This window comes from Emydura macquarii, unplaced genomic scaffold (genome assembly GCF_026122565.2).
Source record: "Emydura macquarii macquarii isolate MOO-44397 ecotype Brisbane River unplaced genomic scaffold, CSIRO-AGI_Emac_v2 contig_177, whole genome shotgun sequence".
In the NCBI taxonomy this organism is placed as follows: domain Eukaryota; kingdom Metazoa; phylum Chordata; order Testudines; family Chelidae; genus Emydura; species Emydura macquarii.
Window position 1 is genome coordinate 11,648 of NW_027130314.1, and position 128,921 is coordinate 140,568.

A 128,921-nucleotide genomic window follows, 5' to 3' on the forward strand; every position below is an offset into this window, starting at 1 on the left:
CCACGCAGCTCCTTGCCTGACTTGCTTGACACCCTCTGCCGCAGCCACTGACTGGGTGGTGCTCACCCAGGGCCTTTTTGTTGCTGTGCCCGAGTTACTGGGGGTGCCTGAGTGCAGCACAGCGGCTCCCCATGCTGGGGCTAGCACTCGGCCTTGCGGATGGGGCACGCCTGGCAGGGCTGCCCATGAGGCTCGGGGAGAGCCCAGGAATGGATGGCTGAGGCTGCTCCCCTGTGAGGGCTCCCTGTCCTGGAGGCAGCAGTGGGCAGAGCCCCAGGGTGAGCGCATGGCCCAGCACCTGGGAATGGGAAATACACGGCAGGAGCTGCTCCTAGGGTGGGGAGCCGGATGCGGCTGTGGTGGCTGAGGGGCTCTAGAGTTGGTTCTCAGGGAGGTGCTGGGGCGGGGGCAGAGCCACAGTGAGCTGACGGGATGGGCAGTCTGGCACAGTGCAGTGCAGCTCAGGCAGGGCCGGGGAGGCCTCGTGTAGCCCTCAATCACCCATACAGACCCTGTGGTGGGGCCTAGGCAGCCAGGCTGCTTCCACATCAGACTTACTCAGAGAGGACGCACAGCTGCTCGCCGGTCCTCAGGACGGTCTCTGCCTCTCCCCCCATGGGGAAAGAGCACAAGGCAACTGCCACATAGCTGTTCAGACCTGCCGGGAGAGCACAGCACCTCATCTCCAGCACTGCCCTTCCCCGCCCGCTGGGCAGAGCCCCGTGGCCTGGCATGAGGGGCAGTCTAGTGTGGGGTGAGCACTGCCACGGTGCCCAGAGAAGGCATATCTGCTGGCCACGTCACCTACTCTTGTGACAGTTCGTGTTTTTCTTAAAGCCCAGGGCCAGGGGACTGCATGAGGACCTTGGGTTCCAGTAAAGAGTCAGTGTCTAGCCTTTGCGGACAGCATGGCCCCAAAGCCGTAGAGCGTGGCCCCCTCCCATCTCAGAAAGTTTTTAAAACTCAGATTTTTTAAAAAAGGCTAAAGGATTTTTAAGCTAGCCTCCTGATTTCTGGGCCCTGGCCTATGCGCTCTGAGCGCCTGAGGTCAGCAGCACAGCACTAGTCCCGCTGCAAGGTCCTGCTCGGATTTACCACCCTGCCCCAATGCAACCTCAATGGGGTGAGTAATCCACATGCTGGCCCCTGGCGTTTGGCACTGTGGGAACTGCCCAGTCGCAGAGGCAATAAGTGACCACTGGAAGGCATCGTGCTAGGCAGGGCTCTGCGATGCAGTGTACATCCTGGTTCCATGGTCAGACATCGCCTGTTGGGGGCAGTTGGCTCAGCTGAGGCCAACCTCCCATGCCCCAGCTGCCCTCCGAGGCTGCTGGGAATGCCAGGCATCAGCCTGTTTCTCTCCCACTCAGCCACCTGCTGTCATTCCCTTCATGGCTGGGGCCTTGCTCGACAGGCTCGGCCTTCCTGAGAGCCCAGTCCAGGGCCCAGGCCGTTGCAGGGTTCAAGGGCCCAGTGCAAACAGGCAGGTGCCTTGGGAAAATCCAACCCTCGCCCATGGGTTTGCCGGCCTGGAGCCTCCTTCTGTGCATGGAGAAGTGCCGGCCTCTGCTGCCAGCCTCACTCCAGGCTGGAGCCGCCAGCACCAGGCCAGAGCAGGCGGATCGACGCTGTCAGGGCTCCCAGCAAGGGCACCCCAGGGCCCTGCCATCTTGGCTGCTTGCCAGGCTTGCCCCATGCTAAAGGCACCTGCTTGGGGCCACGCCTACCCTGCTCCGCCGTGCGAGAGAAGCTGGGCCTGGCTGGTTGGACCCTGAGCTGAGCGTGTCCTGCTGGTAGTGGAAGGACCCTGCTGATTCCTGGGGCTTGTGCTGCGCCATCAGGCCTGGCACGAAGCCGGCCGGCTGGGTGCTGTGGGTGGGCATGGGGCAGCCGGGGGGGGGGGGGGGGGCTGCAGGGCCCCAGGGGACGGAAGCAGGATGGTGCTGCTGGACACGAGCTGGGAAATCCTAGCCCAGGTGTCACTGGTGCTCAGGGCTACCAAGGGGCTGTGCTTCCTACCTGCCTGCATTGGGGCAGCTGGGCTGGGCTGGATGACAAGTTGCTTCCTTCTGCTGGGCAAACTTCCCATCACTCCCAGGCAGCCCGCAGGGACTCAGCAAAGAGCGCTGACCTGCAGCAGGGAGAGAAAGCTGGAAAACCAAGGGACAGCTCAATGCCTGGTGCTGGTGGGCTGCTGCCAGCCCTGCTCCCTGGCCACTGCCTGGTCTTGTGGGATCCCTGGCCGCTCTGCCCCCCCGACACCCCCCCTCCACCCCGAGAGCTGCCTCAGGTACCCTGGATCCCCCCACCCCCAGCTGAGGCTTTTGAACCCCAGTGAGAGTGACCAGCTCCCAATGTGCATGTGGCTCAAGCAGCTGCCCTGTGCCTAGCCCAGGCAGCGCCACATCCTGCAGGGAGGGGGCACACACTGAGCTCTGCACAGCCAAGTCTGGGGGAGGCTGAGACAACCAGTGGCCGGGCTGCCTACAACTCTGGCGCTGGCCAGAGCCACCCTGGCTGGTCTCTCTCTCTCACACACACCCCCCCCTCCCCCAAACCCGTGTAGGGTTTTGGTGTGGTAACCTAGGGGATGTTTATAAAAAGCCCCATTTGGCTTAGTTCTGAGCCATGCTCTGGGGCCAACCGGGTGCATGGAGCCTTTGTTGTTGTGGTTTCCTGTGTTGTTGCGCTCGGTCACCCTGCAGCCCCCTCACTGCATGGCTGCCCTTCGGGTGGTGCTAACCTGTCCCAGCATGGCAAAGGCAGGTGGGTGGGAGAACCAGCAGAGCCTAGGGACAATGGTGGCTTATGACACGAGGGCGTCACCCCAGATTCATGCGAGACAAGAGTTTGCAGTATCGGGCCAGGGTCCCCCCCCCCCCATAGTCCCCCCGTTCCGTCCCTCCCAAGGCAGGCAGGCAGCTGGTCAGTGCAGATGGCTGGTGGTGGCATTCTCCCCTCCTATGAGAGCCAAGGGAGTCCCAAGAACCGCCGGTGCCATGGAGATCTCCTGCCTCCCCAGGGTCATTGCAGATCTCAGAGCAATTCTTCCAGGAGCAGGCTAGTGATCAACTGCCATGGTGGAGGAGCAAGGCCCCATGTAGCTAAACTCCCCTTGCAGCCTCTGCTGGCCACGGCCAGACACATTCTCCCATTGCCTGCTCACCGGAACAACCACTCAGCCCTTCCGGATATTGGGTTCCCTGCTGCTGGCCCCCTCCTCACCCCCTGTTCCAAAATAGGGTGTGCTGGTGCTGTACATTTTTAAACAGCTGCTGCACACCACCCCAGAGGTGACTGCATTTCTGTGATGGGTGAAATGAGCCCAACCTATCTCACAGGGAGGGCTGTGAGCCTTAGTTCATTACTGTTTGTAAAAGACTTTGAGAGCTGAGGCGGTAGGATGAGCCTGTTACTACAGCTTTCCCTTGTACAGGCACAGATCGCCCCAGTTCCTCTGACTCAGCTCTGTGCCCACGGCAAGAGGCACCTGCAACGCTACAGCACACAGAGCAGGGCACATGCTGGCAGCCTGCAGCTCTCGCTGCTCTGAGCAAGGGGGCAGAGTGGGAGGGTCGAAGAGCCTCTGGTTGCATGATTTGCTTCCTTCCTCATTAGAGCATCTGACAGCAGGAGATGTAAACACCATCTTAATTCTGTGCATCCCACCCCATCAGAACAGCTCCTGGGCCAGAGCTCACCAGCCCCACGTCCCCTGCTGTCCAAAGACAAATGTGCCCCACTTACTTGATGCTCATCTCAACAAAGATGCTACAGGGCTCCTCACACACGTCTGCAGCGTGGCCCCTCCTGCTGCTGCAGACTTCCCAGGGCAGGTCACTCCTGGGCAGTGCAGAATCGGGTCACTCCAGCGCTGAGTTATTGCTGGACACAGGGAGGCTCTAGGCCTGTGCTAATCCCACCACTGGTGGCTCGACCAAGTGCGTGCTCCTGTGCTGTGCAGGTTCTGCCAGCTGCTGGATTGTGCACTTCAGGACCCTCCTGGCAGCAGGCTCCGTCTGTTGCCGAGGTGCAGCTGTCCTCTGACACTAGAAACTTCTGCGCAGTTAGTGCAGAGCGTGAGGTGTGTGACAGGGGCTGGCTGGGGCCGTGACCTGCTCATGTTTCCTGTGACGTGCGCAAGAGCTGGAGGGGAGGCAGGAGCGCTGATTTTTCTTGCTGCTCAGATAGCAGCTGCTTGCTGCATCCTGTCTATGGGGAGGGGGGAGGGGGGGCGGGGAGGGGCAGGTGTCCCTGTGATGGGGGCAGACCCTGAGCTGCTGGGCCTGGATGGGGGCCATGGGGACAGGGGCAGGGACAAGACGCCCCCCGCCCCGAAGCTGGCCTGGAAAACATGACTGGTGCTGAGCCGTTGGTAACAGCAAGTTGTGAGCCCCTAAACACACAGAGCGATGCACACACATTCTGTGTACAGCACCAGCCAGCTGCACACCCTGACCCCCGTACAGGCATGCACACCTCCCCCAAACCAGAACAGGCACATCCACGTCAAACCGCCACTGGGCAGCATGCTTGCCCCTGGGCCAGCTCTGATGCCAGCTGTGACCTGCTGGCCTTGGGCACACGGGGCCCTTTACCCGTTTATTTATTAGCCAGCTAGCGACTCGCTCCCAACAGAAGACTGAGTCTGAGGCTTCCTGCCTGTTTGATGCTGCCTTTGTGCTCTGGCCCATTGGCTGACAGCAGATGCCCCCAATGGAAGCAGGGAATGCTGGGCTGGGCCGGACAGCCTCTGCTGTCATCTCACCGCCTGCTGCTCCGGGCTGGGGCTGGGCCATTCCTGCCCTGAGGGTGGGGGTGGGGGGGTTGGAATCAACAGGGAGGAAGGGGCAGGTTGGCTTCCTACTGACATGGGCACACTGCTCCTGGCTGCCGTGTGCCTGTGCCCAGGGGTGCACTAACTCTCTGGTCGATGGAAAAGCCGTGGGCTGGTGCCAAACAAGTCAGCATGCTGGGCTGTGAAACTGCAGGGCTGCTTAGCTCCTGGCTGCAGTGCGAGATCTTATCTGCCCCAGAACTGAAAATAGACTGCGTATCACCGCTGTCATCACCACACGTCAGCCCACGTGCTCCCACCAGAGAGACAGAGGCCACTTCATGGAAACTGTGAGCCCCAGCAGTGCTTGCTGCTTGCCAAGCCCCCAGCCGCTCCCCTGGCGGCTCAGGGTGCAGGTTACAGGCCTGTGGAACTGTTGTTGCCAGCCACTGCCTCACCCCAGCTCTCACGCAGGCAGGGGCCAGGCTCCGGCACTGCTCACAGGGGATGTCCTCTGAACGTCTGAGTGACGATGGATATGGTGTTTCAGTGAGAGCAGTGCACGCTGTGCCCACGAAGATGCCAGGCTGCAAAGAGAGTCAGCCCTGCTGGCTGGGCAGTGCCATTTGGTAGCGCAATCCTGTTGTTCTGGAGGAAGTTACCGGCAGCAGAAGGGCACAAACAGCACACACGACTTTCCCTCTCCTCGCTTTAGAAAGCCTGGCCAATGGCAGGGAAAGTAACAGACCAACTTTCCTAGACCAGCTCTGGAATGGCACCATGGAGCAGCCAGAGGAGGCTCACAGTGACATACAGAAGAGTCCCAGGAGCATAGGGAATGGCAGGTGTTTAGTTCAGTATCTTTCAGCCAACAATGGCCAAGCTCAGATGTACATGGAAAGGTGCAAGGAGCCCATGGCGGACAATAGGATACTCAGTCCACAGGGGAAACGCCTTCTAACTCCATTAGTTAGAGATCAGCCTATGCCCTGGAGCTGCTATACCTCTGGTACAGTGTCACCCTATTTAATGTGTCTGTGGATGTTCTCATTATCCATATAAATGTCCAGTCCTTGCTGACTTCTGCTGTGCTTTTGTGGCAGAGAGTTCCAGTTATGCAGTTGTGAGAGATCCCTTTGTAACTCTTCACAGTCTGCTGTGGATTTAACAATCTTGAGTAGTTTTGTATCATCTTCAAGTGATGATTCAAACTGATAATTAAACAATAAACAGCCTGTGTCTCTCTCTGTCTTAGCAGTGTCGCTCATTTTCAATGTGGGAAGCATGGCAGTTTCAATGTTCTCCAAACCCTTCCAGCAAATTCTGTCCCTCTTGGTCACAGGCTCAAATGAGTTCTTAGATCATGTTAGAGTGACCCCCCTCCTCAACAGTAAGCTGCCCACTTTATCCACTTCTTAGGCTACTGGGCCTCTGGAACCTGGTCAAATCTAGGCTGTGCAAGTTCCCTGAGAGGGCAGTACTTTGCATCGATTACCACCAGTGACTATAGTTCCCAAATGTTCATTCATGCTGAACGACTCCCCCTCAATCAAGAAAGGCATTTCTTCACATGCAGCAGGCAACAAGAGGGGAAACCGAGCCAAACCAACTTTCCATAAATATATTAGAAGTTGCCCAATTCTCTGCAACCTATTTGAATGTCCTGCCCCACAGGAATGTTTACTCCTAACCCCACTGGTCCAGGTATGGGTCATGCCCTGCAGCATGAGGGATTGTACCCTCGCCATCACTGCTGGGAGTCACTGTCTTGTATCGAATACAAAAAGGAAGCTTACAAGAAGTGGTAGCTTGGAGAGATGACTAGGGAGGCATATAAAAATACTGCACGAGCATGCAGGAGTGAAATCCGGAAGGCCAAAGCACAACTGGAGTTGCAACTAGAAAGGGACAAAGGGTAATGAGAAAGGTTTCTACAGGTATGTTAATAAAAGGAAGATGGTCAGGGAAAGTGTGGGCCCCTTACTGAATGGGGGCAGCAACCTAGTGACAGATGATGTGGAAAAAGCTGAAGTACTCAAAGCTTTTTTCTCCTCTGTCTTCACAGACTACTGCACTGGGCAGCACAGTATGGGGGGACGTGAGCAGCCATCAGCTGTGAAAGAACAGGTTCAGGACTATTTAGACAAGCTGGATGTGCACAAGTCCATGGGGCTGGATGCAATCCATCCAAGGGGGCTGAGGGAGTTAGTTGGCTGATGTGATTGCAGAGCCATTGGCCATTATCTTTGAAAACTCATGATGATTGGGGGAGGTCCCAGACGATTGGAAAACAGCAAATATAGTGCACATCTTCAAGAAAGGGAAGGAGAAGCTGGGGAACTACAAACCAGTCAGCCTCACCTCAGCCCCCTGAAAAATCATGGAGCAGATCCTCAAGGAATCCATTTTGAATCACTTGAAGGTGTCAGAAACCATTAGCATGGATTCACCAAGGGCAAGTCATGCCTGACGAACCTGATTGCCTTCTGTGATGAACTGACTGGCTCTGGGGACATGGGGAAAGCAGTGGATGTGATATATCCTGACTTTGGCAAAGCGTTTTATACAGTCTCCACAGTATTCATATCAGCAAGTTAAAGTAGTACGGGTTGGATGAATGGACTATAAAATGGATAGAGAGCTGGCTAGATCATTGGGCTCAACGGGTGATCAATGCCTCGATGGCAGACGGTCACAAATGGAGTGCCACAGGGGTCAGTCCTGGGGCAGGTTTTGTTCAATGTCTTCATTGATTTGGAGGATGGATTAGATTGCACCCTCAGCAAGTTTGCAGATGACACTAAGCTGGGTGGAGTGGTAGATACGCTGGAAGGTAACGATAGGATACAGAATGACCTAGACAAATTGGAGGATTGGGCCAAAAGAAATCCCATGCACTCCTATAGACGGGGGACCAACTGGCTAGGCAGCAGTTCTGCAGAAAAGGACATGGGGTTACAGTGGACAAGAAGCTGGATGAGAGTCAGCAGTGTGCCCTTATTGCCGAGAAGACTAATGGCAAATTGGGCTGCATTAGTAGAAGCATTACTAGCAGACCGAGGGAAAACAGAGTTATTTACCAGTAACTGTTGTTGTTCGAGATGTGTTGCTCATATCCATTCCAGTATAGGTGTGTGTGCACCCCGTGCACAGATTCCCAGAACTTTTTTCCCTTAGCTAGCTCCGTAGAGTCGGCTCAGGTGCGCCCTGGAGTACTGCGCTCATGCCGCGGTACATAGGGCACAGCCGACCCTAAGGGCCCTCAGTCCCTTCTTTCTGCCGACTGCGACAGTGGGGACGGAGGGTGGGTGTGGAATGGATATGAGCAACACATCTCGAACAACAAGTTACTGGTAAGTAACCCTGTTTTCTCTCTTCGAGTGATTGCTCATATCCATTCCAGTATAGGTGATACCCTGGAGGTGGGTAGGAGTCAACGGTGAGTTGCTCTCATCAGCACGGCCCTGCCGAAGCCTGCGTCCTCTCTGGCCTGCTGCACTATGGCATAGTGGGACGTGAAGGTGTGGACCGACGACCTGGTCGCTGCCCTGCAGATGTCCAGCAGGGGCACTCTTCCCAGGAAGGCCTCAGATGAGGCCTGGGCTCTGGCTGTGCGTGCTGTCACAGCTCCTGGAAGTGGCACCTTCGCCTGCTTGTAGCAGGTTTTAATACAGGCGGTGATCCAGGTGGAGATGCGCTGGGTGGAGACAGGTGAGCCCTTCATCCGGTCCGCCACTGCCACAAACAGCTGTGTTGATTTCCGGAACGGCCTGGTCCGCTCGATGTAGTAGGCCAAGGCTCGCCTGACATCCAGGGAGTGCCATCTCCACTCCTCCTCCGAACCATGCGGTTTAGGAAAAAACACGGGGAGGAAGATATCCTGGTTATAATGAAACTGAGACACCACCTTAGGCAGGAAAGCCGGGCAGGGTCTCAGTCGGACCTCATCGTTGTAGAAGACTGTGTGGGGGGCTCCAAGGTCAAAACTCTTATCTTGGAGACCCTCCTAGCTGATGTAATGGCCACCAGGAAGGCTACCCTCCAAGAGAGGACGAGCAGCGGGCATGTGGCCATAGGCTCGAAGAGGGGTCCTGTCAACATGGCGAGGACCAGGTTTAGATCCCAGGGAGGCACCGGGTCATGGACCTGGGGATACAGCCTCTCCACCCCTTTGAGGAACCTAGCTGACATGGGGTGGGAGAACAGGGAATGCCCTTCCATCAGCTGGTGAAAAGCTGAGATAGCTGCCAGGTGCACTTTCAGGGAAGCCAGTGCTAAACCCTGGAGCTTCAGGTGGAACAGGTACTCCAAGATCGCCTGTATGAATCATAGAATCATAGAATATTAGATAGGTCATCTAGTCCAACCCCCTGCTCAAAGCAGGACTCCATCCCAACCAGGGCTTTGTCAAGCCGCAGCTTAAAAACCTCTAAGGATGGAGATTCCACCACCTCCTAGGTAACCCATTCCAGGCTTCACCACCCCCAGTACACAACCTGAGTGGAAGGTTCTTTCTGCTGCCCAGCAGAATCTGTTGGCTATCAAATCCCCCTAAATGCGGCCTCACCAATGCCTGAGGGGAATAATCACTTGCGCCGAGACTCTCTCCAACTTGTCCACATCCAGGCTCTCTCCCCTCCGTCAGCCACAGAGTCTCCATGCTGTCAGGTGGAGGGAGTCCAGGTCTGGGTGCAGCAGGCGACTCTGGTCCTGTGAGAGTAGGTCATAACGCCTCGGGAGCGGAATCAGCGTGTCGAAGGACAGGTCGAGCAGCATGCTGTAGCAGTGCTGCCACAGCCAGGCTGGCGCAATCAGTAGCATGTCCACCCTGTCCCTCTTTATTTTCAAGAGGACCTTGGGCAGGAGCGGAATGGGGGGAAACGCATATAGAAGGGTCCCCTTCCAGTCTATGAGGAATGCGTCGGAGAGGGAGCCCGGCTCGCGACCTTGGAGCAAGCAGAACCTTGGGCACTTCCTGTTCCAGGACGACGCGAACAGGTCCAGTTGGGGAACCTCCCACTTCTGGAAGATTGAAGTCACCACCTCCGGGTGTAGTGACCAGTCGTGGCGGGTAAGAATGACCTGCTGAGGCGGTCCACCTTGTTCCTGACCCCCGGGAGGTGAGAGGCAGATATGTGAAAATCGTGCCTCACATCAAAGTCCCAAAGATGAGTAGCCTCCTGGCAAAGAGCCGAGGAGCACGCTCCTCCGTCTGTTTATATAAAACATGGCCGCCATGTTGTCTGTAAGGACCTGGACCATCCTGCCCTTCAGGAATTTGATGAAGACCTTGCAGGCCAAGCAGACTGCCCTGAGCTCTCTGACATTTATATGGAGAGCCCTCTCGTCTGATGACCATAGCCCTTGGGTGCTCAGATCCTTGCTGATGTGGGCCCCCCAACCCTCGTCTGAAGCGTCCGTTATCAGAGTCACTGAGGGGGTCAAGTCTCTGAAGGGAACGCCCCTCAGAACCTCCCCAGGGTCGCTCCACCAGTCCAGGGAGGACAGTACCTGGGTGGGAACCGTGACCATCTTGTTCAGCCGGTGTCTGGCCGGTGCATAGACTGAGGCCAGCCACCCTTGGAGAGGCCTGAGCTTGAGTCGAGCCAGCCTCACCACATAAGTACATGCCGCCATATATCCCAACAGCTGAAGGCAGTGCCTGGCTGTCATCGTGGGGGACTTGTGCAGATCATTGATTATGGCGGTCATGGTCTCGAACCGAGTCTGAGGGAGGAAGGCTCTGGCCTGGGTGGCATCCAAGGTGGCCCCTATGAACTCTATGCGCTGCACCGGGTTAAGAGTAGACTTCTGCTCGTTGATGAGCAGCCCCAGTCTGGTGCATGTGGCGCAGGTAAGAGCCAGGCTGTTCCTCACATGAGCCCTGGACTTGCCCCGGATCAGCCAGTCGTCCAGGTAAGGGAATATCTGAACCCCTCTGCGGCGCAGGTGGGCCGCTACCACTGCCATGCATTTTGTAAACACCCTTGGCGCAGACGAAAGGCCAAAGGGTAGGGCTGCAAACTGGTAGTGGCATCCAGCTACCATAAACCTTAAGAACTTTCTGTGACCTGGAAGGATAGTGATATGAAAGTACGCATCCTTCAGGTCGAGGGCGGCATACCAGTCCCCTGGATCTAGGGCAGGAATAATGGAGTCTAAAGAAACCATATGAAACCTGGTGCGCCTGACAAACTTGTTCAGAGGTCTGAGGTCCAGAATTGGCCTCAGACCCCCCTTGGCCTTGGGGATTAGGAAGTACCGTGAGTAGAATCCCCTTCCTCGTTTCTGTGGAGGAACCTCCTCTACCACACCGAGCATGAGGAGGGAGTTGACCTCCTGTATAAGGAGTTAGTCGTGAGAGGGGTCCCTGAAGAGGGACTGGGTAGGGGAAGAGTTGGGGGGGAAGGCCGTAAGTTGTAAGGCATAGCCCTTGAGGACTATGCCAAGGACCCATTGGTCTGTGGTAATGGCTTCCCATTCAGCGTAGTAAGGCTGAAGCCTGTGGGTAAATAACTTGGAGCGATCCAGTGGGAAAGGAGGAGTGCCACCCTCGTGCACCCCGTCAAAATCTTATTGGCTGTATTGCCCTTGTTTGGGCCTTGCTGAGACCCCGTAGAGGGGCCTTGACGGTCGTGGTGACTGGGTGCCCGGTACCGATCCCGACTCCTCCTGAGCTGAGTGGGTCTGGGGGGGCAGCCTTGGTGGTTGACTGCGGTTGACTCTGGGCCTGAGGGCGGGCCTGGTGCCTCGAGGCCTGGGGGGTGTATAGCCCTAGGGACCTCAGGGTGGCCCATGAGTCCTTTGGAACTTTTCGTCCGTTCTCTCGGAGAAGAGGCTGGTGTAATCAAAGGGGAGGTCCTGAATTGACTGTTGGACCTCCTGGGACAGGCCGGAGGCTTGGAGCCAAGAGCAGCGGTGCATGACGATGGCCAAAGCAATCGCCCTGCTAGCAGCATCCGCTGCGTCACTAGCCGACTGAAGTGCCGCCTTTACCACTGCCACCCCTTCCTGCGACACGGTGGCAAAGTCTGCGGCCTGGTCTGGGGGCAACACAGAGGAGAACCTCTGCAGTGAGGACCACAGGTTTAAATTGTATTTCCACAGGAGGGCCTGATGGTTCGTGACCCTCAGCTTCAGGGCTGCAGTAGAATACATCTTGCACCAGAAAAGGTCCAGCTTCTTGCTGTCCTTGTCCTTCGGGGTGTTGCCCTGGCCACCCTGGCGGTCCCACTGGTTCACTGCGTCCACTACGAGTGAACCCGGGACGGGGTGCATATAAAAGGAATTCAAACCTCTCCTTAGGTACATAATATTTGCGCTCAGCACTCTTCCAAGTGGGGGCCACTGAGGACGGGATTTGCCAGAGGGTCTTGGCTATCTTCATCACCCTCTCATGAACAGGAAGGGCCAGTTGTGATGGGCCTGCTGCCTCAGAAACCCCGAAGAGGGGGTCCTCCTCCTCCGACAATTCTTTAATTTCTAAACCGAGATTGTCTGCCACTCTCCTCAGAAGCTCCTGGTGGGCCCAGAAGTCAAAGAGGGGGGCCTTATGGTCCCTGGCCGCCGCCTCATCCGGAGAGGAGGAGGAGGATTGTGGAAGGGCCCCTGTAGAAGGGCCTTCCTCTGGGTCAGACCCCTCCTCCGAGGGGTGGCCCTCCTGTGGACAGGTCAGTGGGGGTACTGGTTGGGCCACCGAGGAGTGAACGGAGGCAGTCTCTTGACCCATCTGGGTACCCCACAGCCCCCAATATGGCCATTGCCAGGGGCCTTGGGGGCCACGTAAGTGCAGGCGTAGGAGCCTGCTGGGTCATATCCAGGCGTCGCCCCTTGGAACCTGAGCTGCTTGACCTGTGCTTGTGGGTCCTGGAAGGGGAGCGGCTCCAGGACGACGACGACCTCCCGTGCTGGCGTTTGCAGTGCTGACGAGGAGAGGAGCTGCTGGAGGAGCTGTAGGTGGAACACCTCCTCCATCTGGAAGACTTACGGCGACACTTCCCAGATCTAGAGAGGGAGCGGTGATGCCTATGTCGTCGCAATGCTGATCGGGAGTGCGACATAGCACGCGGTGCCGTGGTGTTCGGTGCCAAGGCAGGTGGTGCCGAGATGCTCGGTGCCGAGGCAGGCAGCGTTGGGGATCGATGCTGAGCTGGGCTCCGCACCGGAGTACCAGAGCGTAAGCTGTGGTCCCCGCTCGAGGCGGAACTGTAACGTCTTCGCCTCGAGCATTTGTCTCTCGACCGCCCTCAGTGCCGCGGTGTTGAGGAGCTCGACGACTCGGAGTTGGAGCTGGGAGGGGAGCCCGCACTCTCGACCCTCCTTGACCGTGTGGGGGGAGACCTCGACTCCCGTCTCTTCCACCCACAGGGGCAACCCAACATGGGTTTACCCCAAGAGACCCATCCCTGAACCCTCGGCCGAGGGGGGGGATGGAGGTGTGGGCAGGCCCATGAGGGCGCGTGCCGCAGCGAAAGCCTCCGGTGTCGACGGCCCTTGCAGAGTTGCTCCCCCACCCCCAGGAGTCATGGGAGGCTCCCTGCGAGATGCCAGTGCCGGAGTACTCTCCACGGCACGTGGCTGGGGCATTTCCTGCTGTACCCCCTGCTGTCCCAGTAGCAGGGGGGAGTCCATGTGAGCCGCCTCCTGCCACTTCTTCTTTCTCGGTGCCGACAACGGTGCCGGTGGAGCGCTCCACACCGATGAGACACTTAGTGCCGCTGGAGAACGCGACGGCTTGGCGTCTGGGTGAAGAGCGGACTCCATTAGGATCGCCTTCAGCCTTGCATCCCTCTCCTTCTGGGTCTGTGGTTTGAAGGACCTACAGATCCTACATTTCTCCTTTCTATGTTGCTCCCTGAGGCTTCGGAGGCAACGGTTGTGAGGGTCACTCATGGGGAAGGATTTTGCACACACGGTGCAGGCTTTAAAGCCGGTGGAGCCAGGCATGGCTCAGCTCTAGCCCCTAAGGGCACTATCTTATCTTTACAACTTAACTACTACTAATCACTATGAAAACAATGAATAAGAACTTGAACAACAAAGCTATAGTACTAAGAGATGCTACTTGCGGTATGTAAGAGGCAGAAGTTCCAGCAACCGTCACAGGCGGAAAGAAGGAACTGAGGGGGCCGCAGGGTCAGCGGCGCCCTATGTACCGCGGCATGAGCGCGGTACTCCAGGGGGCGCCTGAGCCGACCCTACGGAGCTAGCTAAGGGAAAAAAGTTCTGGGAATCTGTGCACGGGGCGCGCACACACCTATACTGGAATGGATATGAGCAATCACTCGAAGAGAGAAGTGATTATTCATCTCTATTTGGCACTAGTGAGGCCACATTTGAAGTAGTGTGTCCAGTTTTGGGCCCCCATTACAAGACGGATATGGACAAATTGGAGAGTCCAGAGGAGGGCAATGAAAATTATTAGGGGCTGGAGCACATGACTTATGAAGAGTGGCTGAGGGAACTAGGCTTGTTTAGCCTGCAGAGGAGAAGAGTGAGGGGTATAAAGGGTTTCCAGGGAGGAAGGAGCTAGGCTGTTCTCAGTGGTGGCAGATGATAGAACAAGGAGCAATGGTCTTAAGTTACAGTGGGGGAGGTTGGATATTATGAAAAACTTTTTCACTAGGAGGGTGGTGAAGCACTGGAATGGGTTACCTAGGGAGGTGGTGGAATCTCCATCCTTAGAGATTTTTAAGGTGTGGCTTGACAAAGCCATGGCTGGGATGATTTAACTGGGATTGGTCCTGCTTTGAGCAGAGGGTTGGACTAGATGTAACCTCCTGAGATCCCTTCCAACCCTAATATTCTATGATTCTATGTAATTACTTGCTCTCTGGCTGTCATCTACAGGAGCATCCCGCCCTCTGATGGAGTGGCCCCATTGATGCTCAGTTCTTTCTTTTGGGTGGTTACAGTTAAGTATAGGAGCCAGTAATATGTAAGAGTAATTCTCCCGTAAGCACTTTGTGCCATTTGTCAACACTGAATTTCCTGCCGCCCTTTCACTCTGCAGGGCTAGGTGCCTCTGAAATTTGTTCCTTAAACTGCTCGTCTTGAAGAATCTAAATCATTTTGGTTTATCTAAAAAAATTACCACTTAACTGCTCACTCCTTTTTCCAGATCCTTAATAAAGACATTAAACATTGGTTCTAATGAAGCCTTCCAGCAGCTCCTGCTAACTTTTTGCCATGGTGAAAATTGACCATTATTCTTACACTTGGTTTCCTATCTCCTAGCCAGTTTCTGATCCAGGACAATACTTTGCCTTTCACCCATGGCTACTTCCTTTCCTCAGGAATCTCTTGTGAAGGACTTTGGCAAAGCCCTCATGGAAGTTCAAAAAGCAGGACTGAAGAGTTCATGCTACTGGCCACAATTGCAGGCGTGAGACCTAGGTTCGTGATGACAAATTCAACCTCACTCAACCCCCAAATGTTTGAGTATAAAATCCACAGTTGTTGTTTATTTGCAAAACTTAGAAAAAAAGATTTTTATGCTCAGTCCTTCAGAACCAGAGAAAATTAAAATTCCACGTGAAATGCCCAGCTGCTCAGCACTTACTGCGTCTGTACCTTGCCTTGGGGCTAGCCAACAATGGAACAGTTAGAACGGGAGAACTGCTGGTTAAAGGTGAGATTGTTTTTTCCAACTGATATAGTGATACCAGTATACAGCTAGCGTGGGCACAGTTATACCCATAGAGCTATGCCAATTCAGGAACCTGCATAAAACTGTGATGCTATAAGCACTTTATAGCCTTATAACTGCATCCACATTAGGGAAAAAGCTTTCTATTATAGACCAATACTTATTTACTAAGGAAGATGCTTATTGAGAGTCTATTTCACCCCAGAGGCAGCTCCAAGTTTTGTATTTACTCTATGGTAAACTCTTTTCTTCAAATGTTTATTTTAGAGCTTGAAGTTTCTTCTGGCATTGTACAGCAGCAGCCAATGCTGTTGAACAGCCAGCTGCTTCCTACAGGACTCCTTGGGATCAGGGCTGCCATACGCAGCCTGGGTCCAAACCTGCCCTGCTCTGTTGTGTGACCTTGCGGACATCTCAGTCTCCCACGTGAAGATAGTGATATGTCTCTTTGTCCGTGAAGGGTTTAGCAAACTACAGCAGGAAAGTGCTGGAGATTTGTAGCAGTATAGCTACAGTCAGGAGACTAAAGATGGGCTGCTGACCCTTGATATGAGGCTAATGAACTCAGCCCAGATTGCTGAATATGACGTAGGCAGCTACCGAGCTAAATACTCCTTGGCATCACAACACTCACCGGGCACAGAACCCCTTTGTGAGAGTGACTGGGGCAGGTCCTGATGGGCACGGATGGCATTCTATGCCCTGCATGGTGGGAGCAGGTCGATACCAATTAGTGAATAAATAAAACAGCAGCTGAAGTAAGACATGGAGCCAGGTAACAATGACTCATTTATAGCTTTATTTAATAATTGGTACAAAGATCTCTTAGGCAGAGCCTCCCAGTCCCATTCCCTGCCTGAATGGAGCAGAATATGAATGATGTACTCTGAGGAGCCAGTTCCCTACCAGTCAGAACTGTGCAGCAGCGGAAAGAGGCGGCTTTACCTTGACTTTATCAAGAGACCTGAAGTAACCTGACAGCTTATCCCTTCTCTCAGTTAAGAGCTCACCTACTGTTGACAAAGTCATTAATTCGCCTGCTGTCTGATACAAGAACAGCAACAGGCTTGTGAATTCAGCGCAGACAGAATCTGCATCTTGGCATTGCCCAGCCATTGATTAGCCATACACCCCAGGCCTGGGTAATCCAGGACATGTCTCTGGCTGGAGTCAGCAACAACTGAATTGGGACATCCTGCTCTGGCAATCTGACTGGGACATGCACAGTGCTAAGTGGATGCTGGCCCTGCAGGAGTAGCAAGCGCATGCCCCCAGTCCATTTCTGGATACCAGGCCTGCAGCTGGGCACTGCTGCTCATGTCACAATGTACTTAGCCTTAGAGATTTCCAAAAGTCACAGAAACGATCCATCTACATTTGGCCCTCCTGCAGACTGCTCAGCCTCTGGGGGTTGGCAAAGCCCCACTAGTAAGGCAGCACTGCTGGAGAGCAGTTTAATCCCTTGTACTCTGTTGAATAGTGCATCTTAATTAGTGAGAGTTAACTTGTTAATTGCTTTGCCCTTTCAAGAGGTTCAGATAAGAAATGGCTCTGCTCATTCTGAACCCACAGTGAGACCAAGACAATCATTATGGCTGTTCCATGCTCTGGGACTGCTTGGAATCCCACCGGTGCTAGGAGTGCAAGGCAGCTTTGGCATGCTCAGCGCGCCATGTGGAGCTGGGCAGCTGAATACGACTCATCTCCTCCACCTGGAATTTTGCACCATTGTGGTCTCACTTCCCTTGCCCCAGAGACTGCACCACAAAGTCCTAATTTCCTTTAGCAGAAGCACAACTAGGAAGCAATTCTACCCTCACAAAGCCACAGACGTTATATTTAAATTAAAGAGGGAACCGATGGCTGTCATCAATCGATTCAGAGCACAGCACAGCAAGCACGGGGAGGAGGGGCACTAGCACGGACAGCAGCTTGACTTGCTAGGACTGTGGAATGTTAATGACTGCTAACGTGGTTCTGATCCCAGAGACATACAAAAAGGACCAAAGTAGCACCAAGTACAGACTACTGAGGGCAGCGGCTTGGATGAGCATGCACATGTTAGAGAAAACTCTGGCATTTTGCTGGATGAAATGCTAGATTCTGGGTGGGGTCAGTGGGGGAGAATGAAGTTGTCTGGATCCATAAGAAGGGCTCCTCTTAGCAGGATACTTCCATGGTTTGAGGTGTGTCCTGGACATCAGTTTCTTCCGGCGTCCCAGCAGCCCCTTCCCCTTGGTTGTTGGTGTGAGACCGGCTGCGGGCACTCTCTCCAGAGCCCACACTGGAAGAGGAGTGGGTACGGGAGTGGATCAGTCTGGTCATGCTAACTGTTGGCACTGCAGGAAAGAAAGAAAGTGTTAAAAGGAGCAAGGTCACAGAACTTGTGAACTATAGCTGATACCACTGGGGATCACTCGTGTGCAGCACCCACTGGGTAAGCATGAAAAGAGCCACACACAGGATCGGAACAGTCACTCAACTGCCGAAGCCAGGCCTTTGTGCATGAAAAGCAGAATGTTTAAAGCCTGATTTCATGAAGTCTGAGGTGGGCGATTGCCAGTTGCGTAACTGGCCATTTGCAAATGCAGTCATGGCAACTGCCTGTGGCAATGAAGATAGCGATTGGTCAGGTGACCTTTTAAAATGAGGCCCTTAGCTCCAGATCACCAGAGAGCTGCAAATCATGCCGGTCACCAGAACACAAATGAAAGGCAGAAGCATACAGTGCACACAACGTACAATGGAGTGGCCCAGGATCCAGAGCGCTGGTGAGACATGCTGTAAGCAACCAGAGCAATGCACCCGAAAGAGAGCAATTCAGCTACGTGTGTCTGCAGGTACCTGACTCAGTGCTCAGGTGGCTGAGCTGCACATAAGGGACTGGAAACAAGGTGAGACAGGGAAGAGATGAACACAGGAGAGAGCAAGTTAATTCCCCAGTGAGACAAGGATGCACTATGCTGCTGGAGCGAACGCCTATGCCCCAGGCCTGCCGCCAGCCAGCGTGCCCCAGGCTCGCACCCCACACTGAATATCTTCTATGGTTGTAACAACAGCCTCTCAGGAGCTTCCCTTGGAGACGAATTGCCCCAAAGGTACCCGCAGGTGTTACCAGCTCTCTGCTGATTACAAAGAAAGGAAATAAGATTCCCTTGAAGATCACAGGGAAAGTCATATCCTTAGTGGCTGAGCTTTCAGAACAGCAGGGCCCCAATGAGAGACTGTTTAGTATTTACAGCCCTGCCCCTCCCCGCAAGACAGGGGCTCCAGAGCCCAGGAAGCAGAGTGTTGAGACCCCTGAACTGACAGTCCTGGTCCCACACTAGAGTCCGGGGCCAAGCAGGTGCCTCGTAGGATAAGACCTGTCCTCCCACATCCGTATCCGTGGCACACAGCCGGCTCTAAGTGCCATGGGCCCAGGCAATATCTTTGGCTTATTGGCCATGACAATTACTCTTCCGGGGCCCTGGCAGCTGCAGGCATGTTAGTGATGGCTCCTTGGCTTCAGGGGATGACTTAGGAAGAGCCATGGCTGCTAAGGTGACTGTATGCCCAGGAGATCTCTGTCCTCCCCCACCTGGCCATGCTCAATGACTGACCAGCTACTAGCAAAGCTGTCCCCACCTGACTCTCACGTGGCTGGGCACGCTTCCTGTGGCCAAAGTGGGCTCTGCCACACGTTAGCCAGCGAGCTGCCACGTCTATGACGGTCATGCTGTCTGCGAGGTGCTAAGGGTGGTACTGTCTTGATCCACACATTGGCTTCCATGTGTCAGCATGACACTCGTTTCTCCAGGCTAGCTGAGCCCCTGGGTTACGTGGCTGGCTGTGCCAAGGAACACTGCCCATCGCAGATGTAAAGGCAAAGCAGATCCCTGCATGAGTTCAGCATGTACTGGACAGGCTCATCACCTCCCTTCCCTCCCCAGCCCCAGCTCCCTTCGGCAGTAGGAAGCTGTTTGCGCTACTTACTGTAGCCCATTCCCTGCACAAAGTACTTGAAGGCTTCTGTCAGCTTCCCAGGCTGCGGAGACAAAACGTGAGGCATTAACGTGTGACGAGCTGGGGCCAGGCTGTCGAAAACGCAAGCCAGAGAATGGAGACGAGTTCTTACCTGAACCACTTGGGGCAGCCCCCCGCAGTCCGCCATCTGCAAGAGACACAGAAGAGCTCTGAACTGTCCCTTCCCCAGGCCGTCTGGCCAGTCCAGGGCTGGGCTAATGCTGCCAGCCCTGGCGGGGCCCACTTGAGCTGCACTGACCAAATGGAGCAGATGCTGTCCCTCATCTTTAACAGAGGCGCAGCCGAGGGGACTGGAGATCCCCGCATGCCGTGCTTCACTGGGACCTTCTCCACTTGCCATTAATGAGGGCGCCCCAAGTCATATCCTTGAAGTCAGAGAGCAACTCCTGCACTAGCCACGTGCCAAGGCCCTTCCTGCCAGCAGACGGCTAGACTTCCCCACCCAGTACCCAGGCCCTTTCTGCTCCTCAGAGAAACAGGGTGGGTCTGTCCAGCTGAGAAAGCCCCTGGGGATGGGTGGTGGCAGGCACTTTCAACGGGTCTACAGCCAGTGCAGGTGACTCTTGTGCCAGCCCACCTGGCCTGGCATGGGGAGCATACCAGGGGCATGTGGAGCACATGACCGAAACACCTCTGCCCTCCAATTCTCAGCTGGCAGGTGCTCCCTTGGGGTCTTCTTTGCAGTGGGTGTAAGCTCGAGCAGTTCCTATGCTGCCCTAATTTTTGCCAGGGCCAGAGCTGTGCAGTGCAGACTGCAGGAACCAGAACCAGCTCCCTAACAGTCTGCCCCCCTCTCCTGGGCTGAGGGGATCATGGCTCAGGACGGAATCCAGCCCAGAATGTCTCCCCAGACACTCTGTGAAAGCCAGAGGCATTGAAGGAGATCAACGCACACAGCGCTGGGCTCTCAGCAGAGACTCAGCATCCCAAAGGCAGCCTGTGACAGTCCGTGGAGCTGCTAGGTACCTTCAGGAGTGTAGTGTTGGTGGGGTCCAGCCGCGAGTTACATTCAACCTAAAAGCAAAAAGGGAAAAATCAAATGGCAGCACATGCTCCTCGTCTGGCCCGGCCAGCAATACCCAATTTTATCCTGCTCCTGCTCTTATGGCAGTGGGTCCTGTGGGCCCCACAGGATCCAAGTTTGTTTGTGTGCCCTGAGATAACTTCTTGAGCCCCGCCCCGGAGAAGCCCACCCCCAGTTTGTGTACCACTGCTCTAAGGAATAGCTGACGGCTCTCTTGACTTCTAGGGTGCACAACCTGGTTTTTCCCTTTGGGAAACGAGCACTGCTACTGACTGATATCAATAAAAGACAAGCCCTTTCTGGGAGACATTTTGGGTGAAACCTGAATACTATCCGCTCCATGAGACACTGGGGGTGGGGTAGGGGATTGCTAATTGCTGACTGGGGCTAAGAAGAGCATCCAGTGCAAGAGAGACCTCATATACATACCACAGCTTCAACGGCAGGCGAGCTGTCACCAACCACTAATAAGGCAGGGCACCTGGGCAAAAGCCAGCAGAGAAGTACATTAACTGCAATGTGTCTGGGCAACCTTTAATCTATTCATAGCTTTCATGGATCCAGCTTAGCTTTATTTTCCTCTAGCCTCTCAAAACGTGGCTAATTTAGAGCCGACGTTGGTCATTTGTGTTTCCTCACAAGGCAACATTCACGCTCAGACTGCCAGCCTTAGCCTGCGCTATCATGATACTTCCGCACCCCGTGCCCTCTCCAGAGCCTTCTCTCCCTGCAATGTTATTCCTGCAGTGCACAGACTAACCGCGACACTGCAACACACCACTTGGCGTGGCCCTTCCAACGCTACATTATTGAATGACTCAGTCTCAGCACTGCCACGCTGGCGCCCCCACTACACCTGCTGAAAGAATGCCTTGGAGATCACATCCTCATACAGCCAGAGCCTCAGCCCTGACACAGCCCCTTTGACCAGCCAGCTGAGGCGTGCCCTGGCAGGAGGAAAGCAACCCTCCCTCCAGCTCCCCATCACGGGGTACAACCAGACATAGTGAGCCATTGTCAGCATGGCACTATGCGCCAGCAATCCTCCTGGCTGCCCCAGGGCTGTTCTAGCAGCCAGGGAGCAGGAAGGTCATGTAAAACTGCCCCTCCACCCCAGGTCCTGAGATGGATGAGTGCAGCTGGGCCAGTCCTGAGAGCTGGGCCCCTAGCCAGCCATTTTCACTGGATTCTTAGCCAACCACACAGCTAACCAAGAGTTTGAGTGGAAGGGGATTCAGTGGCGCCTAGGGAACTACGTCCATGGCTGGCAAATGGGAGGAGTGAGGTGGGGGCCTCAATATTTGGGTTTCCACCTTGAGAGTTCTTCAAGGGGCCTGACTTCCACAAGGGAGGCATTCAGCACTGCCTGAAAGGCGGGCAACAAAAATCAGCAGTCACTCAGAGGCCAGGCTAGGACTTCTGTACAAAATTCTACTTAAAAAAATAAGACCAAGCAAACCAATACTGGAAAATGGAAGTGAGCAGAGAGCGTGCTCCTGCCACCAGCACCCGCCTCAGCTCTGCTGCATCCTGGAAGGCTACACAGCTGATTTTATACAAGGTCTATTAATGACAAAATGAAGATTTCCAGTGTATCAACTTAGAGTGTATTCCATTATTTCCCAGCTCTGTACCTTCTCATGTGAGGAGGCCCTGTGGTCATAATGGCATGTCTATGAGCTGCCTGGGGACAGGAGCTGTGCTCCCTGTCTCCTCTTGCAGGTTCACGGAAGCAGTTGTAGAGTTTGCAAGTCTGTATTTCCAACAATAACATGAAGCAGCTGACAGATTTCTGCAGTGAGTGATGGAGTGCATGCTAGTACTGCCTGATGCTGGGAATGGATCACTTGAGTAAGTGGGGTTTTGCAAGTGCCTAGTCATTTTGAGCTTTGCATACAGTTTTGCAAATGTGAGGGCACCAAGTGAAGTTGGGTGGTGTGAATCAAGTGGAATGACGGAGTGAGGAAGGTTCTAGTGGGGAGCTGCCATAACTCTTTAGTTCCAGACTAACATTTGCATTTCTGGAAGCTGCAGAGTTTCTCTGGAGAATATGGTTGTCAGTGCAGTTCACCTAACTATTTACTGAGGGTTTTTGTTTAATATTTTTCCTGTTTTTTGAACGAGAGCCGAAAGTAGAAACTGGGTTGTTGTGCAAGGTCTGCAAGAGGGGAAACCCACTCAAAAGACGTCATGAGGCTCACTAAAACCAGTTCATCCCTGCAAATCTGAGCTAGTCCACAGCTGGTGTGCGTGGATGAGGAGAGCTGCACTGAGTAGGGCATAGGGGTGTTTCACAAATCAAACATTTGCACATTTAAAAAATAATCCATGTGTAATGGAGTGTGATGGCCCTTTAAAGAAGGCTACAGGCCAAATACAGCCCACTACACCAAGGCTCAGATTTTGGAACAATACATTAGCAATATCAAAAGGCTTATCTCCAATTCTGAAGATGTCAAAACGTTAGGCGACAAATCGATTCCTCACCCAATCCACCTGGGAAGGAACCAGGCACCTTAGCCATGTATCTCATTTCCTGGGTATTTCACTGAGGCAATTAACATGTTCAAATTTAAAATACCATCTTCAGGTTTCAGATTCAACAACCCCATTGAAACAAATGGAGCAGTTCACACCTCCCAGAGCTGTTATTTCAAGCTAACGTAACACTGAATCAGTTATGCTCAATTTGTGTTTGGAACCAAAACCAAAAAAATATTAAACACTAGTAATCTTAAAATTAGCCTAGGTCTTAGATTTTGCCATAACTCAGAAGTGAGTCAATTTGCAAATCTCAAAAAATCAAGACAGAAAAGTACATTAAGAAATTTCTTAGAGGAGCTATTTAAAACTGCCGAGAACACAGCTAATAGAACATTAACTCTGCATCTTATGTGCTGTGAGTCTGGGGAGGAGACGCTATCATCCATGCACAACAAAGGTGTATTTCCTACTTTAAGGGGAACATCAGCACAACCTTAGCCATACAGCTGTGATGTGCCTCCACCACACCGCGCTCTAGATGCATATTTCTGCATGCTTGGTCAGTGCTGCTGAATTCTTTCCACCATTCAGGCTCTTGGGTCTCTTGTGGAGAAGTGGCAACTTCTCTGTTGAACTAACTTTGCAGTTTGAAACAGGTGCACAGATTGATCCACAGCAACTTACCTGAATGTTTTTGTTGTGTTTTCACTGATACCCAGAACTGGCCTCTCAATTTCCAGATCTCTGCGGCTGGAAGACAAAGCAGAACAACTCTCCATCAGACCAATCCGAGTCATCTGGATGTGGTGGGAGCCAATGTGACCCTGGAGAGAGGGCCCTGGAATGAAAGGACTCAGATCTCCCCAGTGAAGACCAGAATACAAAAATGATGAAGGTCACAACTCAGAGGAATTTGCTAGCCTCACATGACCCAACAAGCTGCCCCACACCATGTGCAGATGCTGCTCAGAGGAGCAACAGTAAGTCAGAAAACAGGGTCTGGTCTCCAAGCTTCAGAAACATCCTAGGCCTGACCAACAGAGGCGGAGGAGGCAGGTTACTATGGCCACGTGCTGCAACGAGCAGAACACACTGGTTTACTCTTCCCGATCACAAACCTGAGAGGATTCAAGGGGAAACTGCAGGTGGGATGTGAGCCAGAGCTCCTGAGCCTCCATGTTTGAGTACAGAGCATTCTGCGGTGCTTGCCCTAGTTCTGACGAGAAGATGCAATGGGGGGCAGAGAGGCAGATCTGGGGATAAAGGCTATGGAGACTCGACTTGTAATAGAAAATCACCAGGCACAAGAGTCCAGGGCCACGAGCTGAAGTCAAGGAAGAACTGGGCCCTGCAGGGAGCTTCACATAGAGTGGCTCAGATGTGGAAGAGACTCACTGAAGAGTAATAGAAGGCCCAAGGAGAGGGCACCTTTGGTGCTGAACTGCTCATCCCACATGGATTCCTTCCCTGCTCCCTGGTGTTACATTTACAACACTGTGTGTACTCAGTGACGCACAAAGTGTGGGGGTGACTCTGAGCTCAGACTTCTACACACAGGCAGAATGGAGTCTATACCTGTTATACGAGGCAAGAAACATCTGAAGGTTCTCTTGGTTAATGTCCTGTGCAATATGGAGTCTGTACGTCTGGATCAAGTCCAGATTAGCCTGCAGTTCTTCCTGCACATGGGGAGAGAGGAGGGAGGGGAAGTTTAGAAAAGATATCGGTCAGCCTCTTCGTTACTATTATATATTTAAACATGTTATCTGAGAAATGAACTTCACTGAATGTGCAACAGACTGCTTAGCTGGATTCATATAAACAATGTACTGCACTGATAAACAAAGCAAACGGTAAAAATCCCAAACCACACTGAGGACTGATTTACACTTCTCAAGTTTTGCTGGTAGAACCAGGTCCATTGGAGTACGACCTTTGCCTGACATGAGTATACTGGTGCAAGCCCTGTAGAGATGCAGCTATATCAGCAGAAAGTGCCTTATACCAGTGTAGCTTATTCTGGTTCCTGCACTGGACTATACGATACCAGTTTCACCTCTCACATGGTACAGTGACCTCCAAATTAGGGTTGTGTTGCCACTTTATCTATACCATGCAGTTAAAAGAGCACAATTTTCTCATGCAGACCCGCCCTTAGATTGGTGTTATTTGCAGAGAAAAATTTTATCTCACTGTCTAGGCCTGTAAAGAAACTTCACCTGAGGCTTGGTCTACACTATAACATTTTGTCGGCATATCTATGTCAGGCAGGAGTGTGAAAAAAAAATCCCCCTCCCCCAGCCAATGCAGCTATGCCAGAGAACTCCCCTCCTCCATGCAGATGCAGAGTGCTTTTGTCAACATAGCCAATATCGCTCTTGGAGTGGCGTAGCTATGCTGGCAGAACTTGGCGGCTTACACTGCCTCTCTGCTAGAGGCACTGCTACCCCAGCATAGCATCTGCAGGTCAGAGAAGCCCTGAGTGTAGGAGATGATTTGAAGGACAGGGTGAGTGAAAGGAGGAATGGGGGATAGAGCAGAGCGGACAGGAGGAGGATGGCGTGCGGAGAGGAGAGCATACACTAACTAAATAGTGACCTACAGACATGGGGAGGTTTGGTTGTTGTGACATGGAGGCCATGGGTCATTCACTACTCTGTGTCAGCAACTCTTGTCAGGCCTGACACAGTCACTGCACCCACCCACTAATGTCCTAATCTCTGTCTAATGGGTCATGTAAGGTATCATATGTGAACTGGTCACACGTGGGGATTAGTATCCTTGTGAAATATCTGTGTTAAGACCATATGAGGAATTATTGATACTCTCTAATATTATGCTTTAAAGTCTGTGACAAAACAAAGGGAGAGAACCAGGATATCTCCCAGACAGGAGGGAAGGCAGATATCTAAGTTAGGGATGGTGGAATCAAAACATAGGAAGCCCAAGTTACATACAGATCAGCAGGAAGATGAAAAGAACATGAGGTCATCCTGAGTCTGGAGACAGAACAGTGAGTTTGGGATGAGAGAAGGAGCCATCACTGGACAGACACAAGAGGCCAGAGCTCTTGCAGGCTGAGAAAGATGGATCCTTCCACCAAGGGGGCTGAAGTGTCTTGGAACAGAATATAAATGAAAACCCTATTTAGGCAAAGACCTTTTCCCTAGGAAGACGAGAGGAAGCATCATTGTGTACTTCTGTGGAAGGGCCTGACAGAGAGAGTCAACCATGGCTGGAAAGAAAGAGACTGGTAAGAAATCTACCTTGAACCAGTCGGCCTCTAGAGAGAATCTTTGTTTCCAAGAAGCATGGATCTGTTTTTCCCCATTCTGCAAGTAGAACTAGTTTGGGAATGTCTCAGCAGGATGCGGCCCGGCTCTGCTGCCTCCGAGGTTGGGGGGTGGGGAGGAGAAGAGCAATGAGGGTGGCCCAGGCCTGTTGTTCCCGAAGTCAAAGGCAAGAACTTGACAGAGGGAAATAAGGTGGGTTTGTGTGTTAGTATGTCGCTGGACACCATCCCCCTGACAGAGGGGAATAGGGAGGGTTCATGCCCTGGTATGTGGCTAGACACATCGTCCCACTGTTCCCCCAACACGTCTGGACTCTCATAGCAACCAAAATATCTTCAGACTGAACACAAAGCAACGTGCTGGTCCCCTCTTATCAGCTGCATTATATAAATATGGAGCATCAGAGCAAACACACACCAGGTACCCACTGTACTAGTTTCCACGGACAGACCAGCAGCACAGGTTATGCAGGGACTGGGAAAAGCTTAATTATTGGGTCAACAAAATGTATGACCCCTTGTGGATTTGACAAGCCCATGGCAGGAATGCCCCATTTACAGGCTCACTTGCCACTTAGGTCCTCAGTGTTCATAGCACTGGGCACATCTGGAACTCCACCAACAGAACCTGTTTCTGGAGACATTCAACCAGTGGGGGAATTCATGGCGGGATTCAAAGCTAAATAGTACTAACAGTAAAAGCCAGCTGGAACCGCTGCTAAGCGGTGCCGCTGGGAGCAGAAGGATTGTTTTGTAAAGCCAGAGATCAGGAGAGAAAAGTTTGCATACAAAAGGCCTCTGTTGGAACACACTGGCCTGGAAACCGCTGGTTACCATGAAAGTGTGTTGGCTTGTGAAGAACTCACTTGGATTACTGAATTCTGGGAAGACACTGCACACGGCTGGGCAAAGGATGGGCTCAAAGAAGGTAAGTTCCTGAGCGCTGCCCACATTCAGAGCTGCTCCCTAAATAAGCTCCCAAGAAATAAGAATTTATGGTGAAGGGCACAGACAGCTTCCTTTGTTACTGGCTTTTCCCCAGATGGCAGCGGAGATCTGCTGCTCTGCACTGGGACCACAAGGAAAAGGGAGCTGTGAGAAAAGAATCTTGTTTTTAAAACCTGAGTTTGCGTTGGTGCTGCTGCTGCTTCTCAGAGAACTTCTAAATCCCTAGATGGCATCACAGCTGTGAGACTGGCATCTGCATATGCCACACCATCCTACCATCTTATGTGCAGGTAAGGGACAGGGGTTGTTTAGGAAATCAGCTCTCCAGCAGGAGAGAGGAAACTCTCTCACATTTTACTACCTTGCCTGAAGCTGAGAATGGAGTGAGTGGGCAAGGCAGGGCAGATGACTGGACGTGCATGGATGCTGCTAAAGGTGAAAATTACTGGCTGCAGAGTTGCCCAGCAGAGAACATGGCAATATCTGTGGCAACCCTTATTTGGTGCAGAGAGATTTCAGGATCTGAAGGACAGTTGAGTACAAAGCGTAAGGCCCACACCTTGCCTAGTGTCGTCAGCTCTGCAGCCTGCAGGTTACTTACATGACCGAAATGATGAGCCAAGACAATGTCCACTATGTTGGTCGTCCAGCCTGAAAACTGAAAAATAATAAAACATCTCATGCAATTGGCACTGCATATTTCTAGGTGAAACTTAGATGACAGAAAAACTGTAAAAGGCCAAACTAGCTTTAAGACACAGGGAATGATGTCCTAGAGTTTCGGAAGGGTTTGGCTCCTGCCAGAGAAGCACACAGAACACGGCTCCCTGGAGAGGGTGTGATCTTCACACCAGCACAGGTGTCACCAGCACATTCAAGAAAGATGTTCCAACCCTTGGTCATTGTAGGGCACTGAGTGCGGTACTAGCTCTGAGCTGGCAGCTGAATGCTCAGCCTGACTTGCAGCATTCCAGGGTCTCTCATCCAAGCACGTCCAATCCTGACCCCGCATCGCTGAGAACCCAGCATGGCTCAATAACCTGTCTGCAGCAATCACACACAGGAGACAAGCTTCTCTACCTACTTCATTTTCTTTCTGTTTCGTCTTTCTCTTCAAGCCTTGCAAATAGCTATTAGAGAGAGAAGAGTCTCACCTTGGCTGCTGCCCAATCTATCCAGCCTTTTGCACATGGATCCACATTGATGAGCACAAGCCCCTCTACCAGGTCAGGGTGATTCAGCTGCAATGAGAGAAACACAGCGCATGCAGCATTTTGAAAAGTGAGTGTGAGAGGACCAGGAGGCACAATGGCTAGGAAATTCCCTGTGAGAGGCAGGGACAGCAAAATAAGAGGAAATCCTGTAACTGAAACCCTGCATTAGATAATTGCTAACAACATTTCTCAGAGAGCAGGGGTAGTAGCCTGACCTCATTCTATTGAAGGGAAATTGAAGCAAGAAAATCTAAGTGACTCTCCCAGAGTCACACCCTGAAGGTCCCCAGCAAAACAGAGAGATTCCCAGGGCTGTCCCTAACCACTGCACCACTCAGAGTCTTGTGAACTACAGACCCATGACAGGAATATGTTGTCAGCACCCAGAATTCTCATAGAATATTAGAGTTGGAAGGGACCTCAGGAGGTCATCTACTCCAACCCCCTGCTCAAAGTAGGACTAACCTCAGCTAAATCATCCCAGTCAGGGCTTTGTCAAGCTGCATCTTAAAAACCTCTAAAGATGGAGATTCCACCACCTCCCTAGTTAACCCATTCCAGTGCTTCACCACCCTCCTAGTCAAAAACTTTTTCCTAATGTCCAACCTAGACCTCCCCAACTGCTACTTGAGACCATTGCTCCTTGTTCTGTCATCTACCACCACTGAGAACAGCCTAGCCCCATCCTCCCTGGAACCCCATTTCAGGTAGTTAAAGGCTGCTATTCCCTCCCCCCTCATTCTTCTCTTCTGCAGACTAAACAAGCCTAGTTCCCTCAGTCTCTCCTCACAAGTCTTGTGCTCCAGCCCCCTAATCATTTTTGTTGCCCTCCGTTGGACTCTCTCCAACTTGTCCACATCTTTTTTGTAGTGGGGGGCCCAAAACTGGACACAATACTCCAAATGCGGCCTCATCAATGCCGAATAGAGAGGAATAATCACTTCCCTCGATCTGCTGGCAATGCTCCTACTAATGCAGCCCAATATGCTATTAGCCTTCTTGGCAACCAGGGCACACTGCTGACTCATATCCAGCTTATCATCCACTGTAACCCCCAGGTCCTTTTCTGCAGAACTGCTGCTTAGCTCATCAGCAGGGACTGTTTGGTGAAGGTACAGTTACAGCAAGAGTCTTTTCAGTTTCATTACGCTGATAGGAGGGATGAAGCTGATTCGAGCCAGACGTGGAGACTCCGGTGCTGTGTTTACATTGCCCACACAGCTCTGCCAGCACAACTCCCATGAGGAAGAGACCAAGACACGTGAAAAAGAACAGTTACTTACGTCGTAACTGTTGTTCTTCGAGATGTGTTGCTCATGTCCATTCTGAATGTAGGTGTGTGTGAATGCCACATACACCAGTGCCAGAAGTTTTTTCCCTAGCAGTACCCATAGGGCTGGCTCTAGCGCCCTCTACAGCGGCGCGGGTATGTGCTCGCATATATGGCGCTGCTGGCCCCCTCCCTCAGTTCCCTCCGACAGAGGCGACAGAGAGTGAGTTGTGGAATGGACATGAGCAACACATCTCAAAGAACATCAGTTACAAGGTAAGTAACCATTCTTTCTTCTTCGAGTGCTTGCTCATGTCCATTCTGAATGTAGGTGACTCACCAGCTGTGCCTCCGGAGGTGGGCAGAGTTCATGGCCATTAAGATTGCAGAACCGCTCTGCCGAATACTGAATCGTCCCGAGCTTGCTGCATGATGGCATAGTGGAACGTTAAGGTATGCACAGACGACCACATAGTGGCCTGCAAATACCCTGAATAGGTACATGCGCCAGGTAGGCCGCTGAAGATGCCTGGGCTCTAGCAGAACGGGCTGATAGGAATGCTGGAGATGCAGCCCCAGCATGTTTGTAAGAGATACGAATGCAGGCTGTGATCCAGGACGATATTCTCTGCATGGAAACCGGTTTGCCCATCATCCTATCCGCAATTGCCACAAAGAGCTGTGTGGAGTGGGAAAACGATCTGGTCCTATTGATGCAGAAGGCTAGAGCCCTCCTTACATCGAGTGAGTGCAGATGCCTCTCTTCACTGGAGCTATGAATACCAGCAAAAATAGATCCTGGTTAACATGAAAGTAGGAGATGACCTTAGGGAGGAATGCCTGGTGAGGGTGGAGCTAGACTTTATCCTTGAAAAGCACCATATAAGGCGGCTCTGAGGTCAGGGCCTTAATCTCTGAGACCATATGCACAAAAGTGATTGCTACCAAGAACGCCACCTTCCAGGACAGATGCATAAGCGAGCAGGAGGCCAACAGTTCAAAGGGTGGAGCAGTGAGCCAAGACAGGACAAGGTTCAGGTCCCCCTGGGGAATTGGCTCTCTAATCTGAGGGAAGAGTCTTTCCAGCCCTTTGAGAAATCTACAAGTTATTGCATGAGAGAAGACCGATCTGCCCTGAATCGGTGGGTCAAACGCCGATATTGCCGCTAGGTGGACTTTCACCGATGAAAAGGCTAAGCCTCCCTGTTTCAAATGAAGCAGGTAGTCTAGGTTCATCTGTATAGAAGACTTGGTCAGAGACACCCTGTGATCAGCTGCCCCGCAGGCGAAGCGCTTCCACTTTGCTAGGTAGGACGCTCTAGTGGAATGCTTTCTGCTTTCCAGCAGCACTCTCTAGACCTGGGCTGAACAGTGTTGCTCTTCCCCGCTCAGCCACGCAGCAGCCAAACCATCAGATGTATGGACGCTAGGTCCAGGTGCAGCAGCCAGCCGTTGTCCTGGGAGATGACATCTGGGGGCAGTGGTAGAGACCACGGCAGAGCCACAGAGCGGTCTAGCAGCATCCCAAACCAGTGCTGGCGAGGCCACTCCAGGGCTACTAAAATGACTCGAGCTTTGTCTCTCTTGACTTTCAACAGGACTGTGCACCAACAGTATTGGGGGAAACGCATACATAAGACCCCCAGACCACGAGAGTAGAAATGCGTCCGACAGGGAGCTGTCCTCTGATCCCAACAGAGAGCAGAAGCGGGCACATTTCCAGTTCTCCCTGGTGGCAAACAGGTCCACCTGGGGAACTCCCCACCTTTGGGAAATGTGGTCGAATACCTCCTGGTGGAGTAACCCCTTATGGTGAGAGCAAAAGGACCTGCTCAAACAATCTGCTAGAGCAGTGTTTCTCAATTAAATTTGGCCACGGAACCCTTTTGAACTCCATAAATAATTGCAGAACCCCCCAAACTCTTAGCAGTCTTCAAATGTTGAAATAAGCAAAGGTAAGCATTTCTCACTTAAATTACACTTACACTGGATACCCTCCGCCAGAAAATCCGAGACATCTTCCCTTTTTTGGCGGCGGCGCAGAGAACAGCTGCTCTCGGCGGCGCAGAGAACAGCTGCTCGCGGAACCCTAACAGTGTTCCTGTGGAACCCCAGGGTTCCACGGAACACCAATTGAGAAACACTGTGCTAGAGTATTCTTCAGCTCCGGAAGATAGACCGCTTCTAGGGTAATGTGCTCCACACAAAAGTCCTAGAGACCTATGGCTTCCAGGCACAGGGCTGGGGACCTGGCTCCTCCTTGCCTGTTGATATAATACATTGCCACTGTGTTGTCCGTGCGTACTCTCACTACTTTGTTGGACAGATGAGGCCGAAACACCTTGCAAGGCCAGCCTGATGGCTCTGAGGTCCTTGACATTTATATGCATGCTTAGCTCCTCCATGGACCAATGACCTTGCGTCCTGAGGATCCCCAGGTAGGTCCCCCACCCCAGGTCCAAGGCATCTGAAACCAAGGACTACCATACACTTGGTAAAAACAGGGAGCAGTGGAAAGGCCAAACGGTAGGACCGCAAATTGGAAATGCTGCTCACCTACTGTAAACCGCAGTAACCTCCTGTGGCCCGGGAAGATAGCGATATGGAAGTAAGCATCCTTTAAATCGAGGACGGCGAACCAAGCACGTGGATCCAGTGGGGGAATAATGGCTGCTAAAGAGACCATGTAAAACTTTAACCTTTTGAGGAACTTGTTCAGAGCCCTCAGGTCTAATATGGGCTTGAGTAGAACCCTTTTCCCCTCAGGTTGTGAGGAACCTCCTCCACCGCCCCTAACTGTCTGAGGGCTTGAACCTCCTGGACAAGGAGATGCTTGTTAGAGGGGTCCCTGAAGAAGGACAGGGAAGGAGGGTGGGAAGGCGGGATCAAAGTGAACTGAATAATGTAGCCAGAAACCATGGTGTTCAAAACCCAGTGGTCTGACATAAATGCCCTCCAGGCCAGGAAGAAGGGGACAAGGCGGGAGGCAACAGGCGGGAGACTGGATCTCAGGCACAAACTGATCAGTTGTCCTCGGGCGCATTTTCAACAGCCTTTCTTTCCCTCTGAGGAATGGCGGCTTGGGCCTGGCTTCGAGGATGATGCCGGTGAATTGCCCCTGCAGTGCTTGTAACCTCTATTCCGTCTTCTATAGTGCTCTCCCCTGGACAGCGCTGCTGTTGTGGAGGCTTGAAGTGACTTCTTGAAGAGGACAGGTTATAAAGGCCCAAAGATCGCAACATGGCCTTAGAGTCCTTTAGACCATGCAGCCTTGAATCACTTTGGTCTGTGAACAGAGCGCCGCCATCGAACGGGAGGTCCTGGATGACTGGAGCCACAAGGCCCTCCTCACAGACACGGTGGAGGCCATCGCCTGTGCTGCCAAGTCCACCGCGTCTGAAGCCACCTATAGTGAGGCCCTGGCCACAGTCTTACCCTCCTCCAGGATGGCCTCAAACTCCTGCTTTGAGGGCTGGGGGAGGGAATCGGTGAATTTCTTGAGCAACTGCCATAAGTTAAGGTGGTATTGCCCCAGCAGCGCCTGTAGGTTAGCTATCCTTAGCTGCAAGCTTGCCATTGAATAAATTTTTCGTCCAAATAAGTCCATCTTTTTTGCCTCTTTATTCTTCAGCATAGAGCTCAATTGCCCTTGCCTATCTCACTCGTTTGCCGCTGTGGCCACCAACGAGCTCAGAGCTGGGTGGGTATACTTGGATGTGGAGGGCAGAGATGCTGGGGTTTGCCACAAGGCCTTAGCCAGTTTGACCACCCCGTCGTTCACAGGGAGGGCCACTCTAGAAGGAGCTGCTGATACCAGAACTCCAAAAAGTTCATCCACCGGTTCTTTGAGTTCCTCTATCTTAAGGCCCAGGTTAGCCGCTACCCTTCTCAGCAGGTCCTGATGTGCCCTATAATCGTCCGGCGGGGCCTGCAAAGGGCCTGCTACTGCCTTGTCCAGGGAGGACAAGGAGGAGGCCGGCAGTTGAGGGGGTGCAGGCACCTCTTCCCTAGTTTAGGTGGCCACCGACGGGCTGCCTGACATAGACTCCTCATGGTCTGAGTCAATGCCTACGGTTGGTGACGTAGTGATGTCCTTTGAGGAGTGTGGCACTGAAGTTCCCATAGAAGAGAGTGGGGCTAGGCTGTTCTCGGTGGTGGCAGATGACAGAACAAGGAGCAACGGTCTCAAGTTGCAGGGTGGGAGGTCTAGGTTGGACATTAGGAAAAAGTTTTTCACTAGGAGGGTGGTGAAGCACTGGAATGGGTTACCTAGGGAGGTGGTGGAATCTCCATCTTTAGAGGTTTTTAAGCTGAGGCTTGACAAAGCCCTGACTGGGATGATATAGCTGAGGTTAGTCCTGCTTTGAGCAGGGGGTTGGGACTAGATGACCTCTGAGGTCCCTTCCAACTCTAATATTCTATGATTGTATGATACTATGATATGGCACTGTGGGGTGGGGGAACCCCCAGGGGTCCCAGTATTGCCAGGGCCCAGACCACTGTCCTTGCAACCATCCCCCCATCTGTGGGGCATAGGGACTGACACAGTGGCTTCTTAACTCACTCCTTCGGGGGAAGTACCACTTCATCTCCCAAGCTCAAGGAAGAACATTCTGGTGACCACTGGGGCACTGACCTTGTTTGCTTATCTGACTCCCGGCGTCGAAGATCCGGTGCCGGGGAGCGGTGACTGGAGCTGAATAGTTGTTGAAGCTGCGATCGCGTCTTGTTCTTGGGTTTCCTATAAGGATTTGTGCGGTGCCATGTGCCGGCGATATATGATGCCCTGTGCTCAGAGAACTTCGGGACTCCGAAGAGTGCCGAAATTCAGTGGATTGATGCCAACGCCCCAGGGACCAGTGGCTATCACTCAGCAACTGATGCCACGAACTCGATCTGTCCTGGCGCGGCTCTGGTGACCAGTGCCAAGAGCCTGACGAGCGCCTGGAGGTTGGAGAAGGGCAGCCCGCCAACGAGGGCCAGGGTCACTGAGCTGACGTCGGCGTCCCCCACTATGAACTGCCCTACCCTCTCGTGGCGTAGGCAGCACTTGCGAGGCCAACAGGCTCCTCATTGCCTGGAATGCCTCAGGCGTGGAAAGGGCCAACAGGTGGCGCGGCCCCCTACTATTCCCTGGAGTTGGCAGTGGCACGGTTGCCGGACTCTATGCCCATCTGGGCGGAGACCCTTTCTGGGCTAAATCCGGCTTAGAGGCTTTCTTAGCCGGCTTCGGTGCTGGTGAATGCTCCCACTCCGAGTGCACCTTCTTCTGGCGCTTCTTCGGCACCGGGGATGATGAACGGTGCCAGGGGAGCTCTGATGCTGATGGAGCACTTTTCAGCGAGGCTGTGTTACTCGGACCCGAGTCTGATCTCAGCTCCAACACCAGTCTGAGCACCGCTTCCATCAGAAGGGCCTTTTGTCTTATATCTCGGTCCTTCTTGGTTCTTGGGCGAAAGCTCTTACAAATCTTGCACTTCATGGAGAGGTGGGCTTCCCCCAAGCACCTCAGACAGCTCTGATGTGGGCTGCTCAATGGCACAGGCTTCTTACAAGAAGCGCAGGGCTTGAAAGCCGGGGATCAAGACATGCCCCGACCCTGGGAGCTTCCTTAGCTTCGAACCTAGCTAACTACTAACTAACAACAACTTTCTAGAACTTTGAAACTATATACACTGGTATTAAAAAGATAGAAAAACACTAGGAACACAGAGACTTGCGAGAGCAAGAGAATTGGTCCAGCACTGTCACAAGTGGTAAGAAGGAATTGAGAGGGAGGGGGCCAGCAGCGCCATATATGCGAGTGCATATGGGCGCCATTGCAGAGGGCGCTAGAGCCGGCCCTACAGGTACCACTAGCGGAAGAACTTCTGGCACCAGTGCATGTGGTGCACGCACACACCTACATTCAGAATGGACATGAGCAAGCACTCGAAGAAGAACCATTTCAGATGTCCGTTTTCTGGGTGCCTGGACACTGCCTAATACACATGGCCATGCTAGACTCTGAATCCAGACTGCTTGCCTTGGGAAGCAAGAGCATGAACCTGCTGCGCCCGGAGACCCACAATGACAGCTTTCATTCTGGATTTCTTAGCTGTCTTGGCTCACTGAACTTTTAGCTCAGCAAAGCTGTTTATGTTGCTCTAAGTCTGAACTGCAGATTTTAGAAATGAGATTTATCTTTCTAGCTACTAATGCAGAGATGAGAGTCAATACAAAGGGTTGAGCTAAGATTCCATAGCACTATGATTGTATCATAGCAGCGCTAGGAATCCCGGTGGCTGACCAGGACCCCAACGTGCCAGCCTGTAAAAACAGAACAAAAAGACAATCATTGCCCCGTCAAGCTAACAATTTAAGGCTAAGACAAGGCACAGACAAATGGTCAGACAGGCAGAGGGGGAGCACAAGGAAATAGTGAGACAATATTGGCTAGCATGAGAGGCAGTGATCTCAGCACATCAGCAGCCTAACCACTGACAATGTTTTTGTAGGCCTCATGGCAAGGAGCGTTTTAAGGAGAGGTTTGAAGGAGGACCATGAATTAGTTTTGCTGATGTTTATAGGGAGTTCTCCCAGGTGAGAGAAACAGCAGGGAAGAAAGCATGAAGGTGCTTGTTAGAAAATTTGAGAAGTGGGCAATGGAGGCTGGTATCATGGGCTGATTGGAGGTGGGCATTATCTTTTTGATACTGAATGAGAGATGATGGGTCAGGTGGGGTAGTCGTGAAGGGCCTTGCAAGTGAAGACAAGCAGCTCATGTTTGATGTGATAGAGAAGGGGGAGCCTGAAGAAAGAGAGGGATGAGGTGGTCAAAGCAATGAGCTAGAAAAATAATCTTTGCAGCAGCATTCTGAATGGATCTGAGTGGGGCTAGGTTGCATTTGTCAGCACCAGAGAAGAATGTTGCAGTAATTGAGACATGAACTGGTGAGAGCCTGGATGAGAGTTTTAACTGTGTGGAAGGATAAAGGGTTTAGAAATGTTATGAAAGAAAATCTACAAGACTTAGACCTGGTCTACACTACAAACTTAGTTTGATGGAAGCTGCCTTACTGAGGTGTAACCTAGTAAGGAAACTGAGCCGGTGATCCTTTAAATGTTCAAAGGTACATTCCATCACCATTCTGCACTTGCTCAGCCTATTGTTGAACAACTCCTTACTACTTTCCAGGTGGGTGGTTTACAGCTTCATGAACCATGGGAGAAAAAGGTAGGCTTGGTCTCCCAGGATCACTATTGGCATTTCAACATCATCAATGGTTATTTTGCAATCTGGAAAGAAAGTCCCTGATTGCAGCTTTCTGAACAGACCTGAGTTCCTAAAGATGTGAATGCCATGCACCTTTCCTGACCATCCCACATTGATGTGAAATGCCCCGTGAGCCACCAGCGCTTATACCACCATTGAAAAGTATCCCTTTCGGTTTAGGTACTCTTTGGCCAGGTGGTCTGGTGCCAACTTAGATAGGGATGTGTGCGCCATCTATCATCCCACTGCAGTTACAGAACCCCAGTGCAGCAAATCCATCCACTATGTCCTGCACATTGCCGAGTTGCTACCTTTCTTAGCAGAAGTCGATTAATAGTCATGCATACTTGTATCACAACAGCTCCCACAGTGGGTTTACCAACTCTGAATTGATTCCCCACTGACTGGTAGCAAAGTGATCACCACCCACTTCTCCACTGTCACAGCAGGTCTCATTTTAGCGCTGCTGTGCTGCAGAGCTGGGGAAAGCTCTGCACAAAGTTCCTGGAAAGTGGCCTTCTGGATTCAAAAGTTCTGCAGTCACTGCTTGTCATCCCACAGCTGCATAACGATGCAATCCCACCATTCAGTGCTTGTTTTCTGGGACCAGAAATAGTGCGCCACGATGTTCAGCTGCTGTGCGACTGCCAGCAGCAACTGGGAATTGTTTTGTTCTATAGATTGCAGAAGGGCTGCCTGAATGACATTGCAATGTTCTGCGTGTTGGCTCCTGTCTCAGCTCTGGAAATACTGTAGGATAAGGCGCGAGGTGTTGGTAATGCTCTCAACAAAAGTGCACAGCCGAGCAGGGTCCATCCTTCTTGGGTATGGCATACACGTGACTAAGCCAGACTTTTGAAAAAAGGTACAAAAATATGGGTTGTTTGCTGTTGATATCAGGGAAGGGAGGGAGGAAACTGCATCATGGGAGGCTGAAACCATGTTCCCATTCCCCCCTGTGACAATGTTTTAGTGCCACAAGACTTTGCAAGCCCTTCCTAAAACCCTCTGTAGCTAGTTGCACGGTGGGATAGCTACCCATGGTGCAGTGCTCTGTGCATCGATGCAAGTGCTGCTAGTGAAGATGCACTCTACCAACACGAGCATGGTGTGGACACCCCTGAGCGATTTAATTACTGAGGCAGTTGGATGTCAATTTAAATTAAGATTAGGAGCTTTATTTTAACCATGTGGAACTTGAGTTTATGGCTAGACATCCATGAGGAGATGTCACTGGCAGGCTGAGATTTTAGTTTTGACATAAGTAAATAGGTCTGAAGTAGAGAGGAAGATCTGTGAGTCATCAACATAGACATAGTTCAATTTGTGTTTGCAGATGAGATTACCCAGAGATACGGTGTGGAGTACTGAGGACCAAGGACAGAGCCCTGTGGAACCCCACAGAAAGCTGTAGGGGGTATGAAGAGGATCTTCTGATAGCTATGCTACAGGAGTGATTTGAGAGCTAGAAGGAGAATCAGGAGAGAACCGAGTCATGGAAGCCAAGGGAGGACAAGCTTTCAAGACAAGCATGGCCGATGGTGTCGAAGATGGCTGACAGGTCAAGGAAGATGAGGCTGGAGCACGGGTCCTGAGATTTGGCTAAGAAATGATCAGCAGAGAGCAGTTTGAGTGAAGTACAAGAGGTAGGTGGTGCATTGGAGAGGGTCTAGGATGGAATTTGAGGAGAGGAACTCGAGGCAGTGATTTTAAACAGTGCATTCAATTAAGGAGCAGTAGATGGAAAGGCAAGTGGGATTGAAGGTAGGGTGTTTTGTTTTGTTTAAGATGCGAGAGACAAAAGCATGTTTGAACTGTAAAGAGCCAAAGGAGAGTGAAAGATTAAGAAGAGTAATGGAGGGAAAGTGGTCATGAGAGAAATCAGGGAACAGAATGGGGTACTGGCAAGTGGAGGGGATAAAGGACGAGAGAAGGTGACTTCTACATCTGTGGCTGGGGAGAAAAAGGAGAGAATTGTTGGGGGGAGGGAAGGTCACGTCATATTTTACCTATTTTCTCTTTAAAGGAATCAGTGAGACCCGTGTGGACAGAAAAGTGGACAGTTTGAGGAGTGAGTCAGAGGTGGTAAAAAGGCAGCTGGGATTATGGGTGAGGGACTCAATGGAACTGGAGAAGTAGACTTGTTTAGCAAGGCAGATGGCAGACCTAAAAGGAGAATGAACTTGAAATGGAGGAAGCTGGCCTGGTCACAGGATTTCTGCTAGAGATGCTCTGCAGCGCAAAAGCAGGAATGGAGGAAGCAGATTCTGGGGCTGAGCCAGGGCTGGAGGTTGGGAGGGCAGAATGGGCGAAAGAGTCAAGGGTGGAGGAGAGAGAGTAATGGAAGAGGACCAACAACCATATCGATGGAAGGGAGTACAGGGAGGAGACGGCTGAGAACAGACAAGTTGTCATCAGCCCTGATGGACTGGAAATTACAAAAGGGCCAGGTGAGCAATACTGAAATAAACCAGGTGATGGTCAGAGACGGGGAATTCAGAGAAGAGTAGGGCTTGGGGAAAGCCAGGGCAAGTGAGTGGGAGAGTTGAACCAGGGCTGCTGGTCAAATGAGGAGGTGAAGACAGATGAGAGCTCGAATAAGTCATCAGCATGGAAGTTGAAGTCAGTGAGGATGAGTGTTGGAGATTGTGAGGAGAGGAAGAGAGAGCCAGGAGCTGAAATCGGAAAGGAAGGCTGATGAGGAGTTGGGTGGACAGTAGATGACAGCAACATGGAGGAGGAGAGAAGAGTCAGATGCAGGGCTGTTCAAAAAGGGGAGAAAGTGGGAAGGGCGAGGACAAGGGGCTATAAGTGGCAGGAACAGGAAAGGAGAGGCCCAGAACCCTCCCCATGATCTGATCCCAAGGGGTGGGAGTGAGAGGAGTAGGAGAGGTCACTGTAAAACAGGGCTGCTGCAGAGGCCATGTCAGACGAAGGGACCAAGACACAGGAGTTAGAGAGATTGAAATACAGAGAGGGAGAGAGAATAGGTAGGTAAGGTCCCATGGGATGAAAATCTAAAGGAATAAAAGCTCAGGAGAGCTGGCAGTTTCTCAAATAAACAATATTAAAAACAAAACAGCAAACTATCCCGATGTAAAGGAAAAATGGAAGAACAGTAAGAGGACTATATGGCTGTTACAGGAGCTCCTTAAGTACCTGAAAATCAAAAAGGAAAAACATGGACAAATTGCCAAGGAGGAGTACAACAAGAGTGTAGGGACAAAATCAGAAAGGTTAAGGTACAAGATGGGTTACGCCCAGCACGGGACATAAAAGGCAATAAGAAGAGGTACTATAAATTCATTAGGAGCAAGAGAAAGAAGGAAAACGCAGGTCCACTACTTAGCAGAAAAGGAGAGCTAATCATGGATGACACCAAGAAGGCTGAAGTATTTGGTGTCTATTTTGCATCAGTCTCCTTATAAAAAGTTAATTGTGACCAGATGCTTAGCACAATTAATATGAACAAAAAGGGGGAAGGAACACAAGCCAGAAAGGGGAAAAACAAATTAAAGAATAATTAGGTAAGTTAGATGTTTTCAAGTCAGCAGGGCCTGATCAAATTCATTCTAGGGCACTTAAGGAACTAGCTGAAACAGTATCAGAACCATTAGCAATTATCTTTGAGAATTCATGGAGGATGGGCAAGGTCCCATAGAAATGGAGAAGAGCAAACACAGCACCTACCTTTAAAAAGGGGAACAAAAGAGGAACTGGGGAACAATAGCCCATTGAGCCTAACTTTGATACTCAGAGGAAGGACCATAGCAATCATCTTGTCCGACCTCCTGTACATTGCAGGCGACATACCCTCACCCACCCACTCCTGCAATAAGCCTGGCTGTTACTAAAGTCCTCAAATCTTGTTTTACAGACTTCAAGTTATAGAGAATCCACTACTTACTTTATTCCAACCAGCAAGTGGCCTATGCCCCATGTTGCAGAGGAAGGCAAAAATACCCAGGGTCTCTGCCAATCTGACCTGGGGGAAAATTCCTTCCCAACCCCACATCTGGCCATCAGTTAGACCCGGAGCATGGGGGCAAGACCACCAGCCAGATCCTGGGAAAGAATTCTCTTCAATAACTCAGAGCCCTCCCCATCTAGTATCATTGGAGACATTTGCTAATAGCAGTTGTGGGTGGGCCACATGCCATTGTAGGGAGCCTCATCAGACCATCATTCCCTCCATAAACGTATCAAGCTCAGTCTTGAAGCCAGTTAGGTTTTTTGCCCCCAATGCTCCCCTTGGAAGGCTGTTCCAGAACTTCACTCCTCTGACGGGGTGACGGGGTGTATAAGCCCCTCCCGCCAGAGGGGGAGCCCTCAGTTCCCTCAGGGGCCAGAAAGGTCTCTCCCCGTCATGCAAGCTACACACGCCTTGGCAGGAAGCAGGGGTTAAAAGCCCAGCAGAGGCCCCAGAGCCGAGTGGGACAATAGAGGAGAGAGACTCACTCCCAGGGCCTGCCAGAGGGAGTGTTTTGCTAAGCCCTGCCACGCACAGAGGGTAGCCAGGACTAATGACTGCTCTGCAGGACTGGTTTGCCAAGACCTGCCATGCCAAGAAGGGCCTTGGGACTGCTGAAGTGATCAGTAAGATGGTTTGTTGAGCTCAGCCACGCCCAGAGAGGCTCCCGGGCCATTATACTGCCCAGTGCTACTGTTTTGGAGCTCTGCCACACCCACAGAGACTCCAGGACTGCCTCCCGCTCAGCCCAGGTGGGTTGCTTTGCCCCATCGCACCAAAGAAGCTCTCGAACAGTGGCGTGAGAGGCAGACAGAGGCAATGCATGACACCTCGGGGCCTGCACAGGATGGGAATTGCACCAACACACCTCCCACTTCAGGGGAACCCCAGGCACCGTCGGTCACGGATAGAAACCTTTGCCTAATTTCAAATCTAAACTTGTGGATGGCCAGTTTATATCCATTTGTTCTTGTGCCAACACTAGCTCTTAAAGAACTCCTCTTCCTCCCTGATGTTTATCCCTCTGATGTATTTATAGAAAGCAATCATATCTCCCCATAGCCTTTGTTTTGTTACACTAACCAGTGGCTCTCAACCTTTCAAGACTACTGTACCCTTTTCAAGTTTCACCTCACTTCAAAACTACTTGCTTACAAAATCAGACATAAATGTGTCACAGCACACCATTACTGAAAAATGGCTTACTTTCTCCTTTTTACCATACAATTATAAAATAAATCAACTGGAATATAAATATTGTACTTACATTTCAATGTATAGTATTTGGAGAAGTATAAATAAGTCATTGTTTGTATGTAATTTTAGTTTGTACTGACGTTGCTAATGCTTTAATGTACCCCTGGAAGACTTCTGCTGACCCCGCAACGCGTACCCCCAGTTGAGAACCACTGCGCTAAACAAGCCAAGCTCCTTAAGTCTCCTCTCATAAGTCAGGTCCTCCATTTCTCTGATCATCCTAGTAGCCCCTCTCTCTGCATCTCTTCCAGTTGGAATTTCTTTCTTAAACATGGGAAATTGGAATTGCAAACAACAAAAATGATAAGTCTTGAGATAAGTCTCAAGCCTAAACTTGCCCAGTTTTTTCCACCTTTCCTCACAGGTCAGGTTTTCTAAACATTTTATCACTTTTGTTGCTCTCCTCTGGACTCTCTCCAGTTTGTCCACACCTTTCCTAAAGTGTGACACCCAGAACTGGACCCAGTATTTCAGCTGCCAGGCCTTACCAGAGCTGAGTAGAGCAGGACAATTACCTCCCCTGTCTTACGTACGATTGTGGTGACCCAGCTAGGTGAGGCAAACTGTGAGGGGAGGCAGAGGCAAACCAATACAAAAGGGATAGTTTTAAATGTTTAGAACTTTATAAGGGAAACCCCAAAATTGTACCAGGGGCATAAGCCATCGAGAACATTACCAAAGACTTACTGCTTATAATAATAAACTGTAAATTACTAACATTAATCTTTGTGAGTTTGTACATGCTGTGCAGTTAGTATCAACTGCATTGTTATTAACAAGAACAAAGATTACTTAACAATATACTGTGTGACTTCAGACAAGAATCAACTTTTCCTCTCCTTGGCTGTAAGTCCAACTCTACTCTTGCTGGCCTGTTCTTTAATTCTCTTCAGCTTGAATGGCTCCTTAGATTCGATGTTCTTGTGGTTGTTCCAGTTTTCACCAAGTTTAGCCACAAGTGGGGTTTCTTCACCTAGTGGGCCCTCATTTTTGCATTAGACCTCTCTGAACTGTATTCCATCAATAACAAAACAAGAAGCTCACCTACAAAGGACCTAAAGTATATGAACAAACAGAGCGGCTGTTTGTACGTTTCCAGGATCTATTTTTATCTAACACAGTTTTTGGATCCAGTCCCCTTTTCACCAATTGTATTTCCTTTCAGGTTTTTTCCCCTTGATGCTCACTCACTGATGCATCTGCAGATTTAATTTTCTTCTACTTCCCTTCTCCCATGGTGCTTGCTCACATACCCAGGCCTATTTTTTTCCTGTTTCTCCTGACCTGAAACCTTTCCTATTTTCCTTCTTTCCTCCTTCTCACACTTCCCAGTCCCATATTTTTATTCTCCTGTTCTTCTTTCGTCACCTCCCCTCCTACCCAGACTCCAGTTCACCCACTAGCTCAGCATCTTGATTCTTCTTCTCCAACAGCTTTGCCCAACTGTCCCTCATATGGATTTGGAACCCCCCCACACTCTCCACCTCAGCTTTAGATAAACTGAAAACTATGGAAATGTTTGAAGATTCTGAGAATACCAGAGAGAAAGAGCGAACATGTATGCCCTCTAACTATGTCAGACAGCTTGCAGACTGTCTGCTCCAGGTTTAGACTATGGATGATGGAGGTGCAATGTCTTTGAAGAGAGGTAGCGGCACATTCAGACAATTGGAAAATCTCTGATTCTTGTGCAGGTTGCAAAGTGGCCAGAAGAGGTGCTGATACCATAGAACATAAATTTCATAGCTTTCACAATTCAGGACATTAAACTGAACTTTGCTCCACACTTCAGATTCCTACCTTCACTGTCAGTGTATAGCAGAAATTCTTGTTATTAGTCCCTAAGCGTATGACCGTGCATTTCGTACTATTAAATTTCATCCCATTTACTTCAGTCCTCCAGGTGATCCAATTCTCTAGTATGACATTCCAGTCATCCTCTGTGCTGATGATGCCTCCCAACTTTGTGTCATCAGTAAGTTTCACTTGGGATGTTGTAATTTCCATTTCTAACAGTACAATTCAGCTTAACACCCCTGCTGGCTTTTAACTGGCTGAAGTACAGGACAAGACCCTCCCTGAGCTGATCAGAAAGCACCAGTAATGGGGTCAGTTTCTCCCAGTTTGTGGAGTGCTGTGTTGGTTAGTATCACAGGAGTACAGAATACTGTGACCACTGGACATCTGATTTGCTTTCACACAAGTTTGGTATCTACTTGTCTCCACTCCTACATGTGCCAGGGGCTAGTTCCTAACTCACTGACCTCTCCAGCAGCCACAACTAAGCTCTCTACTGAGCCTGATGTCATCACTACACGATAGACTCACCGGAGCTCGGCAAGGCTGTAGAGCAGCACTGGCTCTGTTTAACCCCTCAGGGACCCTAAGTAGCTCTCATTTGGCCATCTGGATATATCCTGCAATCCCTGCTTCTCTGCTCATGCCCTGCAAAGGGGCAGTACGGTTAGTAGGGGCAGGGAAAGCTACTTACTGCAAACCTGCTGAGGATGTAAGCACCAGCTCCAACTCCAATCCCAATGATGCTTCTTAGGCTGAAATACAGACACATCTGAGTCAGAAGCGACACTCTGAACTCAAACCCACCTCCATCCAGCAGCTCGCTTGGGTCAATGGCCCTGCAGTCACACAGCAAGAACGTGTTCCCCTCAGAGACACTCCATGCTAAGGCAGTGTGGGCTGGGCGTGCGCATTAGGAAAGCCATTGTCCCTCGCATGCGGTACAAGCAGAGCCCACGGGAGCACAGGCAGGGAGCTGCTGGGATGGCAGCGTGACCTCCTGCAATAACCCACCAGGAGTCAACCCAGGCCCCTCTGCAAACTCACCTCAGGTGCGTTAGAACAGCAGGCAGCATTTCAGCCAGGTCGTCCATATTAGGGTAGCAGTACCTGAAACTCAAAGGAGAGTCTGGAATCAGGGAGCCTCCAAACACCTACCATCAGAGGCGACACAGACACGAACCGTACGACTCCATTCCAAGAACTGGGAGTGTTTGAATGGGGTGGGCACTGGTAATTATTCTGCAGTGACACTGCGGCATGATGGCACATTATGGATCCCGTCCCATAAGCCATGTTCACAGAGAGAACTGTCGAGCACAGGTCCCATGCTGGAGAAGGGAGGGAAGGACGGACTGAGGAACTGCAGCTTTGTATTAGTTTGGGTCTGTTGGGATCATGCGCTAAATCAAAAAGCTCCCAGCAGCACCGCTTCCAGCACTGGCTATTAGCGAAGCAAGTGCTCCTTCTGCCTTCAGCAGGTAGAGACCCCGCTAGGCTGGAGTGATCCCTCTTGAGTGTCCCTTTCCACCTACCCAGGGCTGACCAGGTAGGCCCGTTTGGATTAAATAGCATCTCCGTGTGAGCAGGCCCTGAGCACATCTGGAGCTCTGAAAAGGGGCCTCCGAGAGCTCTTACCCAGTTGGGAACGGGGGAGCTCCTTCCTGCTGGCCTGGCGCATCCACGTGGCACACAGCGAAGTGCTGGGTAATCTCTTGCATGTCTTCAAAGTTAAAGAATGCATTGAAACAGGATTTGTCTGCAAGAGAAATGCCCAGTGAGCCCAAATACATGCTTGGAGCAGCAGTGCTCCCTCCTGCACCAGGTCAAACCTGGCTGCTCCGCCAACCCCCTCGCTGCTGGGCAAAACTTGGACGCCTGGAGCTGGCAGTGCATGCTGTGACCAGGGGTCTGTTAAAGTCCATGTGACAGCAATCTAGGGAGCGTTCGGTGACGGGAGAGCAGAGAGGACATGCGGGGCAGAAATAATCACAAGCTAACCTTAATGCTCAGCCAGCCAGCTAGTCACTGTGCTGCACAAAGTGGATCACTCACACAGACAGTCTATAGCAAGAGAACACAGGCCTCAGGAGCATGGGTTTGCAACCAGCCCAGGAAGCCTTGGTTACTCACATTACACAGGAGCTGGGCTTCTCCTCAGAGCCATTATGTGAGGGGCCTGGGAAGCTCCTGGGTGCGAAACCTTTTGGAAGAGTGGCTGGGGTTTTGAGGAGCCATAAATAGTAGTGCCTGCCTCACAGCGGTTCTCAGCACCACACCATAACTCGTGTGCCTAGCCTGTCTGTAAAGGAGGGTCACCAGTGAGGGGACACCACGTGGCAGCTAGATCCGTCAGTCAGTGCTCAACTCAGTTGGTCCTTTGATTGAACTGCTGACTCCTCTGCATCCCACAAGCCCCTCCCCAACAAGGCCTTCCAGGGCTGCAGAGAGCTGCACTCCAGACAAGGGGCTTGTTGTATGTTCTTCCCCATGCACATCTGTGACACCCTAATCCAGGGAGTGACATGCCTCATGCCTATCCTCATCTCAACTCCACACCCACCTGGCTTCTGTGCTCTCTGCATCCCAGGAACCACTATGACTCAGAGCCAATGAAGGTTGGAGATGGGAGAGTGAGTCATCAGAGCAAGAGGACTTACGGTTAAGGCCAATGTCGTGGTAAGTGAGGATGACAGGTCTGTTCCCTCTCACCGTGCCCCGCATGGTGACATGGACGACTCCAAAAGCTGTCTCGATGTCATGCTCCTGCAGAGAACAGACAGGCTCACTACAGGGACAACACAGCCCGGTGCAGACTTGCTCTGACACCCCAGGGAGGACGGGGTGCCAAGGGCAGGCGTCTGGGTATGTTTTGTGGTTACTCCCCTGTTCCCACAGGGATCATTAATACAGGTGAAACCCCATATCCTGCTTTCATCTCCTCAGAGTCACAGCCCTGCCTGCACGACTGTCCCATGCGAGGTATCCCACAGTACTTCCAGATCCCTTCCCGCTCACTGCTCTGCAGAACCTGCACTGGCCACCAGCTACCAGGCAGTTCTCACACTTCAGTGGTGCACAGCGCTGACGATGTTTTGGGAATAGGCCGTTTGAATTGCTGAGGTCCCTTTTCAGCCACTGTATCAGGGTCTTTCTGGTCACTTGCTGGTACAAGATTAGAAATGAACAGAGTACAGCTTCTCAAACGTTTTCACAGTGGATCCCACTCCATGGAGAGACTGTTGCATTGGCAAATTCACCCTAGCACTAACTCGCCTCTACGCCTGCTGGCCAAAGGGCATTCCTGCAGTCATGGCACCCAGCCTCAGAGCAGCGACACCAGGGAGCAGCTATGTTGCTCTGACTCATCTTGTGATTTAACATTTGAAACACAAAGCAGGACCAGCTCCACGTGAGCAGCCTGGACTCTACACACCACAGTGGAGGAACCCCCCAGCTCTCTCCCTGCAGTTCTAGCGGCACAGCCCCTTGGTATGGATGTGGGTATACTATTATAAAGGAATTTATAACCGATATAGCTATGCCTGAATGAGAAGAAGTATAAGGGACGCTTATACTGGTCTAAATACATCTATGTTAAGGCTTGCATCAGTTTAGCTTGCAGCATGGGCAACTGATACAATGAAGAGCTCTCACGCTCAAAGCTGCACTTAATGGAACTGGTTCACATCATGCCTGTAGTTACATTGGGGTAACGGCATGCAGACCAAGCCTTGGAAACCTGTTTGAAGTCACAGAGGGGTTAGCTCCCCCAATCTGACCTCTAACCCTTTTCCTGATGTACAGAAGCCCCAAGGAGACAGGATGTTCCTGCTTGTAGAACCCCAAACAGTCCACATTAAAAAAATGTCTTTTTAATTGGCATTGGGTGGAAGCCTAAGCATGGAACATTTCAGCCCCAAAGAAATTTCCTAGAAAGTTCTGTGCAACTGAGATAGAGGGATTAGAATGGATTGGGATTCTGCTTTATCTCCTCTCAGCATCACTAATGTCCATTACGTAGAAGTGAATTTTCCAATGGTATACTAGAGGTGAGGAATGTAACCCTGGATACATCCATACACTTAAAAAGATAGATCTCAGAAATCAAATATTCAGAATGGCCACAACCAGGGGCATGCACTAGAGGGGGCAATCAGGTCATGAGCACTCCCAATAATCGGTGGGAGCACAGAACTCCTCTGGTCCCAGGGCCGGGGCAGAATGAGTGAGCTTCTTCAGCCCCAGGGCTGCAGTGGGGGCACATAACATGCCCCTCCAAAAGCCTCAAATTTTATTCCTGCGCACACCCCTGGCCACAACCTCTCATGAAAATATACAACCCACTTCTGATGTGGCTTTTCCACAACATCAATGTGCACAAGAACACAATTTAGATAACATCAATCTTCCTTAGAGATGATCTCTGCCTCAGAGTTCACAGTCTGTTACAAGGCTGTACAGTATCTAGAACAACAGGGCCCAGGCATCTAGGTGCAATTACAATACCCATTAACAATTTTCACAATCACATACATACTTCAACCTCACTCCACACCCGTGACTGAAGCAGAGGGATAAAAAGACTGACATTTTTCACCTGGATCTTGTTTTTCCTTGAGAAGTGTCTAGGTATTTCAGCAAGATGCAGGAGACAGTGACGGAGAAGGCTCTGCAGCTGTTCCATCGAGAGGCTGGAGCAACACTCAGTGCTCAGCAAATCCAGAGCTGCAGAGCCAGCCACACTCTGCACAGAGGGCCAGCCCTTCATTGCTTATAACGGAGTGCTTTGAGCTGCCCTCAGCGAACCAATGCAGAGATTCTGTCCAGGGAGTTGACAAAGCTCAGCATGCAGCGCTCCATTTTGAGCCACATGGAAGGACTGCTGGTCAAGTGGAAGGACTGCCTGTTTGGGCTTGTTCCGGTGGGCCACAATCGTCATGCTAGAGATGGGGGCAGCCACAGGGCACGGTGCAGAAGCCCAGGGGCACCACTGGCCAGTACTGAATTACAACCGTCCAGGCTGGGCACGCCACTACTGATCATCCCGTGAAAACAAAGCCGACAAAGCACAGATTAATTCAAAAAGTGTCTGAATTTTTAAGAGTGAATACAGATGTGACCCTGAAAACGTTATGGCCAAATGTGGTGTAGGTACAAAGAGATCAGAGCCTGGTGCAAGGAACAGCAGATGATGCCAGCTCCCTCCATGATGGGCACAGCCTCTCCCACTGGGGTGCTGGCCAGAGTGCTCTGACAGGCTCATTCTGGAAACTCAGTATCTGATCTCTCAGCCCCTGACTGCTGTCCGTATTGTCATGATCAGATGCAAGGTCGTCCCCAGCCAGCAGGTAGCGCGTGATTGTGATTCTCTCACATTCCAGGTAGGAACATCCTGCTGCTTCCATGTATTAAGGAAATGAGAAAATACCAAACCACAACAAAGTATTTTGATGTTCTTAGCAAGATGCTATGCACATTACTGCCCAAATAATCCTCAGCTCATTCCACGCGCTATCAAAGGCAGCCAGGGCTCATTAAGGAACCAAAGGATTTGTCACAAATGCCTTAGACACACTTCAAGGCCAGGATCCTTTAAATTAGGCCCTAGTGCTCCATGGTGTAAATTGCCCAATTACAGCCCAGAAGCAGCCTACCACTGGGAATTCAGGATAACGAGGAGGAATGGGGTGCAGGAAGCCATGCACAATGGCAGAACTCTGCCACACACAGCTGGCCTGCAGAGACATCACAAAGTTTCACTTATGCTGCAGCTGCAGTCTGGAGAACAGCAGATTTTGGGGACCCAGAAGGGCTGCATAAAGGGGTATTTGGTCTGTCAACTTTAATTGTCTGTTTTCAGCCTCCAGTCTCCTCCCCATGCTCAGGGTCATAGGCAGTATTTGCAGCATTTCCATCTTTATTGAAAACTCAGCAAATCCATTTGCCAGAGAACGGTGAAGTATTTTCACATTAATCCCACTCTGTGCTAGCTGAGCTCGATGAGCCACGTAACACAAGAACAGCTCAGGTCATGAAGATAAGTCACATCAAAGTGACACTCATTACATTTCACATCAGCAGCACAAGCTGACCTGGAGCTCCGGCTCTGACTCCAATGGGCAACACTGCTGGAGACATGAAAAAGGAAGGCTGATTCCGACTGCACCAAGAGGGTTGTCTCAGTTGGCCTCAGAGTGCTCCCCATCACAGGACGGGGAGAGGAGAGAGGCTGGCAGCGAGTGAGCTGAAAAAAGGGCTGTTTGGAAATCGTCGCAGAAAGGGTTCATGTTTTGTTTGTAGTGTCCGTTTGAGTCAAGAGTGACTGGTGGATCCTACACACCTGAAGTCAGAAAAGCAAGTCAAAGGTGCACACATTTAATGTGGTCTTGGGAAGTCCCTTTGTAGAAGGGGCCAGCCACTAACAGGTCCAAAGGAAGTGTTTATTTCTAACCAACTAACCTGCACAATATTAAGTAATCCAAGTATCCCAGGTCCTAGGCTAGGATACCAATAGGTGAAGGTTCAGAGGGGTTGAATCATATGCTCAATACTAAAGATACAGTGGAGGCTGGAAGCAAATCAAAGGACATTGATAAACTCTGAGGACAATGGAGATTCATAAACAGCCGAGGTTGATTCTGAGCTGCCCCAAGATCTGATCCCAGGGCCCACCCCATCACTACACCTGTGTCCCCACCTGCATTAACTATGCAATGGGGGAGGTGAACGCTGGGCTCCATTTCCATCTTTTGCCTGAAAGGAACCCACCTATCTGCTTCGGTAACCTCAGGCCAAAGGGAATGTTTCCACCTCTGCAGTGTGATCGCTAACAGGCTGTAAACCCTAGTGTAAACAGGCAAGCTGCTACCTCAATGCAGCTGGCTGCAGTGAACTCTGGGAGGAGCCAACACCACACCATGGCCAGCTAACACACATGGTAACATGAGATGCCTATCCACCCTAGAGTTTTGAAACATATCAGATGACATTCTAAAAATAGAGACACTCAGAGCTGTGCCTGTAACAGCCTGGATGCCCCACTGCAGCACACAAACCTCAGGGCACAGTCGGCAGTAGAGGGGCCAAAGCTGCTCCAGGTATTGGGGTTCTTACCAGTCGGACACTGGCCTTATTGGAGTAACTCACACCCTCCTCTCCTTGCCACAGTACCTAGGGTAGGCTATTGAGGCCAGGAGCTGTCTCCTTTGTCTGTACAGCACCAGGCAAAGGGGGGTCAGCCAGCCACTGAAAGGAGGCGCTGGGATTCCATGGGCACACAGGGCAGAGAGGTCATGGGAAAGTTAGACGTGGTGACACCATGCACGGGGCCCAAGGCATGCTCTCTGCTCCTCAGTCCAGCCAGCTTCCACCACAGGGTGAAAACTAATGCTGCCATGTAAATCCGAGAAAACCTACACGGATGCAGCTGCCACTTGTGTACCTCGGTGTCACCACTCCACTAACAGAAACATGACGGATATTCATTAATTTCAGAGCCAGGTCCACACACAAGAGAGCAGGCAAAGAGATTAAATACTGCAAGGCAGTGAGTGCCTCTGCCCTCATGGACACAGAGGAGAGTTTAACACCTCAGCATACAAGAAGGCTCAATCAGTATTTAATCACTAGCCAAAGGGAGCCAGTATTATCCCAATTCTACTGACAAAAATTGATGCACAAAGTTAAGTGACTCGCAAAGCCATGGCAGAGCTGGCAATAGTACACAGGTCTCCTTGATTCCCAATCTGCCATCCACTAGCTCACACTGGCTCTTTGAATTTTTTCAATTAGCAACAAAGCAGGAAACTGCTGTCTCAACAGTCTGAAAGCTGCCCCTGAGCTGGACTTTTTGCAGGGAAGCATCAATGAATGATCAGTAGCACACTACTCAGCTCTGGAACTCAGTTTTAACATTCAGTAAATATTTATTCAGCTTGCTGAACTATTTGAATATTTACTGCAGTTACCTTTTAATGTCCTCTCTTTAGAACCTGCCAAGTCTGCATGTCTTCCCTCTGCAGAAGCCAAACCACACTCATGGTAAGTCCAGAGAGGGGCCTGCTGGGTAGCATATCACAGAATCATACAAGATTAGGGTTGGAAGGGACCTCAGGAGGTCATCTAGTTCAACCCTCTGCTCAAAGCAGGACCAACCCAACTAAATCATCCCAGCCAGGGCTTTGTCAAGCCAGGCCTTAAAAACCACTAAGGATGGCGATTCCACTATCTCCCTAGGTAATCCATTCCAGTGCTTCACCACCCTCCTAGTGAAACAGTTTTTCCCTAATATCCAACCTCCCCCACTGCAACTTAAGACCATTGCTCCTTGCTCTGTCATTTACTACCACCAAGAACAGCCTAGCTCCATCCTGCCTGGAAACCCTTTACACCCTTCACTCTTCTCTTCTGCAGGCTAAACAAGCCTATTTCCCTCAGCCTCTCCTCATAAGTCTTGTGCTCCAGCCCCTAATCATTTTCGTTGCCCTCCACTGGACTCTCCAATTTGTCCACATCCTTCCAGTAGTGGGGGCCCAAAACTGGACACAGTACTCCAAATGTGGCCTCACTAGTGCTGAATAGAGGTGAATAATCACTTCCCTCAATCTGCTGGCAATGCTCCTACTAATGCAGTCCAATTTGCCATTAGCCTTCTTAGCAATAAGGGCACATTGTTGATTCATATCCAGCTTCTTATCTACTGTAACCCCCAAGTCCTTTTCCACAGAACTGCCTAGCCAGTTGGTCCCCAGTCTGTAGCAGTGCATGGGATTCTTCTGTCCTAAGTACAGGACTCATCACTTGTCCTTGTTGAACCTCATCATATTTCTTTTGGCCCAATCATCTAATCTGTCTAGTCACTCTGTAGCCTATCCCTACCCTCCAGCGTATTTACCACTCCCGCCAGTTTAGTATCATCTGCAAACCTGCTAAGGGTGCAATGTATCCCATCATCTAAATGTTGAGCAAAACCAGCCCCAGGAATAACTCTTGGGACTCTCCGCTTGATACTGGCTGACAACTAGACAGTGAGCTATTGATCACTACCCATTGAGGCCGATGATCTAGCCAGCTTTCTATCAACCTTACAGACCATTCATCCAACCCATACTTCTTTAAGTTGCCGATAAGAATACTATGGGAGACTGTATCAAAAGCTTTGCTAAAGTCAAGGTATGTCACGTCCACAGCTTTCCCCACATCCACAGAGCCTGTCACCTCTTCATAGAAAGCAGTCAGGTTGCTCAGGCATGACTTGCCTTGGTGAATCCAAGCTGACTGTTCCTGATCATCTTCCTCTCTTCCACGTGCCTCAAAATGGATTGCTTGAGGAACTTTGTTCCATGTTTTTTCTGGGGACTGAGGTGAGTCTGACTGGTCTGTAGTTCCCCAGGTTCTCCTTCTTTCCTTTTATAAAGATGGGCACTATATTTGCCTTTTTCCAGTCATCCGGGACCTCCAACGATCGTGGCAAGTTTTCAAAGATAATGGCTCTGCAACCACATCAGCCAACTCTCTCAGCACCCTCAGATGCATTGCATCCAGCCCCATGGACTTGTGTATGTCCAGCTTTGCTAAACAGTCCTGAATCTGTTATTTCCCCGCTGATGGCTGCTCACCTCCTCTCTGTATCTGTGAGAGGAATCTCTGGCTGAATGCCTGCCTAGGGTGCAGTGGGTACAGCCCAGTTACAGAGAACTGCTGAAATTTACTGAACAGGGAAAGCGGAGAACTGGAGGCTGAGTGACAAGGTTAGGCAGGTTTTCATTAACTCTCTGCACGAAGGATGGACAATGGGCTCCTGGTCTGAGAGAGCTGCATAACGAGGAGGAGAATCTGACCATCTGGAAGCTGCTGCCATGGTCGTATACCTGGGACCTAGAGTGACGTGCGGTCATGGGTTGAGCGGTACCCACATGGAAGAAGAGCATGAAAGGGGCTTGTAAGCTGAGAACAGCAGTGACTCCCATACCCACCCTATAGACAGGGTACCACTATCAAGTCGGTCTATTTCCAAGCACAGTGTCTGCAAACAGATTGATGGAAACTGGCCATTTGGCTTCACTGAGAGGCAAATCCATGGCAAGCCTGACATCGTTCTACAAAGAAACTGTTTAATCAAAACACAGGGAAGTACCTGAAAAAGCCCTAACAAGTCACAACTAAACGCAAACCAAGGGCTTTCCACATTTTGCCTTCTCCCAAGTGGGAAAACCAGGATTTTACCTGACTAGCCAACCAGCCCATCCGGGATGGGGAACAGACATTTCTCAGGCTATTTAAAAATTCTCAATGTCTGAATTCAGGAACTTCGAATGAAAGTGCCTCATTAATCACAACTTGTGCCACTAGCAAGATGCTGAAGAATGAGAATTTAGCAAGAAAAGCCACAAAGATTATAGAGAGAATAGTCGCAAATAAAAGTACAAAATAGGAAAGTAGCTAGTGGACAGGATAGTTTCCCCACAACAGTAATTTCATAAACTCACCCACAATTCATAAGTGTCACAGACAGACACACCCCCACCCCCATCTGTCACAATTCCAGCCCCAAAGGCATTGATACTCTAAGGAAGGCGGCCTTGCCATTGCATGCCAACACAGTGTGTTGCGTGTTAGCAGTTCTAGCTTGGCCAGAACTAGGCTGGTGATCTGTTAGGAATAATGCTTTCAGTGGACTTTAAAATCCATTTTTGTTTTTGCAGCCTAACTGGAGTAATTTAATTACTGCCTAACAAATTCCTTCTCTGCAGATGAGAGTCTGTGAATCAATTAAAACGTCACAATTCTCTTTTCGACCTGAACCTTCCCCCATGTTATTATACCAAGCCATGGGCAGCTCCTTTGAAGTTTGTGCTCATCCCAGCCTTTTGCTCTTTCTACTCCACAGTTTACTCACCCACAGGCCACTTGGGCACTAAGAATATTTGAAGCACTAGTTTTGTATTTCCTCAGGATCTTGCTGGTTTCACTCTTTTCTGGACATGGACTTTTCTTCACTCCTCCTGTTCCTCTGGGTACTCCCTGCATCCAGGAATGCAGAACTGATCTGTTTTGCATGGAGAGGGAAACCTTGCTGTATAAATACTCCTTTGAGTGGAGCACTCATTTCCGAGAATCTTAAACTGTTTACATCTCTTCAGGCTATACAGAGTAATTAGGAGGCACTTCAGTTGGAGATTAGTCCCTCAAACAGCTGCAGCGATGCTCAGCACACACAGACTGAGCTTTTCTCTAAAGTTACAGTTACCTTGATCACGATGAGAATCAAAGGGTCTGTTCTACAGGTTACAGCTCTGTGCTTGGACAAAGAGGAATAACCCACTTGTAATGATCACAGAGCTCTAGTGCCCAGCAGGGAGAATGCTGCTCAAAGACAACAGGAGCCCTGAATGAGACAGCACGCTGATGGACCTAATCAAGTCCTTTACCCCCCATCTCTCCTGTGGAGCTTCATCCTCTGGCCTCACCCTTCCAGTCTTTGCCCATGTTACCTCCCTATGCCTAGAGTTATCACCTAACCTGTCTGCCACACCCCCGCTACCTCCTTTTCCCACCTGCAATCATCCAGCAATTACTCACATAGAAGACAAATATCAGGGAAGTCTGAGTTCACTAACATAGCTCTGAATTTCATTTGTTGGGGGTTTGGCATTGTCGATTTTGAGCAGGCAGTTTTGTGACATGGGGGAAGTTTTCAAAAATCAAAACTAAAATTTCAATATAAAAATTCTATGGAAAAATTTGAAAATCCAATCTATTTAATGAAGCCAATGGAACAAAAATGCCAGGAAAATTCATGCAAGAGTTTGTATGTTTTGACCAGCTCCACATTTGGCAGCAGCAGAGCTCTGGCATTGTGACCCTCCACCCATGCAGGGAGGGTTTTCACAGCTCTAGGGTCACAGTTTTCCCCCAAAGGACACCCTTGCTTCTGCAGAAGGTGAGGGCATTCACCTGGGAAAACTCCAGTCTCACCAAGGGCAAGTGGAGCATTCATTACCATCCCCTTCTGCTGAGTGGTGGCAGATGGGATCTTGCAGGTTTGCTTCTCAGTGGAGGAGAAATCAGTGACATGCTGTCTGGGTGCAGTCTTACAGCAACTGGTTTATTTTACACTACATACAGCAGTCAGTGAACAAATGTGGATACACATGGCATGCAGGTAATCCACTATAATAGGAACCTCAGCACAACACACATCACTGCCCAGTTCCCAGGAAGCGCCTCTACTCCCAGCATCATACCTCCCAGCATGTCAACTGGCTAAAGCAGGACTCAGCGCCCCTCAGGTTGGGCCCGTCTGCCCCCCCGAAAATGGAAATGGATGGGGCAGATGGGCCCAACCTGAGTGGCACTGTAACCCTATGTACAGGTCGCAACACCACTCCACCTTGGAGCCCTTGGCAGGCTGCCCTTCAACCAGCACAGGAGAGTTTGGGGGTCAAAGCGGGACAGTCCAACGTACCCCGTGACTGTTGGGAGGTCAATAGCACTGACTGGTTAGAAAAATTATGGCTGAGAGAATTCACTTGCTGCTTGCAAGAGACCCTTCAAAATACACCACATCACAAAAACAATACAAGCTGTTCGCCAAACGCTGAACTATGCCTGCAGGTTAAGAAAATAACTTGTAAGACTAGGTAACAGCGCCATCTGGTGACTCCTCTCATAACGATTCCATGCGCATCCACAAGGTAACATTTGCCTCTTCTTGCCCTTTAAAACTAAAACTAGGATTTGATTATTACTAACCAAGGTGTAATTGCTTTGAATATTTTGAAAAGAAAAAGTTAAAAATGATAGACATGTTTAAGGACCTGATTCTGAAACCCTATGTTATCTGACTACTCACATCAGAGATCCTACTGAAGTCAATTTAAAATCAATAGGATTACTTGCATGAGCAAAGATTATTCTTGTAATTAAATGTGCAGGATTGGGCCCAAAAACTGTTACTGTGGAAAGAAATTTAAAAAAACTCTGCCAATTCCATCCGCTGAAGAGTATATAACTTTTTTAAAGCTTGTAATATGTACTATGTTAATAGATTAGAATGGCTCCAAAGTTATTCACAAACATAGATGAGTTTGCAGACTGGGATTCATAATGATTGAATTGTAGAAGAAAAATCTAAGGAAATGTCTACCCCCCTAATCTGTGCGTTCTCTAGCCCTGAACATTCAGTAACTTCACAGCCAAGAGAATGCATTTGTCCCTTCCTCTCTCTCTATTTTTTTGTGATTTGTATTAGTCTCATTTTCTAAAATATATTATGACAAGCTATTTATCTCAGTCCACAGTTTTAAAACCTTTGTGTGCCTTTCCCACTCCTCCTCCCTTGTAGGAATTTCACTAATAAATCACTGTGTGTAAGAAGCCAGGCTTTCTGATATGAATTCAGAGCATTCCCTTAAGAAGCAATATTCCTGGCCTGAAAGCTTGTGTATTACAACTTGCACGTGGATCCAAAAATGATAATAAAAGCCTCATATTATCTACCTTGTCTACGAAAAAACAAACAAACAAATAAATAAATAAATTAAGCTTCAGAAAAACTGGGAAACATCCCACCCAAAGAGAAAACTTTGTCATATGTCTTTTCATATTGACTTTAAACAGATGAAACTTTTAAATTGTCAGCAATAATCAGCATAAGTATCTGTTGCAGCAGTATTACACGGTAACAATTTTTATGTTTTCATTTCTCCTTACGATTTTTTTCTTCTTACACAAAGATCCTTTAAATAAAAAAAAAAAAAGTAAATATGCTTTGGACAGCATTTGAAATGCCCCAGAAATAAATAAATAAATAAATGTCGTTAGGGAGAAAAAGGTATTTCCTGTTCCCATCCTTTCTCCTCTTGGGTGGATGTTTAGTCTGGGTTTGGATTTTTGTTGTACTGTCCCGGTAGCCCTGTTTAGGTGATGTGAACTCAGAGCCTTAGTCAGGGCTTAATTCTTGGGCTCTGAAGCTAGGACAATTTAGATGAGACACTAAAGAGAGATTTTAAGCTTCTCACTGGAAACATACAGCCTAATCCAACCACTCACCCACCCAACCCAAATACAGGCATAGCACAACACAAAATACCCATACAGCACACAAAACATACACACAATGCCGCTGCACACATCCAACCCAACCACACACAGCACTACCCAAAACACACTGTATAATCCAAACACATACGCCACCACCCACGTACCCAGCACAACACAAACACACAACTCCCCTTTGCATCCCTACCTCACAACACTGACATCACTGTCCACTGCTCCACCAGGTCTTAGAGGCCATCCTGAGCTGCCCAGAGCCCTCCAGCTCCAGGGGGCACCCAGAGACTCCCCGTGTTACCACCAGCAGCCGGGCAAGTCAGAGCCACTCAGAGGGGATGGTGACTTCACACCCTGGGACCTGCTGCCAGGAAGACAGGAGAGAGCCCCAGGGAGCGGGCAGGCAGGGCTGCGGATTGGAGACAGGGGACAGGGGAACATGAAAGCTGAGCTGGTCTCTTTCTCTCCCCTCTGCCACCGCCGGGACTCACCGGCTGCCTGGAGAGCTGGGTTGGGAGATGATCACAGCCAGGCTGCCTCCTGACTCTCTCAGCAGCCAAGTGCCACACTGTTTGGCTCCCATTGTTCCGGCGCCCTGCCGGGGGCAATCAGACTTTTGGTGTCTGATCAGTGTTTGAAAAACCAGACACCTGGCAACCCTACCACCACAAGAGAAGCTAGCTATGTCGATGGGAGAACGCCTCTTGTCAACCTAATGCTGTCTATACCAGGGGTTAGATAGGTGTAATTGCGTTTCTCAGATGTAGTTATACCAATGTAAGTTGATAGTGTACATTTGTCTTGAGACTCCCATCACAAGAGGCAGCTAATCTATAAAGGGCCCAGGCACTTGGCAAGCAGACATCCAGACCCCAGAGGAATGACAATTGTCTGAACCATTCCACTCCTCTCAACCATTCTCCTCCCCCACAACTCCCAGTAGCTTATTGCTGAACTATATGCACAACAAATGATGCATTCAGAAGAGCTCCCTTCTAAGCTGAAGCACAGCATGTGCCAGCAGCAGCACAATGAAAGGTGTGAAAGCCAAGGACATGGCCAAGACATCATCCAGCTTTAAAAAAAAAAAAATCCTAGTGTGTGTGTTCAAACAGCAAGTACATGAACTCTGAAACCAGAAGAGGACAGCATGGTTCCACTTTGTGCCTCCTGACCTTGACAGTATCCCTTTACACTAGATCAGAGTCTAGCTACATATGATAGCAGCAAGTATTGAGATTGCTCGTTAGCTACTCTGAAACACCATTAGTGGATGTTGCATAACAGATGAAGACAGATCAATCTTTGTTAATGGCATGGCACTACCAATTTGCTGGAGACAGGAACCAATCAGAATTCCCTCCCAGCCCAGGGTTCTGTGTTCTCCTCGTGACAGACAGCAGCACAGGAACTCCAGACACCAACTTGTTATACTGGTCCTGAGAATTTACATTTAACATCCCATGGGGGGGGGGGGGGGAGCAGTATCAGAGACCGTTAGGATTAAATGCTCTTGTGTGTCAGGCAGAAGTCACATCTCTTGAGTGGATTTTTTAAAAACTACAATGTAGATTTCAAATGTTTGTTGGCATTCAGCAGTGCCAAGAAAAGGCATTCACCTCTTAAAGCTACCACAAAGGGTGCCCAGGCACAATAATAAAAACACAAACTCAGTTCCGCTAACTATAGATCATCAACACCATCTGCCCATCAGCAAGCCAGCTCTTAACAAGACAATTTAATCTGCCATCTGCTTGCTAAGTGGGGGAGAAGCCCAGCCCAGCATTTCATCAGAGCTCACAAAGCTGGACCATGACGTGGGTCTGAGATTCTAGGTTAATACATTTTATTTCAGAGAATAAACTACATTACTACTACTGATAAACAAGGGAGAAATGTACACAGGTCTGTAAACAGCATGTCAAACCTATACTTTAGTCTAATTTAAAATGGTTAGCAGATTATTCAGGAGTTGTTTTTAATGGAGTAATGGTGCTCCAGCGCATTGGCCATTTGTTTACCAGCATCTAGTTGTGTTTAGGGGTGACTAAGTGGGTATCAGACAAGGAGGGCAATTTCCTCCATTGGTCAGCTGCAATGCAGGCAGACAGGCTGGGAGCACCTCCACACTGCTCCGTGTCTGCAAGTTGGCTTAGCACAGATCTGTTTCAGACCAGTCAGGCCAGGCCTAGTTTTATTCATAACTGACAATAAATGCTCCAACCAACTGGGAAGCTAACAAAAGGGGAAGTCCACATAGCCTTCCAGTAGTCAGAGGGAACAGCAAACACGTTCCTGGGGACAGTAACAACCGCTGAAGTTTTAGTGAAAGCAGCACGTATAAAATATGCTCTCTGCACCATGCTGTTCATAGGATCGTCTCCCTCTACACATCAATGACATTCCTGGTGAGACTCAAAATAGGAGCTGGGATTCTTCTTAGCAGATAAACATTTATGCCCAAACATTAACACCTAACAAACTAACACAGAGCAGCCTCAAACTCGAGCTTTCACTTGGAACAAGTTCTGGATTTGCCATACTAGATCAGAACATGGTACCATCCAGTGTGCTATTCTACAAGAGCAAAGGCTTTCAATGGCAAAAGTCCACAGTGGCCTTGGTCAATTGTGAAAGCATCCGACATGAAGAAAATGACTTTCTGACCTTGCAGGCAAACCAGCTTATAGCCTGAAGCATGAGATTTGCTTACCCACAGTTGGTACGCTCCTGACTTTTGCTCTACTCAGCCTATGTCTCCTCATGCTTGCTGTCCAGGCAAAGACAAGACTCTGAACACTGAAGGGTTAGTGTTCCAGCAAGACTGACCATGGAAGGTTGTGTTCTCTGAAACCATTCTGCTGAAGAAGGATGTTCATAGTATAAGCCCAGTTCAGTCCAAGGCTGTTTCAGACTAGAAGACCTTGCCTCACTTCTAGCTTAGGCCTTGTCTATGCACCAGTTTGCATCTATTTAGTTAAACTGGTGCTAACCACTGTGGGAACACTCTTATTTCCAATTAAACCAGACTTATTTAGATTTAATTTAATCCTGTTCCTTATTGAATTAAACTAAAGCAAAAAAGCCTGGTTTCAACCAATATCCCTGTCCATGCAGTCCTTTTCACCAGTTTAGCTAAATCAATTTAAAAATCACACCGTAAGTTCATCCTATACCACTCTGCATGCAGATGAGCCCAGAGTCTATGAAAATTGTGATTCAAAGCTCAGTACCAAGACAAGAGCAATTGTGACAGTAGTCAAATGAAACCCATCTCTTTCCTGCAGTGTCAGTGAGGGGATAATAGGCGAGTGAATAGCTTCTTGGCCCAAGTCAGACACATGAACAGGCTGCTGTCTGCACTAAAGGAAAACATTTTTCCAAAAGCCAAATGGAAGGGTGACTAACGGTGGCGTTACAGGGACTCCTCTTCAGAACCTACATGGTCTGTTCCGTCGCTGGTGAGAGCATGAGATATTTCGGGCATTGCCCTGTTCTCCCCCTTTCCCCTCCCCCCCCCCCTGTGTGGAGTGGGCTATTCTATTTAAGGTCATGCTCTTTCCATAGAACACAGTCACTACCATGCAGGATCACTGGCCCATCTAGTCTGGGCACTGTTCCTTTCCATCACTGTAACTGGGTCAATGAGAATTTACCCACAAGTGTAATTTCTGTGGGTTGGCAAAAGCTGAGCTCATCAGGGACTAGGCCTTTTGGTAACTCTGGCCTTGCAGCCCTAGATTTCATTCTTTCCTTCCACAGACCAGCTGGTAAGCAAATGAAGACACAGACACTCCTCATGAAGAGGAAGCAGAGATCCCACTTATGACATTACTCTGCTCTTTGGAGAGCCTTAGGAGTTGCTGCCTGGGGCCACAGAAGGAAAGATTTGACTTGCCAAGGTAATTTCTGTGGTTCCACATTAGCCATCCCAAAGGAGCTCACTACAGCGAAAAACCCAGGGACAGGGAGGGTGGGACAGAAAAAATCTCTCTACCTGTTTCACTTCACATCTGCCTGAAGATGCATACAGAAGAGATATTCAGCCAGTAGTGCTCGGTGAAGACATGCACTAATATCAGGCAGCCATCCTGCAGATCTCTTGATACATGATTTCTCATATCTTTGCTCAGGAATTTGCTACAATCCTGGCAGAGTGGGCACTAAGGCCAGCATGGGTAGGACCCCTAGTTATGGAGCAAGGTTTGCTTAGGCAGGTTCCGATTCACTTAGACCATGCATATGGAAGCAGTAAAGCTTTTTTGGGTCCCTGTCAAGAAGAAATAGGGGGAATCTCTTTTCCTTCAGTTCTTACATCTAGCTAGTAAAGGTTTAGATGTGTGTTGTGCCTATGGATGTCAGCAAAGCCCAAAGCTGGGCACAAAGTGCTTAAAGCCCAGGGACAGCTTCCTGGTGATGGTAAAGAGGGATATCAACTTCAATCAGAAAGAAGGGAACGTTGAACAAACTCTGAGGTATGCATTAATTGAAATACTGGTGCCAATATTCCTCAGCCATTAGTTTGTCAATGGCTAGTTGTGTTTAGTAGTGGCTACATGAGGGCTTTGTTCACTGGTCAACTGGGCTGCAGAAAGACACGTGGAAAGCTTCTTCACACTGCTCTGACCCAGAGAAACAACCCCATGTGTACTCAACATTATTATTGATATGAATTAACAGAGCGCATTCAAAAGCATTGAGGTTCTTCATCAGATTCAAACAAATGAACCCATGACAGAGTGCTACAAACATTTAGTAAATGAGAGCCTTAACTTTAAATCTAAGGATTAGGATACAGTGACAGCCAAATTATTTGGGGGACAGAATTCCACCAGAAGGGACCTAGGTGGGCAGCTGAATGAGTAATAACATGGACGTAACAAATGTGCTGACTTATGCCCTGGGCAGGTCTCACTCCTAGGAGGGTAATGTGGGCTTACAAATCTCATGCCAGAACCCAGTTAATAGGCGGACAATGCAATAAAATAAAGTGAAACGTGAATTGCAAGGATACTGAAAAATTACAAAGGCATCACACTTGTGAATAGCCTATTGGAGGCAGAGAGAAGGTGAAAAGGTGAATGCAACAGTATGAAACTAAGGCATGAATCAAAATGCTAGTTGCTGAAGTTACCTATTTTAGAAGTCTTTAAGAGAGCACAATCTAGTCAAGATGAGCAGTAAGAGACCAATCACAACTGAAAAAGAACCTCAGACCCCTTGCTACCAGTACAGCAAAGATTAAATTGCTCAAGAACACGGATGAGGATCAGACACAAGAAAGGACCTGTATTTGAAACAGACTCTGCAGAGTCTAGGACAGGGATGAGCAACTGGTGGCCAGGAGCTGCATCCAGTCCACCAGATCATTTTATTTGGTCTGCCAACAGTTAACAGATAATTTATTCTGCCATGACATTTCTTATTTTTTATTTCTCAACTTTTATTTTTCTGAGATAAACACACTGCGAGTATGAAGTGCTTGTTTCGATGTGAAGACCGATCGCTAGGACTGGTTGTGCATTTCTTTGAGTCGTGTGTATGCTGAATACAAGGAAATTCAATACCCTGAAATGTCAGGTCTAAGTCCACTGTGCAGCAAGCAAGGTGGGAAGTGGCACATTGACAGACCAGTGGCTGATTCTTCTGCCTTTACAGTTTCACCATGGGTAAAAAATAGAGAAAACTGAGTCTTCCATGCATGGTGGGAGCATGAATGTCTCTGTACTGAAAATGGAGATAAGCTCCAATGCCTCGTATGTTTGCAAATCATGGCAGCGACAAAGGAATATAACTTAAACTGTAACTACTGCGCCAGTCACAAAGTACAACAAATATATTGGCAATGCCAAAAATGCCATTGTTGCTGATTTAAAAGGCAAAGCTTTAAGGCAGCAGAGTTGTGTCGGCACAGTACAAAATTCAAGTCTTACTGCATCATACCTTGCTGCTCTCAAGCTGCATGGGCTAAAAAGCTTCTCAGTGACAACAAAACTATGTGTAAAGCAAATGGCAAATGTGTTTAGTGATGACAAAATGGCAAATAATTTCAAAACAGTATCTTCCCGAACATACAGTTTCACAAAGAGTTTTAGATACGCTTAAACATATGGAAGAAAAGTTAAAGGAAATTATATGCAATTATTATTTTTCTTTGGCACTAGATGAGTATAGATGTGTCAGTGTTAAGTCAGCTACTGATATAAGTATGGACAACTGATAGTAATTTTAACATGCATGAAGCACTTCTGAAGTTAGCCTCATTACATGGAAGAACAAAGGGTGTCCAGATATTTTTGGAGCAATTCAAGAGGCTGCTGCAGATTTGAGAGGTTTTGGAAAGTTGTCGGCTGTTATTACAGACGGAGCACATGTATGCATGGGTCATAGGTTGGGCTTGCAGGGTTACTGAAACACAGTGGGGTAGAATTGTCTAACACTGCACTATGTTATTCACCAAGAGTTGCTGTGTGGAAAATCACTGAACTTTGATCATGGTCATGAAAGTTAGAAAGATGATCTGAGGTGGCAACAAATCAATGAGTCATTGCAAATTTGTTGCATCTGATGAAGTGTGTTTCTGCCCACGAAAGCTTATGACCAAATAAATTTGCTAGTCTTTAAGGTGCAACAGGACTCTCGCTGTTTTGCGCAAATTTGTGGTTTTCTTCAGTGAAGTGGATGCAGACAATGGCAATTTAGAGCTGTATGCTCAAGTGTGATGAACAAGTTATGGTACATGCCTTGAGAAATTCTTTGTACTTTGAAAGGAGATAGAATTCTGTCTTTCAGAAAGGTGACTGACATATGGGAGTTTCAGGAAAAACTGGAAGATTAAGATTTTCTTTGCACTATGGCTTTTTGACTGACATAATCTGACATTTGAATTGTTTGAATCTGCAATTGTAAAAGATGGACCAGACTGTGTTGGACCTAGTTGCTCACCTGGATGATTTCCAAAGCAAGCTCGCACCTTTTTATCATTCACCTATGCATTTAGATTTTGCTCACTTTACATCTGCTGCAGTTCCATCGGAACTGCAAGAGTGAGAGTCACAAGTTTGGCAGATACTCTAGTGACACTGAAATGCTGCTGCTTAATTTAAACAAATTGTGACCTGTCCGTGACACAAATATTAAGGATTTTGAAAGTTTTTGACCTCACCTGATTCTTTCAATGATCCATTTGCAGCTGTTGTCAATGACCAGCCTTCTGAACTGAAACTAGAACTGTGGAAACTGCAGGCTGATCTTTTCTTTGTTGCAAAGGAATAATGAAAGGGGCATTCAGTTTTGGAAACTGCTTCCTAAATCTTGTTTCCCAAATCTGAGAAAGCAGTTGCTGAAATTATGTTCTATCTTTGGGAGCACTTACATTTGTGAAAGTAACTTCTTTACACTGAATTACTTGAAATCAAAGGAAAGGAACCAACTGATAGATGAAACACTCTTCTATCTTATGCAGGTTGGATGCACTACAATTGATATAGATGTCCCCTTCTTAGTGTGCATGCAGGCTCATCCTCAAGATTCACATTGAATGGCAAAATACTGTATTGATGGTAAGCAGCAGAGAAAAAAATGTTACCATGTTTGTATTTTCATATCTTCATCCCCTGCTCTTCTGCATATTGAAAAAAAAGTTAGTGAAATATGTTTAAACTGGTTTTATTTGTTTATTTAAAGGTTGTGCTACAAGGGTCTTTTATATTTATGAACACTTTCGTTTTAAACTGTTAGTACATGATTAATTGTATGTTAAACTGTATTGTAGCAAACGTTTGGATTATGCAATATGCAGGTTCTAAAAAAAGGTGTGACCCCCAAAAGGTTTTAGTGAATTTAGTGTTTCTCTACTACTTAAAGTTGTCTGTCCATAGTCTAGAATGCTCTAGTAGTTTAAGAGGTTGTTAATTTATCATTCAGGGAACTACAAGATCCAGTGTATTAAGAATGCAGATGAAATGCTGCTCTTAGTCCCAGGTCTGAACTCAGAGGAGTGTTTCGGCTGAATCGGCTGAACATAACAGAAGGTAATGCTGCCGCCGCCCCCACTTCAGAAAGACCAGGCAAATTTCCTATTGCTTAATACAAAGTTTAACTACCAAGTTAATGTATGAAGTAATGGCTTCAGAAACATCCTGCCAAGCCTAAAAGGGGTGAGTTAAACTGTACAGGAAAGCTGGAATCAGGGCTAGCCAGCTTTAAGTGACACTGTTAACAGTGACTGCTGAAAAACATGAATCCTGGGCACCACTATAATATAAACAAAACAGTAATAACAATTGTCCTCTCAATATCAGAGAGACCTTTGCCCTCCAAAAACAGGCAAAGCAACCCTCCTCCAGTGTCTGACTCTGCCACTAACCCTAAGTGCTGTGTTTGATGCATCAGTTCCTCACAAAGACAGAACTGAATATTTGTCCATTTCAGTTCCCAGCCTACTGAGAAAGAGGGCAGTGACACACAAATGTGATCAAACCCAACACTATTGGGCTGCTATTGGCAAGTAGCTCTTTTGCAGAGTTGTGCTACAGGCCTTGTTCACAGGGACATTTACCAAGAGGGACTTGGGGAGGATATGATGGAAGAGAATACTAATTATATCACAGCTCTGTCACCTGGTGGCATCTTTTGTACCCCCTCCCAGGCCAAGAAAGAGCACAACCTTTCTCTCCTCTCACTAGCACTGCACAATTGGTGTATGGGTGTACATTTCATGCTCTTTGTACAGGCCACTGTACAGGGAGGAGACCCAACTAGACAAGCCGCAGGTCTGAGCTGACATAACAGATATTGTGCTCCAGCAATGGTGGGAACCTAAAGACACTGCACCAGCATTCGAGGCAGGCAGCCCAAGACAGCTGTGCCCTAAAATGGAGAAAGAGGAGGTGGCAGAAGCACTGACCATTACAAAAGCAGCTTGTAACTGGATGCTAAAAAGACACTACAATGAATTGAGAGCTGCTGAAAGCAGTATCCTGTCTCCTACTCAAGTGTTGCCATGGACACCGGTCGTTCACTGATCCAAGCCAGGAAAATCAAAGTGATCAATGGCTCCATGTCTGGCTAGCAGCTGGTCACAAGCAGAGTGCCCCAGGGGTCGGTCCTGGGGCCGGTTTTGTTCAACATCTTCATTAATGATCTGGAGGATGGGGTAGATTGCACCCTCAGCAAGTTTACAGATGACACTAAGCTGGGGGGAGTGGTAGATACCCTGGAAGGTAGGGATAGGATACAGAAGGACCTAAACAAACTGGAGGATTGGGCCAAAAGAAATCTGATGAGGTTCAACAAGGACAAGTGCAGAGTCCTGCACTTAGGATGGAAGAATCCCATGCACAGTTACAGACTGGGGACCGATGAGTTAGGCAGCAGTTCTGCAGAAAAGGACGTGGGGGTAACATGGATAAGAAGTTGGATATGAGTCAGCAGTGTGCCCTGGTTGTCAAGTAGGCTAATAGCATATTGGGCTGCATTAATAGGAGCATTACCAGCAGATCGAGGGAAGTGATTATTCCCCTCTATTCGGCATTGGCGAGGCCGCATTTGGAGTATTGTGTCCAGTTTTGGGCCCCCCACTAAAAAAAGGATGTGGAGAAGTTGGAGAAAGTCCAGCGGAGGGCAACAAAAATGATTAGGGGGCTGGAGCACAAGACTTATGAGGAGAGGCTGAGGGAACTAGGCTTGTTTAGCCTGCAGAAGAGAAGAATGAGGGGGATTTGATAGCGGCCTTTAACTACCTGAAAGGGGGTTCCAGGGAGGATGGAGCTAGGCTGTTCTCAGTGGTGGCAGATGACAGAACAAGGAGCAACGGTCTCAAGTTGCAGTGGGGGAGGTCTAGGTTGGACATTAGGAAAAAGTTTTTCACTAGGAGGGTGGTGAAGCACTGGAATGGGTTCCCTAGGGAGGTGGTGGAATCTCGATCTTTGGAGGTTTTTAAGCTGCGACTTGACAAAGCCCTGGCTGGGATTATTTAGCTGACGTTAGTCCTGCTTTGAGCAGGGGGTTGGACTAGATGACCTCCTGGAGTCCCTTCCAACTCTGTGATTCTAAGATCAGGCACTCCTCAGCCAGCACTCACTTCACTGCTGTCTGCTGGCTATGGGGCTACTTGGCAGCTCTGCCACAAGTCAGCCTGTAGTGCGAACACAGGCCTCAGCTACTCTGCCACTTTGAGAGGGCCTGGGGCTGAGATCAGGAGGGCAGAACAAGCACGTGTGGCGCTTGTCCACACATGCCTTTGATGGCTGCCCCACCCTCTTCCTCTGGGGGGAGGGGCTCCTGTGTTCCCAACATGTATAGTCAGTCTGCAGCCTCGAGTGTGCCTTGAACAGTGGGTGAGGGCGATCATGCGACTTGGTGGGGAAGCGAAGCCATTTACACTATCACGGGGACTTTCCTGCCACCCTCCAGGAACACCTTCTGCCCAGCCACCAGCAGGGAAAGACAGGGAGCCAGCTCTCAACAGGCAAAGCCAAGGCTGCTTTGGAGATTCAGAGGATGCCCAGGGATCGGTTAATGTCCTCTTCCAGCCGGCACCTGTGCACCCCTCCTCACTCACAGCCCCCAACAGGCAGAGCCTATGCTCCATGCTCACCTCCTGACCCAAGTGCACTACAGCTGTGCTGCCTGCACCCATAAAGACCCCGTTGCCCCATGGGCAGCACTGGTGCTCCCCTCCCGTGCCCATGCCTGACAACCCGTGTTCTTCTCCGCAGCGCAACCAGGCATAGAATCATAGAATCATAGAATATTAGAGTTGGAAGGGACCTCAGAAGGTCATCTAGTCCAACCCCCTGCTCAAAGCAGGACTAACCTCAGCTATATCATCCCAACCAGGGCTTTGTCAAGCCTCACCTTAAAAACCTCTAAGGATGGAGATTCCACCACCTCCCTAGGTAACCCATTCCAATGCTTCACCACCCTCCTAGTAAAAAACTTTTTCCTAATGTCCAACCTAGACCTCCCGCCCTGCAACTTGAGACCGTTGCTCCTTGTTCTGTCATCTGCCACCACCGAGAACAGCCTAGCCCCATCCTCCCTGGAACCCCCTTTCAGGTAGTTAAAGCCGCTATCAAATCCCCCCTCACTCGTCTCTTTTGCAGACTAAACAAGCCCAGTTCCCTCAGCCTCTCCTCATAAGTCCTGTGCTCCAGCCCCCTAATCATTTTGGTTGCCCTCCGCTGCACTCTCTCCAAATTGTCCACATCTTTTTTGTAGTGGGGGGCCCAAAACTGGACACAGTATTCTAAATGCGGCCTCACCAATGCCGAATAGAGGGGAATAATCACTTCCCGTGACCTGCTGGCAATGCCCCTCCTAATGCAGCCCAATATGCCATTAGCCTTCTTGACAACCAGGGCACACTGCTGACTCATATCCAGCTTTTTATCCACCGTTACCCCCAGGTCCTTTTCTGCAGAGCTGCTGCCCAGCTCGTCGGTCCCCAGTCTATAGCTGTGCATGGGATTCTTCCTTCCTAAGTGGAGGACTCTGCACTTGTCCTTGTTGAACCTCATTAGATTTCTTTTGGCCCAATCCTCCAGTTTGTTTAGGTCACTCTGTATCCTATCCCTACCCTCCAGGGTATCTACCACTCCCCCCAGCTTAGTGTCGTCCGCAAACTTGCTGAGGGTGCAATCTACCCCATCCTCCAGATCATTAATAAAGATGTTGAACAAAACCGGCCCCAGGACCGACCCCTGGGGAACTCCACTTGTGACCGGTTGCCAGCTAGACATGGAGCCATTGATCACTACACATTGAGCCCTATGCTCTAGCCAGTTCTCTATCCATTTTATAGTCCATTCATCCAACCCATACTTCTTTAACTTGCTGATAAGGCATGGAACCTGAGCTCCCCTCACCCCTTCCCTGTACACAAACAGGGTGGCAATGGAAACCTCTTAGTTCCTCTGAAGGCAACAAAAGTGATTCAGAGTTATTGCTACTTCTTTCACGCCCCATGCACACTGTGACTGCATCATAGTTTGATTAATGCTCTTAGGACTTCAGAACAATGGCAATTTCAAAATCCACTTGGAGCTAGGATAACGAGGCCCAGCAGGCAGAGCTGCAGCCCAGCTGCCCTAGATTGGCAGCATCTTGCTTGCCTGCAATCCCGAACTTTGTATCTTTTGATTGGGGAGGATCTTTGGGGAGCACTCAAAGACACTGCTGCATTTCTGGGGAAGCATTCCTGGAAGCTCCTCTAAAAAGCTGATTTTCATACAGAGTGAAGTCAGACAGCCCTTGACAGCCCAATCCTGCAGCTACTTTGCCAGTGCAACAGCACTGAGAGCTGGCCCTGTACTTCACAAGCGGAACACAAGAACAGCAGCAGCCGAGTCCTCACAGCAGGAGAGGAAGAGAAACCACCGGCTGCGCGTGGTTCCATGTGTTGCACAAGTTTGTTTCGACTGGGGGCAGGGTGGGGTGTCACTTGGCACAGCAGCTTGGGCCTGCACCCTGACAAGCTGCCAGGTAACATTAGTGCCATGTGCTGCCCAACGAAAGATCAGCCCTGCAACTGTGATACAGGAAAGCCAGGTAGTGTAATTGCTCCTCTACAGGGATCATTCTGTAGCAACAAGGAAGAGACCCTGGCTGTGTTCCACCGTGGTCTGTCGGGATGAATCGTATTAGGAGGAATTACTACAGCTTTACTATGAACTGGCTTCAGGCAGTCTGCCCACCTCTGGCTCAGCTGATACCAACAATACTTTGCTCTTTATGTCTTCAGAGTGCTGAACCAACTGAACTAATGCAAGAAAAAGCCATTGTGCCACCGGCCCACTTGCTGGCCAATATGCAGGGCGGGACCTGTGTCTTCAAACCAATTGGTGGCACATGCACCAGAGTTGCAGGAGTCTGGCATGTTGCAAGTAACATACTTAGAGGAGACAAATCAGTCCAGCTCTGGGTGTTGCTGCAACAGCGAACATGGCACAACACACCAAAGGAGCATGTGCAGAATACAAGCAACAAGCCATGTCTGGTGACAGCTTCCAGCTCCACTCCCAGGCCTCCGTAACACCAATAAAACTACACTGCTTATTTGCTGAGACTGCCACTTTGCAGGACAAGAAGACGTAACGATGGTTCTTTGAGATGCATCCCCCTATGGGTGCTCCACTGTAGGTGTGTCTGTGTCCTTGTGCTGCTGATCAGGGAACTTTGATAGCAGTGTCCATTGAGCCTGTACATGAGCTGTCCCCCCTCATGCTCTGCCACGAGGCTAACCAGCGCTGTGCAGGCAAACCCTCCTCAATTCCTTTTCTATCGCAGAGTTTATGATGAGAACCCCAAAGCAGAGGGGAGGAAGGTGGGTCGTGGAGCACCCATAGGGACACACATCTGCACAAGGTGAGTAACTTAATCCTCTTCTTCAAGTCTTGTCCCCATGGTGCTCTGCTGTACGTGACTCCCAAGCAATGCCCACAACTGGAGGCAGGCGATTCAGAGCTGAGTCTGTTATAGATCATAGCACCAGGGCACCAAATCTTGTGTTTCCAGCAGAGTCCCCAAGGATAGCATAACGTTCTGCAAAGGTATGTGCAGATGCCCAGGTAGCTGTTCTGCAGATTTCTGATATAGAAATACCCTTGGAGAAGGCTGTATGGATAGTGGACAGGGGTGCTAACTTACAAATCTGATAGAGTTTGATACAGTTCGAGACCCATTTGGAGCATCTTTGAGCTGAAATCACTGCACCTTTTGACCTATCTGCAACAGAGAGGAAGTGTTTTGGAGATTTTCTTAATACTCTTATCCTGTTCAAACAAAGGCCAATGCTCTCCTCATGTCCAGTGTATGGAGGCTGGCTTCCCTATTATCCTGATGAGGCTTGGGATAAAAGGTTGGAAAGTGAATGAATCACCTTGGGAGTGAACTTTGGATGTGGTCTGAGCATGACATTGTGACCATCTTGAACTTCTGAGCCTTGACAAATTTGTTGAGCACTCTGAGGTCTAGTATGGGTCTCCAACCTCCCTTTTTCTTGGGTATCAGGAAGTAGTGAGAGTAAAAACCTGTGTGTCTTAGGCCTGGTCTACACTTACCTGGCGATTTGGTGGCAGTCAACGGGAGTTATGCAAGCCACTCAGATTAACTTGTGTAACTCCCATCAACTGCTGTGCTTCCCTTCTGCGTGCTGTCTTCACTGCACTGCGCCGATGGAAACTGCGTTCTCGTCAACGCAGCACTACGCCACTTGAGGAGGTGGTTTAACTAGGTCGATTTCTGGATCGATTGAGTGGGTCTTCACTGACCGCTCAATTGATCCAGATAGGTCAATTTGACGGTGGCGATTTTGCCGCCGTCAGTATAGACATAGCCTTAGATGTATGGGCATTAGCTCTATGGCTCCTATGCTGAGGAGATGGTTTATCTCCTGCTGTAGTAGGCTCTTGTGAGAAAGGTCCCTAAAGAAAGATGGGGAAGGGTTTTTCGGGGGGAGGAGGGAGAGGAAGGTGAAATGGATGGAATACCCATCTCAAAAAATCTCTAGCATCCATTTGTCGGAGCTCATCCATTCTCGGGTGCTGTAGAACGGGGTAAGACGGCATCCATAGAGATGAGAGAAGTTTTCCAGCACCAAATGGTATTCAGGCGAGTGGTCTGAGGGCACCTCGACCAACCCATCAAAACTGTCATTTTGAGGTGGATGGCTGTGAAGAAGTAGGTTGAGAGTCTGCAGGTTTCTGTTTGGGGAACCTGGATTTTGGGGTTCATACGATCTTTGAAATGAATACCGTGATGAACGGGGTCTGAATGAAGGTTGAGGACAATATTTTCTCTTCTGACAATGCGTGTAGATTCCGAGAGGTTGAAGAGTAGCCCTGGAGTCTTTTAAAGTGTGGAGGGAAGCGTCCGTCTTCTCAGCCAACAGTTTTGTATCTTCAAAAGGAAGGTCCTCCACAGTTATTTACACCTCTCTAGGGAAACCGGATAAGTGTAGCCAAGAGGCTTGTCTCATTATGATGGCAATTACTTCATCCCCCTCCCCGTCCCACCCGCCCAGTCTGCGTGTCAAGCTGGGTAGCAGTATAGCAAAGTTACATATCCAGACCCTCTGATAAGTACACACTGACAAAAGTCAGAGCTCAGGAGCATAGGGCAGAGATGCAGGAAAGAGCAGGCACCACCTGATTGATGCAGTGCATAGGTCAAACACATTGAGAACAAACCCAGGTGTCCCATCATTTCCCTTTGCAACTTTAGACATCTCTGAAAAGGTCTGATGTTAACAGGAGTTTTCTTGCCAGTTCACTGAATCTTGCAGCTCAGTCTAACCCTAGTTTGACATTCCTGTCATGGAGCTCACTGTGTCACCACCTGGCACTGTGCCTTCCCTGCAGGAGAAGCTGAGCTGGGAGAGGGATGGTCTTGTTAACACAGACAGTAAAACAAGCAACAACTGAACAGAGGGAGGGAGAAACCCTGGGGTTGGGGGCTGCTTTGCCATGAGATTTTTCCATTTCAACTCAGAAGACTGATCTGTTAAAGGCCCATCTGTGCATTCAGGATTGGTTACAACAAAGGCCATTCACTGCTTTCTGGGCAGAGGCTGTGAGTAACAGGTCCCATCTGGCTGCATGCTCCTTACCTGACAGTCAAAATCCTGGAAGTTCTGAGCAGCATTCTGCAAATGAGAAAAGAAAAACAGTCAATGTTCAGCATGGCTTCCTCCAAACAATCAACAAATCTGTTGTCAACAGCAAAGCAGGGGGTCCCCCATGAGGGCCTGCACTCTGGTACAGCAGTGGCCCCCAACAGTTTGGACCCTGTTTTCAGTGATTTTCCCAAACCTTGACAGTTCAGGCTGAATGTCTGCCTCAGGCTGAATTTCTGTTTGAACATTTCAGCTAAACCGATCCCACTGTTTCCAAGAACAAAGTTGCGGGGAAGTATGTTGCTTTGCCCACATTAAAAATGCTTACCATCATTTTGTTGAGAACCTCTAGTGCAGTGGTCCCCAAACCTTTTTGGTCTGTATCACCTTTACCCAGTCCACTCCCCCCGGAGGTAGGGTTGGAAATGCGGCTGGGAGTGGGGCCGTGGCCAGGAGCAAGGTTGGGAGCTGGGGGCTTGTAGGTTGTGTAGTGAAGGAGACTATCTTGTTTGTTGCAGAAATTAGAAGTTGTATAGTGAATGAGGTTGAGTGGCACTCCCTTCCCCTCCCCACGTGGGGGCTGGGCCAGGCCTGCCGCATCTCCGCAAATGTTCCTCCATGCCCCCTAGTTTGGGGACTACTGCTCTAGTGTCTTCCTGCTTTGGAGCAGAGACTTTGTCCTAAGGTCAGATATATACCTTTTGCTGTCACTGTAAAAATCTACCCACATTTGTTGACGTTCACAGTTTCCACATGGTCAGCAGAGGCTTGTGAGAAGCTGGCAGCTAAGTTCTCAGCAGATTCCCCAGTCACTTAGCACGCTCCAGCCTGGAGCTGGGGGTTGTGCAGGCCTTTCCTTGCAACTGATCCTCCCACTCTTAGGCATCAGAACTGAGAGCAGGGACACTGCCTTATTCTCTCAACGTTCCCTTGGCTGGCAGTACTCAGACAGGGCAGAGGAGAAGAAGAAAGCAGCCAGATTCAAATGCAGAGGGAAGTGGAGCAGAAAGGAACAGGATGGGAGGAGGACAGAGGTAGTATAGTCTAACCTTAAATTACACTTTACTCTTTACTACACATTAGTCTTTGAGTTTCCCCCAGCAGACGACATCCTTGTATTGAGGGATAGCAGCCACCGCCACTTTGCTCCAGGACCTGGAACAGGACCTAGAATTCCTGAGATCCAATATTCCTCTGCTCCCAGCAAACAACTGTGAAACTCACTGGCAGAGTGTGTCTCGCATCTCCTTCTAGTGGCTTGTCCATCTAGAGAATAATGGCCAACTAGTGCATGCAGGTCAAGTAGCAGATATCTGTGCTGTGGATCTAAAGGCTCCACCCCTGATGATGACCCATTTAGGGGATGGAATTTTCTGAGTTTGCTTTTTTTAAAAACCTTAGCAAATTACATGCAAGCCCTCCTCTCACCCACATGAAAAACAAAAGTGTGCAAAATCAAGAATTCATGACAGGAAATGCCAGAACTAAGACGTGTAACCTTAATTCAACCCCCTTGTACATACGCATTATGTTGCAGACTAATTACATGATCACATGCTATTTTTCCACAGAATCCATGCCACATTCAGTGCACAAGACAGATCTGCTCTGAAGATGAATCAGGGTTGTGTAGTGAAGGAGACTATTTTGTTTGTTGCAGAAATTAGAAGCCGGGTAGTGAATGAGGCAGGATGGAAAAGGAGGGTGTCATGCTTAAGGCAGTGGAATGCTGCCCTGGAGAACTGGATTGACCTGAAGGCACAACCCTATCAACAAAGTATCATTTTTCAAACAGAAGTTTCTTTGTCTATGTTACAACTACTGTAGGTTTAAAACTGAAACATGTAGAGTTGAATTTCTCCCCAGTTATGCTCTTTACTGTTGTAATTTCACTGAGCTTGGACAATGAGAACAGATGGATCAATCTAGTGGCTTTCATTTCATGCAGCCTCATGCTGCTACAGGAGAACTGGGGTCTGCAATCACTGCAGGGCTAAGTTTTCATCAGGACAGAAGTGTGTTGGCATTCTTTAAATCATTACACGTTACAGTTGTTGGTTTGTTACTTTTAGGTTTGATGCAAAAGAAATCATGGCCCCTTCAGTTCAGGCAAGAAATTTACCGACTGGGTTTCCCCATTTTACAGACAACTCTTACCATTTTCATACATAGTGTGACGCTAGCTGGATAAAGGGGGCCCTTGAGGTGTATTCAGGAGCTCTGTTTACTGCCTTCTACACCAGTCTCGTGTTGGGGGTGTCACGCTGGCTGGATTGTGGGGGAGGGGGGCATTTAGTATATTGTTTGACATCAGTATGTCAAAATTGTAGTAATTCACGTAAGATATGCCATGTCAGGTACTGTTAGAAAGGCTATAATGTGCTAAGAAAGATGATAATGTTTATGTTCATGTGTTATGCGTGTAATGGAAGTTTTGAATATGTTTGAGATATCTGTATTTCAAATTGTGCTGTTTGGGACACACCCCAGACAGGATGGCTGCAGAACAATAGCCTGTTTAATGGCCCATTAAGACATTCCCAGGTGCAAGGGACCCAGGGGGAGAAGCCAGGGATATACCTGATGAGTCACCAGGACTTGCCCATGTGACTCTGAACTCCATTTTGGTTCCTGTAAAATTTGGTTCCTGTAAAATTCCACAAGCATCATGGCAGGGGCCAGAGGATATATAAGGCAAAGCCTGGAATCCATTTTGTCTTCAATCCTGTTCAGCTTCCAGTCACCTATCTACCCCTGGACCAAGTCATCTGCAACTGAAGCTGTGAAACAAAGGACTGAGGCCCATCCAGGTACTGGACATGTACCAGAGGGACTATACAAGCTTGCAAACTCCACAATTTTTCTAGAAACCTGATGTATATGGACTTTCAGTCATTTGTATGTATCTGATTGCTTTAATCCTTTAACATTTCTCTTATTGTTTGTACCTTTCTTTTTATAATAAACCTTTAGTTTTAGTTACTAAAGGATTGGTTGGCAGCGTGGTATTTTGGGTAAGATCCAAACTTATGTTGATCTGGTACTGTGGCTGACCCTTTGGAGTCAGGAGGAACCTTTTCAGTAAAGAGCATAGAGTTTAAATAACTGGTCTTTTACTGGACCTGGTGGCTGATTCGGAGCCAGAGACTGAAATGCAGTAAAGGGGGCTGTGTGTATCTGTATACTGGCTTCTTGATAACCAGTGTGGGGAATTAGAAGCACAGTTTGTGGCTGGTGGGGAAGTCTGACTTCAGTGTCACCCACCAGTGCTGGGAAAATCTGCTCTCCTTTTACAGCCTGCCCTGACCTTGGCATGTTCAGGTGGCTACCCTGGGCACGGGACGGGTCACACACCGTTTGACGGTTGCGTTGCCAGCACCATTCTAACTGTCAGTGCCTTTCCCACCTGGCAGAAGACAAAAAAAGCCACCCAACACACCCCATACTGAGAAGAAGCTCTAGAGAAGCCACCCTGGGAACTCTGCATACTGGGCAGCTATGTTCACACTGGCATGTGAGGTCCTGCCCTCCAAGATGTCGTCAGCTTAGCCATCGAAGATCTTTGTGTGCAACAGCATCAGCTCTAGGTTCTCTGTAAAACATGACATGCTGAATGAAAGCAGCCTGCTGTGGCATATCTCCTTTGTATGCGCCATTTATTGGTCTTGGAGAGAACCCTGACATTTCCCTACCAATTCTGTAAGAGCTTCAAGCACTAATGAGGCTCCGTTTTGCCTTTCTGAGAGATGTGACCTCATCAAGACGTTTCGTTGTTGGAGAAATGTCAGCATTCATTCCATCAACGCCACCCACGGGAGAGGGAGCAGAGGAAAAGGCAACAAAGAAACAGGGCCAGTGAGAATATTCTCAAGGGAACAGACGCCATTTGCTCCTCATCCTGATTCCTGGAAGAATGCCAAGCTCCTGATTGGGCATGGCTCTGCAGCACTGTCAGGGGGCATGGAGCTGCCTGTTCCACCCATTTTCTTCTCACTCTCAGGGGAGCTTCTGTATGATCTGCCATGAGCTCAGAACCTCATTGTAATTTGAAGGATGCACTGAGTATGCCCATATTGCCACAAGACCCGAGCCGAGGGAATAGTCCTCTCCTTCGGTGCAATGAGGAAGGAAAGTCCTCTCCAGGGAGCTGGCTCATTCTTTGTCCCAGTAGTGGTTTCCCTCCAATTGCTGGAACAACCAAACTGGGTCTAAACTTGGCTATTTACTAAGTATTGAAGAGTTAGGAAGTGACTAAGCCAAAAATCTCAGCTTGTTGATTAGCTCTGCTGCCTCTCAAACAAATGAGAAGGGAGGAGAAAGAAATTTCCACTTACAGTCACTATCTGAGCTGACAGATTCCCAGATCTTACTGTGGAAATCCAAGCACGTGCATGACGTGGATAGTCAGGGCTGCAGTGTAGGGCAGCATTAACTGGGTCCAGAATTTCCTTAAGAGCACAGGCCAGTTCAGTGCCCCCATCACAGAAGACAGCATGAAAGGATTAAATACTTGCTGGGCTTCTGTAGCTTTTCCAAAGTACTGCACTACTTTGACTTGAGAGGGCTATAGCAATGCTCTGCAGAATCCAGGTGGGATCCCAGTTCCCGTCATAAATCTCATGCAGACAGCTGACCTTGAAAGCCAACAGGCAGGTTGGTGAGGTAACATCTTTTATTGGACCAACTACTGTTGGTGAGAGAGACAAGCCTTCGAGTCACACAGCTCTTCCTCAGCCCGGGAAAGGGTCTCCGAGTATCACAGCTACATGCAAGGGGGAACAGCTTGTTTAGCATGAGTAGTTAGCACACATTCTAAGGACCATTCAGAAGTTGGTCCAGTAAAAGAAATTACCTCACCCACTTTGTCGCTCTAATATCCTGAGACCGACATAGCTAAAACTACACTGCATGTAATAGGCAGGAGGCCGTTTTGCAGCTAAGGAAGTCATGGCACCATGTCACAAGAGAAGAGAGGTATCTCCTATCATTTCTATCACAAGGATGGCCCTGCTAGAGATCTCTTACTGCCCCAGGGTTTTAGCGATGCCATTTGCCACACCAATTTCTATGCCCACCCACAGGACTCCATGGCATGGGCTGCATCACATTGACAGAGCTAGACAGGAGTCCTCATCAGAGCCTGTCAGTGCTGCTCCTTGCAGTCTCTGGGGGGGGTGTAGAGCAATTGCCATTTCTAAGCATCTAAGCTAGTTCACTCTGTGACTAGAGAGTCTGGCGACCAGGACTCCTGACAGGCTACGCACGGACCCAGGGTCAGCTTGAGTGTGGCTAGCGAGAGCAGAGGGGTAGTAAGCGTTACCTTCTCGTTCAGGAGGGGTTTGATCTCTGTCAGCTGCACATCCTGCAGTTCATCCATGGCGACGGGCGCAGAGTCGAGTAATCTGCAGAGTGGCAAATCAGTAACCCTGGAACAGAAGGAGATGACAGTGTTAGAGATGATGGCAGTTCAAAAGGGTCCTCCGCACACTGTGACCGATGGCTGTACTTACTGCACAACTACTGGGATATGCTGTCTGAAATCTCCTGGAATCGTTCCCTGTGCCACATGGTACGTCTACAACACAGTGGGGAAAGCTGCTTGGCTGACTCACACCAAATGATCTCCCCTGACTGCAGGAAACCCTACTAGGAATCTCTCACCCATTGAAAACTGCAACACACTGGCCTCCCCCTGCACACAGTCCATCTGTTCTCATGGAGGAGACCTGCAGGGCACATGGTTCTGATGCTGTAGAGATTCCCCTGGTGCAACACCACAGAATTTAACCCGGCAGAAAGATCAGGGCCCTGATTGTGTTGTAAAGATGTGCACTTTTAGAGACACGGGTACTTTACCACTGCTCTGCTCAACAAACAACAGCTGAGATACAACTGTTATCCCTAGAAGGGATAATGGAGGACACACTATGAACTGGGATTAAGTCCAAACAGTCATTGACAAAGGACATCACCATTCCTAATGGCAACACCACCCCTCCATTATTCAGGTAGTCAAGACCACAGGAGAATGAGAAACTTCAGTAGAACCTGATCAAGTCTTGCTTGTAAGCTCCTCATCTAGGGCCTGTGTTTTTGCTGTGCGTTTGTACAGCTCCTAGCACAATGGGGTCCTGATCTATGATTGGGATCGTTAGGAATGACCACAATACAATTAAACAACAGTGCAGGTGAATGAACTGCACAATGGCATATGAAAATCACTGGTGACAAATGCAAAGTGACACACACTGGAAGGAATATTAAATACTCTCAGACATTGCTGGGTCTGTACTAACTATAACCATTCAATAAGACCAGGGCATCACTGCTCAAGGCAGCTCAATGAAAACTATGGTCAATGTGCAGCTGTGATAGAAAACCACTAACATGTTTTCCTGGGGCTGCAATTTCTACATTAGTATGAGTTGGGAAATATTGTAGCTGTGTTATTGCAAGACTCATTTACAATAACTCCCAAGCTGGTCTCTCTAATATCCTGGGACTGACGTGGCTACAACTACACTGCATACTGTTTGTTAGAGTCAGTCCAACCAGGGCAGGCACTAGCACCCTTCGCACAGTTGTGTGTGCATACTCAGTAGAGTTTTCAAAAATATCAAGTAACAACAGATACCTATCGAATTTCTATATTAACTTTCAGTTCATTCATCTTAACCTCAGCCATCATCCCTCTTTGCACGAATGCAAATAAAATGTTCTGCTTTGGTGCCAAAGGAAGTGAGATTCTCTTATGACAGATTATGACCCATTGGTGGGCTGGGATCAGCTAATTCCTCCTGGATTTCTGCCCAAGTTCTTTTGGAATCCACCATTAATAATGATATAATAAGCTGCACTTTTATAGCACCATTCAAACAAGGGACTCAGTGCTACACATTCAAGTCCACAACACCCCACGACGTATTATCTCTGGGCTCATACATGTGAAACAGGCAGAGACACAAGGAAACTCACTTGAGACAGTGGAAAAGTTAAACACAGAGTTCAGAATGCCTGAATCCTGCTATCCATTAGATTCTGTTCACTCCATAAACTTTCAATGCTGCTGCTAATTATCACAAATGCTCGAGAGTAAGCATAAAAGATTCTTACTTTGGGCCACAAGAAGGGAAGCCAGATTGTTGCAGAAGGAACTATCAGGCTATGACAATCTAACTAAAGGGAATGGAAAGCCAAAGCTGATGGCTTGTTATGCCATTTTCCACTCACCTACATATGAGATTTGGTTAAAACAATACCTAAGTTAAAAGCACTAACTGGGGAATCCATCTCCTCCCAGTCGCTACTAGGCAACTGGGGATGAGCTCTGATTTTTATTTCGAATTTAATCTCAACATGAGAGGAAGCAACTCGTAGCCAGAAACTGCCCTGCAGGAGACAGACAGTCTGGTCATTCCCACGATGTCTGCACACTGCTCTCCCTCCTCCCAGAGCTAATGCCCAACAGAGACAAAACATGAATCACAGATCCAGAAAGATTTTATTCCAGTTTAATCTCTCTGCAGAGCTGCATTAAGAAAATCCATTGCCCCACTCTCCTTCTGCTGCCCTATTAGTCCCTTCCAAGGGTACTCTCCCAAACACAAATGGATGGCATACTGTCACAAAGCGCCAACATGGTCGGATTCACTAGTGTTGCCTAACGAAGGATTAGCTCTTACCCAACTGGCTTGGATAATGAAACTAGGCATACCCTGAACATTCCTTTGCTTGCATTCCTCCAATTGAAAACACATCAGAAGGCTGTGTTTGCACCCTGGACTGGAGCCAGGCAGCATTTGTGAGTGGCCCAATGGTAGCACTGTAAATTGATAATGGCATTGGTGTAGGAAAGTAAAGAGTTAAAGCTGGAGAAATGGTCAGGCCTAAATTAGAAGGCATGGGATCATGGCACGGGCAAACCTTGTTTCTGTTAATTGTTATGAATTCTAGTTAGAATCTGTTCTCTCTCCTTTTCCTCCCTTCCTGGCCATCTGTGCAGGGGATGAGGCTAATAAAATAACTACCTCCCGTCCTGCGCAAAGCCTTTGGTGGGAAGAAAGCATTATCTTCTTTCCCTCCCTTGCATACTGTGTTCGAGGTAATGCGCCTGCGCTCTGTAAGGTAATTCTATAAACAACAAACAGGGGCAGGTATAATTGTATTAATCATATTATTAATATTCATTTGATAGTTGTTAATGTAACCAAAAGAGGGTCTATGGGGAGTTGCTGGAAATGTATGCATTTACATACTGTTATGGATAAAAGGATTGTAAAGTAACCCCTTTGTTGCTCACTCGCGGCATCAAGGTAGAACGAGCAGGCAATAAAGGGCAGCCGTCGACTCAACCTGCTCATGGGACAACCTGTTTGTTATTTCTAACAATTGACCCACAACAAATTGGAGGAATCTCCTTTGTCCATGGAAAACTGAAATATGGAAATAAGCATCTTTTAAGTCGAGAGCGGCATACCAGTCACCTGGACCCAGAGGGGGGATGATGGAGGCCAGGGAGACTATGCAGAACTTCAACTTCTTGAGATGTTTGTTAAGGTGACACAGGTCCAGGATGGGTCTGAGACCTCCTTTAGCATTTGGAATAAGGAAATATTGGGAATAGAACGCCTTTCCCCTCATATCTTGAAGGACTTCCTCCATGGCGCTTTTTCACAGAAAGTTTCCACCTCCTGTATGTGAAGTTGCTCGTGAGAAGGGTCCCTGAAGAGGCATGGGGAAACGGGGTGTGAAGGGAGGATTGAGGAGAACTGCAAGGTGTAAGCCAATTGATATGGTGTTGAGGACCTATTATCATCTAGGCCCATGCATAATAGAAAGGAGATAGGTGGTTGAGAAATAAACCTGGGAATGGATTCTGTGGCCAAACTGGGACGCCGTCCTCAGGCGCACCCTCAAAATGCCACCTTGATGACGCATGGGGCCTGACTGGGTCGCGGAGGAGGATGGTTGGTATGGCAATGCTTAAAATCCTTTGTCTCTGTCCCTTCTCTTATAGGCCCCTTGTCTCGGCGGGCCCAAGAATCTAGGCAGTGGTTGCGGTTGACGGAATTGCCTCCAAGAAGTCTGTGAAGTGTACAGGCTTAGGGAACACAAGGTGGCCCTGGAATCTTTCAGGCCGTGAAGCCTGGTATTCGTTTACTCTGAAAACAGATCATTGCCCAGTATGGCCCCCGGACTGGCCACTAACCTTGGGGCCAGAACACTGTTGCGGGGCCAGAACCCAGTGTCGGTGTACCCGATGACAGTTGTTTTTGAGGGAGTCTTCAGACTCCAAGGAGGACAATTCATCCCTCAAGGACCATGGTGGGGTGGATGGTGCTTCTCCCTGACAGCTACAGTGGGGGGGCCGAGGAATGGTACCACGGAGAGGGTGACCGATAATGAGATTCCCTAGAGCAGTGCTGCATAGGTGGAGAGCAGTGCAGAGACAGCAGGGAATGGCACAGAGTGCGGGAATGAGATGGTGGGGATCGGTGCAGTTGTCAATAACTGGTGCCAGGAGGATCACAAAGAGAACCAGGGAGATCTAGACCGGCAGTATGCAGCTGGTGAATCCCTCCTTGGAGTCGGAGACTGGAAACACAGGGCTGGAGACTGGAGTCAAGAGAGCGGGGACGGTCATCTTGGTGTGGGAGCCCGGGGCCGAGGTGTTGTGGACTGGTGCCGAGATTCCAGGGAATGGTTATTGTTGCAGCCCCATAGCTGATTTTCTCCTGGAGGCAGGTGTCTTCACTGGCTCGAGAGTTGATGTAAGGGCACACAGGGTGAGGGACACCGGAAGGGCCATGAGGTCCCCGGCCATTTGAAATGCGTCCAGCATCGAAGGCACTACAAGATGGAGGGATCCTCTTCTGCTCCCAGGAGTCAGTGGTGGACAGTGGTACCCTCAATGGGCTTGAAACCCCAGGAGGAATTGTCTCCTATCACTCCGCCACAGGCAATTGGCCCGACAGGTCCTTTGCCCGACCCCACCTCTTTATATCTCTTCAGCATGGGGGAACGCCATCGGTCTGCTCGCTGTTTCTCTTGCAGTTTCTTTGGCACCAGAAAGGGTGAGTGGTGCTCAGAAGGACTTGGTGCCGGTGGGGTGCTCTGCACCGATGCTGACATGCTCAACACTGATTCAGATGGGAAGGTTGTGAGGCTGGTCTGAGTGCCGCCTCCATCAATGGGGCTTTGGGATGGATATCCCTGTCCTCTTTCGTCCGTGGTCAGAAGCCCTTAAAAATCTTGCACTTATCCCTGATGTGTGTCTCTCCTAAACATGTTAGGCAACTATCACGGGGGTCATTAAGCAGGAAGGGCTTGTGACACACAGAACACGGTTTGAAACTCGGGGCCCGGGGCATGCCCCATCACTGGGCGAACATTTCTAATGTACTCAACTACTAACTATGAGTTTATAAAAAAAACCAACCACTGGATCACTTGCTATTGCAACCATCTGTGACGTTCCCCTCTGTAATCTGGACTGGTGTATCGCTATGTCACCCCAGTCCCTCACTCCTGGAGCCCATCTTGCACATGCCCTGCTATGTGAACTGCCCACTCCTCGGTCAGTTCACTCACAACCTCTTGCAGATAAACGGCTCCTATATTAGTGAGTGAGTGCTTTTGGCCAGCCACTTGTGGGATTCTGCAATAGAATGACCACTCAGCCGATATCCCCAGTCCCAGATGTAACCCTAGGAACTGTCATTTTACAGAATTCAATACTTCCTCTTGAACTGTGCAAGCTCGTAGGTTAGTCGATTTATCAATGAAATCGATATGCACCAGCTCTGTCACTCTAAATGAAGTCTCTATACACACTAAACCACATGCACTGCTTTGGATAAAACAAAGAAATAAGTTTAAGTACAGGAAGATTTTAAGTGATTATAAGCCAGAATAATATGAGTCAGATTGATCAGGAATAAATAAAACAAATTGCATTCTAAACTAAATTTAATACTTCAGTAGCCTTACAATCTTTGATGTTATTTTACCACACAGGCTGGCTGAGTCCTTCAGCCAGGCTCCCACCCTCCCCGTGGGCAGTCTGTCAGTTGCTTGATGTTGCTTCGTAGATGGATTCCAAGGGAGAGTTCCAGAAGCAAAAACGTCTCTGCATTCAACATGTTTCCTCGTCACCCCCTGGGGTCAGGTGATCGGCCATGTCCAGCAATGGGCATGGTTTCCTCCACTTGAGTCAAATGAGTGATGCCTTATCAGGTGGCTCAGGTTAGTCCATTGTTCCTGTATGCAAGCCTCAGCAAGGCATGAACCCTCACGTGACTTTGTGTTTGCCTGGAACTATTCAAGCTACGCGAGACATACATTTGGGAATATTACATAGCAGAGTTTCATATCTGATATATGACATTGCAGGAAGCATACTACAATAACAATAATGTTTAGTCACGAGCATTTCAAAAACACCTTACTAGACAATACACAGTTACACTATAAGGGTGAACATGAATGATACACAAATCACACCATAAGGGTGTACATGGAGTACAGCGTGTCACACCATCACTGGCAGAAAAAAGAAACTGAGAGGCTGTAGGGCTGGTGGCATCTCATATACCGCCATATGAGTGCAGGGCTCCAGAGAGCACCAGAGCGGGCCCAACGGATACCACTATGGAAAAAAAAAACTCTGGCAGTCACGCACATAAGCGTGCACACACCTAACATGGAACTGACATGAGCACGCACTCAAAGAAGTCGTCCCATTATCCTGCCAGAGCATTAACAACAGTCCACCTAGGGCTTGCTTATGTGGAAACTAGAACCAAAATCACGCACGTACATGCTAATTTCAAAAAGTGCCCTAAATAAACAGGTAACATTTTTATTTAAATTGTATCAAAATAGACTGCTCTTATTCTGAAAGACACACATACACCCACGGAGCAGCACCAGGATAGCTGACAATGTTTATTACAACCCCTTCAGTTATTTCGATTCCAGTTTCTGTGCAGATAAACCCTCAGAGAGCTGCTCCTCGCTCAGAATCCCAGGCCTGAAACACACACTAGCTTCTTGCAATGCACCTGTGTTAGCATTCTCATGTATCATGGAAATAGAACTTTCCACGCACCACCTGGAAGAAAAGGGATATTATTTTCCAGAGTCTGCCACTCTTCAACAAAACTTTGTGCTCTGCTGCTGAAAGTCCTTCTATATTCATCATAGCCAAACGCAGAGTTTCTAATTTATCAGCTTCAAGACTTGTGACAAATCTAATGTAATTTGTAAAGGCAGGAGTGTGACATCTCTCACAGAGATAATTCTTTAATACAGTTAGCAAGCTACAATGCAAAACCTTTAAAAGATAAATCTGGGAAAACGTATTCTTCTCTCAGTAAAAGATATTACCTCACACCTATCTTGTTTCTCATATCCTGAGCCAACACAGCTATAACAATACTAATTCTCTCTGGACTGTCAGACTAGCAGAGATTGTGCGGCTTGGGAAACCTGTTTTCCAGAGACCGTGTAGGTTTAAAGTTGTGAAACTGGGTTAGTCTTCCAAAGGGCTGCTTACTATCCCTTACAGACTTAAATAAGCAATCCTTATGGATATGAGATGCCAACAATGAAGTTATTTTCAAAGACAAGCAGGAGACAGGACAAGTTCAAAACTAGTGTTTGCAGACTGAACAAGATACTCAGATCTTTGCACCCTGGGCATTTGCTCAGTGTTCACACTGCTGCTACCTTGAAGAGGCCCTTCCTTAATTATCCTCTGTAGAAAGGTATTTCTCCTGAACAATCCCTGCCTTTGTGCCATACCCTGTGTTGGAGCTTATTTTAACAGCTCATCTAGATCCTTTGATTATGCACACCTCAATCTTGGCACATTTCTCTTTTTCCAAGTAAAAAACCCTTATTTATAGCCCTTCAGGCCCTTTATCACCCTTGTTGCCCTCTGCTTTTTCCTCCGCTCTTCACTAATTCTTGTAACTGTCATTAGTTATTATCTTCGAAAAATCATGGAAGACCGAGATTCCAGAGGACTGGAAAAGGGCAATATAGTGCCAATCTATAAAAAGGGAAATAAGGACAACCCAGGGCATTACAGACCAGGCAACTTAACTTCAGTACCCGGAAAAAAAAAGGAATAAATAATTAAGCAATCAATTTGCAAACACCTAGAAGATGATAAGGTGATAAGTAACAGTCAGCATGGATTTGTCAAGAACAAATTGTGTCAAACCACCCTGACAGATTTCTTATACAGGGTAACAAGCCTTGTGCATAGGAGGGAAGTGGTAGAGGTGGTATATCTTGACTTTAGTAAGGCTTTAGTAAGGTCCAAAAATCATCTTCACTCCTTGTTAAAAAAAAAAGAAAATGCTGGCACTGGCAATACCTTACTGGTTCTGCCCCAATTATTTTGCAAATGGCCCACACTCCTCTTAAGTACATTATGCCCTAAAAAATAAAAAAAAGCCATGTATCCAGCCCTAAATTAGCTAAATAAACCATAGCTTTAATAAATAAAAATATAAAAGTCCAACTACCTATGGCTTCCAACTAAGCCCCATATGCCCTAATAATTAAAAGTTCTGAGCATAATTGCCCTCTCTCTCCCTTCCCAATGAAAAACTAATAAAATTTACAAACAAAAAAAATTCTAAAATATTACCGTACAATTCCTTTATTATGCCAAATAATTTCACAAACCCCTATATAACAATATAAAAATTAAATATATATTATAAATAGTAATAGACTATAGATCCTGCTTTTGGTTTGTGTTTTGTTTATAAATAATATCACATAAATCCATGATAGTACACAAAACACAAAATCAAAACATGCAATATAAAAAATTATATAATATTCTTGCTATTGTTTTACTGTGTATATATTCTGTGCTATGCTGATATAAACAAAAAAAATAGTGCAATCTCAAACAAATGTTATAAAATAGTACCCCCCTCCGTACTACTGTGTGGCTGGGGCAAAATACTGTAAAACTTAAAATAATGGCTTTCTGTAATTTTAAAAAGTAACTCACAATTAATGTTACCAAAATAAGTCCCCCCTCCCCCCAAAAAGCCAGCCCAAATAAATTAATTTATTTAAACAAAGTAAATTAACCAAAAAAGACCCCAAAGCAACATATTGTTATAGTATCAAAATCAGTCAAATAATTTACAAAAAAGCTAATTTTAGCTATTACTACATAAAAATATTCCACCTAATTAAAAAAACCACCTGTTACTAAGCTAAAAAAATATTATCTGCAATAAAATTTAATAAATCCCTCTGCAAATATAGTAATGTACATAAACACCTATATAAATGTACATTGTGCTCCCAAGCCCAAAAAATACAATGTTAAAAGCTTATTAAAAGAATTATAAAAACCAAGTACTAAAACCCCCAAAAGTACACCTTGTAAAAAGTACATGTAGGCATATAAAATATTAACATATCCCATCTACATCCCCATTGTGCATCGTTTGTAACACCTCTAGTACAAAAACAGGTGCATTAAACAAACACCTAAGTAACACACAACACTAACACACATGTACGTCCCAAGCAAAACATTTTTAAAAAATATTAAAAAAATATAAAAGCATCAACAAAAATACTAAATACAATTATTAAAAAGAAATTTACAAATAAATTAAATATCCTAAACAAAAGCCTTAAAGCCCTTTCAAATCCCATAATACACACACATTCAGCCTTAAAATATAAAATAAAATTACTTAAAAATATATTTATACCCTTAAAAAAAAAAAAAAAAAAAAGAACATGCCTAAGCCTATTAAACCACACAAAAAGTATAATAAATGCTACCTTCAAAGCTTTAAGTTGCATACAATCATCCAACAAAAACGCAATAAAATTCTATCTAATAGAATAAAAAAATTTAAAATAATGCCAGCACCCAAAAAATCCTTAAATCGTTAATAAAAAATATTAAATTCCACAGTAAATGCCCAACCTGAAGTAATTACAGCATATATAATAATAATATCTAATGTTCGCATCATAAACATACACAAAATAAATATAAAAACTAAAATATTACAACCTATTAAACATCTAACATAAAAATAAAAAAAATTCAATTTACAAAGCCACACACATAAAAATAAAACCACATTAAAATCAAAATTAAAATATATTTATAAAAAACCACTAACACAATTTACATACCCTTATAAAAAATAAATTAAATATATAAAATCATCAATATGCTTTATTACCCAATAAAAAACAACAAAAGTCTACCATTATGTACATTAAACAAAGTTGTATTTGTATATATACACAATGTACCCAAATTATAATTAATAAAATGTATTAAAAATATTAATCCTGCCCAAAATAAATGTTACTGTAATACTGATATATTAAAATTATATAATTTATAAAATATAAAAAAATAGATTTTAGTAAATATTAATATTATAAAATATATTCAGCCTATAAAATTAAAAATCAATACTAATTTAGTACAATGCATGCTAACACATTCAAACATAATAACCCTGCTTAGGCACATTCAAAAACAATTAAAAATCATAAATGTAATAATCAAACATCATAAAACTAAAATAATCAAAGTCCTAAATGCTGCAAAAGCTGCCACAAAGCACAGTTAGTAAAAAACCCTACTAAAATAGTCCCCTACTGCCACTAAAATTTTAAATCTCACATTAAAATCACATTTAAATCTCACATTGCATCCCATTGTGCTTGTGTGTGTGTTGCAAATAGTTTCTATAATGGCTACAGTGGGACTTTTTTTAATAAACTAAGAAATCTCTAAAGCAACTAAACTAAAAAACTCTGTATACAAGTAAAGCGGCGCTCTGCAATATACCCGGCCAACAAGAAAACACTAATTGTTCGGACCCTGGCTGGGGTGCCTTGAGCAACCGTCAAAAGTGTGTATCAAAAAGTCATTGTGGTGGCCTATTATGTTGCTTGACCACCATCCTGCAAGCCTAACATAGCTTCAGTTGCTTGCTTGGCTATTCTGATCCCTGTAGCATAACATCTTCCAGTTGGCAAAAATAAATAGGATTACTGAGTAACCTTGCAAATGTCTCAGTTTCTGCATACCACGGCATATAACAAAACAAAATACATAACGTATGCTTGCAGCTGCACATAAATAATAAAAACAACAAGTTATCCTTAAACGTCTGGGAGTACACTTTTTCACTGCCATGGAGCATATTTTTACACCACCCCTCCTATCACCAAATGTCGTTTAAACAACCCTAATCATCATCATAAATATAAAATATAATTAAAAATAAAAACCCAATATAATTAATATATATAATCAAAAAATTAAATAAAAAATTAAAAATATTAAAAATCACCATTTAAACAAACAAACAAACAAACAAACCCCCCACACTCTATCAACACCTAACTCTGCAAAAAATGTTGCCAATCAAAAAAAAAATCCACTAACTTCCTAGAGGGGCCCCTAAAAAAAGTCATTCCTATATACAGCCTTCTAAACTGCTTAGCCTCTAAACTTAATATATTAGGATTAATTTTAAACTTTATATTTAATTAATATATCTATAAAATACTTTGCATATTAAACTTTATTAATCTACAAATCAAGCATACCATGTCTCACTAATATTCACACTAATCAGTAAGTGTCCAGTATCAACAGTTATTAGTGGTTCACAGTCAAGTTGGAAAGGCATATCGAGTAGGTTCAGCAAGGATCAGTTCTGGGTCTGGTTCTGTTCAATATCTTATAAAGTCTGCGGATGATTAAATCTTCATTTCCTGCGGTGAATGGGTTTAAAATCCAAGCTGCGATCACCCCCCCACCCACACAAAGAGCCCTTTGCAGTTTGTCTCTTTAAGGGTTTGAAAGATTTCACCACCACTCTCCCCACTTGGTGAATGCATTTTAAATGCCCAGCAAGCCCTTTGCAGTTTGTCCCTTTAAGATTTGCCCCTTTGAAAGTTTAGCCCTTTAAAGTTTGTCCCTTTGAAAGATTTCACCACCCACCTCCCTCCCCGCGTGGTGAATGCGTTTCAAATGCCAGCAGTGAGAGGAAATTCTTTGCTACATTGTTTCAGTGGCCAATCATGGAAATTGATACTTTCTTAAGAGTTTATTCACAATGCTACATGTGGATACATTATATCATGCTTTCCATCAGTGAAATGGAAACATTTGTATCACTGTATTAATATACTAACTGACTCCGTTGTTATTTATCTTACATTCTACAGACACCTGTAGAACCAAAATCAAAGGCAAGCAATATACAGGGGGTGGTAGGGGGAGCATAAAAGGCAAACAGCATACAGGTGGGGGGGATGGTTTGGTGGAGGGAAAAATCAAAGGCAAGCAATATACGGGGGTGGTGGGGGGAGAATAAAAGGCAAACAGCATACAGTTCTAAAGTAATCCAGGATAAGCTGCGATGTATTTGTCACAGTCAAAATGAGAGCATAGTTCAGCTGGCTCCATGTGCCTGCAGCAATGGCGATCGGGAGAGTAAAAAAACAGCATGAAAATCCTTTTCCTGTTTGTTTGGGGGTGGGGGAAGCAGCACTGCATCCTGGGATGATGACACTCGTCACAACAGCCTCTATGGTTAGTTGCACTGTGGGATAGCTTCCCACATTGCACTGCTTTCTAATTCGAATTAAGCCTGGCCAGTGTGGACACAAGAAACCAGCACAAACACTGTAGTGTGGACAGTCTGCATCGCTTTCTATAAATCGCTTTCTGTGCTGCAGTGTAGACATAGCCTCAATAAGGGCAAATGCAAAGTACTTCATTTAGGAAGGAACTATCAATTGCACTCATACAAAATGGGAAATGACTGCCTAGGAAGGAAGTACTGAAGAAAAGGATCTGGGGTCATAGTAGATCACAAGCTAAATATGAGTCAACAGTGTCATACTGTTGAAAAACAAGCAAACATTATTCTGGGATGTATTAGCAGGAATGTTGTAAGCAAGACATGAGAAGTGATTCTTCTGTTCTACTTGTGCCGATTAGACGTCAACTGGAGTATTTTGTCCAATTCTGGGTGCCACATTTCAGGAAAGATGTGGACGAATGGGAGAGTGTCCAAGGAAGAGCAACAAAAATGATTAAAGGTCTATAAAATATGAGCTATGAGGAAAGATTGAAAAAAATGGGTTTGTTTAGTCTGGAGAAGAGAAGACTGAGGGGGACAGGATAACAGTTTTCAAGTACATAAAGGATAGGATGAGAAGCTTAAATAGTATCAAAGGCAGTTTAGGTTGAAAAACTGTCAGGGTAGTTAAAACTGCAATAAATTGCCTAGGGAGGTTGTGGAATCTCCATCATCAGAGATTTCTAAGAGAAGGTCAGACAAACACCTGTCAAGGATGGTCTAGATCAGCGGCTCTCAACCTTTTCTTAACGAGTACCAGTCGGATCAAGTCAAGTACCACTAGTCCTGACCCGGGTGGTACTCGACTAAAAAAAGGGAGGAACAGTACTCTCCGCCGAATCCTGACCACCGTTACCCAAATTTCGGCGGCAGGGTTTCTACCATAGGGACATGCAGAGCCGGCCAGGTTGCGTGCACGAGGTGAAACCCACCGCCGAAACCCTGCAGCTGTTTACCACTTTTAGGCAGCAGGGTTTGAGGGGGGAAGGAATTTTGGCGGCAGCAGGGGGGAAGCCGGCGGAATGCTACGCGTCTTCGGCGGGGGGAGAGGGGAAATCGGCGGCAGTAGAGAAAGCAGATTTGGCGGCGGGGGGGATTTCGGCGGAAGCAGGGGTGCAGCTGTCGGTATGATACACGTCTTCGGTGGGGGGGGGTTCGGCGGCAGCGGGGGGGAATTCGGCGGCGGCGGCAGGGTACGCCTCGCGTACCACCAAGCCGTGCTCCACGTACCACCGGTGGTACGCGTACCACCGGTTGAGAACCCCTGGTCTAGATAATACCTAGTCCTGCCTTGAGTGCAGGAGACTGGACCAGACTAACCCTCAAGGTCCCTTCTGTTGATACATGTTGTTCCTTGAACGTGGCCACTCCCCCCTCTGTTTGGGATAGCCGGTTTGAACTGGAATATTAGTACTGTATGCAGATAGTTTGGTGCTGCAGGCAAAATAGCTGTTAGAGTGCCAGGTGCATAATTAGTGCTGACTGCAAAACATGTACTGTGTGCAACACACAGAAAAGGCGAGAAAAATCCAGACATGTGATTGGCTCAGACTGGGCCTGGGTGAGGACATTTAAGTTCAAGGGACAGTGGGTGCTGTCCGTCTGAGAGGCAGCGTATGCACGCGACAGACATCTCCAGCCTCCTGAAGTAAAAGAGACAGTCCGTCCTTTACCACTGAAGATAAACAACCATACTTACCTGATCAGCGATCCTGGTCCCAGCTGTCGTGACACACAACTGAGTCCTGCTCCTGTGGTCCTCTTCAGCAATCGGTGGTTTACACCTTGTGGGGAGAAGAACAACGGTGACGTGATATACTTTTGTTAAAGGTTTTGGGATTTTTATGGCAGTTAACCCCCGAGCAATTTATTCCTAATTATTAAATCTGTTGTGTTTGATTTCTTAAATAAATATGTTGTGTTACCACTGAACAACGAGCCCAGTGAGGGGGTCTAAACTCTCTAACCCTTCTTCGGGTTAACCCTTCCAGTCCTACAATTCTATGATTCTACATCAGACCTACACTGAGCAGCTATCTGAGGGAAGAGAGGTCATGTCAGTCAAACATAGTACAAACCTTAAATGACTCAAACTGTACCATGGACTCTCTATGGATAACAATTCCATGCTTGAATAATAAGAATATAGCACTAGGAATATACTAATAATCACATGACCAGAATGGTGATGGTGACTGTGAAATGCTCAGGGAGATTAGAGAGACTATAAAAATAGAAAACTCAGTAATAATGGGGGATTTCAACTATCCACATTTGACTGGTTACATGTCACCACAGTACAGGATACAGAGATAAAGTTTCTAGACACCATTAATGACTGCTACTTGGAGCAGCTAGTCCTGGAACCCACAAAGGGAGAAGCAATTCTTGATTTAGTCCTAAGTGGAGCACAGGATCTGGTCCAAAGGGTAAATAGAGCTGAACCACTCGGTAATAGTAATCATAATATAATTAAATTTAACATTATTGAGGTGGGGGAAGGAATACCAAAGAAGCCCACCACAGTAGTATTTCACTTCAGAAAGAGGAACTACACAAAAATGAGGAAGCTAGTTAAACGTAAATTAAAAGGAACAGTCACAAGAACGAAACGCCTGCAAGTTGCAGGGGAACATTTTTAAAACACCATAATAGAAGTTCAAATTAAATGTCTACAACAAATGTTTTAAAAAAAATATTAAGAAGCCCCAAAAAATGCCACCATGGCTAACCAAGAGAGTAAAAGAGATGGTTAGAGGCAGACAGGCATCCTTTAAAAATTGGAAGTCAAATCCCACCAATCTATTAGAATTCTTTGAGGGGGTCAACAAACATGTGGATAAGGGTGATTCAGTGGATATATAGTATATTTGGACTTCCAGAAAGCCTTTGACAAAGTCCCTCACCAAAGAGGTGAACAAGATCTAGATCATTGTCAAATGCAGCAAGTTAGATGCTATGTTGTAGTTACCAAAAGCGAGAGTATTTTCTGGCTTCATATTTCTGCCCAAGGCCTCTTTTAGAAATGGCAGCATAATAGCTCCCTCTTCGGTAAGTTGTTCGCATCATTGTGAATTAAATAAGCTATAGATATTGTTATCCATGATCATGAAGGTGCACAGCTCTCTGCTTGCATAGCACAGAACAGGCAGGTGCTCATGATAACATCAGCACAACTTTTAGCTGCAGTCTAATCACACACATCTTCTTTGTGATCACTCTATGCCCCTTTCTTACTCAAGGGCAACATCTAAGCCATTAACTGAATTATCCAATAATGGCTCAAAAATCAAAATAATCCATTGAAACAGTTTCCCCTACTTTCACATTGAAGATCACTATGACAGTGCACATCCTAGGACTCATTTGGGAAGGGCTCCCCTTTGTTTCTGGGCAGTTGATTCAGTAACCAGAATGCCACATACTGGTACTGACAGTCAAATACACAGTGTAAAACTATTTTTTTCTCTAATCTGAAGTTTATAGGAATCTTAGGTGCTACTTATAACAATGTTCAGAATGGGATTGAGTTGGTGTCCCTCTGATAAAGTTTTACTGCTTTTTCAACTAGTTCCCCTTAGTTTATTCTCTAGATTTATGACTGAACTGATTTCTTGTTTCAACTGCTTTCCCTGATAACTGACCCTGTGTTCTTTTGTTTTAAAAGAAGAAGCCCAGCCAAAGTTGAAGGATGTGTCCTTTGTGCAAAGCCCACACATTTAATTTGTTCCTCTGCCCTCTTTCTTTCAACAGGCCTGACTCTCGTCTTTCCTCAGAACAAGCTCTTCACTTGAGGCTTTTTGCCCCTAAGCAATCTTTTTCTTGCGTTAGTGTCAGTACTAAACAGTTGTCACAGTTACAGGTCTAGCTGCACCTGTCGTCCCCTTTCTTGTTTCTCAGTGCACCTTGCAACATCAAGATGGCCAGCAATGGAACAGTGGTGGTGACCTGCAACTGATGTGCCATGCTCTCTTCCCTGTCTGATGCCAGAAGGGATTTCCTGTGCATGAAGTGCAAATTGTTGACTGTGCTGGAGGAAAAGGTTCTTGGATTGGAGGGGCAAGTTGAGATGCTACAAGAATCAGAAGCTAGTTCCTAAAAAAGTAGGTGTGGGAAACACCAGTACTGCAGGTTCAAGGAAGAATGGAGTTGGCCACAAAGGAACTAGTGAGAGAGGAAGTTAGAGAGAATGCCTGGCAGTTTGTAACCACCAAAGGCAAGAGGTCACAGAAGAATTCTACATGGTTGGAGTCAGAAAAGGAGTGACAGACTACAGACACCAGAGAGAAGAGAAGCAGGAGGAATTCCACACAGCTAGAAGCTCCAAATCCATACCATGTCCTCAATATGGAAACTATGGAAGATAGTCAAGAACCAGCAAGTCCAAGAGACTGGAGAAGAGTACAGAACAGATGTGGATGGCAGCTCACCTCAACCTGGAAGAAAAACCAAGCTTACTCACAAAGAGTTCTCTAACATTCCAAGGCAGACAGATGATCCTTGTAGGCCATTCAATACTCAGAATAATCTAAAGAACATTCTACAAGAGGCAGGTGGACAACAGGAGAGTGTGCTGCCTTCCTGGAGCCAAGACACAAAACATCATTGTAAGATTGGATAGGGTTCTGAAGTCAAAAGGCAAGGATCTATTGGTGATGGTTTGCATCAGCACGAATGACACTGCATCGTGGGATATCCTGCAGACAGTACATGACTTCAGGGAACCCAGAAGCATGCTGAAGAAATGTCCAAGCCCTTTTCGCGGTAAAGAAAGAAGGCAGAAGATTCTGGAAGTGAATCGCTGGCTAGGTAAGTAGTGTAGGCCCTTGGTTTTGAGGAATATTGGTACACCTTCTATAGAGAGAGTGGACTGTATAGTTTGGATGGTCTCTAATCTCCTCTGGGACAGTCTGGCTAGAGTACTCAGGAGGGTGTTAAACTAGTAACAAAAGGGGAGGCTAAAAGATGGAAGATATGAGTATTCAGCACAAAATTGAAATGTTGAGGACAAAATTAAGGAACCAAAGGAAATGGAGAAGAAATTCTTGAACTGCTTATAAACCAATACTAGGAGCCTGGGTGACAAACAAGAGGAATTGGAATTGCTCATTTATGAGCATAAATTCAACCTAATTGGTATTAATGAAACCTGGCTGGATGATTTGCACTATTGGAATGTTAAAATCAATGGTTATAACCTATTTAAGAAGGATTGAGTAGGCAAAAGGGGAGGCGGAGTAGCACTCCATGTAAAAAATGTTGTTACCTGTTTCTGAATCACTAATAACTCAGAAGAAAATTATCCTGAATGCTTATGGATTAATGTCTTAAAGTATAAGATGGGGTATTAGCTGGTGTCTACTACAGATCTCCAAATTTCACTGGGGAATAGAATGACGAGCTCCTTACGTGTAGGGAAAAAAAGCTTTGTCATCATGAGGGTCTTCAATTTGAGTGACATATGCTGTAGGTCTGATGCTGCCAGTATTAAAACATCCTTGGAATTTCTAAACCTTATAGATGAGTATGTCCTAACTCAAAAAGTATTTCAGCTAACATGGGGGAATTCTTTATTAGACCTTGTCCTAACAGATAGAGATGAACTAATCATAGAACTAAAAATTAATGGTAGCTTTGGTAAAAGTGATCATGACTTGATCACATTTTTAGTGTGCAGGCAGAAAAAAGTGCAGCCTGGGGATAAATATACTGGATGCTTTAATAGGGCGAATTTCACAAAACTGAAAACAATTATGAGCCAAAACAGCTGGGAGGAAGATTTTTATCAGAAAAATGTGAATGATAACTGGGAATCATTATGAACACCTTACTAGACCTCCAAAAAGCCACAATCCCACACCCAAGGAAGAACACTGTGCTGGTTAAAAACCATCTTGCTTGAGAGGGAAGTGAAGGCAGCTGTAAAAAATAAAATATAACAAATGGAAAAAAGGGGAAGTTGACAGTAATTAATATAAATCAGAAGGTAAAATTTGTAAAAAAAATTATTAGGGAAGCAAAGGCACACAAAAAGAAATCTATTGCCAGCAGAGTTAAGGACATAAGGAGGAGCTTTTTAAGGTATATTAGGAACAAAAGGAATCCTTACAATGGTACTGGTCCATTACTAGATGGAAATGGTAGAATTATCAATAATAATACAGAAAAGAAATATGTACAAGATACACAATCACAATTTAGGCAAATGCAGTAGTTAATTCACTAGAGAATGATGTTTCTTGCCAGAGTAGCAGCCAGTGCCCCTATTAGCATTCATTAAATACCAAACTAGGAGGTGTGGACTAAGGCTTAATGAGAGGGCTACAAATCTACAGAAATCCATTGAGAAAAGAGCCAAATTGGTTGTTACTGTGTGTCTCATTTTAAAAGGCCAGGAATATGCATGTGGAACACACTGATGGATCAAGGTTTTGTTTCACTCACCATACAAAATCCCTGTTCATCAGTTACAGCAGCAGTTTGTAAACACCTGCATGAACACAAAGGACACCTGATGGAAAATTCCATCTGCTAAGACAGAGCAGCAGTAAATCCAGGCAGTCTGGGGTATCTCTGGGGATCTCAGCCTGCCACAACCTGTATTTTTCCCAGATTGCCTTTTGAAAATGATACAGAGCAGTTAACCCTCTAAGGTTCTCTGAGGAAATGTTTATACGCATCATATGCATCTTTTAAAGATAGAAACAAAATCCACATAGCTTCAAAGTCATTAGTGCCCTAGAGGCAAATTGCACTAGCAGAGCCCATTACAATAACTCATTCACTGAGATGCAGTACTCTTTAGTGAAACGCCCACTGGAATGAAACCTGCTCCAACACAAAGTAATAAAGTAATAAAAGCCCTTTCAAGCACTTAGTAATCAGGTCACCATACACATCCAAGGGAATGTGCCCATTCCTCATTACCACACCTGTACTATGCACACAGCAACAGTTTGTGGAGAAGCTTTTTCTTTAGACTTTCAGGCTACATAACAAGTCTTTAATGCACACAACGGAAACAGAGAGGAAGGAAGTGGGGAGAGTGGTAGATACCCTGAAAGGTAGGGATAGGATACAGAAGGACCTAAACAAACTGGAGGATTGGGCCAAAAGAAATCTAATGAGGTTCAACAAAGAAAAGTGCAGAGTCCTCCACTTAGGAAGGAAGAATCCCATGCACAGCTATAGACTGGGGGACCGACGAGCTAGGCAGCAGTTCTGCAGAAAAGGACCTGGAGGTAACAGTGGATAAAAAGCTGGATATGAGTCAGCAGTGTGCCCTGGTTGTCAAGAAGGCTAATAGCATATTGGGCTGCATTAGGAGGGGCATTGCCAGCAGGTCACGGGAAGTGATTATTCCCCTCTATTCGGCATTGGTGAGGCCGCATTTAGAGTATTGTGTCCAGTTTTGGGCCCCCCACTACAAAAAGGATGTGGACAAGTTGGAGAGAGTACAGCAGAGGGCAACAAAAATGATTAGGGGGCTGGAGCACAGGACTTATGAGGAGAGACTAAGGAAACTGGGCTTGTTTAGTCTGCAAAAGAGAAGAATGAGGGGGATTTGATAGCGGCCTTTAACTACCTGAAAGCGGGTTCCAGGGAGGATGGGGCTAGGCTGTTCTCGGTGGTGGCAGATGACAGAACAAGGAGCAACGGTCTCAAGTTGCAGTAGGGGAGGTCTAGGTTGGACATTAGGAAAAAGTTTTTCACTAGGAGGGTGGTGAAGCACTGGAATGGGTTACCTAGGGAGGTGGTAGAATCTCCATCTTTAGAGGTTTTTAAGCTGAGGCTTGACAAAGCCCTGGCTGGGATGATATAGCTGAGGTTAGTCCTGCTTTGAGCAGGGGGTTGGGCTAGATGACCTCCTGAGGTCCCTTCCAACTCTAATATTCTATGATTCTATGAAGCACTGTCTAGTACAGTGGTTCTCATCTTTTATGCCCAGGAACCAAGATCCACTCATGCTTTCTTGTCAGGACCAATCCAGAACCCACAATCCCTTTGCTGTTGCAAAGGGTTGTGGGGTTGGGGTCATGGTAAGATTTCACTGCTGAATTTTGGGTGAAGAGAGTGAGGGGGTATCATGGGAGGGATTTTCTCCCTTCACGACATCAGCTTCAGGGCAGCACATCTTGCAGAGGTTATGGGGCTGACTGCAAAGACTCTTGGAGTGCCTCAAAGCTGAACATGTGCAGGTGGCGGGCAGAAGAGAGGGGCTGAGATGCTGCATTGGGACTGGGGTGAGAGGGGAGCTGGAGTAGCAGGAGGCAGCAAGCTGCTCCTAACTACAGCAGGATTTTGGCTCTTGAGTTTCCCAACCCAGGGTGAGTGATGCTGTGATCACCCCCCTCAATTCTTCCATTCTGAAGACCTTCCCTAGTGGTTAGAGCATAGGACTGGAACTGAAGAACTGGCACATGAGATTGCTAGTCCAGTAGTAAGAATTTTTAATAAAAATATCTATTTGAGGCTAGTACCATATGACCCAGGACTCCTGGATTCTATTCCTAGATCTTTCAGGGATTCTCTGTGTGACCACGGGCAAGTCACTTGATCTCCACAGGCTACAGTAAGGGCTAATTGAGATGCAAATTGTACTGAAATAACAAAACATGCGAATTAAAACTGACTTAGTTATTTTGGTGCAAATCTCTGTGCAAACACTAGCCACTTTTATTCCGATTGTAAGAGCATCCCCAAAGACCTGCACCAGAACAACAACAATAGTTTTAGGGAAGTAATTTAGTTCAGTCGATGCAGGTCGGTGGGTAGGCCAGCCCTTAAATTGGAGCAACAATTCACCTGCCACCAAAGGAGCTGCAATGAGTGAAAAGCACTTCAGAAAGGAGCTATATCTTGCGGCGGCCCCAGGGAGATGGACGGGAGGAGGTAACGTGTCTGCCGTCTCTAACTTCGGGTTCTGTGCCAGTGGACACACCTGGGAGATTTACAGTGTCTGTAGCCCAATTAAAGAAAAAAAAAACCCCAAAAAGCAGGTCTAGCTGCAGGTTCAATTTTAGCTATTGCCAGATATGCTTAATACCAGCAACTACCTGCTGTTCAGTTAGCAAGCAACATGTGAGACCCTATTTACCCTCATACTGCGGTAACCCAAAAGCACATTCCGCTACTTTAGTCTAACCACTCCAGAAAGTTACAAATGTGACCAAAGATGACAACTCAGAGTTTTGGGCAATTGACACCATTTCATGAGACCAAGTCCAGGCTACTGTGACAGCAGGTTTAAATCAAACATTTAGACTTACGTAAGAAACCAAACCAAAGGCTTTACAAAATCCAACAGGAATGAGAATGGATTTTTCAATAAAAACCTTTACTGAATTTTAGCTTCCCCTGCAGCCTTGTGAACAGAAAATCAAATCAGGTTAGTGCATGAGAGCCAGAGGTGAAACTCACTAATCTAGCCTCTCATTTCAAGATGAGTGAAAAGCAAGCACAGCCAACAAAGAGCACAGGCAGAAAAAGAGTACAATTAAATGCTAAGGTCTCCGGTGTTGACCACTGAGGACTGTGTTAGTCACACAGTAAAGAATAGTGACAACTGTGCTCTTTTAATGAGGGTTAAAGCACTCAAAAATCACACACCCAAATGAGGTTCTTCTGGGCATGTCTACACACACAAATATTACTGCTTTAACTATACAGGTATCACTAAAGTAATATAATCCTCTAATGTTGATGCATTATACCAGTATGAAGCTGCCAAAACTGGTATAGTTTATTTCCCTTCCCATATAGGAATAGCTATACTGGTATAAGGCACCTTTATACACCCATCAGCTTTTTTATTGTCAGCACTGTAGTATCTCAGCAAGAGCCACTGTAGTATCTGAGCACCTTCCAGGAAAGTATTAAGGGATCTATAGAATCATAGGAGTGTAGGTCTGGAAGGGACCTCAATAGGTCATCTAGTCCAGTCCCCTGACTAACATGGGTCACGCAAAGTTCATTCTCTCTCTCTCACAACCTCTCTTCAGAAGAACTGTGTGCAGTGGAGCAGTTTATTTTAGTAGGGTTTTGTGTGTGTTTTGAATCTACACAGAGCAGAGTGCTTGTATTAGAGACGGCAGGTTGGAGAAGAGTTCCTGGCACTTTATGTGAAAGGTGGTGAGGTTTGTGATGGTTCTTCCATTGGGAGTTCATTCCATAGACTCCATCTCCCGCCCCCAAAAGCTCCATCTTCGGCACAGATGGGCTTTACCCTCATGCTAGGAAGTTCCACTGTGCCCGAATGGAGCTGCTGACCACAGTCCTCAACCCAGAGCTTCAGGTGATCTTTTGAAGAGCCCACTATCAAACATTTGTTCCCCCTGCAAGTAGACTGTAATTAAGTCACCCCTTAATGCTCTCTTTGTTAAACTAAACAGATTGAGCTCCTTGAGTTTATCACTCCAAGGCATGTTTTCTAATCCTTTAATCATTCTTGTGGCTCTTTTCTGAATCCTCTCCAATTTTTCAAGAGCGAGTGCAATACTTCTTGTGAGGGCTGAATGTACTGAACTCTGGGAATGCAGGCAGGCTGTTGGTTGGCTGGTATAAGTGGGGTGGATCCATGCTGTTTGAGAAGGCTTCCTGAACGTGTGGTCTTTTCTGCACAGTAGGATGATAGTTTTTTGCAGTTGGTGTTGGGTTCTGTTATGGGCTGTAGAAATTCAGGATTGATAAAGTTATTTAGCACCTTGGATGGCTCCTTGGGGTAGGATCTGGCATTTTCAAGTGAGGCCAATAGGCCTCTAATAATCTCAGCATAGGCTTGGAAAAATTCTTCCTGTTGAGTTAAAAAACCTAGCCTTGACCACTTGTAGTTATTACAGATTTCACCACTCTACTCACAAGACCTTCCCTATGAAACCTGCTAAAAAACCAGTGCTTCACATTTTCAGTTCACCTCCTGTAAGCCATACGAATATGATGCCTTCTCTGAAGAAGAGATATTTACAGTCAGACTACAAACCAAAAGCCTGTATAAAAACAGACGGAGAAGACAGAAAATGGCAAAATCCAGAGCTGGTCTTTCTACATTTACATGTCTCAGGGATAGGCTGCTGCCTCCAACCCTTAGAAAGAAACACTGAGCAAAAGCCAACAACTGAACGGCACCGTTCCCTCTATTTTTTCCTCTCTCTCTCTCTCTCTTTCTCTCTTTTTTTTTTTTTTTTTAAATTGAGTGACCTACCAATTCCCCCAAGTACTACATTTTTGTCCTCAGGCAAGTTTTTTAAAAAAGTGAGGGGCACGCGCGTTGGGGGATGTCAGGTATGCAGCGGGTGTGCGCTGAGAGGTGTGGAGTGTGCAGAGTGGCTCCTTCACAGTATCACACACTAATCCCTGTCCCACTATTTGCAGAGTCACAGAGGAAGGTGATTTGCTGTGCAGCTGCCGCCTTAGGAGCCCTGTCAGGAGTCTGTGTGGGAGAGGACAGGTATCAGACCACATCTTCCCCGGATCAGTGGTTTCAGTCCCCCTGCCCTGACTGGGTGCTCCTAGGAAGGGGCTTGGCTGCAGCTCTCTTCTCACCACACCCCTGAAAACCAATTGTTGGGGGATGGGAGGAGTTCCCTGTCTGTGAGCAGCTCCAGATCAGCCACTGACCCAGCCAGCACCACAGAGCCTGGCTGGGACCCCCACCTGAGCTCTCACACAAGGCACATCGCTGAGCACGTCTCTGAGACTGGAAACACTTTCATTTGCTCCCCCATAGCAAGGAGCTGGGGCATTCACACTACGTCACGAGGGGGGAGGGGAATGAGCAGAGCAGGTTCTTAAAGGGCCACACCACATCCCTGCGTTCCCCCCTCCCCACAGGAGACATGAGCAGCATGGTTTCTGACCAGCACCATATATACAAGATTGCTGCTCAGCCATGCAGGTTACAGGGACTACTGCTGGATGGAGCGATGAAGGGAACAAAGCAGCAAGGGAAAGCTGGCAGCACGGTAGGGGCAGAGTTAAAGTGATCTGAACGACCAAATGCACGTTTCTATATTTTCAACTGTTCATGGTTTTAAACTCATGCTGATTTTTTAATTCTTTTGTTTACTATGTAACTACAACGTTATTTTACCCTTAATTATTGTTCTAAGATTTAATTCTAGTTTACCAGATTTCTTTTAAAATTCATGTTACAACCTGGCCCAGTATCCCTCTGTAGAGTCACCAGTCCATTGCGAGTAGATTCAGTCAGTGGGGATCACATGCATACAAGCCAGCTGGGTCTGAGTAGTGGCTAGTCACACTTTCTAGCTCTAGACCCCTCCAGCGCATCCCCAGGTTCAGATCTGAGTCTGGACACCTTTCCTTCCTTGGGACGCCTTCATGCAGCCACCCTAGGCCCTAAAATCAGTGTCTGAGGCTTTCCAACTGACTCATGCGCTCCCAAAGCTCCATTCAGGCTGCGGGCACTCTGGGATTCTAGCTTAACCTTTTCAGGGAAAACATGGCAAGAAAGTAAAGAACACAGGCTTAGCAAATGAATTTCATAACCACAGAGACGTTACTGTTGAAGCATTTGAGTTACAGATCTTCTGTGTTATACAGGAGGTCAGAGATGATCAAAGTGGTCCATTCCGGCTGTGAAATCTATGAAAACAACAGAAGTCCTGCGATGCTCCCTCCTCAAGTCTGATCTCAGCCCTTCTGAGAGTCCACTATTTGTCCTGGTTTCGAGCTGGGTAAGGTCCCTTTCATGCCCTCTCTCTGGCAAGTCCTTGTATGTGGTGATGGTCTGCCCTAATGCACCAAGCAAAACACTGCTTTTAAGAAGGGTCTCTCCTCTATGCACATGCTCCAACACTGCCCTTTCCTCCACACACACCCCCTCTTGTTATGCATGCCCCACCTGCTGGCCCTTGTATAGAAAACCCTTTGACCTCTGGGGGGCTCCAGCCTGAGATCTTGATGGCTCTCAGTGGTAGTCCTTAGACTGGTGTCTGAGCTGGGCACTGTCTGGAATGCAGTACTATATAGGCTGCCCACAGATACAGGTAGGTTCGTGTTCAACACAATGCAAAGTGAAGTTCATAATTTGACAGCTGTATCCAGCCTGTCACAATTAGTACAATCAGCTTGAGGAGTTGTAATAAAAGCAAAATCATTTCCATTAGAGAGAAAATATTGTAAATTGAAAGAAAAAGCTATTCCACTCAGGTGAAATTCATTCTGATCTTCTATAATTGGGAAACAGAACTTGTCAAGACGGAGGACTGATATAGTAAATATATTCATACACAGCATTTCTGAAAGAGCTTCACAGTGTGCATCTCATTAGCACATGGCACATTGTTTAACTGCTTCTCTCAAAGAGAAAAGATATAGTAACACAAAACAGAGCAAAGAGGCAACTCCGACCAAAACTAAGGAACAGGAAGGAGCTGAGACTGAAATTCTATGGGGTGCCAGGAATACCCCAACACTAGGGGATCCAGTTACTGTAAATATGTTCAGGGCTTGTTAAAGTTTACATGAGTGTTCCTTTCCTGTTCTCAAAACTACAGTTGAGCCACTCACTCTGTAAAGTGAGTTTTGATGCCTGCTTCTCTGGTGAGATTCTGGATTAAGTGGAGCTCTGAGAGGTTTTAATTCATTCCCTTTCAGCACCTAGAAAGAATAGATTACAAATTATTAATACTTAATTTCAGTAGGCAGGAGACCAGATAGTCCTCAATATGAGAACAGAAGTTTGGAAAATAAACCACCTCCATTTGCAAACCATAAGTGATCCCTGCAGATGCACAGAAATCACCAAGTTCTGATTTACAGGGGATTTGTACAGATCTGAACAAATGAGCTTTCTGACCTGAATGCAGAAGCAGATGCCTGATCAAAGCCTCCTACCCTGAGGCTGAGGGGAGCTATCATTGCAGTCTATAAATACATCAGAGGGATAAATACCAGGGAAAGAGAGAAGTCATTTAAGTTAAGCCCCAATGTGGACACAAGAACAAATGGACAAACTGGCCATCAACAAGTTTAGGTTTGAAATTAGGCAAAGGTTTCTAAACATCAGAGGAGTGAAGTTCTGGAACAGCCTTTCAAAAGGAGGAGGGGGGGCAAAAAACCTAACTGGCTTAAAGACTGAGCTTGATACGTTTATAGAGGAGATGGTATGATGAGACCGCCTACAATGGCACGTAGCCGATCAGTAACTGATAGTAGCAAATATCCCCAATGGCCAGAGATGGGACACTAGATGGGGAGGCTCTGAGTTACTACAGAGAATTCTTTCCTAGGTGTCTGGCTGGGGGAGTCTTGCCCACATGCTCAGGGTCTAACCGATTGTCAGATTTGGGGTTGGGAAGGAATTTTCCACCAGGGTCTTTTCGCCTTTCTCTGAAGCATAGGGTACAGGTCACTTGCAGGTTTAAACTAGTATAAATGGTGGATCCTCTGTAACTTGAAAGTCTTTAAATCATGATTTGATGACTTCAGTAACTCAGCCAGAGATTAGGATTCTGTTTTAGGAATGGATGGGTGGTGAGGTTCTGTGGCCTGCAATATGCAGGAGGTCAGACTAGATGATCATGATAGTCCCTTCTGATCTTAAAGTCTATTGGTCTATGAGCCTCTAAAGACTCCAGAATAGTCCTTTGTTTCTTTGTTTTAAAATTAAGACAAGAAAACAAGATAGATACTTCACATGAAAGGTGTGAAATGGAGCAGATACTCATCTGTCTGCAGCTTTTTGCGAGGCAGATATTCATAGATCACCACAGCAGATTTAACTTTAACTTGCTTGTTCCATTCTGGACTATTCTCAATAATGGAAAGGGGCCCTTAGTCCTGAGAACTCATCTCAGAGAGTTGGTTATTTCTCCGGGAGGTCACTGGAATTAGAGGCTCAGCCAGAGGAGGCTACATGTGGCCCCCTGCAAAGGAAAGGCTTGCGGTGCTAGCAGTAGGCTCCCACAGCTCAGTGTTGCATCTCCCGTCCCTGGTAAGGAAATGTCTCCACCAGCTATGCAAAACACAGGGAAAGGCCTGCCCAGCATAACAACCTCCAATACCAAGATGCAGTCCAAGGTGAGGCTCTCCACTGGCTAGGCCCTGACTAGCCCAGGGACCAGCTCTTTCTTCATGGGCCAAGACAACAGCTATGAACAGCAGGAACCCTTAAGACAAAAAGCCAGAACGACACTTCCAGGGAGCATGGCTTTTTCAGCAGCAGGTCCTTGACTGTAGAACTCCATTCCACTACAAATTAGGACAAGCACAGATTTTACAGATGGTCACAGATTACCACAGCCTCATCTCTGCACAAACCTTTCCACAAAACCTCAATGAGGATGGCTCAGTATTACTTATCTGTAGAGAAGCAATCAAATACTGTTGTGAATATTATACTCTTGAAACATCCTACAGACACAAGAAGTTCCCCCTCAGGCAGAGATTGGGCCTGGAAACTTAGAGCAAAATTTAGTTTGGCAGAGAAGCACGATGGAGGCTGTGCCTCAGGTGGCAAAATAGGACACTCCTGTTTAGATCTGTGATGGGGTGTCCATCCCACAAAGAGCTGGAAGGGGTTAAGGTGGCCAGGTAGGTCTATTAACTCCACAGTATCAGTATAAAAACTTTTAAAATTGTGTATTAAACCTTATATAATTTTGACTACTGACCAGATTAATTGTTAGAGTGTAAAATGGTCATTTGCTAAGAGAACTTTCCACAATTCTGAAACAGCATGTTGTACATTACCAGGTTGATGAGTTCCAGAGGGGTAGCCATGTTAGTTTGTTTTTAGCAAAACAGCAAGAGTTCTGTGGCATCTTAAAGATTAACAAATTTATTTGGGCATAAGTTTTTGTGGGCAGAAACCCACTTCATCAGCTGTTTCTTTAATGTGCATCTGTCACCTTGCCAGATATCTTTGTAAGATGGAAATGATCTCTCCAGTCAGCACTGTTAACGGGCAGCGATAAACACCTCAGAGCTATTATGGCCAAACTTGGAAAGCGATCTTTTAAGTTGCACCAAAATTCCCCAGTGTCAAGGCACCTCATTTCGGAAACTGCACTGCTGTAGCTACGAAACTCAGCTTTTGCCAATGCATTGTCTTCAAAACATGGAAATAGATTTAGTGATGCAAGGTCTGAAAGTTGGGTTTGATTGGAATTAAATACTCGCAGGCTTTCAAAAATCTGTCAGCAAGCTGACAATGCCATTCAGAACCAGTCACGTAGGCTTCAATTTTATCTCTATTTTTCGATAAATCTCTTAGCTAACAGGTTGAGTCGTACCACTGAAGGACTTTGCCCAATTGGCCAAATCATTTGCCACCTTATCTAATCTGATTTCTGGTTTTTTCATAAGCAGTGAGAGTTGCTATTATTCTTGGGGCAAATGGTTCTATTCCTGCAATATCTGCTTTTATTTTCATTGATTTACCTAAAGTAGCCACATCTTCAATAGATAAACTACAGCTTTGCTCCCACTCCTCCTCCTCAAAAAAAAAAATAAAAAAAATCCACATAATCCTGCAGGTGGCTGGCCTGAAAATGGTCAGCTTCAAACCGGCTGTTCCACCATGTGATTCCACTTTCCTTTTTTCCTGCAATGATTGACGGAACCATGTTTTGTGGACAGGGCAGGCAGTGAATGCGTGTTTTATGGCAATGATAAGTTCATTTATTTTCCAAATGTTTTCCTCCAGTTATCACCCACTATGTTGAAAAGACGTGTAGTGCACATTACGTGCACTGCATTCAGAAAAAAGCGTTTTGAGATTCATTCCCAGGTTTTTTTTATGCGTGCAGCATTGTTAGTGACAAGCAGTGACTATCAAAAGGAATTCCATATTTCTGAACTGTTTCCACCACTGTGTGACGCAGAGTTTTAAAGTTAACAGTCGCCAAACAGACACACTATTAGCGAAGACTTTAATTCCAAACTATCTTCCCCTAGTCGGCTTGAAATGTCCACAAAAGACACACAGGGCACTGTGAGGATATTCATTATGTAGCACCCTGCAGCATCAATAGTTTCGTCTGGTATGAGACTAATTCTAAAACACTGATTCAGCAGTTCTTTCAGGTAATTTACATCTCTTTCAAAAAGCTTTGGTAAGTATGTTTTTCGGAGGTGACCGGAGGTAGGTATAATACACATTCTCCTTCAAGTGATTGCTCATGTCCATTCCAATATAGGTGAGAGCATGTTGGCATGCATGGTTCCTGGAACTTTTTTCCCTTAGCAGACCCCGTAGGGTCAGCTCTGGTGCCCCCTGGAACCCCACGCGGATACCGCGGTATATGAGGCACTGCCGACCCTACGGCCCCTCAGTTCTTTCTTTCCGCCCATGATGGTTGCTGGAACCAGAACTTGCTTTTCTACAAGTACTATTCCCCTTCTTTGAACTCTGTTATTCAAAGTACTTTAGTTAGTTTTAAGTAGTTGTTAAGTAGTGTAGTTAGATAAGAAGTCCCTGTGGGACTTACAATGGCCGGGCCGTGCCCCGGCCGCCTGGATTTAAGCCGCCTCCACGATTGGTACCTTAAGTGCCTGGGGATGTGGAGACAAAAATCACATAGTGGCGTCTGCAGCGCCACGTACACCGCCCCCCCACACGGATAAAAAGGCAGCCTAGGGAGGGTTGACTCAGCAGCACGAGCCGCACGTACCTGTCTCCTTATAAGGGGATGAAGCGACCTCACCTGCTGGTGCGTGGTCAGCAACTGCCCAGGAAAATTGTAATCACCTGGTTGGCTGGTCCATACCTGCCCAGGAAATCATGAGCACCTGGTTGGCTAAACTCCAAGCCATGACCTTAGAAGGTCATGCAGTAAATAGCAACCAATGGGGCTTAGCCTCTGCTGACTGCGGGAAACTATAAAAGTTCAAACCCAGGTAGCAGAGAGCAGAGAGAAATTGAATCTACTCGGCACCCCCTGTATCTCCTGGTTGTGGCGGTTCAGCGGGCTGACATCTTTCCCAGCCTGCTTCTCTGCAAACTGATCCCTCAAAGTGGCTCTTTCCCGTCTGCAGTATCTAAAGCAAACGGCAACTGAATTTGGCCAACATGGTATACCTGTATATAATGTTTGTGAATATGGATTAACTGTTTTCTGTTGTGTTTGTCTTGTAACTTTTTTGGGGAACTCCAAAACCGGACACCGTAGTGTGTCACTCTGGCAGCCATGCGTTGATCCGGAGAGATCACGAAATGCTAAAGTCTTGGGTGGCGCATTTTGTCCTTTTGCGCACGGAGTTCTCCTGCCCTTTGCTATCACTGTTTGCTGTGCAATTGCTTGCTGTGGAACTGTTTATTATAGAAACAGAACTGTTTATTATAAGGATAGAATTGTTTATTACAAAATAAAGAGTTTATTGATTAAGCAAACCCCTAGAATCATCACTGTCTCGCCGACCTCCCGTATCCCAAACCGAACCTATCAGAGTTTTTCTCTCCGTTTCCACAGGGGGAAGAGCAGGAAAGACAAGTGTAAGATATGCAGGGCTTTTAAACTGCGGACTCAGAAGGACAGAGAGATCAGGTTAAAAGCCTTGCTTATGGAGGCAGCACACCGCCCAGCATCTGAGCCGTACCGCTCCACCTCGGCACCAAGTGTTACCTTGGTGCAGGGTGAACCGCAGGCACCGAGCCACATCCCCAGTGTTGAAGAAGATGAGACAGAGTGCAGAGCATGGACACTCCCCTGCGCTGTCGGTACAGGCATGGTCGAGGCGGAGATGCACCAGCCATGGCCTATCGAGTCTTCTCCGGTACCTGCATCTCCGAGCAGGCACCGGACTCATGGGAGTGGGAAAGTGCTCCTGCCGACACCGTCAACACCGGAGGATTTTCAGGCGGCAAGAGCCTTGTTGGCCTGCCTACGCCACCTCCGCCCGCTCCCTCCGCCGAGGGACAAGGGGCCGGTGTCCCGGGGCAAGCCCACATTGGATCCCCCCGAAGGGCGGTGGAGATCCCCACTACAGGGAGGAAGATCTCCCGCCAGATGGCCACCAGGGGTAGAGCGAGGACGCTCTCCCAGCAGTTGCTCCAGGTTGGTGTCGTCGAGCCGACCTGCACTAGCACGGGACGTGGAGTCTCCCTCTCAGCGCCAACGTCAATCCCCGGCACCGGAGGCAGCACATGCCAGGAGGCGGCACCGGTCGAGGTCCGCCAGGCAGCGCCTGGACAGCTCCAGTTCCCGATCCCCAGCACCGAGGAGTTCGCCCGCACCTAGGTGGTGCAGAACCCAGCCACCATCAGAGAGCCTAGCACCGAGGATTTCGCCCGTACCGAAGCAGTGCAGAACCCGCTCGCCAACAGAGAGCCCAGTACTGAAGGGTTTGCCCACACCGGAGGACCTCGCACCACGCAGTCCCGGATGTGGAACTCGGTCACCGGAGTAAGGCTCAGCACCGCGGAGTTCGGAGCGGCGCTGGTCTCAATTACCAAGGGGCAAGCAGTGCCGCAAGTCCTCAGTACCAAGGCTCCAGTACTGAGAGCCCTTCCGACCACACCTCCGTCCACTGGCCACTCACGGCGACAGAGGCAATCCTCGTCGAGCTCCATGTCGGAGGCGGCGAGAAGACGGTCCCTGGCACAGCACGACACCTGGGACCAAGGACAGCCAAGGCACTGCTAGTCTAGTGGCTTGGGGTCCCGCAGGGGGGACAGTCATCGGGACAGCCGACGCCCCCACAAGGCGTCACAGCAGGTGGCATTGTCAGCCCCAGTTTGGCCCCAGATGGGGGTATCCAGATGGGACCAGGGCCCCAATCCACCCTGTCAGCAGGGGTGCAGTCCATGCCCCCAACATGGGAGAAGGCCCATAGACATCACTCCTGGGACGAGGAGTCGGACCCCACGGAGGGCCCCTCTATGGTCCCTTTGGCAGGCAGGGGAGCACCCACAAGGCATTCCTAGGCAATCCTCTTCCCCCTCCCTGGATGAGACAGTCTCACAGGACCACATGGCGCCATTGGAGGGTTTCAGGGTGCACCAGGAGCTGCTCAAGAGGGTGGCCCCAACTTGGGGCTGGAGGTCAAGGAGTTAGTGGAGGCCGTTGATACCCTCTTCAATGTGCTGACAGCAGCTGCCCCAGCGACAGTGCCCCACCAGTCCATGATAGGGTCCTCGAAATTGTTAAGCCCTGTGGCAAACCCTTTCCTCGGTCACCCCTACGTCGAAGGTGGCTGAGAAAAACGTACTATGTCTGGCTGAAGGGTTCGAGTATCCGTTCACTCACTCGGCCCCAGGAAGCCTGGTGGTGGACACAGCCAACTAGCGGGAAAGGCAAGGTCAGCCTGGTTCCATTCCTGAGAACAAAGACAACAAAAAGTTGTGGATTTGTTTGGGAGAAAAATTTATTCCACAGAAGCCCTGCAGTTCAGGATTGCTAACCATCAGGCCCGCCTTGGGAGATATAATTTTAGTTTGTGGGACTCCCTCAAGCAGTTTGCTGAGGCCCTGCCCCAGGACTAGGCCGCAGACTTCACCACCATCCTGGATGAAGGAATCACGGTGGGTAGGGCAGCGCTCCAAACGTCCAGTGACGCTGCTGAATCGGCGGGTAGGGCTATAGCCTCTACCATTTCCTTGAGGAGATGATTGTGGCTGCAACCCTCAGGCCTGTCCCAGGAGGTGCAGCAATCAATCCAGGACCTCCCCTTCAATGGGTCGGCCCTCTTCTCCAATCAGACCGATGTGAAGCTGCACGGTCTGAAGGACTTCAGGGACATGCTTTGCTTCCTGGGCCTGTACATGCCCCAGGCTTCCAGGAGCCAGTCACAGCCCCAGGCGCAGCAGCAACCAGGCCTCCACGTAGGCCCTTTCAACCCTACAGAAATAGGGAAAGAAATAGGGGGTTTAGAAGACAGCCCCCCAGCTCATCCTCAGCCCCCCAGCAGGGGCCCCCCAGGGGGTCGGGCAATCATAGGAGACAGTTTTGATGGTGTGCCCGAGGGTGACGCCCCTACTTCTCTCCTGGACTCGCCCTACCCCATCCCGAACAGATTAAGGGCATTCTATCCCGATTGGGCAAAGATTACATCGGACCGTTGGGTACTCGGGATAGTCTCTGGAGGCTACACCACTACCCCCCCAACAACCCCCCACCTCCATCGCTCTTCAGGGACCCCTCTCATGAGCAACTCCTCTTGCAGGACATGGACACCCTCCTCAACACAGGAGCGGTGGTTATGGTTCCTCAAGGCAGAAGGGGGAAGGGATTCTATTCGAGGTTCTTCCTTATCCAAGGCAAAAGGGGGTCTGAGACTCATATTAGACCTGTGTCATGTGAACAAATATGTCTAACGACTCGGGTTTCGCAGGGTTTCCCTAGCCTCCATAATCCCTTCCCAGGATCCAGGAGACTGGTATGCAGCCCTCGATCTCAAGGATGCATACTTTCATGGGTCCATTCTCCCCAGCCATAGGCGCTTCCTCTGCTTCACAGTGGCTGGCTCCCACTACCAATTTACAGCCCTGCCCTTTGGCCTATCTTCGGCTCCAAGGGTGTTCACCACATGCAGTCCAGGTTCCAAGTGCAGGGGAGCATGACCCTCACTTGTTCCATGTGCAGCAGGCTGGGACTCCTCATAAACAAGCAGAAGTCTATACTAACCCCAGTGCAACGCATAGAACCCATTGGGGTCACCCTGGACGCTTCCCAGGCCACAGCCTTCCTGCCTCAGCCATGTTTCGAGGCGATGGTCTCATCATCTCCCAGCTACACTGATGCCTCACGACAACAGCCAGGCACCGCCTAGAGCTGTTAGGTCATATGGTGGCCTCCACATAGTGGTTGGCCTCCATGTATGTGCCGAGCAAACACTCACTGAATTGGGTGGTCACAATCCCCCCGCCCGTTCTAGCCTCCCGAGATTGGTGGAGATCTCCCAGGGCAGTGTTGAAGGGCGTTCCATTCAGGGAACCGGTCCTGTCGGTCACCCTACTCTCCAATGCCTCGGATGTGGGATGAGGAGCCCACATCAGTGCCAACCTGAGCACTCAGAGGTTCTGGTCAGGGGAGGACAGGCGCCTGCATATCAGCGTGAAGGAGCTGAGGGCTATTTGCCTAGCATACAGGGTGTTCCTCCGATTCCTGACAGGCAGAGTAGTGCAGGTGCTGACGGACAACACCGCAGCTATGTTTTATATAAACAGGCAAGGAGGGGCGCGTTCCTTGACTCTCTGCAAGGAAGCTACCCGTCTGTGAGACTTTGCCATGAGGCACAACTTTCACTTGACTGCCTCTCACCTCCCGGGAGTGAGAAACGATGAGGCGGATGACCTCAGCAGGTCCTTCTACCCCACCATGACTGGTTGCGGCACCCAGAGGGAGTGACTATGATCCTCCAGAAGTGGGGTGTTCCCCAACTGGACCTATTTGCATCGGCCTGGAATGCGAAGTGCCCGAGGTCCTGCTCGCTCCGGGCTCACGAGACCGGGTTGATTTCCGACGCATTCCTCACCGACTGGGCGGGGACCCTCATGTACGCGTTCCCGCCCATTCCACTCCTGCCCAAGGTCCTACTGGAAATAAAGAGGGACAGGGAAGACGTCATACTCATCGCTCCGGTCTGGCCGAGACAGCACTGGTTCAGCATGCTACTGGACCTCTTGATTGCCCCACCCATGGAGCTCCTCAGGCAGAACGACTTTCTCTCCCAGGATCATGGTCGCCTGTCACACCCAGACCTGGACTCCCTGCACCTCACGGCCTGAAGGCCCTGTGGCTGACGGAGGGAGAGAGAGCCTGCTCGGTGCAGATCCAACAAGTCCTGCTGGGCAGCAGGAAACCTTCTACACAGGTTGTGTATCGGGCTAAGTGGAGATGGTTTACCTCTTCGGCGGAGTCCCCGGGGCATTCTGCCCAGCCTCTCGCCTCTGCAGGCGATCCTGGAGTACCTGCTCCAGCTAAGGCGCCAGGGTCTGGCACTGACCTTGTTGAAGGTTCACTTGGCGACCATTTCGTCCTTCCATCAGTCACTAGAGGGGAGATCCCCATTCTCTCATCCCATGTCGGTCAGGTGACTCAAAGGGGTGGAGATGCTGTATCCGCAGGTCTGCGACCCGGGCCTTCCTGGGATCTCAACCTGGTCCTCTCGAGACTCATGGGGCCCCCCTTTAAACCCATGCTTTCATGGAAGGTAGCCTTCCTGGTGGCCATTACCGCGGACAGGAGGGTCTCTGAAATTAGGGCTTTGACCTCAGAGCCCCCTTATACAGTATTCTTTAAGGATAAACTGCAGCTGAGGCCGCACCCAACCTTCCTGTCCCAGGGGAGTTTTCCCAGTTTCATTGTAACCAAGATAATTTTCTCCCTGTGTTTCTCCCAAATCGCATGGTTCGGAGGGGGAGAGGAGATGGCATTCACTGGATGCGAGACGAGCCCTGGCCTTCTACATCGAGCGTACAAAGCCACTCCGGAAATCTATACAGCTCTTCGTCGCAGTGGCGGACTGGATGAAAGGATCACCTGTCTCCACCCAGCGCATCTCCGCATGGATTACATCCTGCATCAAGTGCTGCTGTGAGCAGGCGAATGTGTCGCTTCCGGGTGTCATCACAGCGCACTCATCCAGAGCTCAGGCCTCCTCTGCGGCCTTCCTGGAGGGAGTGCCCCTGCAAGATATCTGCAAGGCCGCCACCTGGTCATTGGTGCATACCTTCACGTCCCACTACACCATTGTTCAGCAGGCGAGAGAGGACGCGGGTTTCGGCAGAGCCAAGTTGAGGGCAAATCACCGGTAACTCCTACCCACCTCTAAGGTATTGCTTTTTAATCACCTACATTGGAATGGACATGAGCAATCACTCGAAGGAGAAAACAAGGTTACTTACCAGTAACTGATGTTCTTCGAGATGTGTTCTCATGTCCATTCCACACATACTCGCCGTCCCTGCTGTCGGAGTTGGCAGAAAGAAGGGACTGAGGGGCCGTAAGGTCGGCAGTGCCTCATATACTGCAGCATGTGCACGGGGCTCTAGGGGGCACCAGAGCCAACCCTACGGGGTCTGCTAAGGGGAAAAAGTTCTGGGAACTGTGCACTCACCTATATTGGAATGGACATGAGCAACACATCTCGAAGAACAACAGTTACTGGTAAGTAACCTTGTTTTTTTCAGGGAGCTTTCCAGCTTTCCTTTTCATAACAGGGTTGTCTAGGACATGTAATAGAGTATTAGCACTGCAGAAAGCCTCTGTAAGTCGGCAAACTTCTGTTCTACAAAGCATCTGTTCTTTGGTCTTTACAGTAAACTGCTCTCACTGGTTTTTGTAGTTTAGCTTTCTTGCCCAAACCCAATTAAAGGCCTTCTGCCTTATGTTTATGCAAAGCACTTTCTGTATGTTTGTTGCAGCTTGTTTTTTGCTTGAAATCTACAGGAACATTACAAGCTGTAAAAAACAGCAATCCAACACTTTCATGAAATGTTCCTTTTGGGTATTTACTACTCTCTGCTTAGCAGTAGGGTTTGCCACTTTGCTCCTCCGTACACTTGCTGTCGCCATCTTTTCCTCTCAATCAATTAAACTTCACGCACGTGTTCCTCAAGCTTGACTGCTCAATTACAATAAATCTTATTTGCTAAACAACAACCAGGGCCAGCTTTGGGCTGGCTGGGGCCCATGGCAGAAACTAAGGACTGGGACCCCACCTCACCTCCTAGGGCTGAAGCCCTTACCCTGGCGCCGAATTAGTGGAATTTTGAGGAAGTTGTAGAGGTCTTGTAAAATCACAGAATCTGTGCCCTCTGTGACTGACTCAGCCTTAGTAATAAAAATTCTGCAGGCAAAGCCTAGCAGACAATCCTGTGGAGAATGTAAGAGGCAGAGTACTGCCCAGCTGACTCTTCCATAGCTGTACTGGACTTGCAGTGATGGTAATTGCTGGCTTGCATTGGGTAACAGATAAGACTCTGAGATGCAGAGGAGGAAACTTACCACAGTGGTTTCTCTGACAATGACTGCATTTTAATGTTCATCATTTTCAAGTTCACAAAAAGTTTAAACTTCATTTCATTGTGTACAGATTTACTCATAAGAGGGGGTTGTTAGCTCTGTAATTGGCTGCATGAGTCACTGCTTCCCTTGCCTATTGTGCAAGCACCTGAAAAACAGAAAAAGCCTTTTCTTCCCCTTCTCCCGGTGGCCTCCTGTTGTAATTAGGTGTTTCAAGGATTGATGATCCAACAGATTGAAGGTCCAGATCCATAGTAGACTATAAGACAATAAGGCACCTTTTCTCCCTTCAGCTTTTGATGTTTATCCTGCCATCTAATTTTCTTGGTGTTTTAGGAAACTGCACCATGCTGCACAAATGCACAGGCCAAGACTAAGGCCTTGTCTACACTAGAAAGTTTTGTTGACAAAAAGTTTTGCCAGCATAGAGTCACTGCTGTAATTAAATCGCTGTTGTGTGTCTTCACTGTCTCCTTCTGTCAATGGAGTGCATTCACACTATCAGCTCATTTGTCGACAAAGTGAACAGTGCACTCTGGGTTGCTATCCTACTGCGCAACTGCACACAGGGTGCTTTGGGAAGGGTTTGCAATGCCTCCTGGGGCAGACACAGCATCACATGATGAAAGTTTCTGAATCCCATCATTCCATGGGCATCCTACTAGTGTGACAGCAGCTTTTAAACTGCCATCAGCCAAGCTGACACTGCTGAACACAAACACAAGAAGTCCACAGAAGCGGGGAATGGAGGAGAGTGAATGAATGTGTGCGTGTGAGACACATACATGGAGAGAAACAGAGACAGTGTGTGTTGGGGGATAATGAGTGTGTCTGCATTCATCCTGTCTCTAAGTTCAGATAGCAGCAGCTGGAAGCAACCAACCCCAAGGCAGAAGCTGCTACACAGACAACTCATAGCTGGCGTCCCCTGTTCCTCCACCTCTCTCAGCAAAGACAGGTCTGGTACACCTGCCAGGGGGAAGGTGGGAGGAGGCAAGGAGAGGGATACAGCCCCCACCTCTCTCCTTGGCTCTGCACAGCACAGCACGGGTTACACCCTTCTCCTGTAGTTTAGGGCAGGCAGGCAAGACTGTTTGCTGTGCTTTGGAGTGAGCTCTCCATGGTGAGTGAACTTGAAAACTTCCTGGGGCTTTGAAAGGGGAGGGTGGAGGCGGATGACTGCAGAGCAGACGAACTCAAACTGCTTACCACAGTGGGATAATCGGGAGACTATTTTTGGTGATATAACCTAAGGGCAGTGTCTACACATATGCTTTTTCACAAAAACATTGCTGAAAAAGGCTCTACACCTCTCGTCTAGGTGTTTTTATTTTGTCAACAAAACAGGTCATTGCGGTGTGTACACCAGGATTGTTTTGTCGACAAAAGGTGACATTTGTCGACAAAACTCTCTAATGTAGACCAGGCCTAAAACAGAAGTGTTCCCAAAACTGAGGGCATGTCTACCTTCCCTCAGAGGTATGATGGCGCACACAGACATAGTTAAACTAATTTTTATCTAGCTAGTGCGAGTACAAATAGCAGTGAAACTGCAGCAATGCATAAACCTTCCTGGGTCGCTGGGTACTTACTCAAGCCTTCAGCACACACTGAAGTCTGTGCTGCTGAGACTTCACTTCTATTGTACTTGTGCTAGCTAGATTAAAGCTAGCTCGGGATATCTACAATATGCTCTGATTGAAGTGTGACTAACGAGCCTCGTTTTCTAAAGTGTTATGTGCCAACTGAAGTCAAATGATGCTGTGAGCACTCAACACCTCTGGGGGAGACCACCTAAAAGCATGTATTCCAATTTGCTGCATTTAGCCTGTAAAGCACTTTCACTAAAGCGAGAGTCAAATCATTTCTCACTAAAATCTCACTTTAAGCTTTATTAAACAACTGCACCATAATTTTAAAAGCGCTTTCAAATTTTATTTTTAGACATGCAGAACAAAACCAACGAGGGCGTGCACCTTTACCTAATCAACAGCAAAACTTGGCCTTGCAGAATCTTTACTACAGACAACGGAACACAGGAAGATCCCAGCTAGAGTAGAAAAAACATCATAAATTGATCCAGTTTTATCTGGAGTCATGGAGATATGCAGAAACAATTAACTCCACAATGCTATTTGTAGAGGCACTTTTCACAGAGGAGCTGCATTTGAGGCTAAGAGATCTGAGACAATACTAATGATCATGTCAGGGCAACCAGACTACACAGAAGACAGACATATACACTATAGCACTTCTCAGCTCAGACAATTAGTGCTTAGCTCAGGAGTTTAAGTTTCTGCTACAAGTATACAAGTAATTTTAATCTCTTTCAACTAAGCCCTCTACTACAGACATACAGAAAGCACATCGCAAGATTCATATTCTGGAGACCTCCACAAAGGCTAAGCATATTCCTGCCTAAATTGTACTTGGTTTATGAAAGTCTAAACATTTAATACATTATTCATCCTTCCACACTAAGCAGGGCTTGAGTTTTTAGTTAATTTCCAACAGTTATGTCCTTATTTTACTACAGAACAGAAAAAAATATTTAAATTCAGTTTTAATCTAAATTAAATGAAATTTTCTTTTTAAAACTAAACCTATTTAAAATTAAATTTGAAGTTACAACAACCTATATTAAAGTCTAAACTTACTATAATCTGTTAAAATCAAATTAAATTAAAAAAAATATTCAAGTGGTTCATGTTTGCTGCCAAAGATTTAAAGAAAGTCAAACCACTGAATTGGTGGAAGTCACTGGCTAAGCACCTGGAACCAGTTTGTTGAAGTACTAAACCAGCTTTTATAGTAGCAGCCCCTTCTGCAGGTGTAAAGAGAATACTTTCTTTATTTCAGTTTATTCAACTAGTTTAGTTCAATGACTAATTAATTCAAAACTGAGAAACCAATAGGGAGCAGAAAAAACAGGAAAGCTTGTTTTCCTTTTCCAGTCCATGAATAAAAACAAAAGGTATGAAAGGATGAAATTTACTAGTTCTAAAATCTAGATAGTGACAAGAAACAATCAGTTCAATTCACTAACAGATATTTCATTTGTTTAATAATCAGTTACTTTTAAATACAAATCATGTTCTGACAAACTTATTTTACTTATGTATCCAGCATTCTTGTTTGATTTAATAAATTTAAAATACTTTATGTATTTTAACTGAATTGCAATTTCCATACAAATGCACAAATCACAAGTTGAAAAAAATCAATCTCGGAGGAAAAAAATACATTATTCACCATTTCCTAAAGTAGTAAAAAAATAAAAATCAAGAATCTGAATAAATATTTTATGCTATATAGTTAGCTAATTAAATGTACAATAGAACCTCAGCGTTACGACTACCAGCATTACGAACTGACCAGTCAACCACACACCTCATTTGGAACCAGAAGTACACAATCAGGCAGCCACAGAGAGAGGGGAAAAAAAAGCAAATAGAATACAATACTATGTTAAACGTAAAGTACTAAAAAAATAAAGGGAAAGCAGCATTTTTCTTCTGCATAGTAGTGTTTCAAAGCTGTATTAAGTTAATGTTCAGTTGTAAAGATTTGAAAGAACAACTGTAACGTTTTATTCAGAGTTACAAACATTTCAGAGTTATGAACAACCTCCATTCCCAAGGTGTTCATAACTGAGGTACCACTATATATAGATAGTGTATCCTCCTGGTTGGTAAAAAGAAACATCAAGTTTAGCATAATGGCTGTATTTAATTGTAAAACACATTTTAATGGTTAATAACCAATGAGAATCAACCTTTCTTTAGAAAAATAACTGACGTACAAATGCAAACAAGATTAAAATCGATTATTTAAATCAAGGTTTCCTGCTAGCTAATTTAAATTGTTCCAACTGGTTTTACTATAAGCATGTTCCAAAGATAACAACCAGTTATTCATTGAATAATCAAGACATACTTAAAATACTATTTACTATAAAAGTTTACATTATGTGCAGAAATGTTTATTTATTGTCTTAGGCTTTGTCTACACTAGAGACCTTACAGCGGCACAGCTGTACTGCTCTATGTCAAAGAAAGAGAGCTCTCCCATCAACATAATTAAACCACCCTCAATGAGCAATGGCAACTATGTCGGTGGGAGAGCGTCTCCCACCGACATAGTGCTGTGCACACCAGCGCTTCTGTCAGTAATACTTATGTCACTAAGGGGTGTGTTTATTTCACACCCCTGACTGACAAACGTTTTACCGACAAAAGTGCTAGTGTAGGCATAGCCTTAGTCCCTGGACTGTGCAGTTGGCAATCACAAACAACTTTCAAAAACAAGTCACTATTACTGCCAAAAAGGCCATGCAACAAAAGATACACCTACCTTTTATTCAGGAACAGGTCTACAAAAACACACACCCCTCACAACTAATATTCAAATCAATCCTCCAAACTCCTTATCCCTCCCTTAACAGAGACGACCATGTAATGAAAAACTATTGTAATACATAGGAACAAAGGGGCAGAACTAAAGTTGCATAAGCAGCCTTAAAATTAGCGTTTCCAAACTTTGGAGTGGTTGACTTTGCAACTTAAATAACACAACGAACACACACAAAAAACAAACAAAAAAGACACACACACAGCTTAAGTTTCGTGGGGTTTTAAAATAAAATGCAAAAAATTGCAATGTCCCTCTGCTGTGCTGTAACCCCTCCATATTCCACATAACCCACTTTGTTCTGGGCCATTCCAGTGATCTGTCCCACAAAGAGTACTGCTCCCAATGTGTCCTCTCACCCTGTTTTGTGTCCCCCTGGAAGTTCAGCTCTGTGGGATACTACAGTGAGTCACCGGGGGGCAGGGTACATGCACAAACCATTAGGACCTTCTGTGATGTTGTGCTCTATGAAAATAGCCAGAAAATGGTGATTCTCAATAGCTTATACATCTACCAAACTTTAATTGATTTCCATGTAACCAGCCATGGCCAGGTCTACATTAAAACTTTTGTTAGTATAGTAATGTCATTTAGCGGTGCGATTTTTTATGACATTTCTATACAAGTAAAAGCCTAAGTGTAGACGTAGTTATACCAGCAAAAGCCATTTTTCTAGAAGGGCTTATTTTATTCAGGGAACCAACATAAGCTGTATCAGCAAAAAATCCCCTTTTGCAGGTATAAATTGCATCTAAAGAAGAAGGGTTTGCTGGTGTAACTACAGAAGTACACCTTTCTAGAAGAGTAGAGCTGGTGAACAGGCATGTATTTGGCCACAAGGCTATCCCCCTCCTGAATTTCAAAGGTCTGCTGTAAGCAATGGAGTTGAGGGTGATTCACAGAAAACATTGCAAGACTCCTATATGATCACAGAAACATAGGACTGGAAGGGACCTTGAGTGTTTATCAAGTCCAGCCCTCTGAGCTGAGGCAGGACCAAGTAAACCAACACCATCCCTGATAGGTGTTTGTCTAACCTGTTCTTAAAAACCTCAAGTGATGAAGATTCCACAGCATCCCTTGGCAAGTGGTTAACTATCCTTGGAGTCAGAAATTTTTTCCCAATATCTATCCTGTCTCCTTTGCTGCAGATTAAGTTGATTACTTCCTATCCTACCTTCAGTGGGCATGGAGAACAATTTTATAACAGCCTATGACATATCTGAAGATTTATCAGGTCCTCCCTCATTTTCTTTTCTCAAGACTAAAAATGGCCAGCTTTTTTAACCTTTCCTCATAAGTCAGGTTTACTAAAACTTTTCATTTCCGTTGCTCTCCTCTGGACTCTCCAATTTAGTCGCATCTTTCTTAAGAGTGACACCCACAACTGGACCCAGTACTCCAGCTGAGGCCTCACCAGTGCTAAGTAGAGCAGGACAATTACCTTCCATGTCTTACATACAACACTCCTGTTAATACACTCCAGAATATTAGTTTTTCTCATAGAATCATAGAATATTAGAGTTGGAAGGGACCTCAGGAGGTCATCTAGTCCAACCCCCTGCTCAAAGCAGGACTAACCTCAGAGCAGGACTAACCTCAGGCTCATAACCTCATAACTGCATAACATTGATGACTCATTCAATTTGTGATCCACTATAACCCCAGACCCTTTTAAGCAGTACTACCGCCTAGTCAGTTACTCCCTCTTTCATAGTGCACCTGATTTTTCCTTCCTAGTACTTTGTCTTTACTGAATTTCATCTTATTGATTTCAGACCAGCTCTCCAATTTATCAAAATCATTTTGAATTCTAATCCTGTCCTCCAGTGTTTGCAACCACTCCCAACTTAGTGTCATCCGCAAATTTTATAAGCATACACTCCACTCCAAGTTATTAATGAAAATATTGAGTAGTACTGGACCCAGACTGACTCCTGCAGGACCTCCCTAGATAAACCCTCCCAGCTGACAGCAAATCATTGATTATTCCTATTTGAGTATAGTCTTCCAAACAGTTGTGCACCCACCGTACAGTAATTTCATCTAAACTACGTTTCCTTAGTGTCGTAGGAAAGCTCAGGGCCCTCCTAAATAGTTGTTTAAGGCAGTTTATTACGAGCTGCTTGGAGAAGTGTCGGTCACCCTAAGGCTCCCGAGGACTTCTGCCTTACAGACTCACATCACTATGTTTTATACAGTATTCAGACAAAGAGAACAAAGAAAAAGATGACGTACTACGGTACATTTCCATTAGCTCAACCTTTTCCTCATTAAGATATACTAAGAAATTCCTCCATACTGCCAATTAACCAGGGCCTCTGGTTACTATAACAATTATCTATTAGCGCTAGCTAGCAATGTCCCGTTATCTAGTGACAGCTGCAAAAACCTGCAACATCTGCAAAATGTACCTATTTCAAGGCTAAGAAAGCTACTAAAAATCCAAGATGGAATCTTTAGCATACCAGATGAAGTCTTAAAGCTTAATACAAAATAGAATATATAACTTGATATGAAAGTAGAATGCAAAATGGAGTATATAAAAACTTTTCCTTTCACATTAGTTTGCTTATGAGAATGTCACATGGGACTGTGTCAAAAGTCTTACTAAAATCAAGATGTATCACACCTACTGCTTCCCCCCCATCCATGATCAGTAACCCTGTCAAAGAAGGAAATTAGGTTGGCTTGACATGTTTGTTCTTGACAAAGCCATGCCAGTCCAGACTAGACTGTGCGAACATTTGCCAGTTAGCTCAAACTAGCTCTTGTTTAACTCAAGTTTAATTTTTGAGTAGACGTATTCTAACAGGAAAGGCTGTGTTGTTCTGGGCTGCCACTTGTAGGCATCTGTAGGGCGGGTGACCATCCCTCCCTGTCAGTTTCAGAAGGAGGCCACACCCACTCACCACAGTATCATAGATAACAGGAGTGACTGAGTGATGTGATTGAAGACAGCAAGGTCAATCTGTCCCCAGTCAAAAAGATTATTGCTCTGTTGAGGGCTGTACATAAATTAGATAATGCATTAGGGGATGGGTGGGGCCTTAATTGTGCATATTTGTTTCAACATTACAAGGAGTGGGTGGATCTTGAAAATCACCCAAAAATGTTACATAATTTATGGACAGTACCTCGGTAGGGTTGGGAGTGTTTGAAGACCATGGACACTGCTGTCTCCTGGAGCATCCCCATCCTTATGTATTTTTGGAACAGCTGTTATTGGTGGGATTGGGTGGAGGAGTAGTTGTGAAGAGGACACCTGGCCCAAAGGGAAGACTGCCTCCCTCACTGAAACGACTTGTATTTTTGGCGAAAAATTGGAATTTGGAGTGGAAGTTTCTTTAATAAAGGTGACCTGACTGGGTGCCAGTGAACAGTTTCCTAGATGCAGTCTCACTCGTGATAGCTACAGATAGTTGTTTAGTCATTGTGCCTGCTGCTTCTCATCAGTTTTGTTGTTTTTTATTAAACTGCCAGCTGTCTTGTCTCCTCTCAATTCATGTGTTCAAGGTTGTTGTTGGCATTGACAGAGCAGCTGCACACAGTGAACCGCCGTTTCTGAGCCCAAGAAACAAGCAGTAACTGGTGGGATCCACTGTTATGCAGGTATGAGATGACTAGCAGTGGCTGCAGAACTTTCGGATGGACACGGCCACATTCATGGAACTGTGTATAGAGCTTGCCCCAGCCCTACAGCCACGCCCACTGACAGCAATTCCAGACTCCAGGGTAGAACAGTCAGTGGCCCCCCTAGACAGGGATGGCTGAAATTTACGACTCTAGGCAACGGATGAAGCTTCACCAAGGGCAGGCTAGCTCCGCATCTTGCCTCTTCCACCCATGGCCCCCCGCACACAGTCCACCCCCACTCTGCTTCAGGCCCCGCCTCTGCTCTACCCCAGGCCACGCCCCCCTCACCACCGCTTCCCTCCCTCCTCCGCTGGCGAAGGAGCAGCGCGAGACCTGGGACCCAGCGGTACCCCCGGATCCACCCACCCCGTCGGACTCAGTGATCCCGAGGGGCGAAGACCTGGAGGAGTTGCCCGATGCGGAGGACGCGGCCCTACCAGAGCCAGACTTGGAGGAGCTGCCCCTGGAATTGGAAGAGGACGATGGAGAGGCACGGGCCCTGACCGGGCCAGACCTGGAGGAACTGCCCCCTGCAGACGGCCCCGAAGAGCTGCCCGACCTGCCATCCCCTGACGTGATCGAGGAGTTCTACAACCTGCCCCTGGGCACCTACCCTGACGAGGACGACTGGACAGCAGGATATCAGGTACCTGAAGGACAGGGGGAAGGAAGTAGCCCAGGGGAGGGGGCCACACGCTCCGGGGATCGGGGAGCCAGACGGTGACTCAGCGTGTTGCGGTTGGGACCCCGCGGACCCTGTGGCCGACCCCTTGGCCACAGCTAGGGACCTGGGCTGGGATGCAGTAGAGTCGGGTGGGCTTGCGTCCCCCTCCCCCTTCCCTGACCACCCTGGTGGCCTTTGAACTGTTTGCTGCCCCGCCCGGGGACCTTTGAACTAGCTACAGCTCAGAGACTGTGTTAGGTGTTGCCTCCCTCCAAGACCGATGGGGAGGGATGGCCAACCATATTACAATCAGCTACTGTAAATGTGCACCATCTTCCGTAGGTAACCATGAGTGGTGATAGCCTGCTGAGGGTTACAGAGGCGGAAAGGGAGGATTTGCTGCAAGCATCTGGCCACAGGCCTGGCCCTTATGCTGTTATGCTGTGTTCCGCAATGATGCCTGCACAATTAATAACAGAGTGGTGGGGGAAAGTGTCCTATCGCGGTGGAAGAAATAAGGCTGCCCTCCCAAGAAACCTTTTTCAAGGGATTGCAGAGTACCTGCATGAAAGCTTCCTGGAGATATGCATGGAGGATTTTCGGAGCATCCCTGTGCACATAAATAATCTTTTCTAGGGTGAGCCCAGTGCTTAAGCACACCAAGTACAAGCAAGCACAGCCCCACCGCCACACACACCACTTTTTCCCCACTAGTACAAGATTATGGACAGAGGATATAACCAAAGACATGCAATTTGCATTACATACTCACTAGATGTGCCTTCCCTGGCATCCCGTGCTTTTCCTGCATCTGAGTGCGCTGCTCCTGAGTTGCAAACAGCTCCTGGCTTTCAGGGAGAAGGGATACCATACTCACCTGCCCCCTGTTCTACTCATCATCATCCTCCTCCCCATCCTCATTCATCCTGGACTCAGATTCACCAGAGTTATCAACGCTACGTGGTGGCATAGTGATGGGGGTCTCTCCACCGAGAATCACATGCAGCTCCTCATAAAAGCAGCATGTTTTGGGCGAGGCACCAGAATGGCTGTTAGCTTCCCTAGTTTTCTGATAAGTCTGCCTCAGCTCTTTGATCTTAACGTAATACTGCTGCTGTTGTGCCCCCTTCTCCAACATGCCATGAGATCTTCTCGTAGATAACCAAATTTCTTTTGCTGGCTCGGAGCTGAGCCAGAACAGACTCTTTGCCCCACAGTCCAATGAGATCCAAGACCTCAGGTCGACTCTAAACAGGCTACAGTTAAAAAAACCACAACTTTTAAGCCACCTTTATACATCCAAAAACAATAAGGACACAAGCTGATTTCCCTCCTTTGCAGGTTGCCATTAGTACTGCCCTGCAGAGTTAAGACTTCTCCTCTGCAGGCAATAACCTTTAAAATCAAATAAAAACAAACAAATCCTACAAAATTTCTTCTGGATAAAAATATTGCATCGATTTCAGCCAAGCATGAATCAAGATTTTTCCCTTACTTACTATTCAAAAATACAAAATACCGACACGAATTGAGAAATAAACCTTATTGGCTAAATAATAGTACACTAAATCTAGTGTAGTCAAAAGCCACTGTTAGAAGCAGAAGCCTCCAATTTTATTTCCGCACAGACTCAATCAGAAAAAGACCTAAACAGAACAGTTGTCACTGTGTAGCTTATGACAACAAAACTGTTAAAGTCAATATAGAAGCTTCCAAGAATACTGTTCAAAAGTCTGTTTAGCAGTCAGTAATTTCACTATTTTTGTTGCACTTTACAAAGACAATAGTAACTTAATCCTAGTCAATTTCCAAATAGTTTCAGGTATTTCACCTGCCTGAATCCTGCTGCCAGAATCTGTGGTTTTACAATTACATTTTCTTATTTTTAAGAATACACAACACCAGGGAAGAGGAAAAGTAAGACAACCACACAAACTAAAGGTGAAAATTACTATACAGGAGAAAAAGTGAAACTGGCAGTACACAATGTAATACAAGCACAAAATTCACAACAAACAAAATGAAAGACATTTTTCGATGTCTACTCTCTTTCAGTTATAGGAAACTTGTACGCGTTTCTGTTGCAGCTGATGTTCAATTTTTCAGACAAGAGTATGATTTTTAAGTTGATTGTGTTCATTTAATTCAAGGCAATCAAGTTGTCCAAAGATGCATTAACAAAAACCAAAGTAATTAGCCACTCATGCCTGGTCTATACACTATGTTGTACCAATACAGGTGTGATATTAATACTGATTTAGTTAAATCAGTGCAACTTTATATGTAGTCACTTTTATTATCTTAAAGCTGGATTATATTTATTTAGCTTAAGCCTGTAAATTTACAGTTTTAAACTGACATAAAAGAGTCCACACACAAAAATTGAATTGGTTTAGTTAAATTAGGTGTGGATAAAGGCAAAACTAAGTCAACTTAGTTGATATAACTTTATAGCATAGATCAGGCCCATGTTTAGACAAGCCCTAGCATCTCAGTACTTCTCCCCAGTGGACATCCTGCCATCCTGGTGGAGCACCTGGCGAGAATTCAAAAGACATTGCTTGGTCCACTCTCAGTTTTCATATCTTTCCTTTCCTCTTCTGAATGTTACCACCACAGCACTTTGACCAGGGACACAGCAATCAGCCGCTTACTCTCATGCTCAGTCACTGACTGGAGAGTGGCTCCCAGATCACATCTCAAGTGTAGCAGAACAGGCAATTGCTAACAATTGCCTACTGGAAAGTGCAGCAGAACAAGGACAGGATTAGCTGCTTCCCTCAGCCATTAGGGGAAGCACAACAAAACACATTCAGTTCAGCCTGCAGGGAATTGATTGCGGTGGAGCAAATAAAGCACAAAAGATATCTTCAACATCATTAAATTTGGAAGGATGGTAGAACTATTTCTAAGCAGATTAACTCAATTCCTCTTGTCCCCAGATCTCCGTGGCAGTGAGAATGCTGAGGTCAAGGGACAGCTTACATGGTCACTGCCAAGGCAGCACTAATGCTGTGCTATTTTCTGTACAGCCTCTTACGCCACTCTGACGAGCTAAGTCCTGAGATCACTCCAGATTCTGTTTGACCTCAGATACGCACCTGTGTGCCCACAAGTGAAAGAAAGCTGAAGTCAGCCAGTACATTAGAGTGTGAAGTGAAAAGAAGGGAGCAACAGCTTTGGAAAAATGAGATTGTCCATGGCACCTGCCTGAGAACAGTTACAAGTATATGCCTTGGAAAAGACCCTACCAAATTTCACATTTTGAATCTGTTTAATTATTGTGGAGAAGCACCCTCAGTCTGGATGTAAACATCTGTACAGTCAGATTACTGAAAAATTAAACACTGTATTTACAGACAATCTTACCTGTCTAATCATAACACCTAATCTAAGGAACACAAGTCTGCAATCAAGAGAACCCCAGCGTAAACACAGAATAGCACTTCCAAAGCGTCAGGACAATTGCCAGATGAAAAAAGTTTCTTATTTCTATGCCTGATTCAGAATTTACTTGACAATTATTTCAAATGGTGCTGTATCAATCACTGAAGTCAAACTGTACACGGGCAGTATTATGAAGGTATATTATGAATGATCAGTCACAGCCTACTATCACTGAAGTTCCAACCACTTTTTTAAACTCAGATTTTAAGGCCTGCAGGGACATGCACAGGCCAGAGAACTGCACCCAATAATTCCTGCATCAGGTCCAAATGATGTTGTCCTCATTCAACATCTGACAAGTGCCCCGAATACTCTGACATCACATTTGGACTGGGACACAATGTCACCACTTCACCCAAAACTAGTCTTATAGCCTCATGTGATCACATTCAGTCTCAGAATAAAGCTCTTTGGAATCAGTTCAGTGCTGAGGCGATATTAGGAATGACAAATTAAAGTGTGATGAGACACCAATATTTATATTCCAAAACTAAACTAGGTTTTGCTACCACAAAGTATAAAATTTC

At 47.4% G+C, this 128,921-nt stretch overlaps 2 protein-coding genes across 2 annotated transcripts in view; both read right to left on the reverse strand.

Moving 5' to 3' along the window:
- Positions 1-3,986, reverse strand: part of SLA2 (Src like adaptor 2) — a 10,971-nt gene extending 6,985 nt beyond the window's left edge. Inside the window, exons 1-3 of the mRNA XM_067544522.1 lie at positions 3,748-3,986; positions 2,020-2,150; positions 559-691 (exon numbers count right to left, since the gene is read on the reverse strand). Coding sequence (XP_067400623.1) covers positions 559-691; positions 2,020-2,089 — 203 coding nt within the window. The 5' untranslated portion in view covers positions 2,090-2,150; positions 3,748-3,986. The remainder of the gene's footprint in view (positions 1-558; positions 692-2,019; positions 2,151-3,747) is intronic.
- A 12,215-nt stretch (positions 3,987-16,201) lies between these two features.
- Positions 16,202-110,215, reverse strand: NDRG3 (NDRG family member 3). The gene is made up of 16 exons (XM_067544535.1): positions 109,896-110,215; positions 78,957-79,062; positions 73,631-73,666; positions 46,623-46,728; positions 45,601-45,721; positions 45,010-45,072; positions 44,657-44,717; positions 28,354-28,440; positions 27,801-27,857; positions 24,535-24,638; positions 23,644-23,709; positions 20,905-20,956; positions 20,418-20,465; positions 19,543-19,578; positions 19,401-19,452; positions 16,202-17,764 (listed from the first exon to the last, which is right to left on the reverse strand). Exons 1-16 carry the CDS (start codon positions 110,024-110,026, stop codon positions 17,586-17,588), a joined length of 1,305 nt encoding a protein of 434 aa, XP_067400636.1. The 5' UTR covers positions 110,027-110,215; the 3' UTR covers positions 16,202-17,585.
- Positions 110,216-128,921: the final 18,706 nt, after the last annotated feature.

What these genes read in the sequence shown, in the direction of transcription:
- NDRG3 (XM_067544535.1), bottom strand. Translation starts at nt 110,026, where the DNA reads ATGGCTGGTGCATCTCCGCCTCGACCATGCCTGTACCGACAGCGCAGG. An exon ending in TAGATTGGGCAGCAGCCAAG is followed by an intron (nt 27,858 to 28,353) that starts GTGAGACTCTTC and finishes ATTATTTTTCAG; the next exon opens with TTTTCAGGCTGGACGACCAA. An exon ending in CGCCTGCCGTTGAAGCTGTG is followed by an intron (nt 20,466 to 20,904) that starts GTATGTATATGA and finishes TTTTGCTTTTAG; the next exon opens with GTTGAATGTAACTCGCGGCT.